The 144,179-nt window shown below is 41.4% G+C and overlaps 1 protein-coding gene across 2 annotated transcripts; it reads left to right on the forward strand.

Annotated features, from left to right (window-relative positions):
- Positions 1-8,145: 8,145 nt before the first annotated feature.
- Positions 8,146-80,688, forward strand: SKI (SKI proto-oncogene). 2 transcript variants are annotated; one of them, XM_075839651.1, is made up of 7 exons: positions 8,146-9,471; positions 70,301-70,420; positions 71,219-71,322; positions 71,439-71,710; positions 72,597-72,898; positions 74,167-74,397; positions 75,601-80,688. In XM_075839651.1, exons 1-7 carry the CDS (start codon positions 8,560-8,562, stop codon positions 75,787-75,789), a joined length of 2,130 nt encoding a protein of 709 aa, XP_075695766.1. In that variant the 5' UTR covers positions 8,146-8,559; the 3' UTR covers positions 75,790-80,688. The 2 variants fall into 2 exon arrangements, with proteins under 2 accessions (XP_075695766.1, XP_075695767.1); XM_075839652.1 differs by having other exon boundaries at positions 71,439-71,704.
- The last annotated feature ends 63,491 nt before the right edge of the window (positions 80,689-144,179 follow it).

Consider the following 144,179-nt stretch of genomic DNA (forward strand, 5'->3'; position numbering starts at 1 on the left):
GATGTATGCCCTACAGGGGCATACATCACCAATAGACTTCAGTGTTAATAAAACGTATACCGCGCAGTATACGCTTCTTTTGTGGGATCCTTCAGGATGAGAAAGTGTAGTCTACTACGCTATTCCATCTTCCCAAAAAAAAGTATACTGAAGGACAATCTTTTGGCCTCCGTCGGGCTAGTGGAGCCCTATGGATAAATTTAGAATGTACTTCGGGAGCTTTCCCAGTATACACACTAAATGTAGGGCCATAACGTAGTGTGCACACAGCCTTAGGGTCCATGGACCTCTTTCTTATCTCATTAAATAATATTCCTCCCCACCCCCACTGTTTCATGGTCCCAGCAGTAAGAGAATGTCTTGTGCTCCTTTTAAGGGCTATCTATATATTCCTGGAAAACCCATTTTAACCCTGACTGCTGCATGGACCTTGTGTTCATCACAGACATATCTAGTATTAGTCATCTGCTCTTGACTTGACCTTTTAAATATGCAATAAGGACATTTGGCATAGAGACATTGTTCATGAATAGCTTTAATTTAAAAGATGCGCACATTCTGCCCCATCAGAGCTTACAATCCAACTATTACAACACGGGCATAGGCACATACACACACCGGCTCCTTATCAGCCCACTTGTATGTTTTTGGGCTATGGGCGGGAAACCAGGAGTGCCTTACACGTGGGAGTCTCTGCTTAAGAATTCAGCATATTATATAAAAGCATGTGTTATCCAGTCTGCAAAAAAATTCTGTCTGAACAAGTCTTTAAGTGCTACTGGTACGATGCAGTCAGGAAGGCATGGGTCACAAAGCTTATCTACAAAACAGCTCATCGTGGTATCAGGTACTGGGCAATGCATATAGTCGTGCACCACATGAATATATTGTAAAGTGTTCAGATTTCCTGTTTTCGCATTATTATCTTGTCCTTGGTTAAGAATATTCTCTTATTTTTTTTTGATAAAGTATAATTGGCGATGGTCTGAGCACGGAGACCCCCACCGATTGCTAAAATGAAGCAGCAGTAGCGTTCAGGTGAGCGCTGAACCGCTTTGTACCTGATCGGCTTTACTCGGAAAGCCCAGCAATTGGTGTATGGGCTCAATAGAAAGTCTATGAGTCTTTGCACCAATTGCTCGGCATTTGAAAATCGAGAAAAGCCGATCAGAAAATAAGCAGCCCAGCGCTCACCAGAGCACTTCTGAAGCTTTGTCTTAGCGATCGGTGGGGGTCTCGGTGCTGGGGCCCCCACCGACCAAAACTTCTGACATGTCACTACGACATGTCAGAAGTTTTTAAAAAAAAGTTTAGTTACCCTTTAATACAAGAGGAGCCGTTGGGTAATTGGTCATTAGATTGTGGGGATACAGTGGCTATTTTAGGGTGCCTAGAGCAACTCTCATTATAGATACAGCCCTACTAGAGCAGAAGAGTCTTAGATTGTGCCATGTTTCTAGGCTACACGCACAAGTTGTGTAATTTGCCACAGGTAAACAGGTCATTCCGCAGCTAATATTTGCACTTCATACTGTGTTTTTTTATGGGTTTTAGGTGCATTTTTTACTTTTCATGCCTTTTAGTTGTGAATTTTATGCTGTGGATTTTGGTGCGGTTTTTATAAACTTGGCAGATACAATTCTGAGCCGGAAACGCAGGATAAATTGACATGATACAGATTTTAAAACACGCACCGCAGGTCAATTTACGTGCGGGAAAAATTCTGCAACGTGTAGATGAGATTACTTGTGATCTCATTTACTTTGCTGGTACTGTATTACTCTATGGATTTGCCGTAGGAAAATCCATGCGGCAAATCCACATGTAATACGCATCATGTGCACATGGCCTTAGTTATGGCCATCTGTGGTTTGGCTTTACCACCAATGTAACAATGGCTATGACAAAATCCCAGTCTTTGTTGTACCGATGTTGTACTTACGGTGCTTGTAGAGCGGGAACACTGCACGCCACACAGGCTCACTGACAAATTTTCTATCACATTATGATAATTTACTCATATGAGACAAGACTAAGATATGAACCCATAATAGGTGTAGACGTTGTGTCCATTTAAATAAATGGGACCATAATGCACGAAACATCTAGTAAGTGATGCCGGTCTCGGCTAAGAGATCTCCCCCAATGATACCTTTCGAAGTTTCTCAATGAATTACAAGACAGCTTATGGCAAACCGGTTGTAATGTCGGGGTAGGGAAACAGACAAGTGAGCCCTAATCTACCCGCCACTCAGTCCCTGCCTACTTGCAACGACCCGCCCTAGGCGACGGGGTACAACTGGGCGACGGCCCCTACACTCAATAGGTGCACGACAGACAAACAGACAAGGGTACAAAGAAGCCAGGGAAATGGGGAAGTTGCCCACGGGAACACCGTGAGCAACAAGCGAGGTGAACGAGCCGAGTCAAACCAGGAGATGAGCGAGGTACAAAAACGCAGAGCAGAAGAGTGGTCAGAAATGCCAAGGTCAATCACAAGCAGAGGATCAGTAGTTCAAGAAGCTGCAGCAGGGCCAGGAAACAAACAGAGAAGAATCACAAGCAAAGGAGGAACAGGAAGGCAGGTATAAATAGACAGAGAGCGGGAGCTAGCTCCGTCTGGCCAGGCTGTGATAGGCTCTCCCACTCCTAAGCCTGCCATCCTGGGTGGTGGAAGATGGACTCAGTCTCACAGACATAGAAGCAGGTGCAGACTGATTACCTATGGGCGTCGACACAGAAGTTGTGTCTGGCAGATCCTTCACACCGGTAGTCTAAGCTTCGTATTAGAGAGTCAATATCTTATTACTAAAGACGGTGCCCAAATCATGCGATCAATTATTTCTTGCAATTTTTTAAATTTACGTTCTAATGTCTTACTCAAAAACATTTTAAATTTGGATTCAGACATCAAAGTTTGACAAAAGTCTTTGCTGACCTCAAATTCTTGGGCAGGATCCCTGTATCGCTTCATTTGTTCTGTTTTTTGGGAATTTAGTGATTCCAATCAATGTGTTGAAACAGAAATGATGAGGCATTTTCACACAGTGAGAAGGATCTGATCGCAGGCTGAATACAAAACACATAAAAATATTCACGTCAATTGTTACCATTTAGTATTTTCCAGTGATTATCATTCCAATTGCTTCCCTTTTAGGTTAGATCGTTATTTTACTACTTGCTGCGAGATTACTAGAAGTAGAGACTAAAAGACATCTGCACTTTTCAGCAGCACCAGCAGGGGGCACTATGTGCTGTGATGCGCGCAGCCTTGGCACGCTTGGTCATTGATGTCCAGGCTAATCAATTGTGATGGATAAGAAAATGCTAATTAGTCTGGTAAAATAGGCCTATGCCAAGGTGCATGAGCTACTGAAAAGGAACTAACACAGTTGGGGCAAATAAAGTGTGCCAAAAAGAGGACAGATAGACTTATATAATGGGCAGGTTCTGCCCTATGGGATTTTGCAAGAGATGACCTGTTTTGTACATTTTAGACTCATAAATATACAAAAAAAAAATCATTGGATATGATATATGGACTGACTGCGGAAATATATTGGAGCAGACCCTACCCCAAAAAAAAAACCCTATGATTGCTGCCAATGTAACGGCTTTCACGTTGCATATTGATATTACATCTTGCTTAAATATGGAGGTAAGTTGTGACTAGCCATATGTGTCCAATGTAGTGTCTGACACACCAGGCATGTAGGAAAATAGGATGTCTATAAGCTGCATGTTAATGGGTTTTGGGAACTTTAAACACGACCCTCTGTTGTTTCAAGTCTCATTTGAATATTGTTGATCAGAAACCAGATGGCGAATCTCACCGCATTATGACCAAACAATATGTAGCATATGACAAGTGACTGTTCTTAAATAGATTATTCTCTCTGGGAGAATGACGGGAATCCATGTAGATTTGCAGACAGAATGAGAAAAGCACTTGACCGTGATTATAGAGCGCACAAACTGGATTTAATATAGGACTACTCATGTTCATATCCACATGGCGGAACATATGCGGACAGCTCCTTACAGAATCATGGGCATGAATAAGCTGCCCCTATCACCATTTGCTGCAAAAAAATTCACAGAAAATCCAATCAGTGGGCACAGCCCATGTTTAGGTTTGTCGTACCCCTATAGACAGTCAGCTCCTGTGGTCAGGCGTTATTTATGGTACAATTCATAGTGCACACAGCCGCGTAGTGGTTAATAATGGAAATACCTTATGTAGATCCAGGAGAAAAGAAAGCAGCTGAAGATGGTGAGACCCTGTAAGGAATAAAAAAGATAAATTGTTATCCCTGTTATATGACATTTCTGTATAGAGGCAATTAATACACGCGACACAGGTTCCGGCTAAATTCACACTAGCGTTCGTCCGCTAGTTCGTTGGGTTCGTGGACCCACTGCCTTGACGGTATGGCAGCTGGCCAACAGGGCGCAGGTCACAGTCTATAGTTCGTATAGGGTACTGGTGGCAGCTCGGACAGTAGCAAGACAGGCTCAGCTGGGACTAGGCAGCAGGTAAACGTCAGGCGTGGAGTAGCAGGACAGGCATAGAATACAGCACAGCACTTGACCAGCATAGCACGGGATACAGGATACAGGGAACACAGGGAACTGGAAAACACCAGGAGACCATTCGCATAAACAAACTTGTAATACGACAAACAACGCTCAGGCCTGAGAGGAAGGGGCTGGGTCCTTCTTATAGCCCAGGGTGCTCTGGGAGAAATCAGCTCAATCTCCCACATGCATGCGCTTTGGCTTCTTAAGTCTGGACTGATCTCGCGAGCGCACCCTGGTGGTCACTGTGTAACAGGATGGCCGTATGTGCAGACATCTCTGGAGAGAAGGGCGTCAACTGCATGGAAGGAGTTCGTGGTCAGAGACCACGGACGTTACACTAGGTTTCCATTTTTGGGATGGAAACAAGAGTTCTACAGACTGCACTTTTGTTTCCGTTTAAAAAACAAAACAAAAAAACAACGTAAACCTAGTGAACGGAGACAAACGACAAGCAACTGAAACCAAAGAATCACCATTGAAATCAATGCTCGATATGTGGAGAAAAAAAGAGACATGGCGCTCATCTAAGGTGATAACGTACTTTTTAGTGATGGATGTGTGCAAGTGAGTATTGATAGACTCACCTGATGTAGTTGTGCAGGATCATCAGCACAACTTGACTTTGATACTTGTCGGGTGAGTTCACCCTAGTTTCGAACCCACTGAGTAGGCTCCGGAGCAGACACACGGTTTAAAGCTCCAAGGGTGGAGTTTCTTTGCCGTGGTCACTTGGAATCAGGAATCTAGGAAAAAGATGCTCCTTGTATCGGGCGCTCTTGTGTGGCTGGTTCAGTAAGTCCACAGAACTATCGGATGAAATTAAAATACTTTATTGGACATACTAAAAAACAATAAAAGTCACTGCTGCAACGCGTTTCAACCTCGTACGGAGGTCTTCGTATTTTGAAAAACGGCCGCATAAAAAAACGTCGTGCAGGTCACTTCTTGGGACGTTTTTGGAGCCGTTTTTCAGACTCTATAGAAAAACAGCTCAAAAAACGACCCTAAAAAACGCATCTGTATTTTCAGACGTTTTTGAGTTTGCGTGTGAACATAGCCTAACAGAGATATTCTCCATTATTACAGGCATTACTTCTAGGGGAGAATACCTCCTTAATATGGCATCCGATGCAACATGGCACAAGTTATAGTTCTGTCAAATTGATACTGGTAGTAAAAAACCTCTGTATGAACTATAGTTATACGGAGATACGTAAGGCCACATAGGTGTCTATGGGCACCATATTATGGTAACTACAGTCATGTGCACGGGTCCTATTCTGATTAAGAGGACCCATGCACGAGACTCCCCAGGCGTTGTACAGTGGCCTTGGCGTCAAATTTGGCAGAGGACATGAATTGAAGGCCCTCATTAATGCCCCTTACCATGGTGCACCAAGCCTGTTAGTTTGTAGCATCACCACTGAATGTTGTGGCACGCTGCATCCAACACGATTACATTTTACCACATAATGGGTGTGACATATGACAAATTTACTGCATCAGAAAGCAAGTCAAACACTGCGCGACTTAGAACAAAATTTCCGCCACATTTCCCCACAGAATTGTGATAGTGAGCTGTGAACTGCAGTCCATGTTATAAAATAAAAAAATTATTACGCACCTTTTAATGTGCTCCAGTGCCCACGTTCAGGTGGTCCCCAGCGGACCTGTAGCAATGGCCAGTGATTGGCTGCAGCGGTCATGTGAATGATGTTAGTTACGACATTGCTGCAGGTCCGCTGGGGACCACCGACGCATTGGCACTGGTGCGGCAGGAAAATGTAAAAGGTGCATAATCTTTTTTTTTTAAATTATTATTTTAGAACATTTTCTTTTATTTTTTTATTCTGGTCTGAGCTCTGATCAGGGGTCTGGAGTCACTATCTACAGGTGGCCCTGCATGGGGGCATCATCTACAGGTGGCCCTGCGTGGGCGCACCAGCTACAGGTGCCCCTTTGTGGGGGGCACAAGCTACAGGTGGCCTTCTGTGGCCCTGCGTGGGGGGCATTATCTATAAGTGGCCCTGTGTGTGGGCATCATCTACAGGTGGCCCTGTGTGGGGGCATCATCTATAGGTGGCCCTGTGTGTGGGCATCATCCATAGGTGGACCTGTGTGGGGGCATCATCTATAGGTGGCCCTGCGTGGTGGGCATCATCTATAGGTGGTCCTGCATGGTGGGCATCATATATAGGTGGCCCTGCGTGGTGGACATCATCTATAGGTGGTCCTGTGTGTGGGCATCATCTATAGGTGGCCCTGTGTATGGGCATCATCTATAGGTGGTCCTGCGTGGGGCATCATCTATAGGCGGCCCTGTGTGTGTGGGCATAATCTATAGGTGGCACTGCGTGGGGCATCATCTATAGGTGACCCTGTGTGTGAGCATCATCTATAGGTGGCCCTGTGTGGGGCATCATCTATAGGTGGCCCTGCGTGGTGGGCATCATCTATAGGTGGCCCTGTGTGGTGGGCATCATCTATAGGTGGCCCTGCGTGGTTGGCATCATCTATAGGTGGCACTGTGTGGTGGGCATCATCTATGGGTGGTCCTGTGTGTGGGCATCATCTATAGGTGGCCCTGTGTATGGGCATCATCTATAGGTGGCACTGTGTGGGGCATCATCTATAGGTGGCCCTGTGTGTGTGGGCATCATCTATAGGTGGCCCTGTGTGGGGGTCTCCGTCTGCGAGGAACACTGTGTGGGGCAATTCTTAAACAAAAAGGCATTGAAGCACCAGCTTTAATATCTCACTTCGTGATAACCCACACCCAAAAAACATACCATGTCCGGTATTTCTGGGTGGGAAACATGGCTCCCCCATATGGGCTACAAGGACAGTTTTAATAAATGATGCAATGTGGTCACAATTCGTTACTTGTGATGATATCGCAATCTATAGAATATAAATATCTACAACCCGGTGTCTCCCGTGTTTTAGAAGTGGGGGGAAAAAATCTGGTCAACGTAAATTGTGTGAAATTCAAATCATGTAATACAAGTCGTCCAAAGCTTTAGCGTTACCTACAGAATATAACATATAAATGACAGAAGGCGAATTAAAATATATGGCCCTAAAACCCCAAAAAAAAAAAACAACCTGGAAATTCCATAAATGTCTTACAACAAAACAAACAAAATAAATGGAGAACTCTGAGAATTACCCACAAGAACTAAACCTTCCGAGGTCAAAAAGCCACAGATGAGAGCGATTACCTGACTGAACCCGTCCCAGCCCCCTCCCGCCGTCTAGTCTTCAACCTACCCTCCCGCGTCACTTTTTTTCCCTTTCCTACTCCCACAACCACAAGATTACCTTCCTTTCCACAGACATTTTTTTCCGTTTTGCAGCAAGAAAAAAAAAATCCGGCAGCAGCAGGGAGGGTGAGAGAGAGTGAGGGGGGGGAGGTTGTTCCTGGAAGAGCCAGCCTGGGGAGTTGGTCACATTCTTGGCTGGGATTCAATGACTGAGGCAGACACCAACAAACAGAGAGAAAGGGGGTGGAGAAGGGAGAGGAAAAGAGAGGCGGGAGGGGATAGACACACACACGGGGGAGGAGGTAGCGCAGCCACAGACAGACACAGGGCATTAGCTAAGCATTCAGGCTGAGTGCATGGACGGGAGCGCAGCGCTGCTGCCGCCGCTGCTGCAGGAACTTTACCCATGTAACAAAATGAAGACCAACTCCTGAGAACTAAACAACTGGAAACTATCTTTTTGGTTTGACGTCACCGTCTTGACTCTTTTTGGTTACATTGGATTTCCTCTCCCTCCCGCTTGTGTCGTCTTCTGGTTATGGACAGGGGGCACATGTAGACAGGACACTTGGAGAGAGTTTGGGGAGCAGACACTACTATCGCCTGGAGGACATGGAACTCTTGTGATCCCCCCCTCCCTTTTCTTGTCGTGGATCTGTCTTGTAAGTTGTTAAGAAGATTTCTGTGATTTGTTACTTTGTATCCGGCTTCTTCAATGATGGAGACTGTGAGCAGGAGCTTCCAGCCTCATCCAGGTCTACAGAAGACTCTGGAGCAGTTCCACCTGAGCTCCATGAGCTCCTTGGGCGGCCCGGCCGCCTTCTCAGCGCGCTGGGCGCAGGATATGTACCATAAGAAGGACAGTGGCAAGGAGCTGGATACCGTCCTGCAGCTGCCGGTGCAGCCCCCGCCCGTCATCCCCGGGGGACCCCTCTTTATCCCCTCTGATCGCTCTACGGAGAGGTGTGAGACCATCCTGGAAGGGGAGACCATCTCCTGCTTCGTGGTCGGCGGGGAGAAGAGGCTGTGTCTCCCCCAGATCCTCAACTCGGTGCTACGGGACTTCAGCCTCCAGCAGATCAACTCGGTGTGCGACGAGCTGCACGTCTACTGCTCCCGATGCACGGCCGATCAGCTGGAGATCCTCAAAGTCATGGGCATCCTGCCGTTCTCGGCGCCCTCCTGCGGCCTCATCACCAAGACCGACGCCGAGCGACTGTGTAACGCTCTGCTGTACGGAGGCAGCTACCCGCCGCGCTGCAACAAGAAGGACGGCGGGACGCTGGAGCTGGAAGTGACCGAGAAGAGCTTCAGGGTCTACCACGAATGCTTCGGCAAGTGCAAGGGGCTCTTCGTGCCGGAGCTGTACGGGAACCCCAGCGCCCCCTGCATCCAGTGCCTGGACTGCCGCCTGCTCTATGCGCCGCACAAGTTCGTGGTGCACTCGCACAAGGCGCTGGAGAACCGGACGTGCCACTGGGGCTTCGACTCGGCCAACTGGAGGGCATACATCCTCCTGGCCCAGGACTACGGCAGCGACGAGGAGCAGACCCGGCTTGGCCGGGTTCTGGACGACATGAAGGACAAGTTCGACTACAGCAACAAGTACAAGAGGAAAGCGGCGAGGGTGAGTGTCGGGCTGTAAAGTTTGCGTCGGACAGTGATAGGAGCGAGAGAATGAAGAGATAATTGTGTATCATGTTTATTGTATACAATGTTTCATTTATTACCCCTGACAACCAAATCGGATGGCTACGGATAATTGCAGGGGGTAGAAAGAGATGGTCGGTTTGACTGTGGCCGCTCAGGGGTTAATTATAGTCACATCTAGCTGTCAAAATATGACTACTGATCGCGTGTTCTTCTGTCATTTTATAGCAGTCCACTCACACTGTCCGACTCCATTCTTGTATTCTATGTGATCACATGTAATTGCTATCGATTCTGGCCCAAAAAAAAATCGGCCGACCAAATTTTTACTGTTGAATATGATGGAGAGAAAGCAAAAATACGGCTTAATCAGGGCAAACAAAAGGGGTTTTGACATGTAATAAATGTGTCAATACATCATCAACCCCCCCCCCCCGGCTGATTAGATCATGGTGACCAGATAGATCATGTCGAAAAAGTTGTTCGTGTGACCGTGGCAGTCGTTGACCCCTTAGCTGGAAAGTGTTGGTCAGCCTGGGCTTGGCAGCTAAGGGGTTAACAACCAATCCTATATATGTATAGTCAGACGCCATGTAACGTGTAGTCAGTATTGGTCAGCCTTGTTTTGGCATCGAGGGGTTAATGATTTAGCTATAGAGGAGGTGTATGTGGAGCTTCTTGTCCCTTTTTCCCCTATTTATGACGGATGGGTTAATTGCAGTTCAAGTTTGTTTGGGGGCAGTGAAGCAGAAGTTATTACTGGCCATAAAGGTGTAATTTGCACTTGTCCAGATTGTGGGTGATCAGGGCGACTTCCTCCTCTGTTCTGTCACTGTTGTCAGAAGAGATGACCTCCTGGTAACCTAATTCTACACTGTTTGTGTCTTACATCTTAAAGGGGGATGATCTGTCACCTATTGGTGCTCGGAAGGTGACCAGGTTGTCGCTGGGCTGCAGTCAACAGTCGCCCTTTGAGTGGTTTTTAGTGTGACCTGGTGGCAACCCTGCTTCATGATCTGTGTATTGATGTCATTTGATGATATAAATAATTGGGCAGGATTCTCTGCGGTTACAGCGATTTGATTACAGAGCAGTGGATGGAAAGTCTGCGGATGCAGATGTGGACATTTATATGGACAGGACAGGTGCAGACAGTCCACTCTTCCCATCCCCCAACCAAGTGACTGTAGGTGCTGACAGGCAGACCGCTCTATATAAGCATCCTTCCTCTGTCATCTACATGTCCGTTTCCTATTCCGGTAATGCATAGAATAAGCTGGTGACCCGTCACTTTATATACTTTTTTTTTTTATATCCTTTAATGGCTGTGATCCATTCTTTCTAGGAATGACGGCCTATTTATTTTATTGCCGTCTACTCCTGAAGGCACCTGGCACCAGACTTGTGCTGGTCTCCAGTGTGTGTAGGTGGTTGTATACATAACTAGGGCAGCTGAACGAGGAGGGCCTGCCACCCAGACTGACTGTCCAGACACTAGCGGTTTATTTTAGACGTCTGGGCTCAGCCATATGTGGATGCCAGTGTGCGTAAAGCAAGTTGGTAGCTGGCATGTGTCCGATGTAGTGGGCAGCACTCAAGGGCCTTGAAAGATGACAGACTGTAACTTCTAAAGTCCTTTAAGCTCCTCCCGTATTTTAATCCTTCCTGTGCTTTTTATATATAATTTATCCCTAGTTTACTGCGCTAATGGCGGTGAGATTTTATGTGAACGCACTTTATTAACCCTTCCAGTCTTTGAATTTGCATCGAAATAAAATTTAGTCTTCAGAATTTGACAATTTAAAAAAAAAAAGAAAATAAAGCGGGGGCTCTGCCTTTTGTAACTTTTTGAGAAACTGTACAGTTTCACATCCCAATCCGATATCTATTCATCGGAATAAAACGTGTGACATTCTCGATTTCCCCCGGCTGATTATTCCTAGCGAATAATAAAAGTTGCATTTACCAATCTCTACTTGGGAGGCCAATTAAATCACATTATTACTTAAACCCCTTTTTTTCCGTCCCCCTCACTTATTATCCGTGAATAGACTCCTTCCCAATTTCCCTAGGAGTTTCTTACAACTGTGTGTCACAGCCATTGTGGCGATGTTAACATTAATGAGGCACATTATCTGTGATAGTTGGAGGTGGATGCGTTTTTAATGGCTTGTCTATCCCTGGCTAATCATGGATTGAGGTTGGAAGCTTTGAATAGCCTTGTCTGAAAGGATGGGCCATTTTTTTTTTTATTTTTTTTTTTTTTTATTTTTTTTTTACTGCGACTGGCTTGGGGGAACGTTAACCCATTTGCAGCCAGACCAGTCTGCTCTATATATTTTCTGTGTCTATAATATATATATATATAAAATAAAATTATGTAGTGTGTGTGTTTTTTTTTTTTTATAGTAACAATATTTTGTATTTTTTTTTTTTTAAGGTTTGAGATTGCACATATACATATAAGTTTCTGTCCCAGTACAGACGATGTGATATTGCAAACCACAACTACATAACCCCCCCCCCCCTCCTGACAATATGAATGGGCCTCTTTACCACGCTTGTCAAACCTGCTTTGCCTGCACTTCTGCCTGCTGCTATCTTGTGAATGCAGCCTCTGCTCCACAATACACTGTCTTCTGTTTGATAGGTCCGGTAGACACGTGCGTTATCCCTGACTACTCTCACTCTTCATACACATAAGTGGAGCGCTCGAATCGTAGTCAGTGTTGCTAGGTTAAAGGTATGCGCCAGGAATCTGCAGGTGTGGGTGGTTTAATGGCCATGGCGAAAATTTTAAAATGGCGCACATGCATGCCATTTCCATGGGTATGTGTGTGTGTATATAATATAATTTTTTTTTTATAATACCAGTGGGCACCTTGTACAGCACCATTCTCTAGGGTGCTATATACGCATGCACATTCTATAGGCTAAACTAGTCCTGGTAATTGCCTCATTATAATATCTCTTTTATACAGCTCTCCAATAGGAGAAGAATATGTGTGGGGGGAAAGGGTGACAGATGCTAATTAACCCTTTGGGCTCATCGTTACCTGTCCAATATCTACTGCACAGGTGAGTGCATATACTGATGACCCGAGCGTCAATATCCAGTCTGGGCAATTCCTTGGAAAGGAAATTTCCTGCGGCCACCCGACTATATTTTAATTGATGTCATTTGTCTTATCGCTTGGCAACTAAGAAGCCGTCGTCTATACCAGGGTGTTATGAAACTATAACTCCTAGTATGCTCCGGCAGCCATGGAGTTGTAGTTTCATCCGCTACAGGGCCACATGTTGTAGCTGAAAAGTAGAATAAAGTCTTTCTTCCTTTTCCTGCCCTCGTGGCTACAGGGTGTCTTTTTAACTTAACACAATGGATCTAAATCTCATTTGGCTTTTCTCCCCCTGGGTATCCCCCTCCCCATTATCCAGCTCTTCCTCTCACTTCTCCCTGGGTGAGGGTCTCTCTGCTTGTAAATGGCACTAGTTGCTCCAAGTGAGACGCTCTTGAGATGATATAAGATGCACTTACCCAGCCCATGTCTTCTGTATTACTCACCCAACCTCAATAGCACTTCAGAACTAACATCAGAAACCAAAGCGATTGGCAGCAGCTGTTTCTACAGATAGCAATGCCACTGAGTAAATGGTAAGTGTTGCCCTCCCAAACCAGTGCATAGCAACAAAAATTCCCAATGTCTAAATCTGTTACATTGTATATCATTGTTTCCTGAATATTCACCTACATCTTGCATGGTAAGTGGAAGAAAGCCTCTACCAAAGCCATCAGTTGGCACATCGAACCAATGTACCAGCCATCTAATATCTATGGACCCCTGTAGAGTTTGCTGGCAGCTCCTACCAAATTTGATGGATCTGCTATCTAATGTTGTTGGTGGTTTGCAGATCTAGGATCCTCTTTATCAAACTTGTATGGTTGGATATAGTTGAACCTATTGTGGTTTGTGTATGTGTTGGGTGTAAGGTCACCTATTAATTGTGTAAGCGTTCCTTGAAGACCAAAAAAGAAACAAAGTCACATCCTTTTGTGTGGTGTCTGCTGGAGCGTTGAGAAAGGACCCTGATATGGCAGACAGGATATCAAGTGTTAGGAAGTCTAGGTTAAATAGGGCATAGACTAGAGAGCCGGGCAGACAAGCGGCCTCCTCGAATCATCTGCTTCACAGACTTAATGGATCTCTGGATTCTTTAGTCCTCATGGATACTGTATCTGGGTCAGCAGCCTGAAGATTTGTCAGATCACGTTTGTAGAGGACTAAAAAACAAAACAAAAAAACAATTTCCTCAAGTCATTAAAAAAAAATCTTATTTTGGGAAAGCTGAGTGACCATCAATAGGGCTCCTACTCCTGCCGTTGAGTTGATCACCCTGCTTTTCCAGACTTCTGATTGCCAATTCTTCCTAATTATGGTATGATCCGTACCTCCATCCCATATTGCTGTACATTTTTGTCAAGTTTTCGCGACTCCATAAACGTGACCGAAGATGACGTCCTTAGAGACCTTTGTTTTTTTTAAAAGGGGCAAATGCTCTTTTTGGGCGTTCACGAAAGTTAAAAGTTTAACTTCCTAAAAAATAATTTTAAAATAGTTACAGGGTATTAGTCAGCTACAGGAATTGCTGAATGCAGTGGTGTCTCGAAACTGTAGAAAGCCAGACATCCCATTCCTGGGCTGTGGTGATGGTTGGTGGGTGACTCGGGCGGGAGGGGGGAGTGTTGAGAGAGATTTCATCAGAAATGGGTTTTAGCAATATCCTAAGAAGGTCTTGTGCCGACTCTGCACATTCTGTCCCTTAACCATTTCAGGCTGGGATAAGGCCTGGAGCGCAGCATCACGCGTGCTTGGGATGTTAACAGGAAAGCTGTGCGTTGATTTTTTATTTTTTTTTTCCATTGATTCTCGCGGCGACGTAGCACCGTCCAAATATTGATTGGTGTCGAAAGGATATTATTGAATATGTAAGATTAGGGAGCCTGTCGGGTTTGATTATTATTTTTTTTTCCCCTGTCAGACAGAGTAAATCAGGTTTATCCTGTAACATAATATAAAATAGTGGCTTGAACACCATTTTCATTCTTTAATTATACAGACTTAAATATTAAATAAAATGCGTCCAATTGAAGTCATGCTGATTACGGCAGTTGGGATAATTTTTACAGGCTCCTGAAACCACCAATTATTCTTAATGTGACCGAGGGAACGCTCTCGCTCAAGAGTAGTGCGGGCTATTTCGTTACATAGGCACATATTGATGTGCCAATGTAGTGTCGAGTCCCTTACCAATAGAAATGGCTGGTCTTCATAGTCCATACGGATTGTCATCAGGTTTTGTCTGTGTCTACTGTCAGGATGTATCCTAAAAATTTCGAGATCTGTTACATCATTTGGAACATTTAGCGGACGCGCTTAAGTTTTATTCCGACGTCCGTGGAGAATTTGAGTGTGGGGCCTTGCAAGAAAACCATCTGCAATTCTAGTAGGAGTTCTGTGAGGGATGTTCTAACCCCCCCCCCCCCCCCCACCCCCGACAGGGTAGTTGTAAGGGCAGTCTCTCTTTCCTATACTGAAATCTACTATTCCTTGTAAAGAGGGAGAAGCTGATTAAGTTTGGGAGGAGGAATTGCTGCTTTATCTCATATCTCCAGTTCTGAGAACCGTCAGAAACATTTACATAATTATGTGACTTATTATCAGCTCTCATTTTAAGATTCAGATCTCGAAGCTTTGACTACTTTAAAGTCACCTCTGGACTATGCCATGTGGACTTCTCTTATGCTGGGGCAACCCTCAGGCCTATAAATGGTTAATGAGGTAAACACAATGGATTCCGTTTTTTTTTGGTTTAGCTTATGTCGCCTGCAAAGCATGCCAGCAAAAACAATGCCGCCAACCTATCCAGTTCCCCATTCACTTCATCACATGCGGACAAGGTGTATTATTTCTGCCTAATCTTGGGGTTTAACTAGCAGATCAATACAAGCATTAAAAAAAAAAAATCTAAATCCCTCCTGAAAACCTAACAAAGATTGGGTAAATATAACCGCCAAGCCTTCTGCCTCCTGCACCCATTTCCCCCCCCCCCTCACCCGCTCGAAGCCATTCATCCTTTCCATATCGCTGCTGTAGGGTGTTTACACCAAAAAAAGCACAAAAAGCCCCTCACTTTAAATTTTTTTTTTTTTACACAGCCAAACAAAAGACTTAGAGAGTGACTGTAGGAACTTGAATTTCAGGCTGCGGCCGCAGAGGATGATTGATTTAATATTAAACAGGTGTGTGGAATGTGCTTACTCGTGTCTGGTCATGACCAACTTGACAGACTAAACAGCGTTGTACCAAAGTAACCCAAACCCCCTTCTCTGCCAAGTGGGCTCCTGGTCCAGTCTCTGGAGCGAGGGGTAGGGGGCGAGGAGGGAGGAGGAGAATCTGGCAGTGACTGTAAACGAAAAAGTTTGGTCATGAGTGTTCTCGCATTCCTAGAAAAGGCCATTTGCTTTGCCAGGAGGGCAAAGTTGAATGCTAAGCAAAGCCTGTAGTGCTTTATCTCTGTCCCAGCCATTTGTGACGCCTCACGTGTCAATGGGACCTCATAGCCGTCATCAAAGACCCAGGTACAAGTCTCACCCTACAGTGACATATATTTAACAGTGGAAGTAAACTGCGACTGAGCGGAGGGGTCGAAAGGGACACCTCTGCGGTTTAATTGTAATTGAATAAGGTAACCTGCAGGGGAGCTACAGTAAATAGATTTTATTTGCTCACAGTACAAGGTGACTTCATTCTGTAAATGCACGAAATCTAGTCGCTTTGAGTAAAGGTGACCATTTATTGGGATCCGACAGATCATACGACCATAATGTGACTGTTCCCAACGTCGGGCAAATCACTATTCAATCGTGATCTGATCTGGAACAACGTTAGACAAGTTTTCCTATAATGAGTCATTATGGAAATGGTCGTCTGATCTAGTGGAAATCATTAGGTCTACGGCCAGCTTTACACCGTGCTGATCTATAGGAAGGTCTGGAAGGTTTATTCAGAGGGTATATCTGGCTCTCCTTATAGAAGGTTTTTGTTCTTCTTTTATTTTTTTACAACCTTTTTAAATACATATGTTAACATTTTCTTTAGGCTTTCAATATCCCATTTGATGAACAGTCAACATAGTCTACTAATCGGATGGATAATTGCGTTGCACCAGCCGTAGCGTGCTGTAGGTTGCCCTCTTGTAAACGTACCAGCCTCACTGCAGTATTGTAACTTTTTTTTTTTTTTTTATCTGTTCTTGCTGTAATGCTGCAGTGCATCGTGGGATTTCCATTTCTGCTGAATGGGCTGCTTGTCTAAGGGGGAGGAAGTAAGTTCCCAGTAGGATAGCGGCGGTGGGGGGGGGGGGGGAGGGGATGTCCTGTTTTATATGCAAAGCATTTAAAAAAAAAAAAAAATGGTGAGAGGATCTCCCTGCACAGATCTAACGCTATCTAACACCTAAAGAGCAGCTGTAAGATTTATTTAGTCTGGGGGTCCTGCTATAAGGATACTGCTGGTACTTTGCATCCTATAAGCTAATGATTCATTGTGTTATTCAGCAGAATTTAACAAGTAAAGGAGCATTTAACTTCGGTTTAATAGGATACACTCTTAGCTGGCTCGTATTAATGGTGGATCTACAGGGGTCCTCAAAGAAGCCAGGAGTTAAGAGGTCTTCAGGGCAGCCTGATGAAAGGAATTTGGTCAAAAACGGAGACTCCATTCAAAAGGGTCTCTGAAAACATTTGGAAATGTGCACCTTTTAAATTCCCTTCAGTCCCAAACAGTTCAGAGGACAGGCATTTAACGTGGGACTTTTGAAGTTTCTAAGACCCCGTTTTCGCATAATCAGTTTGAGTCTCTAAAGTCGGCGCTTTCTAGTAGTTCAATTGTAATTTTTAGAACTCCGTTATCCGCTATGCTGGACACTCTTTTGTGATGGTTGTAGAGATTCAACTGGGAGGGGTTCTGCTCCAGAGTATATATAAAATTTGGTGTCTAAAAATTTCCCGTTTAGCTTATGCTTTACTAAGATTCACGGTTGGTTTTTTTTGGGGAAAAAAAAAAAGTTATCCCACCTTTCGCTATGTCACCATCTCCCCCATTTTAATTATCCGTTTTAGGCTGAGTGATATGCAAATATAGTAAATTAAGTGGGAGGTTTTTAATTAGCAGTTGTAAGTTCATGTGCGAAACGCCTCGACTTAATCACTGTTCACAGTTTTTTCGTTAATTTGTGAAGTTTTTGGTGTTTATGAATGTCTAGGAAAGCTGTGAATTTCCTGTTTTGTGTGCGGGTTTTTTTTTTTTTCTCCTAACTTATTCAACCCGGTTGGAATGCGTAGCGAGTGAAAGTACAACCCAGATGACCGGTAATGGTTAATACAATCTGATGATGGATTGGTACAGATGCATAAATACCTCTCCTGTGAGGAGGGCGCCAGCAAACTTTGAGAATGAATCATTGTGCCGGGTTACAATGTCTCCATAGAATTCAAGGTGTTAGCAGATGCAATGAGTGGATATGTTGTCTGTCCATCCTTGGCGGGTAATGTTTTGCTATGTGCACTAGTGATGGATAAGTCTAGCGCAAAGCTCGAATCATCATAATTTTAATAGTTTTTTTTTTTAATTTTTATTTTGTTTTACATATATTAAACCTTCTGTCTTCAGACCTGGATGAAAGACTCTTACGTAATACACCGTAAAGCAGGTTCCTCTGTATGGATTAGCGCCATTCAAGTGAATGAGCCGGGTATCTCTAGACTAAACAGGCTGCTATTAAGAGCCGCAGCAACAGGCTGGTGTTTAGTACGTTTTGAAGTTCAAGTGTTCTTTGTTAGGCCATGGAGTGCAGAATCCGCGAGACAAAAGAGTCTTGGGCTTCGTTTCTGGAAAGCTTTTTTGTGCGCTCTAGAGTGTCCCTTGAAAGGCTTAGTGGAGTAGGGCCTTGCAGCTAGATCATGACCTGCCTGGCAGAGGACATCGTACCACTATGAAAATGCATCCTTTGTATAGTGCCAACATATTTTGCTGTATACACAAAAATGACAACCCTTCTGGAGCATTGACTAAAACCTCTACAAACCATAAAACCAATCAATTATAGAGAGGTCGTTGACAATAGAATCGTTGACGGTGAGTGGTTAATCTGCGTTTCCCAGTCATTAGGTCTATGGTACTACAACAATTCTTTACCACCAATAGAAATATGGTCCTTGGCTCTGAATAAGTACTCAAACAAGCCATGAGTAAGGACGCTGCAGTTGTCCGAAACGCGTAGGCACCGCCTATACCCATTAACCAGATCTTGTACCTGGAATACATCTTTTCGCTTTTAATACATTTATGGAATAAAATTTGGAACGGAGTTTCCTTTTTAACTACTATACCTGTCTTGGCGCTGGACCCACTCCTTGCATTCCTCTCTACTAAACTTCTTTCAAAGTTTTCTTGGAAAAGGGTGTTAAGTATCTAACCAGCGGCCGGAATTGATAAAATAGATGCACAGTAAAGCATATGAACACGTAGGAAATGAATCCGTATTGCCAGGGTCCTCGTACTGAAAAGTATAGAGGTGTTGGTCAGATGCGGGGGGGGGGGGGGGGGGGGGATACAGGGTTTTTTGTTTTTTTTTTATGGCCACCTGTTCTAAGGATAGTGCTACATGGTGACGTGTGGATATAGCGGGGAGTGGTTGTTCATAACTCCTCACTTGAATAATAAAAGAAGTGTTCGGAACCGTTGTTATGGGCAATGGCTGCACTTTGTGCATGCACTGGTCTGTGTATACATGAGGTTTGCTGTCAGCTGGCAATAGTGCCATGTGTATATAATGACCTACCAGTTAGCCAGTGGCATTGTCTCGCTGCAATGTTGCATGCTGACGTCCGAAAGCTGTCCCCATGTACTCGGCCTATAGGTTTTCCATTATCTATTGTAACCTTTTGGGTAAAATATGGGCCTGGTAGTAGAACTTGAAGATGTGAGTATGACCATACGCTCTTGTCAGCATTTGATGTACGATAACACATTATAATAATAGTATTTGACTCCTCGTCTCTTCCTCTTCCTGTTTACCAGCTCCCTGCTGCTCCTTCACATTATGACACTTACATACGTGTAACTATTCCAAATGTAAGCATAAAGTACAAGAGCCCAAGGGCTGAGCCATCCAAGCTAAATATATATTTAAGGACTCTTAGAGTGGCTGTGAATTACCTATTAGTGTCTACAGCCGAGGCATTCATAATAACCGTGCTGCACTAAATGTGCCTCTGGACTTTCACGTGCAGCGTTCAGCTGCGGTAGATGCTACTATGCAACAACGGGAAAGATTTCATGGCAAAGGATATTTTTAAGCTTGTGTGTACATTTTTTGTTTTTGTCGTTTTCAAATTTATAATTTTTTTTTTTTTTTTTTTTTTTAGGGGAGCATTCCCAGAACAACTGTTGTCTAGGCATATCTTATTTTATTAGCTTGTGATTTCCTCAGGCAAATATATATTTTTCTTTTTTTTGTGTCTGTGTTTAGAGGGGGCCCTCAACTAGTTCGGCTCACTTTGCAGACAAGGGCATTTACTTCAGAAACCGGATCTGTCGTCTTTGCTGCGTCTGGGGAACACTTCCTGGACAGACATCAAATTACACCGTGCAGGTTTTTAATCCGGGATCTGTGGCTTTTTTTTTCCTTTGATACAGACGTCATGTTTTTTTTCTAAGTTCCGCAAGTATTAAAGCGGCATTTATATAAGGATGAGAATAAGGTGGTGTTTGTAGACCTCTATGTTCTCTTTTATGTGTGTACGTATTCCGAGGTCTTATTCTCACGTCTGAGTATCTCTCATAGGACGGAGATGGTGAATAATTTAACAAGTGCAGGCAGGGTTGTCTAGCGTAGCCACACTGTTAGAAATTCTCTAGTCAGCAGACAGCTAGTCTGGGCAGGCATTGAGGACACTTAGTCAATATTCCATCATCATCTTGTTGTTAACCGTTGCAGTGCGAGACGGTGAGTAAACGCAGAGAGGCCTGCACGCAGCTGCGGATCCCTTCATCTCTGGCGTAATACTTAGTGTGTAATTGTAGAACTGAAAAGGGATAGTCTTTTCATGGATCAGCGAGCCGAGCTGTGGTGTCGTTCTGTAGACGAGAAATGCAACACGTTACTCTAACGCTTGTGGATCTAAGGGCCCAAGCACACATGGAAAGATGCAGGTTGTCCAAGCCTATCTAGTTGCCATGGTGGTATTTGTAGATCCACAACCATCCATTAAAATATGTGCCCGTTGAAGTTCACGGTGTCAATACTTGGGAATGAGTCCCATAGATTTTGCTAGGCATCAGTCTACATCAGGTACAATGGGGTCCACTATAATTGACCATTGCGTCGAAGTAGCAATTACAAAGGAGCCGTGCTGTAGCCGGTGCTGGCCTCCGGCTATTCACGGTTTTTGGTTTTCTTTTTTTAAATTAAAGTGCTAAAAGGCCACTGACACATGGCCCACTCACAGGCTTGAATAGATCCCGAACATACTCGCCCTGTTTCTAACTTGTCAGGCGCACACAACCATCACCCTCTCTTTAACATCCCAGATGGTAAATAACAGCAGGAGATAGAAGGGACATCATTGTCCCTTTTCTTATGCCTAATTTAAGTCCCTCACTTGTCTGTCCATCTCTCTTTTCCAGTTCCTTTTCTTCGCTCCTGACTCTTTCTCTAAATGATCAAATTAGGCTGTCTATTTGGACGTCTTAGGGGGGGTGGCGTGTGTTCAATGAATCCACCACACTCCAGAAAACCTGTATTAAACTTGCATGGTGCTTCCTTTTACCTTCTGTCTTTTGTACGCTGACCAGTAGGTTTGTGTATTTTTTTTTTTTGTTTCTCTTCCAAGACTAAACTTTTTGTATGTGAATATATGCAAGTTTTTTTATATATAATATAAAAAATATGTAGGTCTAGTATATAGTGAAGTCAAAGTTGCACCTGCAGCAGGCGGTTTAAAGGCTTATGGCCAGAACTTAATCTTCTTAAAGAGGCTCTGTCACCAGATTTTGCAACCCCTATCTGCTATTGCAGCAGATCGGCGCTGCAATGTAGATTACAGTAACGTTTTTATTTTTAAAAAACGAGCATTTTTGGCCAAGTTATGACCATTTTTGTATTTATGCAAATGAGGCTTGCAAAAGTCCAACTGGGCGTGTATTATGTGCGTACATCGGGGCGTTTTTACTACTTTTACTAGCTGGGCGTTCTGACGAGAAGTATCATCCACTTCTCTTCAGAACGCCCAGCTTCTGGCAGATCACGCTGTGATGTCACTTCCCCAGGTCCTGCATCGTGTCAGACGAGCGAGGACACATCGGCACCAGAGGCTACAGATGATTCTGCAGCAGCATCGGCGTTTGCAGGTAAGTCGATGTAGCTACTTACCTGCAAACGCTGATGCTGCTGCAGAATCATCTGTAGCCTCTGGTGCCGATGTGTCCTCGCTCGTCTGACACGATGCAGGACCTGGGGAAGTGACGTCACAGCGTGATCTGCCAGAAGCTGGGCGTTCTGAAGAGAAGTGGATGATACTTCTCGTCAGAACGCCCAGCTAGTAAAAGTAGTAAAAACGCCCCGATGTACGCACATAATACACGCCCAGTTGTACTTTTACTTTAAACACGCCCAGTTGTACTTTTGCAAGCCTCATTTGCATAAATACAAAAATGGTCATAACTTGGCCAAAAATGCTCGTTTTTTAAAAATAAAAATGTTACTGTAATCTACATTGCAGCGCCTATCTGCTGCAATAGCAGATAGGGGTTGCAAAATCTGGTGACAGAGCCTCTTTAAATAAAGCTTTTTTTTATATCTTTTGGAGACATTTTGAGACTCTTGTTTTGGCTTTTTGTCTTTTCAGAGTTGGGTCAGGGTTACATTCTGGTCAGTTTTGTTTTTTTTTTCTTGTCTGAGGCCCCTTATCCCGCTGCCCTCAGAATGTCCCCCAGGTATCAGGGGACCCTAGTTGTCACAGCATACTGGATTTATTGTGAGATTTTCGCTACCCTTCCATGACCCGGAGTGATGCCAAACGCTGGTCACTGCTTTTCTTTCCAGCTTCACGCGATTGAATCTGAGTGCTTGGTGAATTGAAAAATAGAATGGATTAATGAATTCCCTGGGTGCAAGGGTGACCATCCCTTTTGTCTGCTTTTGTTTTAGACTGTTGAATATTGATGAAAAGGGGGTGCAAGCCTGGTTACAAGTCGCTGGTGCTTCAAAAGGTGAAGGGGGAAGGGGCCACTTTTTTTTTTTTTTCTCCACCTTTTTTTTTTTTTTTGTTTTGCAAATATTGGCATTGATGAAAACCTATGTGGCTGTCAGATTTCATTCTTCTTTGTACAGGCGATGACCAGAGCAGCTGTGTTAGCTGTTTTTTCCTTTTTTTTTTCCAAATAACCAAGCGACAATTTTTTATTTTTTTTTCTTTTAAACCCACTGCAATGTGTTAGATGCCCCTAATGGCTGAACTTTGAGTCAGTCTGTATAATAGAAGTTCTATTGGATATTGGTATCTTGCGCTTCCGGTTTCATCTACATTTGTGAATTGTATTTAATTAAGCTAGAAGTGACTTATTGACATGGAAGGGGATTACAATTACCTGCAAGTGAACAGTTGTGTAATGTGGGGAGAATATTTATTTCTTATGTGTATTCCGTTCCTTTGTTTTTGTGAAACTTTTAAACTATGTTCACACCTTCAGGTTTTGATGAGGATTTAGGCGCGGATTCTGCCCCTAAATCCTCATCAAATCCGCTCACATTCCGCATCCATTGAAAGTTAATGTGATGTTTATATCCCATTCACATGAAGCGGGAAAAAATTGCATGTGTTATTTTTTTGTTTTTTTTTGGTTTTTTTTTGTCCACACAACAGTTTAAAAGCATTGGATTAGCCCCATTGAGTGACAATGGAGCTAATCCACGTGCTGATCCACTGCCACAGCCGTGGCAGAAATCAGAGACCGACACTGCCACGGATTCTTTGTAAAATACACGTTCCTGAGCATGTGAACATTAGCCGTATCTTACACAGCTATTTAATCTTTATTCGGAACTTGGATCTGCCTGGTATGTATGAATAGAAGCCACTGTTCTTTTGTTAAGGAAGTCCTCCCTTTCCTCCTACTCTCCACTTGTTCTCAACAAGCTCTTGGGGACTTTTTCTGCTTGCTAAGGAGGACTAGAGGAAAAAAGTCATATCCCCTTTAATGTGGAACCATCTGTATCTTTACAAAGACAATGCAACCTTCTCTCATCTTGTATCATGCTACATGGCTTACTTTTAAGGTGTCGTTACACGCTTTGATAATGCGTGAAATTCAACTAAATTAGATTTTTGGCTAATTTATCGTCTCCACGCTTACATACTCATAGGCCACCACTTTTGATAGTCCCAATATACTGAAAGTTTCGATTGTAGAACAGACAAATCGCTCAATGGTCTGGCAATTAAGCCACCCATCTAGACTTTGGTGATCTGCCTCTGTACCATGTGATGACAATCGAGATATCAAAGAATCACCACATGTTCATTCATTCAAGACCAGTAGCGAAATACCGCCAAATTGTACGCAATATTTTTAGATTAAGGCACCTTTAGCAGTTTAATCATGACCATATCTAGACTAATCGTATTGAGCTTCACGCTATATAAATGATAGTAGTTCAGGGTCTTCTTGGCTAGAGCGATACTAGTTAACTCTATATCTCTATGCCTTATGACCGCAAGCAATAGAGAAATATTTTGAACAGTGTGGATAACTTGACTACCTTCTGATTTCGTATACCAAAGATATTAAAATTATTTACCATTGTCAATCCGACTGTAACATTTGAAGAGAGATCCCAATAATGAAATAACTGAAAAATCACCAACGTACAATAAAATATACTTTTTTTTTTTTTAACATTAATAATGAGGTCACTTTATTTTTTACTCAAACAAAAAACCCTAATTTACTCCCTGGTATGTCTGATGTAATGTGGAGTAACTGCCCTGAAAAGGGTGCCCCACACTTGCCCATTTTGCCCGTCATCCCCAGTAGTCCCTTTTCAGTTTGAGACCGAGGTCACATAGGGTCCTAAGCGGTGACTACAGTCCACTTTCTATAGCCAACCAAGATAATCCAGTGAACACTCAATGCGGTGTACAATGCCCAATCAAAAAGTGCAGAGATCTCAATAACCTTGGAGCAGAGTGGACAAGACTGGGGGAAAAAAAATAAATTCTCTCCTTTTTAACGGCTGCATCCCTCAAACCTCCTACAGGATGTAACCCAAGTATCTGGAAATAACGTGAGAATGGTAAACAGAACTGAACTACTCCCTTGGTAATCCATCCCTCCTCCCATCAGATATACTGCGGAGATCTAACTGGGGCTTGTTTGTCAAAGCACTTGTTGCTGACTTCGAGAAAAAGTTCTTATCCTTCATTCACAGAGACACTTGGTACCTTCAGATCTTCCTTCACCCCTCTCCTACTATGCTGGGTGCTCCGGCCTTGTTTGTAGAACTTTTTTGTCTAGAGGTGTAGCAGCATACTGTTTGGAGTAGACCTACAAAATTCACGACTAAATCACACCATCTACATTGAAGTCAATGTATAGTCCTATCCGGTGTTTAGAATGTTCATGTATCTTAAGAACTCTTTGCTGCTGTCCTCTCCGGCTCTGACTACTGTCATAATTTGAGGGTTGAAATTTCCGCCTGGACCTTGTGTGAGACTCCAAATTACGATTTACACAACGTCGATGGAGACCATGCAATCTAATATTTTGCTTCTGTTGAAAACACTTAATAATCCATGGTCTCACAAAGTTGCTCTAGCTGAGCCTGGCCTACAAATCCGACATCTTGACGGATGTTCCTTGATAACAAGGCAGCTCGCTGTCTCCATGCCGTGTCTGCTTTAACTTCCTCTTATTAATATTGCTTGTATCAGCGGTGCCAGCGCAGTGCTCCGTTTTTGGTATGCTGGATTTCTTGTAAATCAAGAAGGAAAGAAAAGAACAAACCGTTTTATAAATAGAGCTTTTTTTATTCTTGGACCTCAGTCGTTTATTTATTTTTTTCAGTAAGGATTACTTGGCGAATGTAAAAATTTAGGTAGAGTTGTTTATTTGCTTATTCTAGACATGTAAAATCTTTACGCCATGCCAGGTTATGTAACATAATCTTGCCTAAATAAACGTAAACTGTACTAATTTAACCGTCACTTCTGCAGCCCATAGTGCATTGCAACCACCTTGATGACGCATCGTAGGTAGGGATGCCCCAGTGAACCGAAGGGCCGCGTTACTTGAGGGCCATTCGCTGTGGGTTTCTCTTTACACTGATAACCCAAGATTCTGAACCTGTACTAAAAACATATCGTTTTCTAAACCGCCAGTGATCATGGGATAGAACCATTTGTATTTTTATTTATTTTTTATTTATTTGTTGTTTTTGTTTTCTTGCTTTTTTTTTCTTTCTGAACCACTCATGTTTTTTTTCTTTAATCTCTAGCGTATCTGCCTTCCCTTCACTAGTAAAGCCAAATGCATCAAGTTACGTTGAGTTATTTTTAGATACATCTGTTGTGTTTGTCTTCACTTAACCTAGTCCTATCGAGCAAATACTGCTATGTTGTAAATGTAGATTGGACATTCTGTACGACTACGCTTCCTACGCTGTACGGGTGCTTGGTGTACAGATTAAACGTTAACTACTACCCACTCTTATCTGTGACCTCAATAGATGTTTGGTCCTAGCCGATGCATTTATGGAAGTTTTTTGTATTTGTTGTCCGTGCGGTTGTGTATCTTAAGCAGTCACAAGCATATAAAGCAGCATCGGCTGTCGTCTGAATATTAGGGCTTTGGCTACAATACCTTCTGTGTGGCATTTTGTATGGTTCCCCCCCCCCCCTTATTATTTTCACTCACCAACCAAAACAGTAGGATTAGGTTTCCAGGTAGTGTGTGCATGATTAATATTTTATTGGAGTCCTTGGCCCTATTCACACTGAGTTTTTTTGCGTGAAGAATTTTTAGGCAGATTTTGATCTGTCTGCATGCAGTTTGCCTCGTTTTTCGCTCGCGGTAAAAAAAAAACCTTCTCTGCCTCCCTTTGATGCCAATGGGAGGTCAGAGATGTAAACGCCCGAAGATAGGGCATGTCGCTGCATTTTTCCGCTAGCCGGTTTTTGGCGTTTTCTGACGCGGTTTCCGCGTGAAACTTGTCAAAAACTTACATGTTAACAGGGCCTTAGACTCTGTCATACATATATACATACATACATACATACATACATACATACATACATACATACATTGGACCTCTACCCATTTAATGGGGAACCCTATATTAAAATTGTTCGGCAAAGAGGGCATTTTGTGACCTGTGATCCAAAATGCCTAAGACGTAAAGAATTTTTAAATTTATTTGTTTTGTTGCAACTTTTTTTTTATTTTTTTGTGAAGTGCTTGTAAAATGTGGACACACCCAAACTTGTGTTAACTGTTGTGGTGACACAAGACTTTTTACATTGTGATCTAGATCCTTCCAAAGCAGTGACATGATTACTACTACTCTACTGGGGGTTGAGATGTAAAGGGCATTTATTTTTTCTTTTATTTTTTTTGTAGGGTAGGCAGGGCTGTTGACTGCAAAGTGGTCACTGTTTTGCACACAAAAGAAATAGCTGGGGCACGATCAGGCCAGGTTACAGCTGTTGACGGAGTTGGCTGTGGCCGGCCGAGTTCAGGGGAACTATTGTTTGTCTCTTGTGTTGAGTTGGAATTGTGACAGACTGTAGCTGTCTGCACATCACATGAGGCGTACGGCTTGACCTGCCAACTGTGGGCAGGTCAGAGTGACAGAGCCCACGTTACAATCACAAACTCCGACTTGTCCCCAAACGTACAATGGTTAAAATGAAATGTCTATTAGTTGCAGTAGGAAGCGGCTTTTTGTTCGTCATTGACTACCTTGAAGTTTTGTTTTCTTTTTTTTTTTCTTTTCCTTTTGACGTAACTTTTCATTGCCACACGCAGTCCTTCCTGAATGTCTCGCCGTCTCTGATCTAATCCTAGCGTGTTCTTTTGTGGTTTTTAAAGGTGTCATAAAACACATCCTTGTGTATGAAATAGCAAGCTTATGTTTCATAACACAATAATGTCTGCTCGCCATTTATGACACTCCTTACACATTATTTTTTTTATGTCCTCCCTGTCTTCCTTGTAAAATCGGAGACCCATCAAAGTGCCTTTTAACCAGTTTAGTAAATAAAGAAATTTTAATATATATATTGTTTTTTTTTTTGTTTTTTTTTTTTAGATCTATTTTTAAATCAAGGAATGAATGCTTGCGATAAGATCCTATAAGCTGAAACAGACCTAATTTTGTTCGTCGTCATCCTGTTATTACAAGGCTAATGGTGGATTCGGTTGTATGATTTGCATTTGATCACGCAATGAAAGAAACTGGTTTGCGGTTTGAAACGCCAGTTTGGCACCAGTCAGGAACCATATAAGTCTGTGGATTTTGCTGCCGACCTGTTTTTGATTGGCGACTCCAGGCAAAAGCCACCTTTAGTAATGCACATGGAGTTCCTGAAGATCCAGATGGTGCCTCTGTACGGTGCCATTTTACAGATATTCTCCCCTAGGGGTTATGCTTTAAGTCAGAGACACATGGAGTTGCAGTAGGGACTCATAAAGGTCTATAGGTGCCTTCTTACAAGTCCTGATCTGGTAGGTGATGCTGCAGGTACCTAAAGCCTTTATACAATTACAGCGAAGGCTTGTGATTGATGTGTAATAGTTTTTTGTTTTTTTTTTATATATTTTGCTGCGGTTGTGCGGCGTTCTCTACTTTTTAGCTATGACTTGGTCACATCCGCCCTTCTAGCACAATGGTTATACGGTTCTTTTGAACTAAAACCTACTGCGCAAATGTCATGTCTTCATCTCCCTGAAGCTCAGATGATGGTCACATAAAACAAGATCCTGCCAGTAGCTGCATCAAAATCGCTCGGTATGAAAAGCGAGCCCAGTGACTTGTGCTTATAGCCTGGCCCTTCCAAGAGTTCATGTATACTGGAAGAAATCGTACAAGACTATGCTTTAGGAGCCGGCTGGAGGAGGTTTTAAAAGTAATGCAGCATCTGTGAGATGGAATTAAGGGGGGGGGGGGGACTTAAAGCAAACCCAAGTGATATACGAGCGTTAAGTAATTGACCATTGAGTCTATACAATAATAGGCTATGGGAATGGTTGCGTGTGCGTATTCTGGATAAAGTTCCTTCACTTACTGGTCTCCACAAATGGAAAATTCCAGCTGAGAAAATATGTATTGAGACTAGAAGATCAGACAGAACATGTGTGCTTGTGGTAAGCCGGAGATGATTAATGGCCACTTCATCTTTTGGATTCTCCTTTAAAGTAGAAATTAAGTCAAATCTACAACCAAAAATATGTCCAGGCTTCCATTTTATATACTCTGTCGTACTGACTGACGGACACCACTGGTTGAGTAAACCTATCTGATCCTTGGCCTTTTCCTAGGGGATTCAGCTCCTCCAAAACATGAAGGTTCCCCCCCCCCTCCTAACATTCGAGTGTCAGATGGTGAACTGTTAATTAAATTACCACCAGCACATTGTTCAAGGTCCACAAAGTGAGCTCTTCTGTCAGCAGGCTAGCATCTGGAGGTGAAGTCTAGCATGATCTTATTCATCAAGTGTCTTTAATAACTTTACAAACTTCTCTGAAGATGTTTCTTTCAGTCTCGCTACGTGAAGTTCTGTTCTTCATCCTAGGATTGCATAGTGAATGTAAATATCCTTCGATGATCTTCTGAACTGAAGATATGAGGTAAAATGGTGGCAGGGGCTCCCTGTAAGTTAATTCTGGTAGGGAACACTACCAAGGCCTTTGCCCAGCACCCTGTATATCTAACTGGATTATGTGGGGGCGACTTTTTTGTAGGATGGTGCTCGTTCTGTGTGGCGTGACCTTTGGCACAATGAAGCGCCATGTCCGTGCTCTCGTATGCCTCTTACGCTCAGTCGTTTTAGAAGTCCTCTTCTGCATCGGCTTATGCAACTGTCTTCTGCGCAGGAAGGGGTCATTTGAGGCAGCTGTCTGAATCTGGCAGCTTTCTCATCTCCTCTTCGAGGCTGTCTGGGAGGATTTTGTTCTATTTCGTTTTCAAGGGGCACATTGAGGCAGTTATAAGGATTAGAGTTGAAACAAAAGTTTGTTTCATAGTTTCATTTTTATTTTTAATATATTTTTTTTTCTTCCTCTTGTCCTTTGCTTGCTGTGAGACCTTCCCATTTCATTAGCAAATTAACTCTTTGCATTTCATTTTTTTTTTCCTTCCTTTTCAGTCTTTCAAGTTCTGGGATATCTATACACATATGAAATTGTGTTATGCATAAAGGCCCTGTTCACACTTATTTGCCGCAAAAATTGCGGCAAAAAAAATGGCCGAAGTTGCCTCGTATTTCAATGGGAGGTGGAGGCATTTTCTCCCGCGAGCAAAAAAAAAAAAAACTGCCTGTGGGAAAGAAACAACATGCCCTATCTTGAGGCGCTCAAAAATATCATTTAAATCAATGGGAGACGGAAATAAACTTTTTTTTTTTTTTTAACGCGTTTTCGACAATTCTTGCGGTTTTTCCCTTTTGTCTGAAGAGATGGGCAAAAAATGCGTGTGCTGCAAAACCACTTCAAAAACACCGGAGTTGATTTTTTCCGGGCAGAATATTCTGCCTGCAAAAAACTGTGTGAACGTACCCTAAGGGTAAGATGGTTTTTCTTCCACACGCGTTTTGCTGGATGCAGCTTCAAACACTCCCTGTCATGGCTGCAACACCATGGATCCACAAAGCAATTTACGATGCCTCTCCCAGCATCGCCACCCACTTATACTATCGACTTCCTATCGACTTCTACTCTGGCTGCACCCCAACACAGTTGCTCCATCATTTAGCACTTTAATAAAACTCGCAGCAAAGCGGCCTCACACCGTAGACAGGAAGGTTTTGTGGAGTATAATTAAATCTAAAGCTGCTTTAGGGATTAACAGGTCCACCCAGGTAACCATCACTTCCTCCGCCACAGTGAAATTTGCTCGTATATTGGCAGGCAATGACAGCTGTAGTATAAACAGGAGGAAAGGCTGGAGAGCTCTACGTCTGTACTCTAAGAACCCAAAAAAGGGGGAAAAAGAAAAACCTGCTTGTACTGTCTTGAGTTTTGTCATCTGTAAATAGAGTAATAATAGACATTTAGCCCTACGGGACCTGCAGCGTTTGATCTAATTTCTTTGTTGCTGTGCTGAGTGCATTGTCGGCCCTTCAGGAATTGCAACCTATGATTATGGTGATTTGCGGAACAGGCTGTCACTTGACAGCCCAGTAGTGCGATTCACTTGTAGGTGGCGGAGAGAGGATGCATGTGTAAGGTTGTACATTAGCTTTTTAATTGGTCTAATACGCATCGTATGATCATAGGGCAGACTTCTCTGGATCTTTTTTGTAGACCATGATGTATTGGAGACCGCACAAGTAGATAAGACTTTGTGTCCCCTTTTTTATTTATTTTTTTAAAGGGGTTGTCCCCTATTTTAGATTCCTCTATGATTAGAAAGATTCCCAAAAAAGAGGTGATCATCGGTTGTCTTCCTGCTGGTACCCCCAGTTACTAGTTGTAATCTATGGGAGAACCTGGCAACAAGTGTTCAATTTCCATGCACCGCCACCAAAGCGGAAATTAAGCATTCAGTTGGCATAAGTTTCAGGAAGCTATTCCTCCCGACTCCCCCCATTACACGTGCATGCTCGGCTCGAAAAAGCGTCCATGCATTCTCAATAGGGAGAAGGAGTAAAGGCCCTTTTACACTGGCCAATTATCGGGCAAACTCGTTCCCTTTTAATTGCCCCGTGTAAACAATGCAACGATCAGTCGAACGAGCAAGCGCTTCTTCATCAGATGGTTGTTAAAAACGGAAAATATTATCGTTGTCCGCAGCACGTCTCCATGTTTACACAGGGATATGTCCTGCGGACATGATTTATGGGGACGAATGATCCTCGTAACGAGTGCTCGTCTCCATACTAGCTCCCCGTGAAAGGAGCAAACCAGCGCCGATCAACAAGCTGTCTCCATCTCGGCGCTCATTTACACGGCCTAGGTCGAGCCATGTAAAAGTACCTTAAAGCTGCTGATAGACTACTCTGGTAGTGGCTATCTCATTGCAAACAAAAGGATCGGGAATGTTGGAATCAAACGTGCCTTACTCTTCCCTTTCCTGTTCTGCTGTCAGGGGAAGAGTTGGGACACCACCATACACATTAGATGGTCGGCCGGTCCTGCCCGAATCGGTGGGTTTGGACGACCGACATCTGTGTTTGGCCACCTTTTACAGAGTTCACATTTTAAATCTAGGGGCTTTCCGTCCGTCAGTCCTTCAGTATACGACATTTTCGCGTAAATTGCTGTCCTGAATGGGGGACCTCAGTTTATAAAGTCAAATTTCCCTAATTATTAAAGGGTACTAGGGAAAAAAAAGGCGTTTTTTGAGTTCGAATTTTAAAACGACTATAAGGAACGCAAGCCATACAACATCTTCAGAAACAGCCATTAACCAATTTGGTTTAAACTAGAACCCAAAAACAAAGGCCATGTGGTTTAACTTACTAACAAACCTCGAGGAACCTTACAAGATTGCCTTTTTTACGATTTCAAACTTCTCAACGTCTGCCTGTAATTGTGAAATAAAAAAAAAAGGGCCTAGGGGTATTTCCATGTAAATATTTTTTATGGGTTTTCAGCTTTTTACATTTTCCCTTCACAGGTTGTAATATAAATGCTTGGAGGACTTGCCTTTCCTTGGATAATTATGAGGGTTTTTTTTCCTTTTACGGATGCAGAGTTATTTATAGGGGATGTATATGTTCAGTAAATAACCTCCCTGTTTTTTTGCAGTATAGAAGCCTTAACGCTTTCATACATTTTGTTCTTGATAGCGACTCAAATGTTTTTCCTCTATTTCCTGTGGCCTTATGAAGAAGGGGGAAGTCTCCAATCATCATAGACAAGAAGTCTTTTTTTCGTAACAATCTCCTTACAGAAGTGAAGATGTTAAACCTGAGGCCTCCTCCGCTCCAGTCAGTTAGTTCATATGGTTTTTGTTTAGTATTAGGATGTAAATTACATCAGCGTAATATATAAGCGGATACGTCGTCCCTTCTGCTGGCCAGATGTTGGAGGGATAGGATCAGACAAGAGGGGTAAAAAATGCAAGAGAAAAAGGGGCCATTTGTGCAGAGGATTTACAGCAGCGCCTGGAGCACATTTTGAGCAGGCCGGGGTAGAAGCGTTTATTATGGTGACCAGGCCCAGGACTGCTGAGGAGCAAAAAACATACCAGGAACGCGTTTTTTTTTTTATTTTTTCATTATTATTTTAGTCAGGAAATCCTAAAAACCTTATTTATTCAGTGGTAAAAAAACAAAGTGAAGCCAGAGGTTGGGAAAATTGGCAAATGATTTGCCGGATCTCATTTTGAGGCTGGGAAATGGGGCAGTTTCATAAAATAAAAAAAATTGAAAGCTTTTTAGTTGAGGTTTCTTCTTCCCCAGTCTTCCCACTGGTGAACTACTAAGGCCACCCCAAAGAAATGTAAAAGGGTTTTGTACTAGTCCATTATTTATTTTTTTAAAAGGGTTTTCTGGGATTACAAAGACGTTTGCTTTGTTCCAGAAACTTATTCGTGGGCTGTATCTGCTGTTGCTCTCCCCCATACGTTGTAATACCAGACTCGACCCATGCACAAAAGTGGCGCTGTTCCTAGATAACCCCCTTTAATCTGTATAGATTGAAGTTGCATAGTTTTTGAATTCAAAGTGGAGGTTCTAGAATGTGTTTTTGGGGACGCAAAAGAACTTAAGGTGTCTTACCATTTAAAAAGAAAATAAACATTTTCTATCCTAAAAATTTATATGGGAAAAATTGAGTTTACTGATGTCTTATAACAATAATGAAATGCCGATTTTATTTATTTATTTATTTATTTATTTTTTTTTGTTTTGCATGGCGTTTTTACTTGTTGACTATATAGCAATAGCTTTGTAGAGCTAGTATGAGACTTATGAAACAGGTGCAACCTCAGTTGGGCCTCTCTTCTCTAGGTGGGGCCGCACATAGGACTAGATAGGAGATAACCTAAGTGAGTATGATTAGAAAAGACATGTGGCTGCCCATGGGAGAGGAGGGTAAAGGGTGGAGAAAGCTGCATTATTGTTGCGTTCACGTTTAGGTCTGTAGCAATGCGCTTGAAGGTGAAACGCAAAAACAAGCCTTCATGTGGAAGCCTGAATTGTTGTAGAGGGCAGACTTACAAGTATGTTTACGCCGAAAAGTCAGATGAGAACAGCAGGCCCTGCCTGCCATTAATCATTCTCCACATCCCAGGGAAACCTCAGGTTAGATTAGATAGTCCAAAAATGATTTATAAAGCGAGTTCGTGAGCAGAGGTCTCTGAAGGAGTCATACGTTATCTCTGTTGTTCCTGTTTTATATTGCTCTTAATGTAAACCCTGCATATGAATCCGTAACGCAAGACTGTGATCAAAATGCAAATGTAATGGAGAGGGTTATAGACACCAGAATTATAGTGAGGGATGGTCTCCAGTCCCTTGTAGTTTTTAAAACAAATAATTGCTAACATTTATACGTTTATAAAAAAAATTTGTAATTTTTTATTTTTTTATTTTCTACATATGGCCAGAAAATGTGATTAGATGGCCTTTTTTGTTCTGTTAAGTTGGCCATGCAAAAAAATAAAAAAAATAAAATTGGTTGTAGCCTAGGTTTACTAACACCTTGGTGTCCAACATAATTTAGTCGCAAATTGAGGCCACTAGAATTCATGGTATATAGTATGGTATATATTCTCTTGGCCATTACTTCAGTTTAAAAAATGTCAGCCTCGGCTAATTCAACTTCTCCCTAGAGCCAGGTTTTTCTTCTGGATGAAATTTACATCCTCGGGCTTCGCCATACCACCACTACATATCTCTGCAGAGCTGTTCAATGTTATGTTGTGCAAACAAATCACCTCTGGAAGAGGACAGAAAATAACCAAGCCCTGAAGTTGCCGGGGTTATGATGGTCTGATTAACTCCAAACCCTTGTGTCCGAAATGGTTTTTCAAGGAGAATTCATTTTGTTTTTTATTAGGCAGAATTAGATGGTGTAATAAATTGTGAAGTGCACAGCAAATGCCTTGTGCTGACCTCAACTTGTCAACTACCAAAGAGGTGGAACGGTTATAGGGTGTTTTTATTAAGGGCCTAGCTCTCTGTTCATACAGTAAAAATGTTTTTCATGTTTGGCCCACTGTCTCATGACCACCTGCCTTAATCAGAAACGTTTTGACCATTTCCATCATAGAATGATCAAAACGAAATTGGCTATAGATTCAAAAACTTCCACCTTGGCAATTGAGCGTTACAGTATTGTATTTGTTTGGTCATAAATTGTAAGAACATTCAATAGGACTATTGACCCACATGGAGATCCTGACCATTCTGGTTATATGATGGTATCTAAAATGTGTAGTGACCGTGACAAACATTTAAAGCAAATTTGACAAACTTCTAGAACAATGAATCCTGTTTTCATTGGGCAAAAATAATTGTTTTGTCGTAATAGAAATATAGATTCTTGTATTGGCCTCCTTTTATTGATAAATATATTGATACATTTAGCTAGGATATTACTTTCCAGTTAATCAGAGCTACATTTTTTTGTTTTTTTCTCACGGTGGTTGTGTTATTTTTGTGGTACATTTAGGTCCTGCAAAACACTATTTCAATCCCTTGCACATGGTGGAAGTGCCTGTTATAGATCCGGACCACAGTTCTAGTTTTTCGTTTTATGTGAGGTCAGACAGTCACTAGGTGACAGGGGGCAGGCCCTGCCATCTGGCAATCGTAAAATAACAAGGCAATACACATTTTTTTTTTTTTCTGGCCGAGGCTGTGCATTGGAGAGGTGTTGGAACTGATGCATACAGCTGACCGTTGTCAATAGCAGACACCGTTTTATGCACTCTATTTAACTCTCGGTTGCTGAATAGGGTGGGTCAAAAGTTCAGACTGTCCATTCCCCTGCCCTCTTGAGATAGAAGGCCAAGTGGGGGGCTGGAATGCAAAGACTGCAAATGGCTAGATTCTGCTGCCCCCCCCCCTCCTCCTCCATCTTTGCTTCTTCCAGACTTGCTCTGACCGTCCAGAGTTCAGACCCGCAATGCTGTTTCGAATTGTTAAAGCCACTCAAAAAGACTAGTTTGCAGAGCTGGAGTCTCTAACAAAATGGCGGCCTCCATCTGAGAAGGCGTCATTCTGATGTGACTTGTCTAAAAGCTACTCCCATTTTCTCCCAAGATTTGTAGTTCTAATATCCGTGAGAGTATTGGAGAGATAATATTAATAAAATATATATATTATATTATTTGTTCTTACTACATACCTGTTAAATGACCAAAAATGTGAATGTTTTTGGTGCGCTGAATGTTTTTTGTGTGCTCGTTTTCTTCACCTTGTTTCGAGATGACCCATATTTTTATTAAAATGGCATGGGGGAAAAAAGTTTAGAACCTGTAATAACCAGTTTAAAACTGAGCTTTCCGAGTATCCGTGTAGTTGGACTAAGATAAGCAAATATTTCCATGATCACTATAGGACACAGCATGTCTTAAAGTGTACTGTGTTATGTGATGTGTCCTTACTTGTATGTTTGACACACTTTCATAAAGATGTGATCGGATACTTAAATCTTATTTTTTCCTCCAATTATGTGCTGTAGACAGTCCTGGAGGAAGCTACAGTTGTTTATATATTGGCCTAATCCCTTCTGTGGGGGCTCAATTTTTTATTTTTTCCCCAGAACCCACTCTTTGGTGGTGATAAATCCTCACTGCAAACAGTTATATTCAGGTTTAAAAATTTTCTCCCAGTCCATTTGCCAGGTCATATTTGGTCAATGAGGACTTATTTTTTTATTTTTTTGTTAAAATTATGTTTTCTGTGTTTTTAAGTTTTGGTGGTTTTTTTTTTTTTGTTTTTTTTTTAAATGGTATTTAAAATTGCATAACTTTGACATACGTTACGATCTACCACCACTTCTTTTATTTTAGTTCCTTCTTATGTTCATTTTTGTTTAAATTTGTCTTTATTAAAATTTCGATGTCGTATCATATACAAACATTTCAGATTCATCTTGTATAGTTACATCCGATTTTTTTGACATCTTACAAAGAAACATACACAACATTATATAACAAACGTACATACTTTCAACAATAATCTTATGTTCATTTTTAAGCTATCTCTGACAAGTATCTTTCGTGCTCGGGTCCTTCTCCGCTTCTTGCATGCATAATGGCATGATAGCGACCTGTGCGATCATTGAACCCATTGTAGATTGTCCTATAGAAACTACTACACTGACAGCTTGCAGTGCTTTTGGGCCCGTTGTTTTAGGACCTTCACCCTAGACTTATACTGGCAATTACTAGACAAGTACACTACTTTTATAAGCTAATGTCATTGTAATGACTGCAACCTATCATTATAGCAGGGTTGTCCCCAAGTCTGAGATCACTTATTTGGAGAATTTGCACAGCCTCTGTGCCAAGGGGCGTAGCTAATTGCGACAATTTGCAAGAATGCCTGCCTTCTGCTCGGCCTGGCTGTAACGTTTTTGACCTTTTTGAAGATCTATACAATTTTGTAGAATCTATTTGTGAAACCTTTTCATAGATACTGCTGTAATTTGGCTTGCTTTATATTCCGACTTTCCAGCGTAGAGCCAGTCCATGAATTTTTTTTTTTTTTTAATCAAATCGTTTTTATTAAACATTTTCTACAAGTACATTAACATACCTGAAAGGGATCACCCTCCCCAACCCAGAACCCCCACCCTTCCGCTCGCCGTCCATGCATTTTTGACGCTTTATCATTCCTGTAATGAAGTTCGGAGAGGTATTCCTGGATGGCATAAATACCCGGAAGCCAATGTACCTATAAATTCACTACGACTTTTTCTCCTTTTTTGTATTTTTTTTATTTATGAAGGTCCTTTTTTTTATTTTTTTTTTTTTTTTTTTTTTTTTTTTTGTGCCGCAATGTAGATTTCACTTGCTGCTCTGTTTCTGCATGAGGCTTTTTCTTAAGCCGCAAATTTTCTTGGAAGGTGCTAGTGGTTGTCAAAAGTCCCGACCAGCAAGTCCTGGAGAATTACCTCTTTTTTTGATGAGTAAATTAACACTTCATGACTAAACAGGCCATAAGCTTCTATTCCCGGTAAAGCGTGTTTAAATCCCTGCTGGGTGGTTGTAAGGGCTTTGATGTAATCAAGGGCTCATTCAGACCAGCGTAATACTCGTCCGCGTGCTGTGCGATGAAATTGCTCACCGCACACGGCCGCATGCAACTCAACGGGCTATTCACACACGCGTTGTTTTTCACGCCGCGTGTGTCCGTTGCGTGAAACTCGCTGCAAGTTCTATATTGGTGCGTTTTTCACCTAGTCGTCCATTGAAGTCTATGGCTGCATGAAAACCACGGATAGCACACGGGTGACAGTTTTTCTCGCATCAAATACCTTGAAAAGTTGAAAAATTCTAACAATAAAAATGAAATGCTTGTGCGACGTGAAAAACGCATGCCACACGCAAAGCACACTGATGCCAATACACCACGGACAAGAAATGTAGGAAAAACGCTACGTTTTTTTAAGCGCGCAAGTCTGACACGCTCGTCTGAATGTAGCCTAAGAGTTTTAAAATGCAAACTTTAAAAAGTGTCTGTTCCCCGTCCCCCACTGTTTATACTCTGCGTACATTGTTATATCTTATTGACTCCTCCTTAGAAAAATAAATGAAAATATTTTTCAAAAACTTCTATCTACTTCTTCTTTTTTTTTTTTTTTTTTAGGTGGAGATTTTTAGGGGTTTTGTTTGAAACATGACTTATTCAAAAATTTGGATTGAACTAACTAGACTCGGATGGTCATTGTGACGTTTGGAAATGGAGTGTCAGGAAACTGTACATGCCGGGGAAGTTCCGTGGTTTAGATGCTTGAAATATCTAGTCATTTCCTGGGTGTGTGTGCTCGATGAACCAAATTGCTGAGAAAGTGTATGACTTCAAGTTGTCCATTCTAGGTTTTGCAAGACGTGCCAAGTTGCTGATGGCAAAGCCGTAGGTTTATTCATAGTAGTTCTTCCTGAAAACATACATTTTCAACTATAGCTTGTAAAATTGGGTCCCTGACCTGATTGATTTCTAGGGGCAACAACTCCCAGCTTCCGTTTTACCCCAGTTCTAATAAGTAATCTCCATTGTTTTCTCTCCTCCCTCGTTTTACATAGTAATTTATAAAATTGATAAATTATTATTTGCATTTTTGATTAGACACTATATTGACTATTTGTTTTGCTAACCTGTCAGTTGGACTATTATGCTTCGTTCACATCTGCTTGAGGGCACCGTACCGTCGTAACGGAGCCCTAACTGATACAAACGGAAACCAGAGATTTCAATGGTGACTGATCCGGTGCCAATAGTTTCCATTTGTCTCAGTTGTGCAGGGGTTCTGTCATTTTGACAGAATCAATAGCGTAGTCGACTATTCAGGAATGTCGGAACGGAGCCTTAAACTTTTATCCGTGATTTTTTAATAGTGGTAAATTCCAGGCTGGAAACAAATGCAATAGTGCGTTTTATTCATATAACCAAATGATTTTTACAAGATCATCTGATAGATTGAACCACTGTCTGAAACCCAAATCAATGGTGATGTTAAAGCAGGTAATCTCCATTTGTGACCATAGCTGATGGCGAATCTTACATTTATCCAGTTCCCATTGCTTTTTCTTTTTGAATCCTCCGAAAGGATAAAGTTGAAAAGTTCACAGCCTCCTTCTCTTGTTTTGTTTTTATTATCTCCCATTTGTGTTCTTGAGGTGACCTGGCCTGGGGCATCAGACAGGTCAGCGGCGTTATCTGTTTTACAGCAGCGTCTGTCCAAAGAACAGCCATCTACTTATTTATATTTTACTACCGATCCTTTCATGAAGCCCATAAAATACTTTTCTCCAATCCACAAATAACCTAGACAGGACTACAAAGGGTAAATGGGGGGTGGGCTGTATAGAGCTGTCACATGTGTCTTGCACTAATGCATTGGGGCATATGTTTTTTTTCTGTATGTATACAATAGCTAACCCTATAAATATGGGCCAAGAACTGCCCATCGGGCCGTCAAAAATTGGATGACCCCCTTCTTAATTTCTGTGCCATACAGTAGAGATATCCAAAACTGATAGGGGCATATTTATTAAGACTGGTGTACCATCCGCCAGTCTTAATATAAAGAGCAGTAAAATGCACCTAATTTATTGGGGAGCACACCTCTTAATAAGTTAGGCGCTATAGTTTACACCATTTTCTGATAAATTTTATATTTTTCCCGGCCGGCAAGTGAACACGCCCCTTACATTATATTACATACAGCGGCAGAGGCGGCGTAAGACTGAAAAAGTTGCGTAATTTCAGCGCAAAATTCCAACAGTATTAAGCTAGCGTCGAGTACTTAATAAATTCTCCCATAGACTTTAGGAGTCGGACAGACCACACTAAGGGTTAATTTGATGTTTTAAAAAAAAAAAAAACAACAAAAAAATAACTTGGATTTGTCCAAACCTGCCATATAGTTTATATAGACCGGCTCCTATTGCTACTGTGTTTTTATGGCATTCCCTTGAAATAGTTTTCTGCAGAGACCATCATATTCTGGAGTTTTGTATGACATACATTGACTTGATTGTACATTTTGGTCTTGTTACAAGTTCTAACAAAGGTTCTTTCTCTTCTCTTTCATGTTCTTCTCTTCGTCTTGTGCTGGATGTGGGCAAACAGGTAAGACTGGATTTATGTTGTCTATCACTTGTACATACACTCACACCTGCACATGAACCCATGTAGAGAATTGTGCTTTTGGCTTCCCCCAGTACTTGTAGCTGATTTTTTATTTATTTTTTCTTAGAAAACATTACTATCAAGTTGTGTAGCATTTCACCCTGAGCCCAGTGCCTCCAGAAGTATTCAAGCATGTCCTCCTTGCCTAATCCAACCTTAAGCCCTGTTCACATGGAGTATTTTTCAGGCAGGAAAAAAAAATAAAAACATTTTGATCTGCCTGCAATTTCTTTCCGCGGTTCTCGTAGTGTTTTTTTTTTTTTTTTTTTTTTTTTTTTTTTTTTTACCACGACGCTTAATGGCCATGGGTGAAACGCTTTTTCTGTGTACCGCTGATTTCAATAGGTCAGAGGCGGAACTGTGACAAGAAAGGATATGCCGCTTTTTTTCACCGCAAGTGGCTAAAAGCTGCCCGGGGAAAAAAAACACCTCCGCCTCCCATTGAAGTCAATGGGAGGTAGTTTTGGAAGTTTTTTTGGTGTGGTTTCCATGTCCAAATCGGCGCCAAAAAGCTTTGTGTGAACTGGGCCTTAGGGGTTGACATTCGCTGCCAGTCTCTGCCATGCAACTGGAAAAAATGAGCATGTGATTATTTTCCTCACTTTCACCACAACACCACAACCTCAACAGCACAGCTCTTTGGGATTATGTAGAGGGGTTCTCCGTTCTATTTTCTAGCTGTTCCAAAAACCTTTAAATCTTTTGCGTGTTGGTTGCCTAGCGTGTTAGTTGCCTAGCTTTTTAGCATCTTCTATGTAGATCGTGCCTTTTGTGGACAGGATGATTGACTTTTAGAGACTATGCACCCTACAGGTGCTAAAAATAAAATCTGGGTCACAAACAACTGCCTTCAAGTTGAGATTCCTAGAATCCAATGGGCCGTGGCTCCCTGTGAACTTTGAAAATGCTAGAGTTGTAATTTTCTAGCTTGCATTGTAGTCAAGGCCTTGACATAACCTGACATTTGTTTGAAAGTATGCCTGAAGTGAGATGTTACTTTTACAATACCAAGTCCAACATAGAGATGTGTAACACATTCTGAATAATCGCAGGGTATGTCAACAATCTTGACGTGCCTTATTTCTGCGAAAGATGAGAGAAGTCTTAAGTTATTGGAATGTTGAATGTACAGAGTTGATCAAATATTGATCTAACCCTTTACATAACTTTTAGGCTTGGTGTGGAAAGGTGAAGCAAGGAGGTAATCGCTCTGCTAGCGAGCTGTAAGACGGCCTCTTAGGTCGCGACTCTGCAGAAACCATTCACAGTTCTGAACCATCTGGTTGTTTATCTTTTATAGAAGTTTTATTAGTGATAGTCTGTGACCATACTAAAAAAAATTTTGCACATTCGATTGAAGAAGGATTTTAACAATTTCGGTAGGAACCACCAACATTAAAAAGGGGATGTCCGGGACTTAAAATAAAATGCACAAAGAGCAGAAAAGTGGATACAATTAAAAAACAATACTCACCTGTTCAGTTCCCTGCCACTTCGGTGGTCCCCGTCTCTCTCTGTTGACTTGTCCTGCACTGATAATGAGCCGTTCTTGCTAGGACTGAGGCGGAGCGGCAGAGGATTTAACTGGTTTTTGTTTTTGTTTTTTTAATATTTTTTTATCCACTTTCCTGTTCTTAGTCCTGGGCAACCCCTTTTTATTCTAATTCAGAGATTCCCAACCTTATTATTATGGTGGGACCCCTGAAACTTTTTGCACTCCTGGGGAACCCTTTCATTTGTACCTCAAAAAAAGCTTGTTGTATCTTGAAAGAATCCTTACGTTTTACTAGTTTCTCGTCTAGATTTGTGGACTGCTTTGCCAAGCATCTTTAATCAGGCGGAAATTCGTCCTTAGGCTCCATTGCAAGCCTGGTTATCCTATATAACCTCTGGGTGATCCACCTAACCATTACAGTTTTTGTTTTTAAAAATACGGTCTGTGTTCCCTAATGAATAGGGACAGTTGGGACGGTAGAACAGGGTACTAGTAGGGTGCACTATGGGGAGGATCCTGACACGGTCGGCCCTTTTCTTGGTGGCTGCTTGGTGTAGATGGGTAGAGCATCTACGGATGAGTGAAGGGACAATCCTAGTGTCCCTCCTGATGCTTTGCGCAGTGGTGTTTCGGCCCCAAGGGTGTTTATTAGATCTAGTTTTGCTTTATTAACTGTATATGCACAGCCATATGTGATTAATGCTACGTGATCTAGTTGTCCATCTATATACAAATATTATTCAGTGATTAGTCTCTTGTATACCGTACTAGACCGCATAAGGTCTGGATGAAGTAGGGTGAACAGCATGTGTATTTTCCATTTGGGTCTAATGCACATTAAAGGTCTACAGTGTTCGGTCTCATTTGCTTACTTATCTTTCCACTAGCCGACTTTGTTCCCACAATAATTATGTTGCCATATTTTCTGTGGTTTCGAAGTCTCCATTAAAGCCACAGAGTCTGCGGCTCTTGCTGGAAGTATGACGTACTTCCTTTGTGTGGTGACCCATCGCTTTTTAAAGTAGTTTTTTGTTCACTAGAACTTTTCTAATAGTGAAGGTTTTCCCTTTTTTATTTCAGCGTTTTTCCGAAAAAAAGGCGACCTTTCCGATGCAGTATGTTTAATGACTTTGAAGGAATATAATTAAGACATGTTCTATGTGTTTTATATAAGCCATAGTACAGTTCACGAACGGTAACAATAGTTTATAGACTGAGGGACAATGCTTTGTATAGACCGCAAAATTCTTTGTATTGGAATGCGAAGTGGATTGTGAGAGAGGCGGATTGTCAGCTTGAAAACCAAGGTTGTCTTTTAAGCAAAAATTAATTATCTTGTTTGGGCAAATTATGGCAGAATTTTAATGGACGACATCGTTCTGTAAAAGGTCTAGAGTCCCAAAGTGTTTCGCTTTAACAAAGAGGTTTTGAAGGATGTTTTTAATGATTGATGTACTGAATATTATTCTAGCGTTAATTTTATTAGCTGTAAAATTTCATTATTTGATCCAAAAATGTTTTTGTTCAGTTCTAATCGCGCGTACCCTGAACCCATAAAATTATTTAAAAAAATTCAGTTACGTGTGTTGCATCGCTCTGCTGAAACGTCCTACTTTTATGCTACCCCCTCCCTCCTGTTCTCTCGAACATTCAATCATTGAGTCTCTCATATTTAAAAAAAATAAAATTATGAAAAATAAAAATTCCCTTTTTAGGTTGTGAATTGCAGGAGACACATTGAATAACCTCCGTGGGCTGCCATGACAACTAGAGAATTTTCAACCAGATGGCTCCAAAATGACACAATGGTAAAGGAACGCTGGAGACAGGCGCACATATGAAACCATTTTATTTCCTGCTGGAGGCAACGCTAGTCCCTTTGCTCCGGCCAATGATACGCAGACCTATTCTTGAGTGTGCTATGATTTTTCACGATAAGTCCTAGTGACGTAGCATTCGTTTCAAGTTAGGCGCATCACTAGAACTGCTCGCAGTTGACTACGTTCTGGTAGGAGCATTGTTCGATCAAGATAATTAATGTGCTGGGCCTGTGCTTGAAACGCGTAGTATATTTTAGAAAATGTTCCTTGGGGTTAGAGATCCAAGCGTTGAAGACCTTGTGGAAAGTATTTCGTTCTTGTTAAAACATGGCTTCCCAGTCTTGTTTTGTGTCTGGGGGTTGTGTATTACAGTGAAATCATCCTACCAGGTCTTGTACTTTTCAACTCTTTGATTTATCAGTAAAGCCGTAATTACAGCTATAAAACTAATGTCCCAGGGTGCCTGGAAAGTCAGGGAGCATGTAGAGGGCAAAGGCCAGAGGTCAACTCTGCTCTGATTGACCAGAAGCAAGTCAGACAAGCGAGCTAATGTCTGGGATAGACTAATATCCCACGCTCTGTTTTATAACAATAAGAGGCCGTAGTTCTGGTGCAGAAATCGCATAATATGGAGAATTGAAAATGTCGCTCTATAATCGGATGTCTCATTTTTATATTTAAAACATGCAAAAAGCCGCCATTTTTCGGTCTACTCTATCACGGGTAATATTTGAATTATGGCATGAGGGACATTTTATGGTATGTAACTCTCCAATAGAAGAAATGGGGCAGGGGGAGTTTTTCCCCCTTTTTTATTCAAGCTACTGATTTTAACCTTCGATATATAACCTTTACAATATTGTTCTTAAATTAGTTATACGGTCTTGTAATGAGTAAAAACAAATAAAAATTACACATTGGGTCGTTTTTAGTGTGATTGCCGTGAGAACTGTTTTACTATGCAAATCGTGTGATTCTACTTCAGTCCCGAGCATCTCGTACTTAAATGAAAAGCAGAAGTTGGCTACATCCAGAACTGCAGTGACGTCCACCCACACTTTCTGCTAGTTTTTTTGCCACCCATCAAGGGGGGGGGGGGGCTTCCTGTGATGCTTTGTGTTCGATCTCGGAGTTCATGCCCTAACCACGTCCCATGAAGTTGGTGTCCGTTAAGAAAAGGAAGAAAAAAAATGTTGCTTAGGCAACCTGAGCGTATATTTCCTGGGTCAAGTTCAAACTGAGAGCAAGCTCTTCACCCTTAAAGCTGCCTAATAATTCTGCAGATCTGATCATTACAAAAAATAAATGTAAAAAAAATAAAATATATATATATATATAATATTTTTAGTTGCATGCTATTTGCATGGCAGCTCACTGTAGCTGGTCTTCTAGCTGTGCTAGGGAGTGGATGAGTGCAAGTCAGGACCGACTGGAAATATTCCTTGTAATCCACAGCCATCTGGTCACCTGGCTGTGTCAATTATATAACATTTACCAGAACTGTTCTGCTTTTTTTGGGTTGGTAAATGCTTACGAAGAGCTTAGAAGTGGGAGCTTGCAGGGGCTATTAAATACAGCCTGTGTAGGTTTCAAAAGTTTGAGCCTGGTTTTATGAGCTTACGTTGGCAAGGCCAAGATAAAATTGCACATATGCATCACTGGGAAGTGGAATATTTATTACTAGTAGAATATAGTCCTTGGGTACTTGCATGTAAAAGAAAGTATTGCTATTCCTCCCAATCTAGTTGTTTAATCTCCTTTAAAGGAACACTAAACCTAGAAAATGCACAGAAAAAAAACATCTTCAAGCAATTCCTCCCTTTTAATTATCCTTCTTTCCTTTTGATCCTATTTTTTCCTCATATTGCAATTAATACGGAGAAATATTTAAAGAATTTGTGTCCCAGGAGTTGAACCATTTTTTCATTGTCTTGTTTCTGACTGTAAGACAACTGGCTGCAGCAGAAGTCCCTCCCTCTGCCCTGTCTGCAGTAGGATACAATTGATAGACAATGCTCCCTGGCTTAAGCCACTCCCATCATTCATTCTACAGCCAAAAATTAAACAAATCAGCAGGAAATGAACTCCTATTATCTCCTGTTAACGTTTATTGCTCGGTTTTGTTTTGCTCTAAAGGCATGTTATTGGTTGAGGTCCCTGAGCACTCCCATCGAACCCTATAGCAAGTTTGGAGATCTGTGACCTAGTGATCAATTCCTGTCCTAGCTCAGGGTCCCACCCAATCATGCAATCTTCTGACTTGTCCATATGATGTTCCAGAACACAGTTAAAGTGACTCTACTTTTACTAAACCGCTGTAGAGCGCTTGTGGTAACGGTACATTTAGAAAGATTGTGGCACTTGTTTTGCCCAAGTTGAATCTCAAAATGTTAACAAAGATCTAGTCTTTGCGGTTTGAGAATGGAGTTCCTCCCATTCCCTATCCCCCGTCCTCCATCACAAGGCTTGCGTGAGATCTGCCTTACCACAAAGGTATATTTTTCGCTGCCTCTTCTGCAGTTTCAGTGGACCCTTTGTTCCCAGAAGATCTGGCTGTCTTGGAAATGTTACTAAGGGAATTGTGTGTGTGATTCTAAGACACAGCTGCGGTAGTCTTGAGGTTTGTGTTCTAAAGCAGGGCAACACGCCTTACTTCTGAAGCCAGATTTCTCTGCAGTATATTTATGCTTCCTGCCGTATGTTGTTGGCCGGCCTCGAGTACTGATGTGCTTGCTTTGAATTCTAAAAGTAGCCCGCACCTTACGCAACTGGAGGATTTAAAAGGCTCAGTGAGAACAATTGCTGTCTGTTTTAAGAGTGGCGCCCCGGTTGTACGTTGTCAGTCTTTTTACCTAACCGAATACATTCTGTCCCTGACCTCATAACACCCTTGGGTGCTCACAGTGAACTGCAGTCTTTCACAATAGCAGCACATGGGACTGACCCAGAAAATTTCCTATGGCGTTCGGTCTACTTCAGTAAAATCTCCAAAGGCGTACTGAATTTTAATACATGAATTGTGACCTTGTAGCAGGTTACACTGCCGAGACAATGCGTATAAAAAGATGTATGAATCCGCTCTCTTAATGAAAGTCTTCCTTTCATAGTGCTGGCCGCTTACATTTGCTTTTCACGTCCAGGAAGCTGCTTTTTTGTGAATAAAATTGTGCATAAATGGCTCCTTCAGGGCATAGCCTGTACTGAAGACAGAGCTCTCGCTTTTAGAGCGAACTCTGGGAAGGAAAGCGTTAAAACAACGCTTTAAATCTTTGTGTAGGATTTAGAATTTTTAACGCTATAGCTTCCAGCCATTATAAAAGACACGGGGGGGGGGGGGCACTTTCGGTGTTTCGAAAGTCCACTGCACTCCACGCCTTTTCGTCAGCAGTGCTGTAGTACAGCTTTAAGTATTTGTGCAGCATGCGTCAGCTCGAGGCGGCAGACAACTCTGGCAGACTGTGGACAGAGGAGAGGGAGGAGGCGTATAGAGGTTGGTGGTGGTGGGGAGGAGGAGGAAGAGGAAGGAGGGGGCACGGAGGACAGAACAGCCACAGTCTGGGCTCCCAGCCTCCTGGCTAGACTGCAGAAACTTATAATTGAGTTCCTGAGCTGTTCCTCCCCTCCCTGCAGCTCAGCTGAAAAACACTCTGGCTCCCAGCCATGCCCTTTCACAGTGACCTTGCCTGCAAATACCAGGCAGGAATTTTTACAGTCACTGTGCACTTGGGTGAAAAGAAGTGTTTCAAGAGTTGGCAGGAGGATCTACCTGTCCCGCATTCCGTGCATGCGTATAATGTATATATTCTATGTTACTTTTGTTGTACTTTATTACTATATTTGATGCTACATGCCTAAATGTTCTCGGCCTTGCTGTAATTGGCACAGTAACTTTTTCGGTGACGGTCGGCCTGGCCTTGCCCTGAAGGTTTTTTTTGCTCAAATTAAAATTTTTGTAAATTGTGCATGCTCATTAAGAATTCTAGTGTGTATAGTAAAAGCAATAATAAAATATCTAGGATATGTATCGGCCACGTTCATTTTGTTTTCAAACACCGACCTACTGTACGCCAGGTAGACATGGGTGTCTCACTGGACTGATGGGTTTTTGTGGGGAACTAGAATTTCTGGTCGGCCCACATGTCCTGGAGGCTCTCTCATTTATTACTTTGGCCGGGTCTGTCACAAGGAAGGAAAAATAAGATTTTTGCGCAAGGCAAGCACGGCTGAATGGAAAGGTATGCAGTTGTTATGGAGAGAGTATTAACAAAAGAAGTAAATACAACATATCACTGAGAATAGGCGCATTGTTTCCAAACTGTTTGAAGCCCGGGTTCACTCTTGCTCTTGGGGGGTATTAATGCCGTGCGATCATCGTGCAAATGTATGTGTTAGTTTCTATCATTGCAACCAACCATGGATAAAATATCAATAAATGAATTATGTGACATCTGCGATGCACTGCAGGAGTGAAGTCAATATTTGAAAATGTGTTATTTTTTTATTTTTTTTGTTACCTTTTTGTGTTTTTCTACTCTATAGCGTAGTATTTTGCGGAGCCTGAGCAGCGCAGTGCTGCTTATCCTAGAACATATGGTAACCCAGCACCTGTTTTAAAAGCTCTATGCGGGAGCAGTGCATCAGGGAAAGGAGGAAGTCTCCGATCCATTCCCCCTCCGAATCCACCTGACTGCCACCTGCTCTGCCACTAAAATTGGCTTGTCTACTGAATTTCCTTGGCAAGTCGCACACAAGGGCAGAATTCCTTCACAAAAGTCAAATGAATAATGCATTTATACAGGCTGGAACTTTAGAAGAGGGAAAACGTGTCTCTACGCGTGAAGTTACACATCCATTTAGGATTACATTTTTAGACGACTCCTTTGCTTCTTAACCAGGATTTTGTGAATACCTTTTTTTTTTTTTTTTTTGTGTATGTATTGAACACATTACAGTTGACTAGCAAGGGCCCGTGTGTCATTTTTTTAAAATTTATTTTTAGGACCCACATTTTATTCTGATTCCATTATAGATGCGTAACCATCTTGATGCATTTTAGACCACCCCACCGCTTTCGTATTAGAAATGGTAGCCCTTTTTAATGTCCCTTTTTCGGCCCAGTTTATAGTGCAATTCAAATGATCCGGTGTATGTTTGGTATGGAATTGTGTGTCAGAGTATTTTCAGGAACAGTGTGCATCACACCCAGTTGTCAAATCACATAGCATTAGGCCAGCTTCTTCCTCCCGAATGCATGTTAATGTCGCCCCCTTCAAGAACAGAGGCCATTTAAAGATCAAGATAGATTAGTTTCCTCAAAGGAACAACCAGGTTTGATTGGAGGTGTCAATAGCAATTTAGCAAAGAAGAAAAATCAATATGAGATCTGGATATCCTGTCCTTCCCATTCGTATATGCAGAGTATAACCCGTTCTCTGCTGGGACACCATGTCCACATCCTGTGCTTAGACTCCCCGCAACATCTGGAGCCCTACAAAAAAATGTAATACTGATCGTGATACCCAATCGAAGACTTTCTGGCCTCACTTTAGTTTTCATATACTGGTTGTTTTATTATATAGATTTATGGTTCAAATAGAGAATAAAAAAACAGCACAAAGACTAAAGTGATAGAAGAAGTGGTCACTTATATGAACACAATTTGGCCAATCCCACATCGAATTAATTCTAAATTAGTCGAGAGATTTGAGTCGAGCACGAGTTCCCAAAATAGCAGATTTTGATAGAAGTAGCGTGTTACCATATTGATTTCACTCGATAAGTGTGTGCGCGCGCTACTTCAACCGTCTCTTATCCGATTGTATAGATTCTTATAGCTACAAGAACATTCACATCCAGTTCAAGCTTCTATTGTACTGACTGTTTACATGAGCAGTATTAAGACAAGATGTTCAGATCTGCCGTCATGTTTAACATGATTAAAGGTATTCTTCTTGAGAGCAGGGGGAAAAAAAAAGGGGGTAATATAAATATAGTCTAGAAGGGAAAGAGGAATGTTGTTGGTGAGAGAGAGAGCCTCTTTACCGCAGGAATTTGTTTAGTCTCCAGTGTCATTGAGAATGTTAGATTATATATCTTCCCAGAGTACGGCGGTCGTCTTCTGTGATCTCAATGTAGACCTTTTTTTTTTTTTTTTAATTTTATTTTAGTTTTTTACTGTACTTAAATCAAACTACCTAATATTTCTTTTTGCAGTTTGTTTAATTAGGTTTTTTTTTCCACTTTTTTTTTTTATACTTTTTTGTTTTTATATTTTTAGACTTGTATAGAGTGGCTTAAAGCAGGTATAATGTTTAAAATGGACAAGTCAAAACGACTTGCTGGGGTTCTACTGATGGTTAAATTGTGACTGAATGTTCAAAATCACAAATAACTACTCGTGATATGACAAGCTCCGCTAATATACATACACATTGTGTTCTAATTTGTCGCTCAACAGCAGTATCGGGGCCCCTTACAGTGTTGCTGGTGCACTGCCAAATTTCTTTCTCGATCTATCCTCTTGCTCTTTCCCCCTTGCTCACTGCCAAGAATGTGGGAAAATAAAATTAAAAAAAATAATGCAGGAAATGCCTCTTCTTTTTTTTTCTAATGACATCCCCAGCTGCTGGAGGATGGGAGAATATCTGTGTAGGAGGAGTAAGATTGGTAGAAATTTTCTGTTTGCCTATTCGTACTGGTCCATCCAAAGTTTCCAGACACAAATTTTTATTTTATCTGCATCTTTGTCCCTTTTAAAAATCTCCGACAATGGGGCATTACCAGTATTCTAGCTACGGTACTCTAGCCTGGTATTATATAGCGCTCTGGTCGTTTTGACATCCGTTTTAGTGCTTTGATACCACCTATCTTCTGTTATGTCGTCTTTGCCCTCTTTATAAATATATATATGTGAGTAAAAGGTTTCCTCTTTCTCATTGAGACCAACTAAATCTACATGAAGCAATAATATTTCAGTCTGGAGTTTTGTGTTCTAGACTAAGCAGACCGTACAAGCAAAAAACAGGCTTTTGTACTTTTTTTGTTTTTTCGTTTTTAGCAGTTTAATGGACTTAAGTCAAGAATGTCTGTCTGAAGCACAAGGGGGAAAATATAAGTAGCTGAAGAAAAAAAAATTAAGCCGCTTTCTAGCGCAGTAGGAGACTGGCTAATTGCAGGAAGAAGTTGTCCCTTAGGCTATGTTCACATCTGCGTCAGGGCTACGTTCCGTCGGAGCTTTCCGTCGGTACGGAGACCTGACCGACACAAACTGAAACCAAACGTTTCAGTTTCCATCACTATTGATTTCAATGGTGACAGATTCGGTGCCAATGGTTTGTTTGTCTCCGTTGTGCAAGGGTTCTGTCGTTTTGACGGAATGAATACCGTAGTCGACTACACTATTCATCGCATCAACACGACAAAACACTTGCACAACGGAGACAACTGAAAACATTGGCTACGGATCCATCACCATTGAAATCAATGGAACGTCGGAACAGAGCCCTGATGCAGATGTGAACATAGCCTTATTAGGATTGACTTCAGTGATCAACCTTCTTAGGCAAGTCTAATGTTCCTCTCCAATGAGAAGTTGCTGGTCCTAAAGGGCCTCCTTTCATTACATGACCCACCCATAGAAAATACGTTATTCATAAGAATTCTACATCAGTCCTAGTCACGCAAGAGATGGTTTACTTTTTGGGGTTTTCTTTGCATTGAGTTAGCTCACAATTGCTTGGATTCTGTCGAACCATTCAAACTCTGGTCTCGGACCATCAAAGCTTTTCAGAAAAGGAAATAACAAATTTTCTTTCCATGCTGCATTAACAACAAAGTCTAGAACCAGCCATGTAAAATCCTCCAAATCGTTGAATCGCACGCTTTCATGGAAGAGTCAAACCACAACTTCACACAACCAGGCGCCTTTCGTAATAAAACATCAAATGTCCAGGATCATTTTACTGGCAGCTCGGTCCATGGGTGCCTGCAGTTTTATGCTAGTCATTATCTTTGAGTCCAACAGTATGGCAAGGTAGAACATATACACGTGTACCTCGTAAAGTGGAGGCAGAAGAAACTCATGTGCTCTCGGAGCCTCCTGGCGGGATTGGTGGGGTTTCCAGTTTTTATATGATTAAAGTTAGTACTAGCATTTGGCTTCTATATTTTATTTTATTTTATTTTTTATTTTTTTAAGATCGCCAAAAACAAGACCGTTTTGGTCTTGGCTTTCTTTCTTTTTTTATTTCAATTAAACTTCAAGCACAAGTCATCCCTCCTTAGTGGATGTTCCATTAAACCCTTTCAGTGCTGGAGTGTGCAGTGAAGCATTTAATCTTCTCTTGGGTCAATTGGAATAAATTAACATCTGAGCCAGTTGACCCGGCGTGCTGCTATTCTAAGGTGTTCTTATATAACACTAACCTCTTTGTGGCATGATTGAAGGCCTTCTCTGGTGTCTTGGAGAGAATAATCAGTTAATGGGATTTGTACTTTTACCCCCGAGGCATAGGGACATTTTCCAAACATGAGGGGGTATGTTAATATAGACACCCCCCTCTCCTTTTGTGTTTTATTACGGTGTGTAATAGGTCTGCTGATCATTTATCTGTTCACTTACATAGTACGTGCAAGAATCTTGTAGCTGTATGTTAGTGGTAGAGCTAGAAGAGCAAGTGGTTTGGAGAACCATGCCGGAATATGTTGCAGTGCAGCTGAAGAGTCAATGGGATGTTAAATTTGTGACTGACTTATTTTTTATTTTTTTTTCCTTGCTATTTAGTGCATCTTGGGAAATTTAAGAGAAGATAAAATTCCAATATTTTTCAGCACACTAATACCTGCAATCCATAATTACCAACCGCTTTGTTTTAGATATCTGCAGAAAGTTGCTATAGTTATCCGTGCAAGTTTTAATTATTCTAGACTCACGTAAGTCATTCTATATTATTTTTCAGAATTCATTAGCGGAATGATACAATGGCCTCTTGTAAATATCCATTTTGTTTTTTTTTTGGTTTTTTGTTATTCAGTTGGTTGCCTTTCTTGAGTGGATGCCAAACGATTCTGAATGTAGGACTATATATTCGCCAAGATGGGTGGTAGTAGACGATCATTGGAAACTTGGGTCAAACAGTCCGAGTGGTTTTGGTGTACTTTTTTTCTTACATCCGTTGACTGTTCACTCCGGTTTTGTTTAAATATTGTTATACGTATAAGTTGTGATAACTTCCATTTCTTTCCCTTTTCTTTTTAATACAAAACACTATGGTTTCCAGCCGACTGACTGAAGTATAGTTAAAAAGTCAATGAGGGTGTAATGAAATGGGTTAAAGGCTAGGGTACAGAATGTTACTTTAATGGAAAATAGGAAACAATTGGAGAATACCTCTGCACGTCACGTGTGCTGGCACGCTGTCATGATCCTGGGCGGTTTTGCTGGACATGCTCGCAGTTTTTTTGTTTTTTTTTCTTGAGATGAAGTTGTCTCAAGCTCTCTGTGTTATGTCTGTTTCTATGGAGAGAAGTAAAACACTCTGACTGCCAGACTAGGGAGGGTTGGAAGGGGAAAGTGAAGGCTAAAAGGGAGTAATACGAATGGTTTAGTTAGGGCAAAAAGTTTATTTGTTCGAGACTTACTTTACTTGGTGGTAATATGTTCAAAGACTTTTTGAGTCTGATTTGTAGATTTCTCTGCAAAGCTTGCATCACGTTGCCGAAGCTGTCCGCACTCGGGAGGCATTGACGTCCCCGCGATAAGGCGCTCAGTGTCAAGCTAGTAAAACTGTATTACGTACTGAAATACATAATTTTGCCGTCCTTCTTCCCTCTTAATTAAAAGCCTTAGTCTTTATTTCTGTAATACATTTTGTTTTGGCTGCAGAGTCTTATGTCCTCAGGCCAGTGATGCATTAAGAGTGGCGTATAGTCATTAAATGAGTTGTCCAGGACCAGAGTAGAAGAGTCTGCCCCCCCCCCCCCGAAACCGTGCCACATTTCTTCATGGGCTGTGTTTGGTATTGCGGCTCGGCCCCACTTAGGTGAATGGGGCTGAAATGCAATACCAGATACAACCTACGTACAAGAGTGACGCTGTTTCTATAGAAACACATTGAACCGTTTTTTTCCTAATCTCGGACAACTGCAGGACACGTAGTGTCCAGTGTGAGATTCATTTGGTGCAAGTTTTAATGGGCTGCGGTCGAAGCAAACTCTACCACCATTCTGCTATACAATTCTTTTTTTTTTTTTTTTCTTTTTTATTTCAATGTCTGGATAGTCACAGCAGTATGTAGAAAATGCTTTGCCTAGTTCCATGTCCAAACATTCCCACCCCCCCCCCCCCCTCCTTCCTAGTTCTACAGAAAGGCTATGGCTTGGATTTGCTTTCTCTATAAAATGATCTTTCGTTCTCTTGAATGCTTTCTTGATGTGTGTTGCCGAGCATTTCAGGGAGATGAGAGGATTTATTTTGGCCATAAAAAGGTGATGGATTTGCAGCAAATGTAGGGCTCAATATTCTCTTCTGGTCCTGAAGCCAGATGCTCTTGCAGACCTCATATACATCATTGTTATTACCCAGTACACTTCCTGTGCCCCTCACACTCCTTATATCACAATCTTGCCGAACTGAGATTACGAAGATACGTACGTGTGAAGAATAATTCTCTTCAAAACGGTTGATTTCTAGTATAGAACAGTAAAATAAATCAAGGAGAAAAGAGCATGAAAAATCCTAATGGGGATGGTGGTTGTGTGTCTTTCTTGTGTTTTTTAGTTTTTTGTTGTTTTTTACATTTGCTTACTATTAAAAATAACACTTGAGCTTGGTCCTCAGTTGGTCCTACAATGATACTTGCAACACCGTTCCCACTTGTATTGTTTTGTAATTATTACTGTTAATAGTTAAATGAGAATATTTAAAAGATTTCCAAATTATCATGGGATTGAATTGAAGAACGGTGTGTAAAAACTAGGTAAATGGGGTTACCGCGGCCTTTTATCCAGCTGGGTTTTGGAGTCCATGTTACAGCCTCCACATCCAGACCCCTTGTTGCCATTTGACCTAACATCACCATAGAACCCGATGGTGATATAAGGTCAGTTCAGTAGGACCATGGTTGTAGCCGTAACACACGTGTGCAACCGGCCTATGGAAGAATATGAACTTGCGTTATATATGCAACCTGTGCCTATAGCTGTAGTATTTCATGTATCACCAAATAGTCCTATAATTTTTCTGCACTTTATTCATGGAGTCTAGAATGGTCCCAAAATTACATAAACCACTGACCGTGTGCACAAAAATAGTAGTATGTTTTTTAAAGGGTTTAAAATCGGTATCTCGACCCTGTGATCTAAGGCAGCTGCGTCATGTACCAAGGTGTACTGAGGATCCAGGAGTGGGCCGTCGCTGGAGAGCAAGAGCAAACATTCCCCTTGGTAAACAGAGGCCTCTGCCTGGCAGGCTTTGCGAGACTGCAGTTTATTTTGATTTCTTGGAATTCGGCAGACACAAAATCTCTGTTAAATGTTAATGTTTCAAAAGACGCACAGATCAGCATTCTGCTGTGGCGGAGGCAGAGACCGGGGCGAGGGGGGGGGGTGAGGGATTATGAAGAACTGAAAATTCTGATTGATTTATAGACTTTATATTCTATTCTTTCTATAAAAAAAAAAATGCACTTTTCACTTTCTAGCCCTTTTGGTCTGTTTTATCCCCCTGTTGTCCCTTTTACCTCTGCCTTTTTTCTTTTCTCTGCTTCTCCCTAGGCAAAGCTGAGTAGCGCCTCTTTTTAGCAAATCTGACACAGAGCGTAAAATCAGACAGACAGGTTGAACAACTATTCAATTGTTCCATTCATTTTAGCTTTATTCAGAAACTTCAGGCTGATGGAGGCCTCCACTTTGTACTTTGTGTGCTATTTGGAAAATCTTATAGGGAATCTGTATCAAGTAGGAACCATTGAGTCAAATACCCGCTTTTTATTGTCGCTCTTTATACATTTCAAAGTCAAGGGCAACCACAAGGTATCGCTAGACGGATAAACATTCTGCCAAGCAGCTTCCTCTAGTAGGTTTTCTTGGTATTTATAGCCGTTTTATTGTCTGTGCATGTATCATTTTCTTTTACCAATTTATTGGTATAAACCCTCATGCACATGGCAAAGCCATGTGCACGAAGTTTGTATGACGCCGTATTATATTACGAGGCCTCAAAGGGGAGAATATCTCTCATACAATGGAACATATCACTCTGTAAAAATCCATAAGAAAAAAACCTTGCTATGTCCCTGTATGAAATCGAAGGCATGTAAAGGTACTGTATGGGCCCATAGATGACGGATCTGTAATACAGCGGTGTACGTGAGCTTATGCATGTAGGGTACCCACCTAGAGTTTGTAAATGTAAAGGCCACTTACGTTAGATGATTTTAGTTTTTATGGTTGGTTAATGTTTTTGTTTTTTTTACGGTCCTATATATCTCCTTTTGAATAAAGTCCGATATCATTGTAGGTTTGTCTTTTGATAAATAATGGAGGAATCCTCCATCTCACCAGTTTTGTATGTCCAGGTTTAGGCTGCGCACGGATCCTCGTGGCGGCACACGGTATAATCAGAACAAGTGGAAAAGATGCAATCCAGCGCTGTTAAAAGGAAATGGTATTCCAACTTTATTTCAGATAAAAATAAAATCCAATCTGTATGGAGGTGGTTGCCTCAGCAATAAGCTTACGCGTTTCAGACAGATCTCCTGTCCTTAGTCGTGGCACATTTGTAATGGCTGTTTTGTACCTTGACTTATCCCCAAAATTACTTGTGCCAAAATTGGTACACTGTTCGATACAATGTCTTACTAGTGACTCCATATGTATTTCCTTCTCACTATGTTCTATTGTAGTTCTCAATCCACATGAGTTATAGGGGGTGAGAATGGAGTTGGGGGATGGTCTCATGTGCTTTATGGCAGATAGAAAGCCTTCTGAAGTGTAAAAGCTGCTCAAGGAAGCCTGATGAATGCTGCGGAGGTTTCCTTGAGTGCCCATTAGGGAAGTGTCACATGAAAGCATAGTCCATGCTAACCACCTCCTGACAAACCCATTGGTGAACATTACATTTCCTGGCAGGTCCTACATTAGGCAAGGTAATGAAGTGAAAATATTCTTCCTTTTTTTTGTTAGTCGGCTAGAAAGCTTTTATTTTCTTCATTTTGGAAAACCGCATCTGCAGGTATTTTGAAGTATTGAGTGGAAACTTGGTCTTCGCAACAGAAGATTAATCTTGTTGGTTGTTGCTTGTGGTAGGAAGGAGTCTTCATCAAAGTTCCTCCTTTTTGAAGGTCTCATTTTTGTTCTAGTTCTGTTGACGCAGTGCCAACAATCGCCTTGATTTCTTCCCCCGTTTTAACGCAAATTGACCAAGAAAATTAACTGGAAGACCAGTGCCGTGAACAACTTTTTTTGGGAACCCATTTGATGTGTAGTCCAGCGTTGGTCACGATCTACTCGTGTTTTGTCAAGCACCTTTTTTTTTTCAGCCGCTTCCGTAGACAGTAGTTTTCTAGTTATGCAAATGTGTGTTTATACAGTATGGCTAATGTGCGAATTACTTTTGTGTGCATTGTAAAACATGATCGTTTGCATAGATTATTGACCAAACGCCCTCTTAATTTAGGTGTTTTTAAAATTGTAATCTAATCTACTCTCATAAATGGAAATCCGTTCTAATCACTGCTGCACAAATGTGTTTCCTGCACTACTTGCATTCCATTCTAAAATCATTACAAACCAAAAATGCTAGAATTGAGCGGAGATCCATAGTTTGCATCGCTTTTATAGATCTCTTTGATAAATATTTGTGGCCCCTTCCACTAACCAATGTAGTGACCTTGGTGCTTTTTGTTTTCAACTGCTTTAATTTCTTATTCTCCCTCAGAATATTCCGGTATAATTGACTCAAAATGTATAATTCATCATCCCTCGCTGAAGCATGAAGACTTTTTTTTTTTCTCCAAGCAAAAATGTTGAGCTATTAAAGATTCTTATTTTTTGTGTGTGGAAAACTTGACAGGTTTGCAGAAAAAAAAGACAAACTCTGAAATGCCTTTTATATACTAAAGGTCCGTCTTTTAGCTTTGAATTTTGTATATGTTGCATTTTGTTGAGCTGATTTTATACGCATTCAAATATTTCACCCGCTAAAACATTTTTTCTGTTTTTGAAATTCGCTGTGTGCATGAGGCCTTAGTTGTTGGTATTTTCTGCTGTTTTTTTTTATTTTTGGATAGTTTCCTTTATTGTATACTGATCTTGTGGAACACCATGGACTTTCTTCACCTAACCACATCGTCTTATCTGTTACCTGGATGTTTTGGTTGAATGACCATTTGTCAATTTAGGAGAGTTTCCCTTTGTATCTATAGCAAAGTGGTAGCCTGGAGATATCATGTTTATCTAAGAAACCAGGGGATATTTGTTGTGCTGCCGTATCTTTTATATTGCTGTGGATGATCTCCATTAAAAATTTTTTTACAAGATTCTAAAAACGTGGCCGAGTTTTTGGAGAAACTACGCCACTTCTGTCCATGGGTTGTCTGCTGTTGCAGTTCAGCGTCATTGAAGTGAATAAGATTTAGCTGCAATACCACACATAACCAGTGTACAGGTGTGGCGCTGTTTTTGGGGGAAAGCCGTTTTTCTCATCCTGTACAACCTCTTTAAGGTGTCACATAAACTACAAAACATGCCCTGAAACCTAATGGTGCAACCAACCAGTAGTTCTCTTTTGCCATTACCTGGACATTAAAGAATATGCACACTTCTCGAGTTCCTTTGCAATTTAAAAAAAAAAAAAAGTACAGATTTTTTTTTCCACAGAAATCGGAAAAAACATCTGTTTTAAAGGAATTTTTCATGAAAAAAAAAAAAAAGAAACGGTATCAGATTAGGAAATAGAAAAACGCTCACAAAAAATTGGGGTTAGGATGCCAAGTGATAAATCTGTGTGGAATGTAAATTCGGAGATGACAAGTATAGTGAACATGTCTGGTTTATTATTTTTTTTTTTGTCTGCAACATTTTTGAAGTCTGAGTGTGTAGCTGCTCGGCTTTTAGTAAGAATTTACTGTTTTTTTGCTCCCACATGAAGTATGTGGTAATATTTTTACCTCGACATGTCCTACAACCGGTGTCTAGCGCACAGCTGCGTGTTTTGTCTAGAATTCATAGTCTCTGAAACACCTGGCGTTTTTAGTATGTGTATGTACATTGGGTTATATGTGCGGGTATGTATACACCCTGGAGTCTGAAGTCACACAAAGTATTCTTTTCTTCTGAATGAGTTGTGACAGGAAAATGTTGTTAGAATATTTTTAAAGAAATAAATCTTTGTAGACTTTTTCAAACCGGGTAAGGAATTTTAATGATGTCAGGTCTGTCCACATGATGAGAAGACGTACAGCAACCGAGGGCAGAATGCAAGATTTATTTATTAAGTGACCATTACTTGGGTTTTCATAATTCTCCTTTTGTCCCGTCTCTTCTGGTGTTTAATAAGTAGGCCGACATTCGGTGGGATAAGGTAAAAATCTGACCGCACTGGTTTTTCATAGCATGGTGGCCATTTTGTGAGTTGTACCGGTCATCCAGTCTTGAATGCCTTGTGGTGGGCTTTCTTTTTCTTGTCTAAGAAAATATATTTTAAGCGACACCGCCATAAACAAAAAGTCTTGCGTCCTTGATGTTCATATTAAAACATTCTCTTTTAATTAACTTGGATTCCTAGTATATAAACCTTCCAAGTGCTGTGACCACAACATCCTGTATTTCATTCTGCCTTTCTCATCTTGGGCAACATTTCCTTTAATCCTGAATGGAAAATTTTGCTTGTTGCATATTGATCCTTTGTGAGGAAGGGCGCAGTGCCAGAACTCCATTAACTTGTACACCCCACAACTTTGGCAAGTAATGTCGCTGGAATGTCTGATGTGAAACAGCCTAAGAAGCTTGAAAGAACAGCCATCCGCTCCACTGGGAGTGCTGAGAATAAAGGATTGCATTTTGTTGTGGCCTTTGAATTTTAATTTATTTTTTTATCACAACTATGTGGTGTAACCCTTAGCAACCAGATGTTTTTGTTCTTCGCTATGCTAGGAAATAATTATGTCGTTTTGAACGATTTATCCCATCTGTATCCATATTCAGAGAAACCCCCTGGAGTAAAGAATTTTTGGAGCTAGTCACGGAATCTAAGAGATCTAGGGAACCCGCTTGATATACATGCCCGGTAAATGAGCTATCGCCACTAATCCTGCATTGTGCCTTTTTTGTGAGGTTTGCTTTAGCCACCGAACTTTTATTGTGTCTGGTCATCAACTTGAAGAAAGAGTTAGGAATCCGTGTCCTCCTTTAGTGAGAGAGTCGCTGTTTTTATTGGCCCTTGTCTAGCCATTTACCTTAGTTTGAACTCCCAGCCCAGAAAACAAGGCTGTGGGTGACCCTTATGGGTTTGCATGTTCTCTGTAGGCCCTTGCACACCCGCTGGAATTCTCCTGAAAGGCAGTGACCTCTTCTCACCCCTCTTGGTCTCCATGGAGCTTATGTTTCTCTCTGTCAGAATTTTACTTTATAGTTGCTGTCTCCCTAGGGATATGCTCATGTATTTTTTTTATTTTTTTTTTCTCCATCCATGTCTGATGTATAACCATTTGCTTTTGCACATATTAACCCCCTTTATTTGATTCTCCACAAACCAAAGTTGTTGTTGTTTTTGAGGTTTTTTTTTTTTTTTGTTTTTTTGCATCAACATTTTTGGTCTGTTAAATAGACTATATTGAAATGTATTTTTCCTTCTCCCACAGCAGCGCGCTCTCCCATTTTTCCTTTCAAAAAGTATTTCAACATTGTTTTGTTTTTCTGATCTACCGTAGTTGTTTGACTGCCTGGAACACACCCACATAATTATAGATTTTCCAGATTGTACTTTCCCTGTGGCTTAATTGAAGCACAAGGAGCTTGATGTTTGCAAAGGACACAGTGCCTGCGACTTCTCTGCATAACGTGCCTCTTGACCGCTGGAGTCCTTTGCTCATTCTGTGCACCTCTGCCTAATTTTATTTCACACCCCTTGCGAAAATTTTGAGTGGGCTCCACTGTTACCGAGCAGGTGTGAGGCTTGGATGGCAGCCAGAGCGTAAGTAGAGAGAGAGGACAGATTGTCGCCATGCAGTTCCACCACACGTGGAGACTGCCTATTGATGAATCTCTGGCAAGAGGCCAGGCACCCAGCTCCCTCCTCCTCCACCCCCTGCAAGGCGCGAGTGTACGGAAAAAATGGCTAGACAGAAAAATTGATTGTTCATGTAATTTGATTTGACATAAGGCAAAGTGGAAAGAGAGGACAGGGAAAAGCTACAACCTCAGCACTGCATTAGCAGAGCGGCATTGATGTGAAAGAATTTATGGTTGCCCCGTTTCTCCTCAGGAAGTTCATTTACACAGTCCTTACCAAAAAGGGGGTCCGAGGAACCTCCAGTAATATTCAGATGAATGGTGCTTCTGTAGTCTAGGAGACACTGTAGGTTTATTGAGCCGTCCCCCCATTACTGACTAGAACAGATTTTGTTGAGATCACACATTGGGCAACATGTTTTAATGCTGGTCGATTACAATTGTCCCTTCTTAACAGGGCTGTACAAATAAGCCACCAGGCTTGCTGACATTGAGTAGGATAGTAGTACTACAGACCCGCCGCCGTCTGGTACATGCGAAACCGGTCTCCGCTTTTTGTTCTATTTTATTTCTTTTCACTCTGTACTTCTATCTGCATTTTAAGGCTTTATTTGCCTGCATTAAAAAAAAAAAAAAATAGCCTGGTCCATCTTAGGGCAAATGCACACGATGCATATTACGTGTGGTTTTGGCGCACGTATATTCGCGCGGCAAATCCACAGCATACAAGCAAAGTCAACGAGATTTCCAAAAAATCTCATGTACACGTTGCAGGTTTTTTCTGTACGTAAATTGACCTACGGTGCGTATTTTTAAATCTGCAGCATGTCAATTTACCTTTTGCGTTTCCGCTTGCGAATTGTATCTGACTAGCTTAAAAGAAAAAAAACACACCAAAATCCGCAGCATAAAAACGCACCCATTTCCGCATCAAGATGTAAAAACCGCACCTAAAAATGCACTACCTGCGCTTAGGGTGCAGATTTTATGTACCAAATTTCGCAACGTGTGCATGTAGCCTTATATAAACCTTTCCATACGCTAATAAATTTAGGAGGTATATAGGTATGTATACGTTCTATATTGGCCATTAAGGAAATACTCATACCCACAGAAGGGAAATGCGCCATATCTTTTACAATAAAGGCCCTTTTACACAGGCCAATGTTCGGGAAAACCAGTAATCATAGGATTGTCTGATCTACTCGTTTATGCAGCTAATAAGTTGGTCGCTAGTCTGCATCACATCTCCGTGTGTAAACAGGGAGAGGTGTTACTAATGCGATGTAAACGTATGGGGATAAACATCGTAGTAATGATAGTTCGTTCCCATATGTTGCCGATCATTGCTGCTTGTGAGGCGCAAACGAGCGCCGATCGATGACCTATCTCATTGATCGGCGCTTGTTTTCACAGCCCATGTTTAGAGGCAAAACCAGAAGGGATTCCGGTTACATCTACAGTTTCCCCTTTTTGGGGCCTCTTAAATACACTGTTGTGTTGCAATTGAGTAGAATATGATCCAAGTTCAAGGTGCTGTAAACACACGCTACATAGTTCCCCTGGAGTTTGCACTTACTATCAGTTCTACTACAAACTACGCTGTGAACACATTCCACGTTAAACACCCACAACAGAGCGTAGATAACCTGTAGTAATATTTGTACACGTATTCCGACTTGACCAAGTGCAGAATTGCATACCTGCCATACATGATATTTGCTGATTGCGGATAATGGTGGTTGTGTTCCTCTGACTTTTTGGTACTTGTAGCCTTTATTGTCTTCTCTACGGTTAGGACAAATGTTTACCAACCATTGCTGCCGATTTTTGAAAAGTGGCATTTTATTCGACTGAAATGGCAATTGGAAATCTGTTATTTTGGGTTTCTTGCTTTTTTTTTTTTATGGTCGTGATGGTATTTTAAAGCATGAACATAAAAACACACTTATCAAGACATTACTGTTTATAATTATAGTAGACAACGGGAATCTTCACAGAGCTCAAGTCTTTGCACCAGAGGGAATATTAGCTGCAGTTCCTATGACCGCACACGAGCACAGTTTGTACCTCCAAGAATAGAGTGCAGATCCTACCGCTGCAGGTTTGGGAACAGTTGGGATATCGTGAACGGCCTCCAGTTGTTACCATATTTTACGTTTCTTCTGCAAGCCTTTGTAGAAGGACTTTGAATACTCCTCGGTATTATCCATCCCCCTTCCGCTGGCCCTGGAAGCAGACATTAAATATAATTGGTCTTGAAAAGAGGCTTAATACGGCAGTCTGACCTGTGAGGACTGAACGATCTGTCTGGGATTTGATCACTATGTTGACCTGGGCAAATCCTTTCAACGTTGAGAAATCTGCTTAACTATCGTGTCTCCCCTTGAACCTGGGAATGACATTCGTGCACATTAATTGCTACCATAAGAGTGTATTTACACGTGCACGTTTTGATCAGTTTGTTTCAATGCAGTTTTCGAAGCCAAAACGAGAGGCGGATCGCACAGTGAGAGAAAATATAAAGGACCGCTACTACTTCTGTTCCACAGTGTTTTCGCAAGGAAGTTGACATGCTGCAGATTGAGAATCGGCACCGCAGGTCAATTTCCGCATGTGTTTTTTCTGCAGCTTTTTTTTGCACAGCAGACAATGTGCCGCGGAATCTCCGCAAAAAAAAATCTGAATAGAAATTCTGCAGGGTCTTACGATTTGTGTGGATGTACCCTTGAATAAACTTTGATCCTACAAACTATCAAGTAAAAAGGGTGCGTGTGATAATCTATGGGGCTTGGCCTTTTGTAGTCTGGGCCATGCTGACGCAGTTGTGTAACAATAAATGAGGTTTCGTCGTTGTCAGCTACGCGTTTTGTATACTTTCTACTTGAAAAATTCTTACTGGCAGGTATTTAGTTAAATAGCCCCATCTGAAATAGACTAGTTAAGTCCTTAGTCTATCTAGGCGCCTTTAAGGCTGCCATTTAAATCTTCCACGAGTCTTGACATGCTGTATATTTTTAAGAAGCTGTTCTCGGTGTGTCTGAGCACATGCACTGAGCATCTAAATGCTTTTCCTCTGCTCTGTTAAAACAAGTTCCATCCCTTTAAGCACAGGAGCAAAATCAGATTCTTCCATGCTGCACAGGATAATTGCATAGAGACTAGCAGGTAGGCTTTTTCGGTCTCCCCCCTGGGTGCAGCATCTTGTACAGTGAACACGTGATGTACCTAAAGGCAGCCAAAGGAGCTTTCAAAGTCTAAGACCGTAATTGGTTGATTAGCTTTGTGGAGGTTTCCAAAGTCATGACAATTATTTGAAGTAATTAAGCTAGCTGAGATTTTCATCTGCTAAGTCGTCTGGATGCATCTGCTGTGTTTTTTTTTTTTTTGTTTTTTTTTTCCCCCCCCTAAACTCAAACTACTTGAGTATCAAAAAAAATGTTTTTTTCGCTTCAACTTCTGTATCCATTATTTTGAAGGACTTCATTAACCAGTCAATTATTGAACTAGTCTGTGGGCTAGAAGTCTATATTTCTTTAAGACCTCTTATGGCGCCGACAATCCCAAAATATACCATATGGAATATTTCATACAAATACTCGAGCCTGCTGACTTGCTTTGCACTGTGGAAATATATCGATTGGCCTAGAAGAGGAAGAGTTAATATATAAAGCGTGTCGTTTAGTGTGTAATTTGTTAATGCTTTCGGGAAAGCACAGGATTGTAATGCAGGTTGAACGGCTTCTGCTGATCCCAAATCAATACATTTTAATGTCCATTAGCTGTGCATCCAGGTAAAAGCAGAAAATATCCCGAGCTTCTCAGCAGTGCATGTTTGGAGATATTTTTTTTTCTTCCCTGACTGCAGGACAGAATGATTTCTATCGAGTTAAAACTCCAACTCCCCAATGATGATGGTGCCAGGTCTCCTGGTAAGACATTGACGGCAGTCTTGCAGAGTTTTATAAAGGTCCGTGGTTTCATTGAAGCAACGCGTTTCACAGGATGCCTAAAATATAATCCTTTTCAATGCAACAACCTTGTGAATCTGGTTTACCTCCTTGGAAAATACCAACATTCCTGACCACTGGATAACATGCTGGTGGTTGTAGTTCCAGAACTGCGATATGGACGTTGTTGGTGTTAGTAGTATTCTATCGCATCCATTTCTAGACCCTGCTCTAATTTTAAGCTGGTTTTAAACCATCGTTTAAGAAGTAAAATATCTTAACCGCTGGCTTCGGCTGTCCTAAAAATTCACACGTAGAAATGTGCAAACACCTTCGCGATCGTCAACACAGAATACAAAGTTCCCACACAATCCTTGCCAAACAAAGCACCAAAGGAAAGTGCACTTCCCTTACACTATACCCTTTACTGCCGTCTCTTGACTTGCTTTATACTTTGGCAGAATGCCACCGGTTTTGGTCCACCCTGCTCACAATTGGCGTTCCTTAAATAAATAAAACAGAAAAATTCCTACTTGGAGAACCAATCGGTTATTGGCTGGAGGGTGTATGTTTTACAAATCACTGCTAGACGCAAAGGGAAAGTATGCACGGGATGGTGTGACATTACTTATCTTAAATTCCAGCCTCATTACGTGGGCTGATACAACTGCAGATGCCAACATATCCTACCAACTAACGTCTCGGTGGTGGTCGCTTTGACAGTCTGAGCTATGATTTAGTAATGGTGACTCAACTTGAACAACAGAGTGCACATTTTCCCGCAGCTTATTCAGAGACAGTTATTTCCTCTTCTTTATAAAAGAAGAAACTATTGTAGAGAGATTCACGGGATGGTGAGCCAAAGGGCAGGCATGATACAGAGTGGAGCGCACATTCATGTTGAGTCCATTTTTGCTCCCAAGTTAGGGGGGGTTAATTGTTACCATATTTCAACCGTCCTGCACACATGTAAACAGCATTTTTGCACGAATTCATAAGTTTTTGTTTACGCTGTTTAAAAAGTTGATTATAGCTATGCAGTATGGACCCAAAAACATAATATATAGATGGCCGATTACAGAAGACACGACGGCGCAATACTGAGTCTGGGTATGTGCTGAGAGCGTTTCCCTGTCGATTCTCACTTCTTCATTTGCTAGTCTCCAGATAATGTTCCTTATGATGGGAATGGATGTCTTGATAATATAACAAAAACCTCTATTAAACCTGGAAGGCGAGGGGTCTGTTAGTTGAACTCATTAGTGGCAAGCCATAAATTTCACCGTAATCGCTTCAAGTGCCATTCTAAAGGGGTTCCCTTGTGAGAATTATACCCGCTATTTATTATATAGGATCAATCATAGACTTGGAACTGGTTGACGTCATTATGGCGACTTTTAAATATGATATCTCAGGTTCCATAAACTGTGATGTTGGTGTACTAGCTGAATTCAGCTGATGTGGGTAAAAACGTTGTTAGTATGCCATTTTTGTTTTCTTTATAACCTCGAACATGTCTCGAATCACAATGCACATCTTGTAGCTTCCTACTCTAGTAAACCCTATACAAATGAGCAAATATTGCATTCTACAAGCTTTTATCGCCTGACGTTTTCTTAGAAGACATAAACTATTTCAGTCATTTCATTTGCTACGGAAGATTTAGAGCCTTGCAGAGAACAGTGTGCAATCATTTTGGTTATTTGTCACTATACAGTATATATTTATCACTTTGATTTTGGCATTTAATGAAGTACGTTGCATCCTTCAGTAATGCAAATGGCCCGTGAAGTTTTTGATCAGTCTGCTGGTCTTCATATTTGGTTCATTCGAAGAGTATCCCGTTTTTATTTATACTCTACTTTAGGTAGATACTTTGTCAGGCAAGGCGGCCATATTATATGGATGGATTAATAGTTTCAATTTTTTTATAGACCGTGCAGTTATAAAATCGTATTGTAGTTTAGTATGGTTGGGCATAATACTTCAACCGGTCGGATAATAATTGAAAAAAAATTCCGGAAGATTTTATTACAATTGATTTTAACATTTGCATAGCCCTTTTGGAAATTTCACACGTATACTGTAAGGTGCAATATATAGTAATGAGACACGTAGCTTATATATCTACAGAAGAGCTAATATTGAAACACAAAGGGAGGGAAGATCTCCAGGCCAGGGAAGCGTAATAAATAGGACAATTGTTCTTCACTGTCTCATCCATACTTCAGACACCGGGTGTCTCTGATTACACATACTGCCTCTTCAACTTTAGTGGCAAAGTCTGTTTTGTCTAGTACAATGGTATCCAGACACTGCTTGCCTGGAAGCAGCTGCATAGTATGTTCTGTCTTATCCAGAAAACCGCCTTTCAGAAGATCATTTATTTTTTTGAATGTAGCATTTGATTATTTGTCCTTACTCCCTATGGGGCTCCCCATTCAATGCCCCGAGAGCATATAAGTACATTCTAAATATTAACATGTTTTATATTTCATTACATTGGGAAGGGCCTGACTATCTAATTTCAGGTTTCTTTGAAATTTCACCTACATTTTGGTCACCGCAGCCATTAATGCAATTTAAAGCACGGAGTTGTGAGTGCCAACGGCCAATACGTTCTACTTTACTGGGGTTCTTCTTACTGAGAAGCTCACATCACAAACTGTGATATTCTGTCTAGCACTTTGACACTTAGAAGGGGAGAAAAAGAGACCTACAACTTTTGAGGTTTGCTTTAAACAAATAAATAAGAACTATCAGACCGGCGCCTGGTGTTGTGGTTTTGCTGTTGGTGAGAACCTCTTCGTTCTTTGCTGCTCACAAGAGATTTGTAGCGAAACAGGAAGACCTCGCCCTAAGTCTGCTCAGAAAAACTACCTCTACTGCATTTAGCAAGTGCAGTAATGGGGTGACTTGCAATAAATAATACAGATTATCCGATGAGAATTGAACAGCATTTGGTACTGTATTTTGTACAATTTTCCTCAAACCATAAAATTGCGCAAATCATGATTCCATGGAAGTAATTTTATCAACCTTTCTACGTCAATTTTCTGGTGTAAAGTCGCAAAAGGGCCCAATGTTGAGCCTTTTTACGCTGCCCTATTTGGTGGGGCAATGTACCTTGCACTCCCGGAGTTCTGTGTCGCATATAAGGTCCTGATGTTGCTCGGTATCAGGACCTTGTATGAACCACAATTTGTTGAGGGAGAGGAATATACCTCCCTTTTTTTTTCCCTTCAATAATTTTATGTCCGTTGGGAAGGGGGGGGGGGGGAGTGTAAGGCATATGGCCACAATTGTGTATGAAATGCCAGTCTCAATAAATCTCTCCCCCCCCCCCCCCCCATATCTACCAATGTAGGGGTTTCCACCTCTATTGTTTTTAGATCTATGCTTGTGCTATTGTTTCGCATGTCTTTTTGGTGTAAAAACTTTGCTTGCGGCTTGTTTAGGCTTAAGACTACGACAAACACTTTATTGGTATTTCCATTAGGCTGCCTCATGGTGTTCATTATGCTTGACTTGTGTGCTCCTAATAAAGACTCACTCTTTTACATTCTTGCCTATCATTTATAACCGTTTTTCTTCAGTTTCAACAAATATTGCTTTCACTTTGTAAAATGTAGGTTCTTAAATAGTACCAGAGTATATATCCATAAATTACTTGGCTTTGGGAAGGTACTGGTTCCATAAATTACTTGGCTTTGGGAAAGGACTGGTTCTCCTTTTGGAGATCCAGCTAGTGTAGGGAGTCTTACAGGCAATGCTCCCTGGGAAAAGAATGCAAATTAGCGCACCTCCAGAAAGAAAACTGAGTATCACCTATAGGTAAGTCAATGATCTGATTAGACATTGACTTACAGGGTAGCTACCCATATAAGTACCACTAGATGGAAAGTATTTTATTAAAAAAAATTCTCTTTATATGAGAGCTAATTTTGAATAAATGAAATAGCAATTCCCAACATGGTGTTGAAGCGTTAAATTAACTTCCATACAGAAGACTATCTGTCACTTATATAGAACTAATATTCCACAGCGAGTGCCCGGAGGAAACCCACGCAAACACTACATACAAAACACCATGAATACTTGGTTGGATTTGAACCCAGAACCCCAGCACTGCAAGGCAATAGTGCGAACCACTGAGCCACCGTGCTGCCCAAAAAATTGTGAAAAATACTTCACCTTTTTAGAGTTCCAACATTGCACATATTTTTAAAAAATTTTACCGCACCTGCTCATAAGTCTTCTTGTCCCTTTTACCTCTATGCATGTGCATTAAAGGGAACATATCTCTTGCCAATAGGTCTCTGCTTTGCTTTAGGGTGATTTACAATCCAAGCATCAAACCACTTGTGGAAAACTCAAAGCAGGATTTGGCAACTTACCCAGAATCCAGTGCAGCTGTGGCAGAGTGAAGTCATCTTCATAACAACCGTGACAAATAAACAGTCTTCACGCTGTTCCTGATTCACACCACATAAAATATTCCTATGTGCAGACATTTGTCATTTTCAGAGAGGGTTTGGAGGGGACACTCATTCTGACCAATTTCATTTTTGTCATTGCTAAAATCCGTAGCACAGTGAAGTCATTTTTTGGTCACTCGTAACGTTATTGGTCCTTTGAAAAAGAGTTCTTTGAGGTGAGGAGCAGTTTAGGGCCAGGAATTGGTTTTGCCCTTTTTAGTCACAAATACCACTCCACATGACTCAGTTCTCAGGAGACATGGCAAAAGTGATTTTCGGTTGTGCAATGAGAATACGTCTTGAGGAACTTCAGACTAGCAGCAAGACTTCCCTAAATTTGTAGTTTCTTGCCTATCCTATTGTAGTTAATGCCTTTTACTTGTGTTTACAGCTCAGTAGAGAAGTTATAAATTATCTAAAATTGGGATGTAAGGTCCTCTCGTTTTATTTACAGAACTAGGTAAATACACACACATAAAGACGTAGCAGTGATGTCACTATGTGTGATCTGCTGTTTTACAAAGTACTAGAAGTTAAGTCTGTTATTGAGATTCACGAATGATCCTGTCCCAAGGTGTTGGATAACAAATTCAGTTCTACTACATCTTTACATATTTAACACACCTATAATATATGTAACCAAGTTTCTTATCAAAACTAAAATGTCATTTTTTTTCTTTTTAGATTTCTTCCGAACCTGCACCTAAAAAGTCAAAAATTGATGAATCCATCATCCACTCCCCAAGTTCAGCAGAAAAAGACAAGTCCTCAAGTTGGTTACGGAATTTGTCAAACTCCAGCAAGGTAAACCTCGTTTATATTTTATGTTAGCGAAGTTTAGAGTGTTTTAGCAGACTGCAAAATAAAAATAAAATGGTAGTGCAACTTTTTCACATGTGTACCTAACTCTGGAAAGTGTCTTTTCATTTTCTCAAAGTGTTTTGGCACATGTAGAGGATGACATAAGTGGCTTTTCAGTGCTTCAGGGACTCTACAAGCCTCAAGGTCCCGTCCCCCCCCAATTCTATATAACCAGCAGGATCTTCATATTATTTATTGGCAGGCAAAATAATCCGGTTTATCCTCTCCGGTAAAAGTTGCTAAGCAATTAGGGCCGAACTAAGGAAAGGAACGAGGGACATTGAGCAGGGAACACCCTTGACAGCCAAAAACTTCAGACTGTAATTTGTCAGGTGTGCAGCATAGGTGGTGATATCTGGCCAGGTTACAAAAATCCAGTATTCTATTTATTTATTTATTTTAAATTTGAGCTCAGATTTTTGATAAGGGTATGTTTTGGTTTAATTGCCCTACAAAATATATATATTTTTTTTTTAGAAAGTGTGTGTTTGCAAGTATTAAGGTTGAAATAACTGTCCAGTCTAGCCAACCATGTAGTAAGCAAAATAGAATCAAAAAGGATGCCAGTTCAATTGCCATTGCAAATGATGACCAGTAGGGGGCAGCTACTTTATTCTAATATATAATATATATATGCTCCTTGGGTGTTGCGTAAGGCGCTCTATATACACATTACTGTATGGAAGACCCATGGATTATATAATAATTTATTCCTTTTTTTTTTTTTTTTTCTTGAAACAGAATTCAGCATATAGTCATCCTCGCCAGCGCCTGTCGGCTTTCCGGCCCTGGTCCCCTGCCATTTCAGCAAATGAGAAGGAGTTGCCTGCCCTGATCAGAGATGGGTAAGACTAATATTCTAGTGGAACAGTCAGGTCCTTGTTATTTAATGCTAGCACAAATATTATATAAAAGCACGTTTCCCTAATTTATTATTTTTTTATTTTTTTTTCTGGTACAGTTTTTATAGTTACAAAAGCTTTGAGCACCTGGTTGCCCCCAATGTTGCTCTGGCACCCCCTGCCCCACAGAAAGTCCTCACAAGCCCATTGTGTGCCCCGACCGTGCCAAGAAGCATTCAGGCAGCTAGTAGCCCTGCACAGTCCCGGAAGCGAAGGCCAACCTCTGAAATGCCTCTAGTACATGAGGCACCAGTCCCACCTGCCCCAGCCCGAGAAGAAGAAAAGGAATCCGAAACGGAAATCGAAGTAGAAAGTCGAGAAGAATGTAAGTGTGAGTTGAATTTTTAATATATTCGTTTTCAAAGTTTGAAATGACTACTACTATATAAAGTAGCAAAGTTCTCGGTGAGTGGCCACTGGCTAAGGTAGCCCTTTTGCCTAGTGTAGCATATTAGAAAGATATGCTGTGCAAGCATTTTCTCTGGGACCTTTTATAATAATAATGTTGCTTGTAAATGATGTTTACTCTATGCTGCTCGGAGGGTGGGTGATGAAATTGAAATTACAGATCAAAGATTAAATGGATTATGTTTACGAGTCAAGTTCCAGTAGCTAATCTGTGCTATTTTTTTAAGCTGGGTATCGCCTTGCTTGGTGGATGAATCACTTGGGTCACACTCAGGTCATCACACTCTGTGTTGTACTTCTCTTGTGATACTTTGGTGTGCCATACACAGGAACTCGGGGCAGGAATTTTTATTGCTGACATTTTAGGAGCTAGTTTGTACATGATAGAAGATTACAAATTGTCACACTTCTAATTGAATTCAGATGTTCATTAATCTTCAGGTATCGTGTGAAAGGTTTAAATATGGCCTTCAACTTACCTCGCAGCTCGCGGTTCTTGCCGAAGTCCCCGGAACTTTTTTTTTTTTTCTTCTAGGAAATCCTGTTCTTAGAAATCCATCTAGTTCTAATAACAATGGCTACCTACTCATTCAGTAGTGTTCTTTCCAATATAACACACCTCTAGGATGCAGGATGGAGTATCCAATTTTGTTTGAGTAGCTTTTGTAATTTCCTTCCACTGTTTATGTATTGCAACCGTCTTGGTATATAAGATGTACTTGACCTATTCGCTCGTGTAGATGTTGAATAAGCAAGAATCAATTGGCTATATCCGTTCTTATTATCTTGTTTTTCCTGTCTTTTTTTAGTTACCTCTTCGCTTTCTTCGCTCTCCTCTCCTTCCTTTACATCCTCAAGCTCAGCCAAGGAGTTAAGTTCTCCGGGTATGTTGGCCCCAACAATAATCAACCCTTCCTTTGAAGGGGCACATCATGGTGACTCTCACAACAGCGGACTTGAGGCAGAATTAGAGCACCTAAGGCAAGCCCTGGACAGTGGTCTAGATTCCAAGGAAGCCAAAGAAAAGTTCCTCCATGAAGTAGTTAAAATGAGAGTGAAACAAGAAGAGAAACTGAATGCTGCATTGCAGGCCAAACGGAGTCTTCAGCAGGTAATATTAGTTTTTTCTTGTCAAATCTGGTATCTAGTTAAAGGTCAAATCTATTGTGCATCAGTTATGGTAATTTATTTCAGTTACTTATATAGCGCCAACATGTTACGCAGCGCTGTACAGAGGTCCTCTTTTTTACTGTCCCCATTGGGGCTCACAATCTAAATTCCCTATTGGTATGTTTTTGGGGTGTGGGAGGAAGCCGGAGTACCCAGAGGAAACCCAAGCAAACACAGGGAGAACATACAAACTCCATGTTCTTGGTTGGATTTGAACCCAGGACCCCAGCGCAGCAAGTCAATAGTGCTAACCACTGAGCCACCGTGGTAATAGAGGAACTAGGAAAGGTGGGCATGATCTGACTAGTGAGTGTAACTACCAATATTCCCCTTTAAGAGGTAAACCTGTTGTGGAAGATCCAATTCTACTATGTTACAACTTTTTCATCCCTGCCAAACATCTCCATGGGTGCAGTCTGCTCTCTATTATATTAACCAGTTACAATATAAAAAGGAAGGAAAGCACCTTTGAGACTGAGACTGTTTCCAAGGAAGGATGAGTTGGAGACTGTGGCACCTTTTGCAGAAACAATTACGTCAAAGGTGAATCAACTACTCCATATTCCGAATGGAATTTTTATTAAGAATAACCTACATTCTCCACCTGTGGGATGATGGCGCCCCAGACAGGAGACGGTGGTGCTCCTTACAGTCTGCAAGATGAATCGTGGCAGCTTCCTTCCCCCACGCTATGGAGTTCCTAATTTTGGTGGAGAGAAAGTCAGGAGTGCAGTGAAGTTAACAATGGCTTGGCTGGGATGTCATATTATTGTAAAGGGAAAAGGATTTCCCATGACCTAGCTGCAGGGTGTTACTTAACAGAAATATGTTGTTGTGCATGTCCGTATCAGCAAGTAAGAGGAAGTCTCATTTCTGGTCCCGTTTTTGCATCCCGTCCCTCCCTCCCTCGAGTTTATCCTGTGAATCCTTTCACAAGTGTAATAATTGTGAATTGAGTGATTTGCACTGTTTTGATTGGTTACTCTGATCTACACCCATAGTTCTTTCAACCTTGGCTACATTTAGAATATCCACACCCTACCCTACATCGATTTGAAGACTTTTTGTTGGTCATTGAGTAGGTAAAAAAAATAAATGGCTCACAGAAGTTAGATTGCTTGCCATTTTTATATTTGTCTTGATGGTATATTAACTTTTTGCTTCTTTCCTGGAGTTTTTAAGAAATATCTCTATTGTGGTTCTCATTAGGAGCTGGAATTTCTCCGTGTTGCCAAGAAAGAGAAGTTGAGAGAAGCAACAGAGGCAAAGCGCAACTTAAGGAAAGAAATTGAACGTCTCCGAGCTGAAAATGAGAAGAAAATGAAGGAGGCAAACGAATCACGGTTACGTCTGAAGCGAGAGTTGGAACAAGCCAGGCAAGTCAGAGTGTGCGACAAGGGCTGTGAGGCCGGTCGGATACGGGCGAAATACTCTGCTCAGGTAACTTTTTGATACTTTTTTTTTTTAATTTGAATTACGTTTTGCAGAGCAAAATAAGGAGGGATGTTCTTAATGGCGACTTCACTGTCACATTCCAGTAGTGAATATTTGCTTTGTATGTACGCACGCTGACAAAATGAGAAAAAAAATTTGTGCTTCTTTGAAAATACTCAGTCAATAACGGGAAGGGGAGTAGACTGATTCTACTGATGTGAGACATGCCAAACCAGGAAATGATGTGAACTTCCTCCCCAGCTTTGAGCTGATAAGAGGCCTCCAGACTAAACATTACCAGAGCGAGAACTCTGCAAAGGGTGTTACCTGCAACTTCCATCGTACATAAAGTGCCTATAGGAAAGTCTTCAGTGGAGTTCTGGGGAACGCACATTTATCAACCTAAAAAAAAAAAAATTGTTCGGTTTAGTGCATTACCCCATCAAAAATATTTTTCCGGTTTGGATTAAGTTGGCATAGTTCCATTGCTAGTACATTCCAGTTTGTCAGTAGCTCCGATCAACTGCAAAACCTAAAATGCTAAATGCACCCCAATGCTTTTTAGGTTCTCAAGATTAAGAGGCAATGACTGCAGCCCACAATTTTGGAAGTGGTAAAAAACAAATAAGAGAGGAGTGGAAAAAAAAAATAAAAAATCTCTTCTCATCCCGTCTTGCTTTGTGAAATAATAAGCAGCATGTTTCTTCACAGCCAGCAGTCAGGGGCACGCAGTTTCCTCTGTCAAGGTCAGAATAGGGTCACTTAACCAACATCCTTCTATAGCAGATACAGAAAGAGGTCAAAAGATAAACCGGCTGTATCTGTTACAGCATCACATCCTTGAGTTTACTTCCTCTGAAATAAAGGTCATCTTAGTTGCCATTAAGCTTAGAGCAGTTTTATTGAAAATTATAAATTTTTATGAAATAGCAGTATAAATATATTTGGTATCCCTTCCAATGGAATTTATTTTAAAAAAAACTTTATTTTAATTCGAATTGACCGTTTTCATTGTAATATCTTTTCTAAAACCATTTATAATCTTCATTTTTAAACGTTATTTGAAGTCCGTGCTGAATCATTGCTCTGTAAATTGAGTATATAGTTCTATATGAAATTGTGAAGGTTGAAAAAAGAATCCTTGTAACCTCCGGATTTTTTTTTTAAAAAAATGTTTAATTTTTTTTTTTTTTTTTTGCACTATTTTAGATAGAAGAACTGCAAGCAAAACTCCAGCATGCAGACAGTGACAGAGAGACACTTCGGACAGATCTTGTACAGGAGCGGGAAGCCAGAGAACACTTGGAAAATGTTGTTAAAGATCTACAGGAACAACTTTGGGCCAAGCCCAGCAACCTTTCCAGCAGTGAACACACACGAAAAGACATTGAGAACTAATGCAAAAAAATACAAACAAAAACAAATTCCTTTTTGAAGCAAAAAAGTATCTATTCATAAAACAAAATTCTACGTATATGCACAGGAAGAGGAGGAGGAGGAGGAGGTTGTCCGATGTATGCATGAATAGGTGCACGTGTGAGTGTATGGAGTGCGTGCATTGAGCATGCACTAATAAATATGAACATTTACAAGAGTGGAAAATGAGAGATCCTATACAACAGAAGCACTGAACTATGCCTCGTTTGAACCCACACAGCACAACATCTTACTGTGCCTCAGACAGAGTGTTTATAAATGGAGCCGTTTAGGCTCAAAAGTTTTAAATTTTCTTTTTTCTACGTGTTAACTACAAGATAACGCAGCATTCAAGTCAAAGATTTAAACAAAGCAAGCATGATCAGTCCTTTAAAAAAAAAAGGAAAGAAAAAAAAATCATTCTTACGCTTGCCTGGATCACTTTGAGATTTACATTTTCTTATAAGCTATTTAATATAAAAAAAATATATTAAAATGATGAGGACATTGTAAAGACTCCATATTAAAACGGGGGACATTTTTTTGTATAACAGAACTGAAACTTTGATGCACAATTTTAACTGACTTGTTACAGGCTTTTTTTGGGGTTTATTATAAAAACATCAACCCTTCCTTGCTACTCCAGATCCTACCTTCCTCTCAATGCCATATTCATGTCGACTGCGCAATGTATTGGTAGCAAGCCATCAATTTTTGAACCCTGTAAATTAGAGACTCTACTACATTAGTGGCTTCTCCATCAGATTTTGTTGCCTGGGAATTATTAATATGCTCCAACTTTTTTTTTTTTTTTTTTTTATATGTTATTTTTTTAATATGATATATTTTTTATTTTGTTTCGCCGGGACAGATTTATCTCTGCACATAAAGGAGTGGGTGAAAGACAGAAAATTAAATCAAAAAAGGAAATGGAAGTGTTTAGCAATATTGACCAGTGTTTTTTTTAAATCCCACCATATTGGAAAGAGATCTCTGGGTGTATAATGAACCTAAGGCCTCGTTACAAATTGTTTATAAATGGAGTGATCAGATTGGAACAAAGAATATTATCAGACTGTTAAGTTTGTGAAAGGCCAGCAAGTATTTGGAAGTCTATGATCTAATCTGTTAAATTCTCCAAAAAGTTTGCTTTTGTTAAATTTTTCTTTTCATTCATTCAGTACGTAAACCTTGGCGACTGTGTTAGTGCGCTTCCAGTACATGTTACCACAGCGCAATGCTGAATGCTAAATAGAGAGATGCAAACACGATTTTGCTGCTTAAAATACAAAATATCCTTACAGAACGGCTGAAATTTGGGGATGGTTTTCTGCATAGAAGTAGTAATCTCATCATTATAAGAAATTATACAGCAAAGCACAATAAGTTGAATGCAGCGGGCCTTGTCCTGCACACCTTAAAGGAGTTGTCTGAGATTGAAAAAAATTCGGATTTTTTATTTTTCTAGGCGCTTTTTTGATTAGGTTTTTCAATTTACATCCAAAAAGTTAGCCTTTTTTCTTTTACCAGAAATTGCATTACCCCAGTCCATGGACTGTCTGATATTGCAGCTCACCCCTTCCAAGTGATATGGGAAGTGTATGAACTTCTTTTGTAGCCTGCATTCATATAGGTTTTTTGAGGCTGCATTGTTGTATTCTGTAGCCTCAGAATATGGCTTCCCATGCTTCGTGACAAGTGGAAAGTACCAGTCCTATAGTAATAGTTTTAACTATGGCGCTGACTGTTGACTATCCCATAATAAGACTAAAGACTATCCAATCTTGTAGGGACAAGCAATTGGGAACTTGCTTTGTGTCCTACCACACCTAAGATCTGATGTCGGGGTTCTCACGCCAACAAATTTCAACAAAACTATCCTCAAATTACAGCGATCGGTCTGGGAAGTATTGAATTATCTTAATACTAAAGTCCGTTGAACAGTTTAGGTACTGACTTGACCAACTATTTTCTGCTGGTTGCTTGATTTTAATTGTAGGCTGTTTAAGTTGCGTTGTGAAACGGAAAACATCCTTGTATTTAATTTGGTGGTGACTGGCAAGTGAATGTATTAGGAGTGCATCGGTCTTGCTCATGAGTGTATTGGAAAGAAACCCAGTCCGATGAACACAATATTACGCCTTTGTTAGAAAATGATAACCTGGAGAAGGTGCCCTGGTTGGGTCATACTAGACTCTGGACTACAGCTTCATTCGTTCATGGATGGGATGATAATTGGCATGCTTGGTCATCTTAACTCTAAATTAGTGGTGGCAACTCGTGACGACTCTGCTGCTGTGGATGTGCAAAGTCCTGTATACCAGCAGGAACGTAGGGGAGATCTAACCTTTTTACGCTCCATGGTGGCAGATACGTCATCCGTTGCTCTAAACGACCCATCCCTTGTGTTAAGGAGAGGAGTTCTATGTCCTGATGCAGAAACATTTCTTTTCTTTGTGTTACTTCAGGGTTCTGTTTCATTTTTATTTCTATTTTATGTATTCATGAACCCGTCTGTCTTCATTTTATCAGTTATGTCTAAATACCGTAATGGGCTTTCATGCTACGTATGTACAGGAAATATTTATACTCTATTGTATAGTTTACTAACTGCTCTTTTAAAAAAAAAAGTGTAAAAATATTCTATAATGAAAAAGATGTCAGAATGAAAAAAAAAAAAATACATAGAATTAATAATAAAAATAACTTTGGTAACTGATGCATTGCTTATGGGACTGCAACGGTCTGGTCTTAATCCACCAAAATCATCTTCTTTTTTTATTTATTTTTCTCGATGGTTCATACATTTTGGAGGGTATTTCTGCACCTTATAGGTAGACCAGTGACCCACCTCAAGGGTGCAGATGCCACTCTGAAGTTCTAATATCTCCTGACCTGATCCATCTTTTAATGTTGCATGGATTACCCTTTAGAATATGAAGTCTTGTTGGAATGGTTCTTGAGAAACGACTTCAGAAACGAAAAGGGGGTAACCGACACTTAAAATGGGATATATTTTAGGAGAAAAGACCACCATAGCCATTTTAATACAAGTATTTTCGAAGGGGCACCAAAAATGGCTGCTCTACTTGCCTTGGTGAAAGCAGCACAATGTCTCCTGATACTCAGTGTTCTCAAACTCTGAGGCGTACATATTCAAGGCTATTTAGCCCGTCTTAAACTAATCGAGTACACTAACATGGCTATGTACTGTGTACGCCTCTGATGTCATTGCACCTTTGATAATATCTGCTGATATTCTTGGGTTAGTGACATTTTTCTTCTGCACATTCAATGCAATGAAGCAATGTCTCACAAGTGTGTCATTTTGCATTTTTTAAAGTTTTAAACTTTATTTTTATTTTACCTATCTGTTTTCAATATGTCTTTTTGGGAGCTACCCTTTCGCTGCTCAACTCCATATAGAATGTATTTACACACAGGCTGCGCTACAGGTCATGTTTCCCCAATGAGTAACCTCTTTACAATAAGGTTCATTGTACAGTCCTCTGAGCAGCTTTCCTAATGCTGCTGGTACTGGAGGGTCCTGCATCACAATTGCATGTATTAAGTTCTGCAGCTGTTTTTAAAGTTTTTTTTTTATTTATTTATTTTTTGTTACATAGTGCAGTGCAAAAAATTTCAATGATGGTGTCTACATTTTTATTTTTTTATTTTTCTGTTCCAATTTTTTATTTCTAAACCAAAACACATGAAATTAAAACATCTGCCACTTAGGATAACACAAAATGGGCATTAATAATGTTTTTGTTTTCAAGGTTTCTTTTTGTCTCCACCCAAAAATGAATCTCTTTCTGTTTGGGTTTTTCAACTATACTAGTCCCTAGCACTGATTTTGTAGTTTTGTAGACCGGGCCAGTTGTTTAATCTGTCTCACTTCTGTGCACAAACCGAAATTACACAGAGAGCAGTTGGTTTGGATAAACATTGTTGGTTGAGCGTTTTCAGCCACGGAAAATCTAGAATTCGGTCAAAATACACACCCACTTTTTTTTTTTTTATACAATTATTATTTTTTTATTAATTTACATCTATTCTGGATGGAACCCACTTTCCAAGTTGTACATATGGTGCTAGCTTAGTAGTCATGAAAGTTTTGAAAGTTAAAAATATTAAATTTAGGCCTAATGCTACATTTAAGGATAAAAATTTGGGTTACTTTTTTTGTCTCCAGTTACTTGCATATCTTTTATAAAAGCCACTATATTTCTGAGTTTTAGACACCAGTTGTCCATGTAAACAGGTCACTCTTTACCGTGCCTTCCTTCCTTGTGGATGTGTGTGCCTTTAAAATCAGTCTATTACTTCAATTTTCAGAAGATATCCCGTGAATATCAGGGATCCTGACCCCAATAAAAGATGTGAAGAACATGCCTTTTCTATTGGTTGGGTTTTAAAAAAAAAAACCTCGCCCCAGGACAGGAGTATTCTTGAATATTTCAGACTAATCCTTTTTTTCTTTTTTCTATGGGTGCAAAACTCATTGGAGGAAAAAATAAATAAAAGCCATAATATTGCTGCATCATATGCAGCATACAAAATGCTTGAATTACTTAAGTATATACATTTGGAATTAAACTGGTTCTTAGAAATGTATCACCGTACTGCAGGGCATCATCGTTGTCTGACACAATTTTATCTGCGTATACCAATGTTGCAAATTGTAATTCTGTTTATTCCCCCCCACACACAGTATAGCCCTTAGAAATATCCTCTGAAATCAGTGCTTGAATGCTCCCCCCCCCCCCTCCCCTATTTCCCGAATCCACTTAACATTGAAGCAAGGCCATGGTTTAACCCAGTGTAGTACAGTCTAATATATATATATATATATATATATATATATATACATTTTTACATCTTCAATTCATAGGCAATGCCTATATTCGTAAGGGACTTTGCAGATTACTCTTACACTATCTGATCTACATAAAATATGTAAAGCCATTTTTAAAGAGTAACATTTGAATAAAAATGCCATACACTCTTTTTTTTTTTGCCTTACTAACGTTTGCTGCTACAAACATTGTAAGTTATTGGGTCCTCGGAGCATATGTTTATGATGTTACACTTGCTTATAGCTTTTAAACTCTATTCTAGAACTATTTGGGGAGTTTCCATTTCAGATCAAAGTGAACGCACCTGAATGCTTGGATCTGATCAACCCAGCTAGTATATACTGTAAAAAAACAGAGGCTGTATCTTCCTTTTTTTTTTTTTTTTTTAAACAAAAAACTCTTTGCTCTCGAGCGTGCTACCATTTTGGTTTGGCGATGAATCCCAGACTCAAGGGATGATGTTTTATCAGCACAGGGGTTGGATGTGTAAATCTTATGTACAGTTTGCTGCATTACAGTATTTTTATTTTTTTTATGTTCCTCGATGTGACTGCTTTGCCTGTTCATGCAAAAGCTGTGACTCCCTCTGCTTGAAAAGCATTACTTTGATAAATGTGCGTTCAATTTAATAACTATGTTTCTGTACTGAAAAAACATATATAAAGGGAAACATAAACCAACAGCAATAACATTAATATCTATTCAGCAGTTTACTCTTAATCATAATATTCTACTTTTAAGTCAAACTAGCCAATTGTACAAAAACTCAATATGTAAATATTTTTGTTTTATAATTTTCTTTTTACACGGTTGTATTATACATGTATATGGTGTTTTTTTTGTTTTTTTAATTTTTATTCTGTTTGTTTTTTTTCAAATGCTCTTTATTACCTGCTAATTGTCTGGTTTAATTAGTTGTGTTTTTAACTATGAAGAATCTGTTTTGTTTTTTTTGCAATTACATAGTAAGTTTGCAATTACGTAGTTTAACTTTTTTTTTTTTTTTCCCCCATCACACTTTGTCCATATTTTCATTGTAAAGTATTTTTATTACAAAACAGGTTTTTTTTCCCATTAACTCTCACATTTTAGAGGTAGTTTTTTAGTATCGGGAAAAAATATTCAGAATCACATTTTTCATTTGATGATAAAATTCATCTGCATTTTTTTATAGCCAATATCATTTCAACATATTTTATCTTGTTTTTTTTTTTTTTTATCCTATGCTGCTGCTAATGACAATATTAAATACTTACTATTCTAGAACTATTTTTATGTAATTAATGTATGCTTTCTTGTTTATAAATGCCTGATTAAAAAAAGTATGAAAAAAAGCTTAGCATATTTATCTATTTCGCTGTGTACCGTCGTTCCTTCTTTTTTTTTTTTCAGATTCTTTGCCCTCACACAGTTAATATTGTAAAATAAAGGACTTTATGAGATTATGTATGAAAATAGCTATGCTTATATACCACAGTGACTGAATGTACAGTGTATAGACGCATTACTTAAAATAAAATGTTTGTCCAGAAAAAAAAAAGTTGCCCGTGTATTGTATTAATTTAAAGGGAAGGGCAGTTGAAAAGGCAAGGTCATTCTTTGTTAAGCTTTTCTTGTTAGCCTTTTGTTTTCTAAATCTTGTCGGACTACAGCTTGCTGAAAACCATACTCTTTAGTCACCCAGTCAGTTGTCCTTGATCAGTTGCGGTTATACAACAGCTGAAGAACGGGTAACGAAGACCAGGCGTTTATGGAAATAAAGAAGTGTGGCAAAAAAATCACTCACTCTGTTACACAGCTGGGAAACGTGAATTCCTTCTTGACCTATTAAATGATAGAGGTTAATCTCCATGGATCTTACCTCATCATTCAGTGTGCCCCCCGCATTCGTCCTCTTTATCGATGCATAGAACACAAAGCGGGATAAGCTTGGTGTGTACACATAAGATCCTCGGAGGCCTCCTAACTTCTTTGGGCTCATAGACACTGGCAGTTGAACAACTCCACATGGCACATTGCCTTATGTTCAACATCTCATGATGAATGCAAGTTGAAAAAAAAATACAAGAATAAAGAATTCCTTTAAGAAGTAGATTTTCTTTTCAAACCGACGTGACATGTCTCAAACATTACTTGAGTTATTATAAGCGGTTATATATTACTGTAATTTTAAGTAGACTTTAAGCAGTGTCTACAATGCAATGAATGCAAAGTATCTCCAATCAGATTGATATATGGTAACGCCAATGTGTGAGGCCCCGTCTTTACAATGTTCATTCAAACGTTTAACGGCTTTCTGTGAAGTTCGTACAACACATCTGTATTTTACCCTATTGTCCTGCAAGGACAATGCACACCTAGTGTTTGAGAGGATTTATTCATGGTACAGCATTCACTTATATTATTTTTGAATAGTTTAATTTAATAATTGAAGCAATTAAAACTTGCACGTTGCAATAGGAAGAGGGCTTACTGTTATGAGGGTAAAGTATACCACTAAAGTTGCATCTGCATCCACTATGTGAATTTATTGAAGATCATTAAACTTTGAATAATGCATTACTTGTTAGTAGGATACAATTTTCATGACCTATTTATGCATATATCCATACTTTAAGCCTATCAAGTATTGAATAGATCATGTTTGTGTACTCAAGAATGTAGTGGTGTTGAAAAAAAGGAGAAAAGAAAAACTGACACGCAGACGAGTACAGCATTCGACTATATCCTTCAGTCCCATAGACTTTAAATGGAACTGCACCGCGTATGCTCAACCACTGCTTAATTTAAACCGCTCCTTACTATGGTCGTGCAGTTGAGTAAGAAGGGGGGCTCAGGACCCCTGTTTCAGTGATCAGTGGGGGTCCCAGAGGTGGATCCCCCAGCGATCAGACATCACCTACCCCGTGGGTATGTAATAAATGGTGATCTTGGTATAACCCCTTGAAGTAATTCCAAAGGTGAAAATTTTTTCTACTCACCGTAAAATCTTTTTCTCATTATATTCATCAGGAGACACAGCATCATGGGTATAGGTCCTTGCCACTAGGAGGCTGACACTAGGTAGGAAGAAGTCTTGGCTCTGCCCAGGTAGGCCCTACCCTTAACACAGACACTGGCTAAATCAGTTTGTACAGAATGCAGAATAAGATGACAAAACAAACAACATGTCCTGGGGGAAAAACCCAACCAAATAGCCATAACAACAAGTGCCGGACCTGGAACAAACCAAAAAAAAGGGCGGGATCTGTGGCCCACAAAAATCCAATTTTCTGGTTTATATTATTAGGACACATCATCATGGGACATCCTAAAGCAGTCGCAGAGGGTGAGAACGAATTAAAGCAAAAGGTACAGCCATGGGATTTGCCTAAGGCACAGCTGTCTGCAGCACCTTGTGACTAAGACTGGCATTAGGGGAAGTCAAAGAATTAATCTGGTAAAATTTGAAAAACGTGTGCATTGAATCCCAGATAGCACCTTTGCAGACCTGAGCAGCTGAAGCTTGATGGCTGTAGAATGAGCAGTGACCTGAAGGAGAGGAACTTTACCCTTGGATCAAACGCGCAATGGTGGCCTTTGCCACCAATCTCTCGTGTGGCTCTAGACGGAACAACTAAAAGAATCGGATTTTCGAAACGACTCCGTCAATGTCAGATAGACACAGACTGCTCACATCATGTCAATTCATAAGGAAAGGAGGAAAATCTCTTTGTTGATATGGAAGGCCAAGACGACCTACGGGAGGAAAAATGGGACAGCCCGGAAATCCACTGTAATATTATGGATAATCAAAAATGGGGACCTGCAGGACAAGGCAGCCAACTCTGAAACTCGACTGATAAAGTGACGGCCACCATGAAGGCAGCCTACCAGGAAAGTAAGCGTAATGAAACGTCCATCAAGAGTTCAAAAGGGAAGACAAGCCAAGCCCCTGGCTGCAGGAAAGACAGGATTCTAGGTGTAGAACATAACATAGGGGGGAAACTACTCTGTTCACACCAAGAAAAATAAGTTTTCCAGGTACACCCTGGCTGATTGAGAGTTACTAGGCTTTGGCATTGTCTAGATGACTTGTCTGTTTCAGAGAAACCTTGGGCCCTCAGAACTTTGGCTTCAGCCTCCATACCGTTAGGGTGGAATCGTGGACCTTTTAAAAAGAGGTCGGGTCATGTTGGAAAGCACGAAGGTGCGTCCGCGGGAAGGTAGACTAGGTTGGTATATTCGGTGCCACCAGGATTATGGGTAAACTTTCCCTCTCTTGAGCAATCTGGAAAAGAGCAGAAGGGAGGGAACAGATACAGAAAGGAGAATTTGTTCCTTGGAGCAACAGAGGGCGTCAACCGCAATGGCCCTGGGTTCCCTCGCCCTGGCCACATAGGTTTGAACCGTATGGTTGAGACGGGACGCAAAGAGATTCAGGTCCAGTGTTCCCCACTTCTCGCAAAGGTGATGGAATACGTATGGGTGAAGCGACCCCTCTCCTGTGTCCAGTCTCCCGACTTAAGAATGCCCAGTTTTCCACTCCTGTTATGTCGACAGCTGACAATGCTGAAACATGACTCTCTGCCCATAGAAGAATCCGAGAATACTCCTACAGAACCGATCGGCTCTTGGTACCACCCTGTTGGTTCAAATAGGCAAGTGCCAGGCAGTTGTCGGTCTGCATCCTACCTGGGTGAGCTTGGAGAAGGAGCCTACAATCGGAGAAGGCCATGAAGATTGCCCTCAGTTCCAGAAGACTCCTCCATTGACCAGGTGCCCAGGGCCATGTGTAAGCCAAGAACAGCATCCCACCCATAAAGACTGGCATCCGTTGAGATGATAAGCCACTGGAGAGGAAGGAAGGACCATCCTTGTGTGATGGCTGGTGAGGTCTCCCACCGGAATAACTCCTAACCAATCCGAGAGGGCAGTAGAATTAACTTGAGAATTGTCCCATTGTGAAAGGATCACTCCCTGGAGGGGCCTGGAATGTAATTGGGCATATGGAACTGCCTCTAAGGTCCGACCATCCTGCCCAGTACCCGTATGCAGAAGCGGATAGGTGAGGGGGTGTTTTCCTGCAAAGGAGGGCCACTTCTGCCGAAAGGTTCTTTGCCTTTTATTTCGGGAGATGACTCTTGCATATCAGGTGTTGAAGTTCATTCCCAGAGATTTCATGTTCTCAGACGGGATCAGTGAGGATTTCTCCTTGCTGGTGGGACCTTGCGATACGAATGTAGAGGTCAGCATCGCAAATGTCAATGGATGTGAGAAACTCTACTTCTTACAGCAATGCTACCAGCAACCGCAGAAATTCGATGTAAAACTTTTAGAATGCGAACAAAGGGGTTCCATTTTTTAGATTTAGAATTGGACAGTGACTAGGGCTGGGCAATTAATCGAAATTCAGCGCAAATTATCACCGTAATCTTGCGAATTTAAGTTTTATCAATTATTTTTTCCCGGTTTAAACTGTATCTGCATCTTCAGGACAGAGATACAGTTGAATCCAATGGTAGAGCAGGGTACCTGCTCTACCACGCTAGGCAGTGACGTAATCGCACCTGTATGCGCTGTGCCGTACAGACCAGAGGAGCAGAGGGATCTCTTCCACTCGTCATTAGAATGGGGTTAGGGGAGTATGTATATTATTATTTTCATCAGGCACTATTGGGAGCAGCTGTGGGGGCATTATACAGCATGGGGGCAGCTATGGGGGGCATTATACGGTGTGGGGGTGCAGCTATGGCCCCCATAGCTGCACCTCACTGTTTGAGGGCAGCTATAGGGGCATTATACTGCGTGGAAGTCAGTTATGGGAGTATTATATGGTGAGGGCAGTTATGGGGGGCATTATACAGTGTGGAGAGCAGTTATGGGGGGCATTATACGTTGTGGTGGCAACCAGCTATGGGAGGCATTATACTCTGTGGGGGCACCTATATGGGCATTATACTGTGTGGGGGCAGCTATGGGGGTATTATACTGTGTGGAGGGCAACTTTAAGGTCTTTATACTGCATAGAGGAAGTTATAGGGGCATTATACTGTGTGTGTGTGTGTGTGTGTGTGTGTGTAGCACTATGGGAGCAATATACTGTGGGGGCAGTATCAGGGGGTATATTATATACAGTAGTATACAGCAGGCTCAGGGGATAAATATTAATTCAATGGCGTAGCATGCAAATAGGGGGCACGGCATTCAATATAGGGTGTGGCCTAAGTAATTGTTCAGTAATCGTAATCGAGGTTACATGTTCAATTAATCGCGATTTTGGTTTGGGAAAAAATTGCCCAGCCCTAAGGGTAAGGCCACATGGACGGCGCGGCTTTCAAATACCCTGTTAATGGCCGTGCGTTATTGAGGGTAAAACGTCCCTTTTTCTTGCTAAATCGTGCGGCCATTAATTAATACACCCTTTATGGCCACACGATTTTGCAGGTAAAGGGACGTTTTACCCGCAGCAATAATGCAAGGCCATTAACAGGGTATTTGATAGCCGCGCCGAATATGGTACAGGCGCGGTTATTGTCCGCCTTGCAACTGTGTCAGGGCCACTCCGTGTGACCTTACCCTTAGGGCTGATTCAGACGAACGTTGCGTTTTTGCGCGCGCAAAAAACGTGGCGTTTTGGGCGCGCAAAAAACACTTGACAGCTCCGTGTGTCATCGGTGTATGATGCGCGGCTGCGTGATTTTCGCGCAGCCGCCATCATAGAGATGAGTGTAGTCGACGTCAGTCACTGTCCAGGGTGCTGAAAGAGTTAACTGATCGGCAGTTAACTCTTTCAGCACCCTTGACAGTGAATGCCGATCACAATATCGAGAAACCTGTTAAAAAAAAAGAAAACATTCGTACTTACCGAGAACTTCCCTCCCGGCCGTTGCCTTGGTGACGCGTCCTTGGTGACGCGCCTCTCTTGACATCGGGCCCCACCTCCCTGGATGACGCCGCAGTCCATGTGACCGCTGCAGCCTGTGCTTGGCCTGTGATTGGCTGGAGCTGTCACTTGGACTGAATTGTCATCTCGGGAGGTCAGACTGGAGGAAGAAGCCGGGAGTTATCGGTAAGTCAGAAATTCTTTTTTTTTTTACACGTTCATGTATATTGGGATCGGAAGTCACTGTCCAGGGTGCTGAACCAGTTTAACTCTTTCAGCACCCTGGACAGTGACTATCTCCTGACGTCGCGTACCAGAATTTTTTTTGCCGGGTTCGGCCAAAGCTAGTTCGGCCGAACCCTGTGAAGTTCGGTTCGGTTGTCCGGGTTCGCTCATCTCAAAGACACTCCATTTGGATGTTTGTGAACAGAAAAGCATGTGGTGCTTTTCTGTTTACATTTATCCTTTTGACAGCTGGTGCGCGAAACAGGCAGTTCGCAAGGAAGTGCTTCCGTGCGACCTGCGTGGTTTATACGCACCCATTGACTTCAATGGGTGCGTGATGCGCGAAATACGCGGAGATATTGAACATGTCTCGCTTTTTGCGCAGCGGACAAACGCTGCGCAAAAAGCACGGACTGTCTGTACTGCCCCATAGACTTGTATTGGTCTGTGCATGGCGCGTGAAAACCACGTGGCCCGCACGGACCCAATACACGTTCGTGTGAATCCCCCCTTACAGTGACCCATCATTTTTGTTGAACAGTGAAGAGGTTTGAGTAGAACCCGTGAATAAGTTCCGCCTGAGGACCCTGGTAATAGTCTGGGGAAAAAGCAAAAGCGTGATTCGTTGCGTGAGATGGAGTTGACAGAAAGAACTTTCCTGAGGGAAGGACGGAGTACTTTATCTTGTAACCTGTGTACACCACCTCTTGAACCCAGGTGTTATGCACATGAGTGAGCCATGTCTCCTGAAAGTGAAGCAGTCATCCCCCCACCCAGATAGTCGACACGAGTGGGGAAATATCTTCATGCTGTAGTTGTCTTGGCAGAGGAGGACTTCTGAGAGAGGTTGCCTGGTGGGTCTGGGCTTTAAGTAAGAGCATCTGGGCTCGGTTGTACGAGCAGTCCTCTTATCTGGTCTCTGAAAAAAGAACAACCTTTGGATGGAGGAGTTAGGAAAGGACCGAAACTTCTGAGAACGGAGGAAAGGCTGCGGACAGTGGGGGCTAGGTACCTTAAGAAATAATTTTGATGCTTGCCAAACAGTCTGCAACCAACAAAGGGAAGGCCAACTAGGGCCTTCTTGGAAGCCTGATCAGCCGTCCAAAATTTTAGTCAAATGGAATGCCGGATAGCAATCAGATTAGATGAAGCTCATGCATTGAAGCAGGCAGACACAATGGAAGCTTCAGAGAGGAACTTAGCAGCTTGGATTACCTGAGAAGTGAGACCAGTCAGATTCTTCTGTGGTGCTCCTTCAAAGATACCGCAGTGCAGCTGTTTACTCCACACCGAGCAGGCCTTATTCACCCAGGCAGATGCAATGGCTGGGCGCAAAAGCAGGACTGGCGGCCAATACGGCAGACTAGGTCTGGAAATCCAGCTTCTTATCAAGAGGGTTACTGAGTGATGCCGCATCTGACAGTGGGATGGTGGTGCTCTTAGACTGCCGAGTAATAGGCAGATGAACAGAGGGAGTAATAGGCATCTGGGGTTTCAAAACACATACTCTGTTTCCCTTTCATAAAGAATTGATCTCTAATTGGTATGTCAGGATGCTTATATTCCTTGCAGAAATTCTCCTCAAACTCACTATAGTTTAAAAATAAAGCCAATGGCGCCATGGACACCGCAAGGGTGCCACTTCTTGAGAACGCGTAAAGGCTCATCCTAAACATGAAAGGTGTCGCTGACAGCACTTATCAAGCCTGGATAGCGGCATCCATTTACATTGCAAAGTTGGTCACTACATGTACAAGTTCCACTCTGTTCTATATGAGAGCAGAATACTGAAACAGTTAATTTTACCAAGTTAAAACACAATGGGGCAGATTTATTGATAATGGCTTACAAATAGATAGCCTAAAGCTAAATGTGTCAGGCTGATAAATCGACAAATTTTTAAATGACTCTCACACTGTTTGATAGATTTGGATCTCTTGATGCATGTTAGACTCCTTTCCCTTATTTACACCAATTATTATGTGTTATACTTTAAACTAGTACCTGCACCACAGAACTGTTGCATGAAAGTGATAAATCTGGCGCATTTCAAGACTCGACAAATCCACTGCCATATTCTAAGTATACGACCCAACGTGCCAAACATATTGCAAATAAAAGTTATTTCTGGCACACGCATTAATAAACTTGGCAAAACAAAATAGGGGCTTGAAGTGTCAGAACACAAGGTGGAAAGACAATAAGAAATCTGCCCCGGTGCTCTAAACACAATAATGTGAAATCTGTCTGCAAATAGAAATGCAGCATCAAACACACTTGACTTTTAGTGAATACGTACACTCCTCAACATTGAAATTTCAACACCAAGAAGGGCAAGCTGTAGGTTATGTAAATTCAGGAAGTAGCAGGTGTCGCTAAGATTTGCAAATGATCAAATTTTCAAGCACCTAGCTCCAATCTGTGGCGTGTGTGTGTGTGTGTGTGTGTGTGTGTGGGGGGGGGGGGGGGGGGCATAAAAGCCAGATTGAAAGCAAAGTTTTTTTTACCCAAATGAAACCTCAAAAATCGGGTCAAGTGATGTGGGATGATTGTGCAATGCCTCGTGTTTTTTTGACATGCCAGTTATCTCCAGTTGTCGCAAACTGAGAGGGACAGAATCCTTGAACTGGTAGATCTTGGTTTCGGAGAACAACGAACAGGAATGACAGCAAGAGTTGTGCAGAAGTGAACCTCTGCACGGATGGATCGTCTGATTGGAAGAATGGTGTGTAGTGAAAGTACTGCAAGTGAAATTGGGTGTCAAATCCCAAGCCCAGGGCGGCAACCAGTGTCGATGCAAACCATCAGATGGCATTTGCACGACATTGGGCTACGAGCAGCTATCCAGCTAAAGGTGTTCCATTGAACACACACCACCGCTCTCAAAGGCTATCATGGTGCACTGAAGACAGCAATGGAGGCTGAAAAGGAGGTCTATTTCCTCCACAATCAGTCCCACTTTTGTCTCGGACGCGATGATAGCCAGAGATTGGTCTGGAGACCATGTGGGCAACACCAAGAAGGGGCCTTCACCATTTCTCCAAAGTGTCCCAGAAGCCATTTTTCAACAGGACAATGCCAAACCGCATATTGCTCGTGCTACTGTGAGCAGCATGCTTGGCCTAAACGTGCTACCATGGCCTGCAGTGTCTCCGGACTTGTCTCCCATCGAGCACATATGGGACGTCATTGGTTGGCAATTGTCTAGGGAGCTGACAGCAGCCAATCTTGATGATTTGCGTGCCCAAGTGCATTCAGCGTGGCAACCATTATTAACCTCATTGATAGCATGCCAAGGCGTGTAAGTGCGTGTATTTCTGTGTGTGGTTCTCATACTTGATACTGAATAAATCACAATGTTTGGAATATTTTTTTCAATTTTTGTATCATTTTAATATCATTAACATGTCTATCGATCCTGTGATTTCCACAATTCCAAAAATTTTTCCTTCTTGGTGTTGCATTTTCAATGTTGAGGAGTGTATATACACCGTGTTCCAAATTATTATGCACATTGGATTTAAGTGTCATAAACATTTAATTATTAGTTTTTCAATTAAACTCATGGATGGTATTGCGTCTTAGGGCTCTTTGGATCATTGTAATAAATCTTAGACACCTGTGATAATTAGTTTGCCAGGTATGCCTAATCAAAGGAAAACTACTTAAGAAGGACGTTCCACATTATTAAGCAGGCCACAGGATTCAAGCAATATGGGAAAGAAAAAGGATCTCTTTGCTGCCGAAAGCGTGAAATAGTGCAATACCTTGGACAATGTATGAAAACATTGTATATTTCAAGAAAACTTAGGCGTGATCATCGCACTGTGAAAATATTTGTGGCTGATTCAGAGCACAGACGGGTTCGTTCAGATAAAGGCATAATGAGGAAGGTTTCTGCCAGGCAAATTAATAGGATTAGGAGAGCAGCTGCTAAAATGCCATTGCAAAGCAGCAAACAGGTATTTGAAGCCGCTGGTGCCTCTGGAGTCCCGCGAACCTCAAGGTGTAGGATCCTCCAGAGGTTTGCAAGTGTGCATAAAGCTATTAATCGGCCACCCCTAAACAATGCTCACAAGCAGAAACGGTTGCAGTGGGCTCAGAAATACATGAAGACTAATTTTAAAACCGTGTTGTTTACTGATGAGTGCCGTGCAACCCTGGATGGTCCAGATGGATGGAGTAGTGGATGGTTGGTGAATGGCCACCATGTCCCAACAAGGCTGCGACGTCAGCAAGGAGGTGGCGGAGTCATGTTTTGGCCTGGAATCATGGGGGAGAGAGCTGGTAGGCCCCTTTAGGGTCTCTGACGGTGTGAAAATGACCTCTGCAAAGTACGTAGAGTTTATGTACTGTGTGCACATTTATGATAAGATGTTATTACACAGTTGCCTATAATATATGTATGAATTTTGACTGAATTGTTAATATTTTATAACAGAACAAGGGACGCGTGTTCTTGTATGGATAGGAGTAATTCAGTGTAGCAAACCTTGTGCATACATTATTATACTCAGAGGAATGCGGCCTTGAAGACATATTGTAAATGGTCAGACTTATTTTCTTCTTTCACGGTTCTTAACAGAAAGCTATTTTACATCAATTATGACTTGATTTAGCACTGTCTGGATTGTCTCATAATAACATGACTCTGACTATCTATCTATCTATCTATCTATCTATCTATCTATCTATCTATCTATCTATCTATCTATCTATCTATCTATCTATCTATCTATCTCTATTATCTATTTATCTATATAGCTATTCTGTTTTCATTTAAAGGGTAACTAAAAACTTTAAAAAAAAATTCTGACGTCACAGTGACATGTCATAAATTTTGATCAATGGGGGTTTGAGCACTGAGACTTCCATCGATCGCTAAAACGAAGAGGCAGAAGCACTCGGGTGAGCGATGTGATGCTTAGTTTCTGATCAGCTTTTCTCAGAAAGCCGAGCAGTTGGTGTATGGGCTCATAGACTTTCTATTGAGCCCGTACACCAATTGCTGGGCTTTCCGAGAAAAGCCGATCAGAAACTAAGCGGCTCAGTGCTCACCGAGCGCTTCTGCCGCTTGATTTTAGAAATCGGTGGGGGTCTCAGTGCTCGGACTCCCACCGATCAAGTTTTTTGAAAGTTTAGTTACCCTTTAATTTTTACTGCAATGTTTTTTCCTGATACCAACTTTTAATTCCATGTGCCCATTATGCCTTATCACCCCAGCACCACTTTATTAATACAATCCCAATTTATTGGCATCTTTTCCCTATCACTATGTATTTCAGGTGGAGCAGCAGAGACCTCCTGAAATCACATGTTATTAAGACGAACAAATGAAGGAAAGCACATTATCAAGGAACGCACACCCAGGATGAGAAGAATGCAAATTTAAAACAAAAAGTTTAAAAGCATCTAAAACACACAAAAACCTATCCATGTAATATAATACAGGATACGATACAGCACAAACCATCCCTAATAAGAAGTCATAAAATACCTGGATCAAAGGTAGACAATATATGAGTTGAAATATTATAACCTAGACTGTAGGTCTAGTCAACAAATGCAATGATATACCACATGAATCACACAATTCCAAATGGTACATATAGTAATATATATCACACCTGTAGAATACAAAAGGAATTCGGCAGGCAATATCAATTACGCTTATGAATTCTACATCCAATGTAAAAGGGACAAATTTGGTATCAACAATGTAACATCATGAGTAACTAGGTAAAAAACAAAATAATATTTTTAGCTTTCTGTATAGAGAAAAATCAATATGAAGTATACTGTAGATTAAAGTATACATGACCCGAGATTGCTGCAGCAAGGTGTCTGCCCCCCCTCCCGCGTATCGCTGCCTCCTGGTGTAGCTTTGTCAGGGGTGAAGAGGTTATTAAGGCCATCTACCCAATATATCATACCGTCTGGATGAGTCCAATGTTCAAGTAAAAAAAATGCAAAAAAAATTACTATTTTTCTGAAAATTTCCATAGCAACACATCCTTAAAGTCACCCAGGGGTCAGTTCTGAATACCTGAGATGTTACACTGCTTGTTACCAGATAACATTTTTGTTAAATCCTCACCTGCCAGTGGGATCTGTAATATATTACATGTATGTCACGCCTCTCATGTAGAATGAACAGGTTAAAGAGAGAAATCTGATTTATAGTGGTTGTATTCTAAGGGAAAAATAATCACTTATCATACCTTATTAGTTCAACCCAAGGTAATCTAAATCTTTGTAAAGTGTTATGTTACCATCTGGCAAATAATTCATCATCGTAGCTCATATCAAATTAATAAAAAATAATTTATTTTTCTATTTTTTATATTATTATTGTTATTAATTGATTTATTTTAAAGCACAATTAGGTTCCGTGCGTATGAGAAAAGGGTTTAAGTATATAACATAGAACAATAAAAACAAGTACAATAAACATGAGCTTAATGAAGGACAGACTGGTACAGAAGAAGAGAGTAGAAGCTGCTCATTTGGTGGGGTAGTAGCAGCAGGGTTATTGTCGGTTGAAAGCTTTTCTTTAGAGGTGCGTTTTCAGGTTGCTTTTGAAGGTTTCGATGGTGGGAGTAAGTCAGATGTGTTTGGGTAACGAGTTCCAGAGTATGGGGGATGCAGGAGAAATCTTGAAGACGATGATGTTAGGAGCAGACAAAGATAGAGAAGAATAAGGTCTTCTGAGTACTGGAGAATACGTGGGAGGAGGTATCAGAAGATCAGGGCAGAGATGTATGGAGGAGACAGGTTGTGGACAGACTTTTTAATATTTTGAACTTAATTTGCTGGGCAATGTGATGCCAGTGAAGGGATTGGTAGAGAGGAGAGGCAAAGGTGGACTAAGGGAGAGGTAGATTAACAGAGTTAAGAGTGGATTGGAGGGAAGCAAGAGTGTTAGATGGAAGCCCACAGTGAAGTCGTTTAGGTGGGAGATGATGAGGACATCAAGAAATACTGAATCAATAAATGTTTTTGAGGTGGAAGCGGCAGGAGGTGCTAAGAGCTTGGATGAGCAATATGAAAGACAGAACAGTTTCAAAGGTTATTCCAAGGCAGGGGACTTGTAAGACTGGAAAGTGTGGAGCCATTAACGGTGATTGATAGTTCTGGCAAGGGGGTTGAGTAAGGTGGGGGAAAGATGATGAATTCAGTTTTATCCATGTTTAATTTTATATAGCGGAAGGAGAACAAGGAGTAGATAGCTGATAAACACTCCGGAGGTAACATCTGAGCTAGAGAGGTAAATTTGAGTGCCATCAGCATAAAAGTGGTATTGAAAGCCATGGGATTCTATGAGCTGTCCCAGGCTAAAGGTATAGAGGGAGAAGAGGAGGTGTCCTAGGACATAGCATGAAGGGACACCAACAGAAAGAAGGTAAGACGAGGATGTGTTGGGTGAGTGAAAGACACTAAATGTTTGGTTGGTGAGTTATTAGGAGATCCAGGAGAGGGCCAAGTTTGTGATATCAATGTATAAAGAGAATTTGTAACAAACGGAAGCGGTCGACTGTGTCGAAGGCAGAGGACAGGTCTGGAAGGAGGAGCACAGAGTAATGTGAGGCTTTGGCAATTAACAGATCATTAGTGACTTTGGTTAAGGCCGTTTTAGTGGAGTGGTATGGTTGGATACCAGATTGTAGATGGTTGAAAATAGAGTTGGATGAGAGGTGAGAGGACAGTTCAAGGTGGACATGTTGTTCAAGGAGTTTTGAGGCAAATGGGAGCAGTGAGATGGGTTAGGGCCCATCACAGTAGGAAGGTCGGGGATATGGTGGGATGGAATTGGGTCAAGTGCACATGTGGTGTGGTGTAATTTTGAGAGTAGGGTGGAAAGCTTTTCAGCAGTAATGGTGAAAAAGCAGGTTATGGGGGAAAATAACTGAGCAGTTGTGTAGAGGTTGTGTGTTCTGTGTAAAGGCAGCCAAACATGAGATAGCTGTCTGCAGACGCCTTTTCGGCCATAACTATCTCTCCTGTCTCCACCATAAATATGCATGCCATGGCAATGGTTTATATCCTGCGGGAACAAGATGTCAGGCATGTTGAAATCTAACATACCCAATCCTTCTTTCCTACAGCACCTGCCATCACTAGGCCCTTATAAAAATTAGGTCACCTGCCGATCCACCGTAAATCAGGTTTGGTAAACTTTTATCTAATGTGTATGGCCAACTTAAGGGCAATGTGTCACCCAGAGGGGGCTTGTGTAACAATTGAGATTATATCTCCCTTATTAAAATCACACAACCGGATGTGGCTTATTTTAGGCTAATAAGTGTGAATTCAGGTGCTTACAGTCATTTTGTACACACAGAAATAAAATGTTTTATCACACAAAATGCTTGCCAGTATAACATCGATATTCAGGGATCATAGAAACAAAAAACACAAGCTCCAAAAAATATGTTCAAACAAACAGTCCATACTTTAAGCACTTATTATGTTCCATATTTAGACCCTATTCTCTGCACAGGCTAACAATGTGTGCAGCCTCTTATTTGATAAAAATCCTGCTGTGTCTGAATGCAGCCCAACAGGCACTATGGGACGATACCTGGTAGAATTTTCTAAATATGCAATATGGAGCTGCCCACCAAGCAATGCACCTATAGATATACTGTGAAATACTTGCACAATCTTATACCACCATCTGCACAGGAATCTGCTGCTTGCACTTGTAATGTCAAAATTACTATGGCCTCAAAATTGTATGCTAATGTTAAATGCATAATGCTATAAAATCGTGACCTGTTTTATTTGACAGCCATATGGTAAATCTGAATCTTTACTCAAAATGTATAGTATATTTTTCACATATCAGAGTTGACATTTTTTAAATTATGTGGCATATGGTCGTATATCACAGAAAAAAAGCTAAAAAAATAATACATTTAACTTTAGTGTCTTAGAGTTGTTAGATATAGTGGGAATTGCGGACAACCTGAAAATTATATTGTATTAGTTGTATTTTTAAATGGCACCATTTTGGGGTACATATTACTTATTGATTAACTTTTATAAAAAACAATTCAAGGGGGAATGAAAACAAAAAACAAAAACAGCAATTCCACCATATTTTTATGTTTTACTACTTTTGCACAATAATAGTAACTTTCATAGAAAAAAATAAAAGCATTTTTAGGTCGTCACATTCCAAGAAACATAACTATTTTATTTGCAGGTCATATTTTTTAATAGAACCATTTTGGGGTACATATAATTTAATGATTAACTTTTATTAAAAAAATTATGCCATTTATCATTAGTCCCGTGAGTGCCATTGCCACTTATCGGCGCCCCACAATATTGTCACGGGTCACCGATGAGGTGACAGAGGGATCTCTCTCCCACTGTACCTACCTAGATGCCACGGTTGCCAATGACTGCGGCATCTCAGGGGTTAAACGGCTGGGATCAGGGTTAACTCCAATCCCAGCCATTGCAGCAGGATGTCGGCTGTATATTACAGCCAGCATCTGCTGCGGATGACTTGGCACAGCTCCTGTGTCCATGCCATCCATTGGGTGTACCAGTATGCCCTATAGTGGTCAATAGACCGAGGTTAGAACATGATGGTACGCCCATTTGGGTGAAAGAAACAGTGATGTAAACTTTGTCATGCCTAGTGCCGACCATGAAAGGCAGTGCATGACACAGATTCAAAGAACACTAAGGAGAGATTACCTGTGTCATGCGCCGCCACCCTAAGGCTCTGTACTCTGCACAACACAATGCCAGTTTTTTAGCGTACGTCATTGAAAAGTGTGGCGTTCAGGCTCCCAGCTCTTTAAAAAGGGGAGTGGTTAAGTAAAAGGGCGGAGTTACCGCAGCCCAACATATTTGCTATAATTTTAGTGGATATCTACAGGAGCTCGGAGTAGTTGTAAATTTCACTTTCAGGCGCACAGACAGCACAAGATGCGACTAATTTTCTTAAGAGGCGTGCGCCTCTAAATAAATTACTCACATCTTACTCCTACGGGCTTATGACAAAGAGTGGTGTATCTAGGTCTATATTTATGAAGTCCCTGCATCTTTGGGTGGGCTTTTAGTATTTTTTTTAACCAGATACATAAAATCTTCTCTTTTTCAGGATAAATTAGTATTTCTTCTGTGGCTTCAAAATGATAAAAATCGTTTGATACTTTTTTTTGCATGCTTTATGGCCACAGGTTAAAAATAAGCAAAAATAAAAGCAACTGATTACTTAGGCATTTAAAAAAATTTATGATACTAATATTTATGGACACTGGAAGACCACAAAGAGCATTCATTCTTTGGGGAAAAAAGACCGGCCACGTTGGGTGATATTTGCCCGTCCTATGTTTCCTCCAAGATGAGTAGTGCCAGGCCCTGATCCTTTCTTACTATGGAGTATCGGGGAAGATAACTGCCCACTAAAGAACTTACCCATCAAATCTTATGTGTACTGTATATGTTGACTTTATGATGTCAATGCCATTTTTAATGTCACTAAGGTTACCTCAGATTTGTCGAAATCACTTTTCCCTTGTGTCTAAGAAGCCTACAGAAATAAGGAATATAATATACCACCACAAATAAGAAAATAAAATCTGTTATTACTAACCAATGCATAAAAGTCAATATTAAATACATAGAGCAGTCATAACAGGCAAAAGATGTTGTGAGCTCATACTCCCCCCCCCCCTCATTAGGACAAATAATATTCCCACAAAAAAATAATTTTTGACAATAGACAAATAATTTCTTCTATTGTGTTCTATGGCTTGGCAATTTGGCAAATCAGGGAAAATCAATTCGCTCATCTAGACCCTTGGACCCTTTTAGACGGGCTATGAATGCTCGTTCCTGATAATTGCCCTGTGTAAACACGGAGATGTGCTACCGACATGATAGAAATGTATAGGGACGAGCGTTCATAGCAATGATCGCTCGTCCCCATACATAACTGATCATTGCTCCTTTTGAAAGGACCAAACGAGCAATGATTAACATGCTGCCTCTTTGATCGGCCCTCGTTTTCACAGCCCATATCTAACCATGGTCCTCCAACGTAAAGACATTTGTGCAATGTTGCTCTTGAGGTTTGTTCTGTATCACATGCTGAAAGTTAGTACAATGAAGATCATTAGAAGTAGACTTAACTTTTTGGAGAAGAATCATTGGAGGTTCAGAATGATGAAAAGATGTGGAAAGTGCAAAATAGTAGTAAAAAAAAGTAGTAAAAATAGTAGTCAGTGAATCCTTGCATAGAACAATGAAGAGATAATCTGATGACATTCTGGTGCAAAATGCATTAAAACTTTCAAAATCTTTTGGAAAATATTCTTTTGTCAGGTGGGGAAAGAATTTTATTAGGCATAATCACAAATGCATATTTATGGGGGAGTTGAGGAGTGCATAGCTTTCGGTTCAACACACAGCTATCTTATGTATATGGTTGTAAGGTGGGCTTAGGTGGTGTTGAGCCCCCTGTGCTGGTGTACCGCGGCAATGCAGGGCCGTTTGTCCCTGCGCCAACAATTTAAACATCTAGCAAGCTAACCATCATCATACCTGTACAAAAGAAACGTTACAGTGCAACAATAATAAACAGCAGCACAACATAATATACACAGGCCACAAAAGTGAAATAGGCTGGACTGGCCTCTCCTTCTTCAGGACACCACCTAGAGGGATAAAACAACATAACAAGCAGCAACACAGCACATATTAAGGGAATAGTTCACATAAATAAGTGTATTCCTTAGCATAGGTACATACAATGACATTACAGGCCAAAAATACAATAAAAACCCTTTAGGGGGGGAATTCTCCCCCACACCTTTATATCGCCTCCTTTAGGCTTGAATAATGAGGAAAGATCCTTATATGAAGTGACCCTTATATCCACATGTTAAGAAACCTCACTTACATTTATCCCGTTTTCCATGATAAATCATGAGATGTCATAACATGTTATAAGGGCTATGCCTAGATTATGACATCCCAAAAAAATACAATGTAATCGGAAAGTCTTCAGACCCTTCCAATTAATTCACATTTTGTTGAGGCTAGTTTTTCCCAATCATTCTGCACTCAATATTGCATTGACATAAGTATTCAGTCCCTTTACTCAGTACTTAGGTGAAGCACCTTTGGCAATAACAGCCTCCAGTCTTCTTGGATATGATGCCACAAGGATTGCACACCTGTATTTGGGGCTTTCTTCCATTCTTCTCTGCAGATCCTCTCAAGCCCTGTCAGGTTGGATGGTAACCGCCGGTGGACAGCCATTTTCAGTTCTCTCCAGAGATGTTCGATTGGGTTCATGTCAGGACTTTGGCTGGGCCACTCAAGGACATTCACAAAGTTGTCACTAAGCCACTCCTGTGCTGTCTTGGCTGTGTGCTTAGGGTCATTGACTTGTTGGAAGGTGAACCTTCAGCCCAATCTGAGGTCCAGAGCACTCCGGATCAGTTTTCCATTAATCTCTTTGTACTTTACTCCATTCATCTTTCCCTCAACCCTGACCAGTCTCCCTGTCCCAGCCACTGACAAACACCCCCACAGCATGATGCTGCCACCACCATGCTTCACTGTAGGCAGGGCCGGCTTTAGGTTGGATGGCGCCCTGTGCGGGACTCCCTATTGCTGCCCTCCACAAATACAGGCAAATATACACACATGTACATAATGTAGATGTTAGATGTAGATGTTACCTGCAGTCCTATGTAACACCACAAATAACACACAGTGATAAACACACACACACATAGAAAAATATACACATACACAGCAGAGACATATATACATATTGTGAGGGTTTAGCATCAGGAGAGGTTGATACAGCGGTTTCTTTGTAGCCAGAGACAGGGACACCGTGCATTAAAAGTCATAACAGGGCTTTGCCTGTGTTTTTATTCTTGTCAAAGAAACAGCCTCTTGTACAACAAGGCAAAATACAAAATAAATCCGGTTCGTCTGAGAACTAACTAAACAAGATATTATCTAACTATACCGAGTGCCTTCCTACCAGGCACTGGACACAAAGTAACACAGGTCTTTACTCACATAGAATACAGGCTACTCCAGCCTTAGTAGTCTACAGTCTGAGTCAGGGGTGAGACTCACACACACTGTGTCTGCACCTTTTTATACACAGGCTACAGGTGCAGCTAATTGAGCAGCAGCCTTGTCCTACAAACAGAGATGGACTAGGGATTGGGGAACCCGTCCTGCTCTTCTCCAATCCAACTCCAGGCCCTTTTTCCGACTTTTCCTTAAGCCGAGATTGGAAAGCTAGAGCTTTCTATTGCAAGAACTACTCATTCCCTGGAGCCTAGGATACATATGACAGGATTCTAGGGGAAATGTACCTTCCCTCAATGACTTTACCTGTCACTGTCTCACATACCCTCTTCCTCTATTCGAGCCCGTGGGATCGGACACATTTAGCTACAAGGCAGTGTGTCCTAGACAAAGCGTCAGCATTGCCCTGCAGTTTTCCTGCTCTGTGTTCCACAGTATATTTGAAGTTCTGCAAAGTAAGAAACCACAGTGTAACTCTTGCATTTCTCTCTTTAGCTTGACACATCCACGTAAGAGGAGAGTGGTCTGTAACCAACCTAAACCGATGACCCAATAAATAATATCTCAGGGACTCAAGTGCCCACTTAATTGCCAAGCACTCCCGTTCAACTATGCTATAGTTTTTCTCAGCCGGGGTAAGTTTTCTGCTCAAATAGGTCACAGGATGTTCCTCACCACCCGCCTCTTGTGACAGAACTGCTCCGAGCCCCACATTAGAAGCATCAGTTTTGACAACAAACTCCTTTTTGAAGTCAGGAGTGACTAAAACTGGTTGGTTACACAGGGCCAGTTTCAACTCTTGAAAGGCGCTTTCAGCCTTCGTGTCCCACTTGACCATGACAGACTTACTTCACTTGGTAAGATCTGTCAGGGGCGCTGCTGTGCTGGCAAAGTTTGGAATGAACCTGCGGTAATAACCTACAATGCCTAGAAAAGCTCTGACCTGCTTTTTGGTTGAGGGCTGGGGCCAGTTTTGGATAGCCTCAACTTTGTTGACCTGTGGCTTTATCACCCCTCTCCCAATTATGTACCCCAGATACCGTGCTTCCTCCAAGCCTAAGGAACATTTCTTTGGGTTTGCTGTTAACCCCGCGGCTCTGAGGGAGTTTAGTACTGCTTGTACATTTGGTAAGTGGCTTTCCCAGTCATCACGAGAGATTATAATGTCGCCCCATGTAGACCAAATGGTAAACAAATATATTGAAACAGACCATCCGGGGTGATGAACGCAGTTTTCTCTTTGGCGCCCTCCGTGAGGGGTACTTGCCAATAGCCTTTGGTTAAATCAAGTGTTGAAAAATACCTTCAATGGCCCAGTCTCTCTATTAACTCGTCAACTCTTGGCATTGGGTATGCGTCAAACTGTGACATCTCATTTAACTTGCGGAAGTCGTTACAGAAACGCAATGACCCATCTGGTTTCGGAATCAATACAATGGGACTTGACCATTCACTTTTTGACTCTTCAATAATCCCAAGGTCTAGCATTTTCTTGACCTCCTCAGATATGGCTTGTCTTATTGAATCTTTCGGCAAGACCATCAGTTTGAGGGTGATATATAGAGGTACTCAGGTGTTTAATTTTCAGCAGTTTACATAATTCCTTGGTGATTTTTTACATAAAGGGAGTTCCCTGATCGGTAAGGATTTCCTTAGGTAAACCAGTACGGGAAAACATGTAAAACAACTCTCTTGCAATGGCTTTTGAAGAGGAATTTCGCAAAGGGACTGCCTCAGGGTAGCGTGTGGCATAGTCCAACACCACTAGGATATATTGATGTCCTCTAGAGGATTTGACTAAAGGGCCGACCAGATCCATGGCAATTCTTTCAAAAGGGATCCCAATGATAGGCAAAGGCACCAGCGGACTCCTAAAATGTGGCATAGGAGCCGTTATCTGACACTCCGGGCAGGACTCGCAATACCTCTGAACTTCCGTATATACCCCGGCCAGAAGAATCGTTGTAAGATTCGCTCTCTGGTCTTTTCGCAACCTAGATGTCCACCCAGCACGTGTTTATGAGCCAGGTCCAACACCGTTCTACGATACGGTTGGGGTATCACCAGCTGTTCAACAACCTCCCCACATACGTTATCTATCCGATACAGCAAATCCTGGTTAACCGCCATGTGTGGAAACACCTTATCAGCCCCTGGATGTTGAGGCACTCCATTTAATACCTTAGTATTTTCCCTGGTTTTTACCAATGTGGGATTGCTAAGTTGAGCGGTCCCAAAATTGTTACGTGATACATTTAACTCTGGTATCTCAGAAATTTCCTCCTGCTCATCTGTTTCACCAGCAAAAACAGCCAGAGGAAATCTATCAGGCTCAGTGGTCACCCCTACTGCTGGCACCTCAGCATCTTCGTTAAAGGGTTCTGGGCTAATCACAGCGCACACATTAATACCATCATTAACATTTACAGTGGGGGTTACATCTTTCTTCCTCCACAAGTCCCAGAACACTGGGAAGTCTCTCCCCAGGATCACACTGTGCATCAGGGACTTGACCACACCCACTTCATGGCAAGCGGTTCCACAGGAAGTCTCTAGAGTGACCAAAGCGGTGGGGTATTCTTTAGTGTCCCCATGTATGCACAGGACCCCTATACTATGTCCGCTGAATGTTCCAGGGTCTATCAGGCTGGCATGCACCAGGGTAACCAGACTCCCAGAATCCAGCAAGGCACTCACACTACACCCTTCCACTTTTACGACACACATTTGTTGCTCAGTCTCGTAAACAGTCTCAGCAGAACAAACAGGACGTGCAAACAAGGATATTCGCCTTGCTTCATCACACTCCATTGGCTCAGTAGTCAGGGGACAATTGGCAGCAATATGCCCAGGTCCATAACACCGCCAGCACTGTATGCGGCCACGGTCCCCAACTTGAGACCCTGGTCTGGCCTTCAGTGTCTCTCTGGGATTTCTTCCCTCCGTCTTCTCCCATTCTGAGCCACCTCCCTTAAAGACATTTCTCACCCCTCTAGTAAATGGAACAGTCTTACCGGGTGCTCCGCACGATTTGCTGTTCCTGGGGTTAGAACATCCAGGCGGTACTTCTGGGAGTAGATCCTGAGTAGCTCTGTACCTTTCAATCAGGTTCACCAGCTGTTCCGCATCTGTAGGATCTCCTTGACCGACCCAACGCTGAACCTTCGGTGGTAAGGAGCGGATGTATTTGTCAAGCACCACTCTCTCCACGATCTGCGCAGGGGTTGATTCCTCTGGCTGTAGCCATTTCCTTGCAAGATGGACAAGATCATACATTTGTGATCGCGCAGGTAGGTGTTCCACGAAAGTCCAGTTGTGCACCCGTCGAGCACGCACATTCATATTAACACCCAGACGGGCAAGGATCTCACCCTTCAGCTTGGAGTAATCCTTGGCATCCTGCTCATTGAGATCAAAGTACGCCTTTTGCGGCTCTCCGGTTAGGAAAGGTGCCACCACTGCTGCCCACTGATCTGAAGGTAACTTCTCTCGTTCTGCCGTTCGCTCAAACACTATGAGATAGGCCTCAACGTTGTCGGTGGATGTCATCTTCTGCAGAGATGTCTGTACCGCTGTACGAGTGGTTTGGCGCAAACCATGAGGCCCCGCTGACCTCTCCACTGAGGCCTGAATTTGGTCTTGCAAATAGCGATTAATTTGCTGCTGTTCTTTTAAGGCCAGTCTGTGGGCTTCACCCAGCAGAATATTAGTTTCAGCCTGTGCACGCATGGCTTCCTCATGCACCATTCGCTGAGTCGCGCTGGCTTCTTGCAGAGCTGTGCTTATCTTCCCCTGGTTGATATTAGCCTGAATCAGCTGTTTAAGTATTTCATCCATTTTAATAGTCTCTTTTAGCCCTGTTGCCGCCTTCACCCAAGACATACACTTCCAAGCAATCTCGGGGAGAAAAAAATGTGTTGTTGCCCCTAGCAACGATTTTCCACTTGGAGCAGCAAAAGTCCTTTTAAATAGGTGTATGTCTCGTTAAGACCGCGCCCGCATCGGCCACCATATGTGAGGGTTTAGCATCAGGAGAGGTTGATACAGCGGTTTCTTTGTAGCCAGAGACAGGGACACCGTGCATTAAAAGTCATAACAGGGCTTTGCCTGTGTTTTTATTCTTGTCAAAGAAACAGCCTCTTGTACAACAAATCAAAATACAAAATAAATCCTGCTCGTCTGAGCACTAACTAAACAAGATATTATCTAACTATACCGAGTGCCTTCCTATCAGGCACTGGACACAAAGTAACACAGGTCTTTACTCACATAGAATACAGGCTACTCCAGCTTTAGTAGTCTCCAGTCTGAGTCAGGGGTGAGACTCACACACACTGTGTCTGCACCTTTTTATACACAGGCTACAGGTGCAGCTAATTGAGCAGCAGCCTTGTCCTACAAAAAGAGATGGACTAGGGATTGGGGAACCCGCCCGGATTGGGGAACCCGCCCTGCTCTTCTCCAATCCAACTCCAGGCGCTTTTTCCGGCTTTTCCTTAAGCCGAGATTGGAAAGCTAGAGCTTTCTATTGCAAGAACTACTCATTCCCTGGAGCCTAGGATACATATGACAGGATTCTAGGGGAAATGTACCTTCCCTCAATGACTTTACCTGTCACTTTCTCACAATATACAGACAAATATATAGACACACACTCATACTGGAACATATACACACACAGACATATGTACACAGAAAGGAACTTACCATCTCTCCTTGCTGCATAGGTTTCTTGCAGGACGGGCTGCGGGCAGAGCTTCCTCCTCTGCTCTGCCTCCGCCTCCTCAGTGTGTGTAACGAGGAGCAGAGAATATAGAGTTCAAACAGCCTGCACAGTGGCACCCCCTACATGCTGGGAGGCTGCAGCGCCCTGTGCACTCCCACATGTCGCACACCCCTAAGGCCAGCCCTTACTGTAGGGATGGTATTGGGCAGATGATGAGCAGTGTCTGGTTTCCTCCAGACATGTTGCTTAGAATTGAGGCCAAAAAGTTCAATCTTGGTTTCATCAGACCACAGAATCTTGTTTCTCACAGTCTGAGAGTCCTATAGGTGCTTTTTTGCAAACTCCAAGTGGACATTCATGTGTCTTTTACTAAGAAGATGCTTCTTTCTGGCCACTGTGCCATAAAGCCCAGATTGGTGGAGTGCTGCAGTGATGGTTAACCTTCTAGAAGTTTCTCCCATCTGCACACAGGATCTTTGGACCTCAGCAGGAGTGACCATTGGGTACTTGGTCACCTCTCTTACCAAGGCACACCTTCCCTGATTACTTAGTATGGTGAGGCGGCCAGCTGTAGAGAGAGTCCTGGTTGTACCAAATTTCTTCCATTTAAGAATTATGGAGGTCACTATGCTCCTGGGAACTTTCAATGCAGCAGAATTTTTTTTGTACCCTTCTCCAGATCTTTACCTCCACACAATCCTGTCTCTGAGCTCTACAGGCAGCTTTCCTCCTCATGGCTTGGTTTTTGCTCTGATATCCATTGTCAGCTGTGAGACCTTATATAGACTTTCCAAATCATGTCCAATCAAATAAATGTACCACAAATCATCACATCGAAGGAAATATGTACAAGTAGTCTGGGGCTAATTGTTTTATTTACATCGCTAGAATAATGTGTTGCTTGCAGTCCTTATAATGATGGTAAGGTGGGCAGTCCACATTCACCATACATGATGATGCTTTAAATACATAAAATCTTCTTCTATGATCTCTATCCATGTTTGGGATTTGGACAACCCCATCGGGACAATATAGTTGATACAACCCTAAAGGACTTTAGCAAATGTGCTTCAGTAAGAAGTGCCCAGCCATCACTATATGTTAATAATCTAGTAATTCTCATAAAAGAAATAAAGAAAATGTAGCAAAATAAAAACAGCATATATATATAAAAAAGCAAAAAAGTGTAAAACTATATAGCACTAGGGATAAGCAGTAAAAATAATAATTCTACATTTAATTTCTTAAAATGGATTTAGAAAGAATCAACATTCAAATATATTTTAAAGCAATACATCTAAACCTATCTCCCCTGCCAAATGGAGGGCCCCTCGACACATAAGTCACACATTTTATAAAGGCAGAGAAGTGGTTAATAATCTAGTACAATAGTGTGGGCCTCCTGGTTACATTGCTAACCATCCATTCAATGTGCTTGATTGATAGATCCTCCCTTCTCCTTTATTTAGCGTCTTTGGTATTATTCCTCTGCATCCAGCTCTCGTCAGGGAGCCATCACGCATGGTTTACAAGGTCTCATTCTAGCTTTCCTCCACATGACCTCCCACATTCAGGTTCAGCGCAGCAGCACCTGAACTGCTGAGAGGACAGAACAATGTCAGTGCTGGGCAGATTAACCCTGGTGCTTGCCAAATGTTACAAGCCTACCTGCTCTGAATGTTTGAGAGTTTTGGGGAAACTGAGTCATTGGCTGCAGGCCTCGCACATGGTAGGGCAACTCTCCAAAGATCGCTCTACGTTAGACCGGTTCACTCCTGTTCTTCCAAACATAAACTCAGTTAATCCCCTCTGACTGCTGTAACAATAGCAAGCAGGGCCCCGGCTCATTAGCTGCCAAGTCTCCTGTACTTTGGCTGAGTGAGCAATGGGCTCTGTCTCCTGAACACTCATCTAGGTGGTACACTGCCTGTAAAGAATGTTCTTTTTACATCCAAAAAGACATTTACTAAAAACAAGAGCAGGAATATGAGGCCATCACATCTGTTACATCTCTCATGCTTCCCACATGAATCACCTGCCCCTAAATCCTGGTAACAGAATCTGGATTACTAGAGCATATGCATACAACATTAGTAATATGTCCTTTTCGACTTTATTCCATGGGTACGGTCCGTATTGTCTTCTATATCGTGACATATCGTGTCAAAAATGCTGCTAAAGAAGGAAAGACTGTGGCGCTAATTATGACACACTTGTTTTATATTTGTAAAGGTAAGCTGTTAGTCCCCGTATTCACGGCGCGTGATTGCAGGCACAGCCGGCCACCGACGGCCACCCACATTTTCCCACTTAGTATGGGAGCACAGCCCATAAAACAAGAAAAAACGGACATGCTCCATAATTCCCGACACAGTTCTACGGCATGGACACCAATCCGATGCGATATGGAAAGGTGTCCGCGGTCAATGTGTGCATGGGGCCTTAGGTTTGTCTAGTTTAGGGAAAAAAATTGTGTTCTACATTGATACATCTAGGGCCCCATTTGTAGGTTTTAGCCTATAGATATGTGCGCTGTTTGCAGCTGTATACTTAGCTTTGTATGTTACCACCTGATCATATATTCTTTATATTCTGCCATTCCACTAGTAAAAACTTTGGCATCTCATATTTCTCTAACTGTTGTGGACCTGTATGTCTGCATAGCAATAGATATTAAAGAGGCTCTGTCACCAGATTATAAGTGCCCTATCTCATACATAATCTGATCGGCGCTGGAATGTGAATAACATCAGTGTTTTTTATTTTTAAAAACGATCATTTTTGAGCAAGTTATGAGCAATTTTAGTAATAAAAATTGTAAAAAACGGGATAAAAAGGCCCTGCTTGGTAAATGAAATAATAATAATTTAATTAATGAGCAATAATACAAAGGATGCTACGCGTTTCAACGCCGGACCGGCGTCTTCATGAGGCCATTGCCTACACCCCATTTCTTTCGGGCCAGTATCTATTTTTGCTTTGTTTCAGTATGAGCAATTTTAGATTTAGTTTCTCAATAGACAACTGGGCGTGTTTTTACTTTTGACCAAGTGGGTGTTGTAAAGAAGTGTATGACGCTGACCAATCAGTGACCAATCAGTGTCCTACACTTCTCATTGTTCCAGCCTAGCATGATTCACAGCACAGTGTGATTGTGCAGTGAAAGAAGCTGGGCTGGAACAATGAGAAGTGTATGACGCTGATTGGTCACTGATTGGTCAGCGTCATACACTTCTCTTTACAACACCCACTTGGTCATAAGTAAAAACACGCCCAGTTGTCTATTGAGAAACTAAATCTAAAATTGCTCATAACTTGCTAAAAAAATGATCGTTTTTCAAAATAAAAACCACTGCTGTTATCTACATTACAGCGCCGATCAGATTATAGGAGATAGGGCATTTATAATCTGGTGACAAAGCCTCTTTAATGCATGATAGAGCTTGCAGATCCAACACAGCTAGTGAGGTCTAAATCCGCCCATACACATTAGGCTATGTTCACACGCTAGACTAAAAACGGCTGTAAAATACGGAGCTGCTTTCTAGGGAAAACAGCCCCTGATTTTCAACCGTTTTATATGCATCAAGCGTTTTTTGATGCGTTTCTTATGGCCGTTTTTGGAGCTGTTTCTCTGTTGAGACAATGAAAAACGGTTCCAAAAACGGCTCAAGAAGTGACATGCACCTCTTTTTTATGGGCGTTTTTTTTTACTACACACCGTTTTTACAAACGGCGCGTAAACCCCCCCCCCCCGTGGTAATGGAGCGCTATTTTTCCCATTGAAATCAATGGCCAGATGTTTGGAGGCGTTCAGCCCCCGTATTTTCAGCCACTTTTCGGGGTGTTTTCGGCTGAAAATAGGCCATGTGAACATACCCTTAGAGTTATGTAGGTGGATCACACCAAAGTCAGTGGGACTCGACCAAAAATCGAATATATATAGGGGCCTGACCTCCTATGGCTAGATGTCGGGGAAAATGAGAATCAGCATGTTGCTCCTGGAAGATAAGCTGGTCCTTTCTCCTATTGAAATAGACATGAACGCTTTGCTTATGAGCATGCATGTTTATATGGAGGACGGAAGAGATAGCCGTCAGCCAAATGAGCATTCACTGATAGCATCTTATATGTATGACTAGTTTTAGGCCTCAATAAACAAGCACAAAAGATGCAGCAGTATTGAAATAAAAATAAAATATGTGGAAAAAATTTATTTATGAATTATTTAAAAGTGCATTACTGATATATTTACTATACTTATAAAAGTGAGGCTCCTGGTGCACAATTTGATTAAATCGTGGGAGCCCACCTGAGAGGACAGATTGGACCCCACACTAAATTGAGACACTTCTTTCTTGGACCTAGGCCTAAAAAATGAACTCAGGGTTGGTAGGAACCAGCTTTATTCTGCTCTAATTAAAAACAGCCTTGGACAGGAGGGGAGGAGTGCACGACCAAGATGGAGGCAAATAACAAAGTTAGTTAGCTAGCTTTAGGCATCATGTACACATATGCAGGAGGGTAGCGGCACACAGAATACCACAGGGACTTCATGTCCTGCTGTATGATGATGCCGGATGCTGTGTTTCAGTGATATAGCATTATAGTTTCTAGAGGAGAATAGCTCCTTACATACAGCATGTGATGGAACATGCCATGATTTTTTACGGATTTGTATGGCCTCATCATGCACCTTGATGGGTTCACTAATTACAGTGCTGTACAATTCAGAATTTGTGCGGATCTGTATTATGGCCACTCAATGAGGCCTTAGGCATATACATATCCACCCTATGCATTAAAGCGTACCTAACTTTTCAAGTGACTTTTCAGAAGAAGCTGTTATATGTGTATACAGTGGCGTAACTACCGCGGTAGCGGCTGCTACAGGGCCCGCGGCTTGAGGGGGCCTGTGCCGCCAGCCGACACGCCCCCCCAATATACCCAGTGGCGCCATAGCAGCCGTTATGGCTGCTACAGCAGTAGCGCCGCTGCTATGGGGCCCGCGCCGCCGAGCCTCCAACAAGTATGGGCCGGGTGACACAAGCCCTCTCATGCCTGTAGGCGTCGCTAGCACCGGAGGGGACCCCGGTGCTAGCGACAGCCAAATACATGCACTAGCGCTGAATGACCAGGCATGTTCTGTGCCCGACCATTCTGCCCTGCCAATCAGCGTCATTGGACGACGCTCGTTCAGCTCCTGCAGACCTGCTCAGAAGAGAAAAGATTTGCTTCGCCAGCGAACAGGAACGGGATCATGTGAGTATGTAAAGTTTTTTGTTTTTTTTCTTATAAAACTGTTAATGGCATTATCTATAGTGGGGGCTCTATCTACAGGGGGGGTCCTCTATATGTGGGTCACTATATACAGGAGGGGTCTATATGTGGGGATGTGGGGCACTAGCTACAGGGGTGGTCTGTATGTGGGGATGTGGGGCACAATCTACAGGGGGGTCTATATGTGGTGATGTGGGCCACTATATACACGGGGGGTCTATATGTGGGGAACTATCTACAGGGTGGTCTATATGTGGGGCACTATATACAGGGGGAGCTATATGTGAGACACTATACAGGGGTGGGGTATATGTAGAGCACTATTTATAGGGGAGCTATTTTTTAGGGCACTTTCTATAGGTGTGGGCTATATGTGGGACACTATATACAGGGGTGGGTTACCTGTGGGGTACTAGCAACAGGGTGGCTATATGTAGGGCGCTGTCTACAGAGGTGGGCTATACATGGAGCACTACCTATAGGGGAAGCTATATGTAGGGCAGCACGGTGGCTATGGGGGCACTATCTACAGGGGGCACGGTGTGTGTGTGTGACATTGTATGGTACTATTATAATCAGGGCCACAGTGTATGGCGCTATTATAGTTAGAGGTTCAAGAGGTGTTGAGAATTTTTTACTTTGTTTATAGGTGCAGAAATGTTTTAAAAGTGAACTGTATTGTAATTTTTGTACTTTAATACTAATAAAAACAGATTTGATAAAAAAAAAAAAGTGAGAAGCTGAAGATATCTGAGCGGAAAACTGCAGAAATGGGTCATGGCCGGTAGAAATCCAACATAGATGTCTGGACCGGAGGGAGAAGAAAAGAACTAGAATCTGAGATGTCACCGGTGAGTCACTTAATGTAAATGTTTATTCTGCCTCTAATCAGTAATGTAGCCACTGTATGATCTGCAGCGAGATGATGGGTGGTATGATTATGATATGATTTATTTTTGTGAAACAGCATCTCCCAGCATATCCTCACCATTGTTCGGGCAATGCTGGGAGCTGTAGTTTTAAGCCGTACAAACCTATACGGCAGGGGTTGCACTAAATTGAGCTGTATTTGTCCTGGCTGTTGTATATATGTACTCATCTTGGTTCTGATGCTGTATGTAAGTAATGAGCTTGGTTCTGGTGCTGTATATATGTATGAGATTGGTTTTGGTTCTGTGTATATATGTACTGAGCTTGGTTCTGGGGATGTATTTATGTACTGAGGTTGGTTCTGGTGCTGTATTTATGTACTGAGGTTGTTCTGGTGCTGTATATATGTACTGAGCTTTGTTCTAGTGCTGTATTTATGTACTGAGGTTGGTTTTGGTGCTGTATTTATGCACTGAGGTTGGTTCTGGTGCTGTATATATATATGGGCTTTGTTCTAGTGCTGTATTTATGTACTGAGCTTGGTTCTAGTGCTATATATATGTACTGAGCTTTGTTCTGGTGCTGTATATATGTCAGAGCTTGGTTCTAGTGTTGTATTTATGTACTGAGGTTGGTTTTGGTGCTGTATTTATGTGCTGAGGTTGGTTCTGGTGCTGTATATATATATGGGCTTTGTTCTACTGCTGTATTTATGTACTGATCTTGGTTGTGGTACTGTATTTATGTACTGAGCTTGGTTGTGGTACTGTATATATGTTAGAGCTTGGTTCTGGATCTGTAGTTTATATAGGATATATTTCTAATAACAAAATTGCAGGGCAGATGGAATTGTTCTCAATTCATTGTATATTTAATGGGAACCTGTCTGGTAGTTTTAACCCCTTGAACCACCACCATAGGGTAATACATGACCTGACAATATTTCCAAACATTCCCTTGTATGTTTTTTTCAGATGCTGCAAAATTCTTAAAATCCACTTTTAAAACGACGCACACTATATGCTAATTACTCATTAGAGGGTCATGGGGCAGTGCCGCTATCCTGAAGAGTCACATAGTCCTGCCTCCAAACCCACCTTTCCATGTTTGAGTGTCATCTCCCTGGCTGATACAACTTTCTCGGATGCGCCATTGCCTTGTGGCACTATACACAAGGGGTGGGGGCTGTGTGGCACTATACACAAAGGCGAGCTGTGTGGCACTATACACAAGGGGGAGCTGTGTGACACTATACACAAGGGGGAGCTGTGTGGCACTATACACATGGGAGAACTGTATGGCACTATTTACAAGGGGGAGGGCTGTGGCTCTATCTACAGGGGTCTGTGTGTGGCACTTTCTACTAAGGGGGGGGGGCTGTGCTGCACTTTCTACTAAGGGTGGGGGCTGTGTGTCACTATATACAGTGGGAGCTGTATAGCGCTATATACAGTGGGGGCTTTATGGCAATATCTACAGGGGGCTGTATGGCACTTTCTATAAGGGGGAGGTGGGGGCGCTATCAACAAATGGGGTGTGACACTGTTTATAGGTGGGGCTATATAGCACTGTCTACAGAGGGGCTGTATGGCACATTCTACAGGGGGCACCCGGGAGGGGGGCACTGGTCAAGAGTTTGCTATGGGGCCCAGTCTTTCCTGGTTACGCCCATGTGTGTATACATGAGTAATTACACTATTTCTGGCCATTATATAACTACATTGTGTAGCAGTTCTCCCCTCTGCCGGCTCTGTCTCTATTTCCCATTTTTCTCTGAGATAGTGGGCAGAGCTTAATTGTTATCATGTATTCTATGCACAGCAGGCATAGAAGAGGAGAATCCTGCCCTACTATCTCTATCTATCACATAGATAGAAGCTGCAGCAGCATGGAGGAATTTATACAGCAGTAATGAGCAGTATAGCTGAGAAGCCAGCACTGGAGTGACATATAAATCTTATCAGCATGTCTGTGTCTTTCTCACTCTGCTCTTGCCTTTTCCCCTGCTCACCCCTCCCCTCTCCATAGACTCGGATGCAGCATATCTGTTGCTCAGTCACACTCTCTCTCTCTCTCTCTCTCTGATTCCTCCTCCTGCTCCCCCCCTTTACTCTCCATAGACTTATATAGCCAGGCAGTGAAGACACCTCCCACCTTCTGCAGCTTGTCTATAACCAGGGATGGACTTTGCAGGACAACAGGGGGTGGACAGCAGATTACAGGAAGGGAGACACCTAACTTCACACAGAGTTTACGTGGATAAAACAATAAAATTTTAACAGTAAGTAGACTTCAAAGTTGATCTATATCAGGTATACTGTTAGTTTAGCATAAGATGTTTGAAATGTTAAAGAGGCTCTGTCACCACATTATAAGTGCCCTATCTTCTACATAATGTGATCGGCGATGTAATGTCGAATACAGCAGTGTTTTTTTTTAGAAAAACGATCAATTTTGATGGAGTTATGACCTATTTTAGATTTATGCTAATGACTTTCTTAATAGACAACTGGGCGTGTTTTTACTTTTTGACCAAGTGGCCGTTGTGGAGAGAAGTGTATGATGCTGACCAATCAGCGTCATACTCTTCTCTCCATTCATGTAATCAGCACATAGTGATCCTGCGTTGTTCACTATGTGCTGTCACATACTCACACATTAACGTTACTGAAGTGTCTTGACAGTGAATAGACAACACCTCCAGCCAGGATGCGATGTCTATTCACAATCCCGACACTTGGGTAATGTTTGTGTGGGACATACAGCACAGCAAGCGTGATCTCGCCGTAAGCTGTCATTTACAGCGTGATCTCACGAGATCACGCTTGTTGTCATTAAGTCCCACCCAAACCTTACCGAAGTGTCGGGATTGTGAATAGACTGGTCTGGGTGTCAGGCCCCACATGTGGATAGGTCATCCGTATGAAAAACCGTCACGTACCCGGACAACCCGTTTAACAACCAGGAAATAGACAACCATCCTGCTTCATTAGTGACATGAATTTCTGGGAGATGATTATACCTGAAAATGACATTTACTGGCCAACCACTTATACAGTGCCTATAGAAAGTACAGTATTTACCCTTGAATCCACCCAGGTGGTCACAATTTCACTACTTGGCCCTTACAGTGATGACATACAGTAGATGTGGCACAAGGATTATTATGCATTCAATTATTTTATGTTTAATGATTATAATAAATCTAGATCTTTTTTGTAGAGATTTGATTTAACAATACTTTTATAGATGATAGATAGATAGATAGATAGATAGATAGATAAATAGATAGATAGATGATAGATAAATAGTTTCTATGGGCTTGATGCGATTGATCACCGGTTTTCTTTCTGGAAACGAGCTTTGTTCTCAACGTGAGTCTTTCTAGAAGTGAAAACTGCCTGAGCTCCTCAGGAGCATAAGGTCCAACTGAGTGGGGCATTTTTCCTTTTGTTAACGGCCCTTACAGCAAGAAATAATTTTTCTTTCTTTTAAAATTGAGGGATAACAAGCCTTCGGGGCTCCATTCATTTCATGTTATCAGGCCTTTATACGTCCCGCATGCTTTGCAAACACTGGCAGGTAAACCGTAGATTGAAAAGCAGAGCTTTGTGCATGAATTCCCAGTTGTGCATTTAGTTCACAAAACTCAACTAAATCCACCTCCTATAACTTGTCAGTTCCGCACACATAGCAGCTACAAAGTGTGGAAAATTCCCTGAAAGTCTCTGTCTGAATGTGCCCAGGCTACAACCTACATCAATGGATTGAACGAGAGAAAAGGGATTGAAGATTGTGCTACAAGCATCAAAGATTCACTCCAATGAGAGCTTAGTATTGATAAACCAAGGGAAAACATGATGCTGATCTACAACTTGTACCGTACAAAGGTCAGTCAGCCAGCAACTTACTGGCTAATCTATGGGGAGTTGTAATTCAATAACAAGGAGAAAAAAAAAGTCAAGTCGGAGTTATGCTTTACTGATCTGCATAAACAAATCATTTTGTATCCTTATTGTGTCATTTTCGATGAATGGAGTTAACAAAGTGTAGGAAACTTTAACGCGGTCTACAAACCAAGATTTCCAGCACTACACTATATGTATCTTCATGTATTTGTCCAGACATTCATGTCCATAAAGTAGAGCCTATGGATGTGTTACATACACTTAATGGGGGTTTTCTCACCACAGACATCGATGACATATGCATAGGATATCCTCACAATGTCTGATTAGTGGGGGTTTAACCACTGGGACCCCGACCAATGACTAGAACAAAGAGGCCTCAGCCCTTTGGCTTTTCTCTGACATAATACCATGAGGCGATTTGCAGAGAATTCCAACACAGCCCCAGGATGGTAGTGACCCCTTGTTAGGAAAAATACTTAAAGGGGCTGGTTTTTACCTAGTGATGTGATCTCTTTGTTTTAGCCATTATTGGGGAGTTGCAAAAATATTGATGTCATATCCAATCTGTGTGCCAAACCCCTTTAATAAGGAACAGTCACCTCTCCTGATATGTCTGTCTCAGTAAATAATTGTATTTCCCATGATACAACAATTCTAGAGCATCTTTTCTTAAGACTCTACGTTGCGCTATTCCTCTGTTATAACTCCTAGAAATTGATGAATAAATTGATAACTGGATGTTACCAATTGGGGGTGTGTCCCTACAGAGTCTGACACTGTCAAATCAGTGCTGACAGAGTAGAGACACACCCCTTTGACAGGGTGCATACAAAGTCAATTGGCAGATTTACTAAGCTGTCTAAGATATAGACACCATAAACTTAGACCAGGCAGTCTGAAGATGCCCCAGATTTATCACAGTGACGCATGCTAAAAAAATCGCAGAAGAAAAGCCATACTTACTGATACAAGGACAGGCTCAATCGCCAGCTCCCAGCAGGATGCAGACAAGCACAATGCTACATGTAGGAAGGTTACACTGGTGCAAAATACTGATAAGCAACCACTCACAACTACTATTCATGGGGGGTGCTTAGTATTATCATTGCACATAGATAAAGCTTATAGAAGGGTGCCAGTCACACGGTTACGTGTAGTGCACCATGCCAGCTTGCAGCCTATTAATCACGACCATACTTTTATATTAGGTGGGCTGCCCAGCATTGTTTAGGTGCACCCCAACAAGTACTGACACTACACTATCCCCCAGCATTATAAAAGCCTGGCGGCCTCCTGAAAAGAATATCCATGATAAACATGTGGTATTAGTTGATATTTTGGCCAAAATATGCAAACTCGCAACCCACGTCAAGGGTCCTCGTCGTCTTGCAAGTCCCTACACTCAAACAAATAACAAACCACTGAAAAGGGACTTAGTGGGGTGCACCTAGACAATGCTGGGCAGCCCTCCTTATCTAATAGTATTGGAGTGATTAATAGGCTGCAAGCCGGCATGGTGCACTACACTTAACCATGTGACTGGCACCCTTGTATAAGCTTTATCTATGTGTAATGATAATACTAAGCAGCCACCACCCTCATGAATAATAGGTGTGAGAGTGGATGTTCATTAGTACTTTGCACCTGTGTAACCTTCCTCCATGTAGCATTGTGGCTTGTCTGCATCCTGCTGGAGCTGGCGATTGAGCTGGCGATTGAGCCTGCCCTTGTACCGGTAAGTAAATATATGTCCCTTTTTTGTGGTTTGTATAGTGTTGCATGCTATATAATAAATTTGGCGCATCTTGCTAGACATGCTAGACAATTTTCCTTTCCTTATACCAACTCTTGGTTGACTTGGTTTTCATTTGGCACACACTTTGGCACATTTTAAGCCCCTCCCCTGCTAAGCCACACCCTCTTTTTTGAACACTTTTTGAAATTGTCTGGTGAGGTGCATCTGTTCTTAAATTAGTCTAAAATTAAATGCGCCAAAATATGCAAAAATGTTAATTATTTTTTTTACACATTCTAGAAAGCAGTAAATTTGCCTCAATGTATTTTCCCCACCCTGCCTATTGCCAATTGTACTTACTTTTACCTTAACTTAGAATATATGGTATTTTAACCAGAATCCACAGACATCCCTTAAATTGTACAAGTAATCAGGTGCACTTTAAGCAGGAACATCTAAAAGATAGAGGGATTATATACTATATACTGAATTTTAACATTTTTGTGTGCATCATCCATGTGACTTACCTTGTTATTATACTATTAATTCCGTTAGATACTCTCATGTTTTATTTTTCAGACTGTTTCCATAGCTACCAGGTTTGATATGTGTCCTCTGGAAAGGTGCTATTGGCGGGTCTCCCATAATAATCTACCACTTGAGTTCTATAGTGTTTTTATGCATTTCTTTATTGTTTTCTCTCAGAACATCAAGATTTTCCCTTTACAGATTTCTCATTTTAATTATTTATTTTATTGTATAGAATGATGGCCATGTCTTAAAGGATCCAAAATGTTGCAATTGAGCACTATAAATATGATATGTTTGTGTTGTTTTGAATATTTTTATGGAAATTTGATGAAATTAAGCATTTGGAAATGCCAGACAGTAGCACAAGTGGCACAGTTAGAGTGCCTGTCCCCAAATTTGGACTGGAGATAAAAATTTTAATTAAAATCTAAAATATATTTATTTTTTTATCTCTGCGAAATACATTAAAATTTAGTGACCATTTCATAAATGAAACAGGTAGAAGAATTCATACATGTGTCACTTTCTACTGTGACCAAACCATTATGGTCAACGTACAAGCACAATTATTTATTCTAATCAATAAAAAAAATAATCTATCACTTTTTTAACATAGACAGTGATTATTTTTAGGAGTAATAATAAAATCAGTGGCGTAACTACCGCTGTAGCAGCCTTAGGACGCAGATACTATTGAACACTGTGGCAGAGCAGGGAGGTATCTCCCTACTCTGCCATTTACTAGGCTACAGGCCACGTTCGGATGTCAGTGGATCACGCCGTCCTACGCAAGGATCCCTTCGGTGTTGATTCGCTCCGTTCGTCCTGGTAACAGGGCCTAGGGGAGTATGACTTTTTTTGTTTTATTTGGTTGGAGGTCGCTATATGGCGCTATCTACAGGAGGGGGGGTCGCTATATGGTGCTATCTACAGGAGGAGGGTCGCTACATGGAGGTATCTACAGGAGGGGGACTGTATGGCGCTATCTAGAGGGGGCCTGTATGGTGCTATCTACAGGGGGGGTCTATGGCGCTATCTACAGGGGGGCCGTATGGCGCTATCTACAGGGGGGATGTAAGGCACAATCTACAGGGGGCTGTATGGCACAATCTACAGGGAGCACTATCTACAAGGGTGGCTGTGTGTGGCACCTAGGGGAGGGGGGCCCAGTCAAAAGTTTGCAATGGGGCCCAGTCTTTCTTAGTTACACCCCTGAATAAAATAAATGTTTGTTTAGAGAAAATCCTGTCTAGCCTGTGTTTAAACCTTTCATGGCCAAGGACGTTTGTAATACGTCATGACTTTAAGAGATTCCCTTGACTATAAAATAAGGGCTAGAGCTTGGTTTTAGAATCGATTCGGGGCGCATCAATCATTGAAGTTGAGGCTAAGGAGGAAAAGTTTTATATCCTGGTTCTGTGTCTGTGTAGGGGAGAGGGGAAGCTGCACTTTAGAGCAAGAAGAAGGATCATAGCTAGTTACGGTCGTCTCTCCCCCTGTATAGCCTCCAGTGACCTCAGTGGGTTGATACAGGAATATTTCTTCATGTTATCACACCCCTTACCAATAAGAGAGAATATGATTTCTCTAATTATAAAGTTTAGGGGGATTTTTTCCCTACTACAGGGGTGACAATATAAGCAGGTACGCATCTAATTACCTCTTGCGCCTAATCGGACCATTTTTCGTATGTTTACCGGCATTTGGATCGCAGATATATTTGATATATTCAATTCTGGCGATTTTGTGAAGATAATTTCATGTAGACATAGACATCTTGAATTTAAAATTTTAGGAGGTATGATGTTTCTCCGACTTCTTCTCCTGACGAAGGGTGTGAAACGCGCGTCGAGGTGTCTCTCCTATGAGTTTTCCATCTTCCATCATGCCAGCGACAGGTATATAATTTTGTTGTGCAACTAGTCATTGCACAACTTTGGCTATGCATTTAGTTACATATCAATAATATTGATGTTTATGTGGTTTCCGCATTTGGATTAATACTGTGTTCCAGGCACGTTTCCCCTGATATGTGAGAAACCACAGTACATATAATTGTGATATAATTGTGATAGAGTATACATTGACGTGGCTAGTATTTTTGATGGCCTCATTGTAGTTTATGGTTTAATTATGTTTTAAATATTTTTGTATGTAATTGTGGGAGGGGGTGTACATGTCTATGGACGAATAAAATATATTTTTTTGGACTATACATATCTAAATGAAGATTATTCAAATTGAGACATACATTGGTTTGGTGATGTGTCTCAGACTGTTTGAGTCAGACTTTTGGGAATGAGGGAGGAGGAGAGGATCAGGAGCTGAGTATGTGCTCATTTTTTCACATGTCACATACTATTCTGGGGGAGGTATATTGATGATATACTGATCTTCTGGGATGGTGACACTACACTTTTTCTTGATTTTATGGATATACTTAATCACAATGACATTGGCATGAAATTCACTCACCACATAAATAAAAACACTATTGATTTCCTTGATCTTCAGATCTCTCTGGATTCTGGTGGCGGTGTCCACACTAATGTCTTTAGAAAAAAGACCGCTACCAATAGCTTTTTACAATATGGCAGCTTTCATCCACCAGCACTTAAGAGGGGAATACCCATTGGTCAGTACCTCAGGGCCAGAAGGAACTGTTCCGAGGAACACACTTTTAAATTAGAATGTGACACCCTCTTCCATAAGTTTTTGGCAAGAGGCTACCCCAAAAAAATTCTACATCGAGCTTATGCGAGAGCTAAGGCCACCCCTAGAGAGGAACTGCTCTATGGCAGAACTAAAATAGAGGAAAGATCTGAAACTTCCAATATCAGGTGTATTGGTAATTTTGACACCTGTTCCACTCAGGTCTCTGAGATTCTAAAGAAGCATTGGGCTATTTTACGGTCTGATCCGGATTTAGCGGACGCTATTTCCGACATTCCGAATTTGACCTTCAGACGTGGAAGAAATCTTCGAGAATTCCTAACGCGGAGTCATTACTCCAGACCACTCATCCCTCGTGATACATGGCTTTCATCTCCCACAGTGGGATCCTTCCCCTGTGGCAGATGTTCCTTTTGTATATACATGCCCAAGACCAAGTGTTTTACCAACCATCTAAACGGTTGTCAATTTACCATCAGACACTTTATCAATTGCCAAACCACTGACGTTGTATATGTTGCCAGATGCCCGTGCCCCAAATTGTATGTTGGCAAGACCACTCAGCAACTCAGGAGAAGGATCTCCAGACATGTCAGCAGTGTTAATATGAAAGAGGATACCTCCATTTCGAGACATGTGAGATCTGTTCATGGGGGCGACTCTAAGGTCCTTCAATTCTGGGGCATTACGCAATTAAAACTTGGCCCTAGGGCTGGCAATCTAGATAAGAGACTACTGCAGGAGGAGGCTCGATGGATACATAGGCTCGGCTCTTTGAGCCCCAATGGCCTTAATGAGGGTTTTACCTTTATGGCCTTCCTGTAAAAAATAAAAAATACTAAACTATCTACTTCCCTTGCAGTAAACCTTTCTTGCTGTATATACCATTCTTGCTGAATATCCCTCTTTCTTTCGTGTGATACCTCTGTCGGTCTGACAGTTCATGAGACACACTGATTACTACTCATATAGTCTTGATGCATATCTAGCTTCACTACATTAATGTTCGGTAGATATTACTATTGATTGTTGTCTTTGATATAACAGACAACTTCATCTGCTCCCTGCTCTTCCCTACTATCTGGTTATGCTTATTAGACTCTTTTGGGAATATTTCTTATTATGCACTTGTGTACATTTATCTTATGTGTGACACTCGTGATTGTATTTGTGCTCTCTCTGCGGATATTGTGACGTTCGTATTGTAATTAATACGTAATTTATACGCTATTCTTGTGTGGCATCTATTGCCACCACTTGTTGAGGATCCCGGCGTCATCTTCTAGTTTGATTAGTGCACCTTATTTGAGCGCCGTTCTGAACTCTCTATTGGTTGCCCGTTCTGTCACTCTTTCTGCATATAGAGCTCTCCGGGTAACAATTACCCGTTTCGGCTGCTGTGCACATGCGCGCAACTCCCGTTATGATTTGACACATTGTCACGGTGTTCTATTGGCTCCCTGCCTTGCCACTCTCCTCGGCATGGGGGCTCGTCATTTATGACTGCCTGATTGGCAGATAGTAGAGCCGTTGTCACACACGTCACACATACGTCAGGCATACGAGTTTATATAAGGAGCAGGATTTCACACGCGCGCTCATTAGCCCCGTGTTATCCCCTGAGGACGTTACTTCTGTAACGAAACATGTCGGGGGGGCTATCGCCATCTTAATAATCACTGACGGCTTAGTCACTTTCTCTCATTGTGTGGGACTGATTCTACGAACGGCAGTCTGCAGCTGCCGAATCAGTCTCTCTCATTGCGTCCAGCGATGTGCTGGGAGCGTGCACTTTGATCCTTACGATACACACGAGCCGTCTTTTGATACAATTTTAACCTTTTGTTGTTGTCTGTCTGTTTGATTCATTAATAAAAGTTATATTTTAACTGCTACTACTGACACCAATTCTATAGTGGCTGGGAAATTGGGACCTCTGTGCCTCGGCACATTTTTTTCTCATTGTTCATTTATCCCTGCCAGCCACTAGGGGTCTTCCTTTTTTGCTTTTCAGAGTGAGAGAGGCACACACAGACTCTGCTGCAACTTTTAGTAAGTGTTCTCTCTCACCGCAGTGAAGGGTTCACAGCTACACTGTTCATAACTGCTGTATGATACCCTCAATGCTGCTGCTGCCGCTTATATAATAATAATAATCTTTATTTATATAGCGCCAACATATTACGCAGCACTTTACAATTTAGAGGGAACATGAAACAAACAATATCAGACATTACATAGTGACAAAGTTCATTTACAATTCAAACCTGGGGAGTGAGGACCCTGCTCGCAAGAGCTTACAATCTATGAGGACATAAGGGAGACACAAAGTGTAACAGTGTTTGTTCTGTACAATAGTCCGGCCATTTTTATACACATGCGGTGGTAACATAAAGCTGCATGAGCCGGTCACCAGCCAGTATCCGTGTATGACGGACATGAAGAGAAGGAGTGTGAGGGAATCTTATTCTGATGACTAATCTAAATGGAGGGCCATGGAAAGGAGTCAGATTAGGGAATGTTATAGGCCTGTCTAAATAGATGTGTTTTCAGGGCACGTTTAAAACTGTGGATATTGGGAATTAATCTGATTGTCTGGGGTAGCACATTCCAGAGGACGGGTGCAGCACGAGAGAAATCCTGGAGACGGTAGTGGGAGGTTCGGATTATGGAGGATTTTAATCTAAGGTTGTTGGCAGAACGTAGAGTCCGAGTAGGGTGGTAGACAGAGATGAGGGAGGAGATGTAAGGAGGTGCAGCACTGTGGAGAGCTTTGTGGGTGAGAGTAATAAGTTTGAATTTTATTCGGAAGGGGATGGGCAACCAGTGCAGTGACTGGCACAGATTAGAGGCGTTGGTGTAGCGGTTGGTCATAAAGATGAGCCTGGCTGCTGCATTGAGGATAGATTGGAGAGGGGAGAGTTTAGTGAGGGGAAGACCGACTAGTAATGAGTTACAGTAGTCAAGACGAGAGTGAATCAGAGCAACAATGAGAGTTTTGGCAGTTTCCTCCGTAAGAAAAGAGCGGATTCTGGAGATGTTTTTGAGGTGAAAATGACAGGAGCGTGAAAGTGATTGTATGTGAGGAGTAAAGGAAAGATCTGAGTCAAAAATAACCCAGAGACAGCGGGCGTGCTGCTTAGGAGTTATGATAGTGCCACACACAGAGATGGAGACATCAGGTTTAGGGAGGTTAGTAGATGGTGGGAACACAAGGAGCTCAGTTTTAGAAAGATTCAGTTTCAGATAGAGAGAGGACATGATGTTAGAGACAGCGGACAGACAATCACTGGTGTTCTGTATTAGAGCAGGGGTGATGTCATGGGAAGAGGTATATAATTGGGTGTCATCAGCGTAGAGATGGTACTGGAAGCCAAATCTGCTGATGGTTTGTCCAATAGGAGCTGTGTAGAGAGAAAAGAGGAGCGGACCTAGGACTGATCCCTGAGGAACCCCGATATCAAGGGGAAGAGGAGAAGAAGTGGAACCAGCAAATGACACACTGAATGAGCGGTCAGAGAGATAGGAGGAAAACCAAGAGAGAGCCGCGTCCTTGAGGCCAATAGAGTGGAGCATGTTAAGTAGGAGTTTGTGGTCTACAGTGTCAAAGGCTGCAGAGAGATCCAAAAGAATCAGGAGAGAGGATTTACCGTCCGATTTAGCCGCCAAGAGATCATTTGAGACTTTAGTAAGGGCAGTTTCTGTGGAGTGTAGAGTGCGGAAACCAGATTGTAAGGGGTCAAGAATGGAGTTAGCAGAGAGATAGCGGATAAGGCGAGAGTAGACCAAGCGTTCCAGGAGTTTGGAGATGAAGGGCAGATTAGAGACTGGTTGGTAGTTGGCAGCGCTGGATGGGTCAAGAGTTGGTTTTTTCAATAATGGGTTTATAATGGCATGTTTAAAAGCGGAGGGAAAGATACCAGAGGAAAGAGAGAGGTTAAATATTTTAGTGAGGTGACTAGTGACAGCTGGGGAGAGGGACTGGAGGAGGTGTGAGGGGACAGGATCACTAGGGCAGGTAGTAGGACGAGAAGAAGAGAGGAGCCTTGAGACTTCTTCTTCAGTTATTGGGTCAAATGCTGAGAGTGAAGAAGAGGGAGTGCGGGGGGGAAGGGGATCGATGTTACTAGGGGACTGGGAGATAATATCATGTCGGATGTTGTCAATTTTAACTTTAAAATAATTGGCCAGGTCTTCAGCACTGAGATCTGTGATTGGCGTCTGCACTTTAGGACTAAGGAGGGAGTGAAAAGTATCAAAGAGGCGTTTTGGATTATTAGATAGTGTGGAGATGAGAGAAGTGAAGTAGACTTGTTTGGCGCGGTGAAGGGCAGAGTTGTAAGTTTTGAGCATAAATTTGTAATGGAGGAAATCTGCATCCAAATGCGATTTTCTCCACAGTCGTTCGGCACATCTCAAGCACCGCTGAAGAAAGCGGGATTGAGGCGTGTGCCAGGGTTGTCGTCGTCTTTGTCGGGTGGTTCGGAGTGTAGTGGGGGCTGCTTCATCCAATGCATTTTTGAGAGTGTTATTATAAAGTTTGGCAGCCAGATTGGGACAGGAGAGGGAAGAGATAGGGGACAATGAGGACTGTAGACTGTCTATGAGTTTCACAGTGTTAATGGCATGTAGATTTCTGTATGTCTGATATGTAGGGATGACCTGAGGAGGCAGAGAATATTTGATAGTAAAGCAGAGAAGATTGTGGTCAGAAAGCGGGAGAGGAGAGTTAATAAAGTCAGAAACTGAGCAGAGCCGGAAGAAGACCAGGTCAAGTGAATGCCCGTCTTCATGTGTAGGAGAGTTAGTAAGTTGTGACAGACCGAGGGACGAGGTTAAAGATAGAAACTGGGAGGCAGATGAGGAGATTGGGTTATCAATGGGGATGTTGAAGTCACCCATGATGAGAGTGGGTGTTTCAGAGGATAGAAATTGTGGAAGCCAGGCAGCAAAATGTTCCAGGAATTGGCGGGGTGAGCCCGGTGGGCGGTAGACAACTGCCACTCGGAGGGGAAAAGGGTGAAAGAGTCTGAGGGTGTGGACTTCAAAAGAGGGAAATGTGAGTGAGGCAACCGGGGGAATGACCTGAAAAGTGCAGTGTGGGGAAAGAAGTATACCTACTCCTCCACCCTGCCTGTTCTCAGGTCTGGGGGCATGAGAGAACTGGAGACCACCATAAGATAGAGCAGCAGGGGAAGCAGTGTCAGCCAGGTGTAGCCATGTTTCTGTAAGAGCCAGAAGGTTGAGAGAGTTAGAAAGGAATAAGTCATGAATAAAGGTGAGTTTGTTGCACACGGACCGAGAGTTCCAGAGAGCACAGTTAAAAGAGACAGGAGAAGACACACAAGGAATGGCAAGAAGATTTGCAGGGTTTCTATGTGTGGCAGGTAAGTGGTTGAGCTTGGCAGAAGAAAAGGGAGGCCCAGGGTTGGGAGAGATGTCCCCTGCAGCTAGTAGCAGGAGAATGGAGAGAGACAGCAAATGGTTCTGTGATTTATGTGAGTGTTTTTTATGTTGGGCAGTGGGATGAGATGGGTTAAGTTGACTGAGGAAAGTGAATAGTGAATGGGAGCTGTACATGGGTGAGGCCAGGAGAGAAGGACTGATGCGGACTGTTTTTGGGCAATTCTTAAATGGGCGATAGGATTGCAAACCAAGAGCAGCTATAATGATGAGAGCGGTGGCAAACATGTTTGTTTACAGAAAGTTAGAAATCTAATATTGAGAGCGTGGGCTAGTTTGTCCTCGTTTGGTAATGCAGCTTACCTGTCACTGACCCTGTCCAACTGCCATGTATAACTGCCAGGACACTTTGACAGTATGACACTTAACTGCCATGTATAACTGCCAGGACACTTTGACAGTATGACACTTAACTGCCATGTATAACTGCCAGGCCACTTTGACAGTATGACACTTAACTGCCATGTATAACTGCCAGGACACTTTGACAGTATGACACTTAACTGCCATGTATAACTGCCAGGACACTTTGACAGTATGACACTTAGACAGAGATGACTTCTGCCGTCGTGCCCCCCTGCACGAGTGCCTTCCCCATATGCTACATCTAAATTTATAGGGGAGTAGATGCTCAGATCTAGGCCTAATTAAGCTCGTTCAGCTATTAATCAAATCAACTAGACACATGAGGTGAAAAGCTATGCAGAGATAAACAAACAAACTAGCAGGTCTGGATGATCATAAAACTTAACGACGATCAAACACTTTGACAAAACTTTGAGATAACATTAGACTATATAGCAAGACAGGAAAGCAGAGTACCATCAAATAAAAGTTTCAGCTTTTTGAAATGCAGCTACAGCAGGGATGAGGGTGTGCTACAAAGAGATTGGGGCAAGATGTTCTTTTCTCTGTGTGTACTTTGTATGGCAGACATGATAGCAGTTAAGCTTCACCCACTAGCTCTGCAGATGGGAAAACTGCTAAAAAATATCCAGAATACAAGTCATATAATGGCTAGAAATAGAGTTATTCCTCATGTACACACATATGACAGCTCATTCCGAAAAGTCACCTGAAAGGTTTTATATTTATACTCAAAAATATTGTATTTGAGTGGTTAGCATATAAACTAAACATACAAAGAGGAGAGTGATCTAGTTTCCTAAGTACAAAGCTGAATCCAGTCTAGAATTGCATAACCAATTACCATACACAGAGGCATAACTTGAATGTCCTGGGCCTCAATGCAAAATTTTTACCAGGGCCCCACCCAATTTATAATACTGGTGTCTTCTTATATGGCAGAAGGGTTTTTAACCCTCCTCAGGCACCAAGGCCTGGGTGTGATTGCTACCTCTGCACCCTCTATAGCCACGCCACTGAGTATACTATAAAAAATGTAATAGAATGTATCCCGTTCACCAAAACTAAATATGACAAACTCAAATATTTACAGTTCAGTTTTATGCACAAGTCTTCTTAATGTATAATCTGAATAAATAGCAAATGTGCAGAAAAGACTGACACATATAAGTGACCATGAAGTATTGCGGCATCTGTAGGTTCAAGAGTGTTCTTTGGCTTTTAGCTTTCTAACAACAGAAATACTATGCTTATCAGTACTTTGAAGGTGGATTTACGTATTCATGTTGCTCGCGTATACAGTCAATAGATGCAATGAACCAAAGTCCAACATAACATGGAAGGGTAAGCTGAGGTCAGAGTTTATTCCTAGACTGCAAATGTCTATCCTCAAACACTGAACTGTAAAACATACTAGATTATCTGGAATTAAAGGTAAAGTAATTTTTTAAGTGCAAAGATATGAACATTTAAAATGTACATATTTAATATCTGGACTTTGGCGGGCAACCACGGTGGTCAAGTTCCAAAAGGGTCATTACAGATGCCTTTGAAATAGAGAAGCTATTGGACTAATAGGGTACTCTCTCTCGAGCTCTATGTTCACGGCACTTTTTCTTTTGTGCTGATAGGTCCCATCATGAGAAATTGATACATTTTCTGTGAGTAAACCCACCCAAAATCTCTTCTAATATATTTACAGTGCAACCTCTCCTCAACACCACCTCTTTGAGAAGACCACCCCTTGTCTAGACCAGATTTTCTGTGACGGATTTTCGGTTCCCTGTATACTGATCCTCTCCTTTGAGAAGACCATCCCTCTAGAAGACCATTTTCTGATAAAATTGTGGGTGGCCTTCTCAAAGAGGCTTCACTGTATACTGGCCTTTGCAAGAACGAGAAGATCCAGTGTAGTCACAAGCTTACTTTGGCACCTGTTACTAGGCAATGGCCAAAAATATTCCACTGCTGCTTAGCAACATAGCACAAAATTATTCATTAGGAAGCCTGAATGACTCCTTAATTAATGAGTCTAACTTTAAAAAGTCTTGAGTGGAATTGCTCTTTAAATCAGAAAGACCGAGAAGAGCTTGAAAGAGAGTAAGTTGTGTTACAGAAGACAAAAAGGTAATTTCATATTTGGGTTGAAAAAACACAGAGATGGTAAGTTAAACAAGTATTTTGGAAGAAAATAGTGATCCACCCCTTCTCAAACCCAAAACTTGATACTGGCTCCTGGTAGTTATTATTCAGTGTAAGTTTGCCATTGCTAAGCTTGCTGCCTGCTCGCTTGAACTTGAATTTGCATCTTAAAGAAGGACAGCACTCTCTTTAAAACAAAGGTTCTTTTGTCTTCATATGACATGGGGCCTCATCTATCCAAGTTCCATTATTTGTAGGCATACTGGTGGGCCCCCTCTCCTGGTGGGCCGCCCTTGACCAGTACCACTTTTGCTCATTTATTAAAATGGCCCTGGGCTGAATTAATTAATTGATAAGAGGGTGTTGTTAAACATCAATCATGTCATTTAGCACAGGGCACTACAATAGTATATTAACCCCTTAATGAGCAGGATGGCTTATAGCTTGATGAACAGAAACATTTTCACAACTCTACTGTGTCCTCCACTAAATATAACATCAAGAATTTTGCATAGTCACATGAATTTAAATTTTTTTTCCTTCAGGACAGATATATATTTTTTCTATTATTTGATTAACAGGTTTTCTATTCAGTTTTTCAAAGCAGGAAAGGCAATAAGAAATTGAGAAGAAAAAAAATAATTCTCCATAATATGTAAAAGAGTAAATAGAGTACTTGATTTTTTCCAAGAATTCTATAATCTCATATGCATTTTCACAATTTATTTTCCTATAGTATTTTCCTCATCACAGGGACACCAAATGTGTAGCATTAATTCAAGACTTAATACCAGCATAAAATAGAGCTGTCATCATACCCTAAAATATGGAAGCTAAATATATAATATTTAACGGTTTGTGCAGTATATATACATAGTGTCTATCTACCATTTTTAAAAAGAACACCTATTATCAATGACACGTATGTATGTAAATGTTCCTGGAGGGTCTCAGAACTAGAGATATGTTGGCTAAAGTAGTGATCATGGGGGCAAAATTTTTATTGTCGCCTTCTTGCCATTAATCCTATTAAAGAACATTACAGTCAGCCACTACCCATCCTAGAATGGCTGATCAAAGAAAACTATAGCTTGTCCATATACACAGCAAGGTAGACAATTCAGACTATATATCAAGAGCAAACTGAGAATGATCTGGGTCATCGTTAATGACCAACATGGGCCCCTCACTAGCCCTATAGCCATGATACACCTAATTTGGGTTAGGCATTTTAGTAGCACATCCCTTGCATTTATTTTTGCAGACCCTGCACATAAAATTGAACGGGTCCTCCAATTAAGCAAGGGGCTGTGGTGGCCCTTGAGCTATGGCCCCTCGAGCACTGCCTTTATGGTTAGGCCAATCTTGCTTTATATTTATGATTCCTTCAAGAAAGAGCTTAGGGAGGTGAACATAATATGCAGAATAGAAAGTATCATGTTGGAGGGGACAAAAAGCAACACTAATTAGGGTTCTTCATTTACAGTATATATATATGTAACTCATTTCATGTGGAATTCATTAGTTTGGTTCAAAATTTCCCATTAATGCCTTCAGTGAATTAACCTGGACTCAGTTCATTAGTTGATTTACAAAAACACATGATTAATAACGACTAATTATACCTGGTTAATTCAGCATAAAAGTAAATCAGAAATACTTAACTATATTAATATTTATGAACGATTATGAAATGGCCATATGTTTTAAAGCAGTTGTATATTTCATAATAAAGAAAAATTTTATGATCCATTTTGGTTGGCTGAGAGGACATATTCTACCTATACAAAATAGAACTCTGTAGAATTGTTCTTCTTGCCACATGAAGACGCTTGGACATTGATGAGTACAACAGGAGTCAGGAGAGATAGCTTTTTCCGGTGACAGTTATCAGATAGCCAGGTTTAGAGATCCCAGAGGACTGTGCTGTACTTAGTCCTGTCTGCTGCTGTAAGAAAATCGGAAGGCCTTGTAGTGTTTGAGTGTGCGCCATTTATCCAAGGTCTTTTTATTCGTGGATGTCTGTCCCTGTGCCCATTGATGTGCATCAGCCGCCAGATCCAAAATCTGCACCAACTGTTGCCGCTAGGAGAAGTAAACAAAAGTAGGACTACAACTAGACTAGGATCTGAAAAAATCTGGACTCTAGAATTGGAGTGTGTCTGGTGCAAACTAAGAATATCTGGCACCCGCCGAACTTTACATTGCGTTTTATTACTACCGATGCTCTTGCCTGGGACTTCGTAGTTAAAAAGCCCTTCACATCACTGTCCATATATGGCCAGTGACATCAGCGACATTTCCAGTCCCGGAGTCCCCGGCCAGAGCGCTACTCCATAGTTGAAAGCCCCTGACATTACTATGTATATATGAACAGTGACGTCAGTGGCTTCCCCAGGATCGGAATCCCCGGACCGATCCTACCTCATGCTCTGGCCGCGGACTCCGACCCTGGGGAAGCCCCCTGAGGTATACGGTTAACGTATACCTCTGATGGATGCCATACAGTGGCATCCATTACATATAGGCTTTTGTGTTAAAAAAATCCTGTATACTGCATGGTATACGTTTTTTAGCAGGATCCCTCAGGATGGAATAGCGTAGTCTACTATGTTATCCATCTTCCAAAAAAAAGAATACTGACGTATACCTGCGTGACAGAGGCCAAAAGGACACTTTTTTGGCCTCCGTCATGCTACTAGAGACCCATTGACATGATGAGCGTGTGCACCGGGAGTTTTCCCGATGTACACGCTAAACGAAGGGTAAAAACATCATGTGAATCAGGCCTAATAATTACTTTTGATGTTTGTCCAGTTATTGTGGCCACAAGTCTGCTATGTCAAATGCATTTTGAATCTAAGATGAGTCACCCATAGAGAAGTCCATATTGTTCAGGTAAATTCTTCCACCTACAGACACCATAGTGTTCTCTCTATCCAGGTGCTTGCCAAATGTCAGTAGAATGCATCTGACTCATAATGCCCATGGACCGCAATCAAAGCTTTTCCTCTGCCCATGTATGAATAAACACCACATGCCGAGACTGCAACACGTGATAGCCAACATTAGCTGATAAATACCATCCTGGAGGAGTTGAAATATGAAATCATTGCAAATTGAACAGAACCATGGCACATTCTCTGTTATGGATTTATATTGCAGGGCTTTATTAACTCTTGTATGGCCTCATTTATGACAATCCCGCACTACGCTGGTATACTTTATGTTCTGCCCCTCTTACATGACATGAGTTAATGCTCTGCAGGTGAGGCTTATTCTATGACAGGTTGACGATAACAGGAAGTAGCAAACTGTAATAATCCAGAAGTGTCAGGAGTAATGATGATTTGTGAGCTCTAAAACCACTGACTGTGGAAGTAGAGGTTGAAATCTAATTATCTCTGCACGTATTGGAATCTTTATGAAAAACTTCCCGGGCATGCTATGGCTATTGGTCTCATTTCTTGTACAGATTCCTACCTTTTCCGATAGATTTAAGATAATAAGCTTGAGAACTACGTCTGGACAATTTCTGTCCAAGTGTCTTCTTCTCCTAAAAGCCATCAATCATTCTTCTATCTACAAGATAAACATGGATTTTTAGCAGATTAGAACATTAGTAAAATATATAAAGCACAATATAATTTCCATGTTAAATCCCTCGCGAAAGGATAATATATGAATGGAATCATGCATGAACCGTAAATCCTGTAGTTAGCTTTTGCTTTTCAATGTGGTTTACAATTGCAACACACGGTCTTTACCAAAATAAATATATCATCTCCTGATAGGATAGTTGACTGAGACAGGAAGGGCAACATCCATGCTGCCACATAGGCAACCGTCAACAGCATGTCAATATGCAACATGAGTTTTGAATGACTCCTTGTCAAATGGCCTTTTTGGGCATGTTTACCTTTTTGTGGTGGCTTCATTTTAGACAGTGCCACATTCGCTATAAACTATAAGTGAAGTCCAGTCGCAGTCTAGGGATGGTGGACTAAAACAAAATAGATATTTGTCTAAGTCAAAACATTTTACTTTTTGAAGCCCTGTAGACATCAGGCTAGTACAGGTTGTACTGCAGTCAGGAGCCCAATATAGAGAATCTAAGAAAGGGCCAACACTTGGCTGTCAGATGCCACCTCTCGCATAGGACCAACATAGTTACACATTAATGGGTTGCATTTAATAGACAATAATGGCCAACATGGGGCCCATCGATTTCACAGGCCCCAGCTAGTCTTTTGCCCCCCTCCGTCCACCAAATATATTATACAATCCTAAAACTTTCAGGGTAGATAAAGATCATATTAATTCCGCTTGCATTTCCCCCTAGGGAGCCTACAGATTTCACAATCTGTGAGTCACTGTGTGTGGGAGGATAAATAAAATCTTCATGCTGCTTAAGGATCACATTATCCTATCAAAACACCCTCCCTCAAAAGTCAATTTGCGTTCTCCTTGTAAGGTAGGTGCAGATTTCTGACTTTGTTTTTGTTAATGTTTTTATTGCATGTTCCCATCATATTTAGAAAAAAAAAAGGTTTAAAAAAATAATATAGGATAAATAAGATAAAAATGATTCTTTTATTCACTAACGCGCCCTATGCTAGTGAATCATTAAGTGTCCGCTGGGCGTTCTGCCGCTGGGAGTTCTGTCATGTCCTGAGTTATCGGTGGCAACCCCTACCAAACCCCTCTCCTCCGCTCTTGATTGCCTCATCTGATGTCCTTTCCATGCCTGTCCGCCTGTGTCTGATATGGTAATTAACATAGCCATGGTACTGGAAGAAAACGAAGAATTGGGTAAGTGCCTGGGACATATGGTGTAGGAATACCTAACAAAAACATTATAGCTTGCAATAAATAATCTTGTCCTAGTGAATTCTGTAACAGACGTCAACTTATATTTATAGTCATCAAATCATGAGGAAAGGAAAAACATCTATAAAAAGGTGTGAAAATACACTGATCTGAGCATATTATCAGAAGACAGCCAAACATAAGAGGTGCGGGGAACCGGTTGTTCTTGTGCTAAGACTTTTGCACCATAAACCATATTGGCTTGTGTTTAAATAGAACTAGTGTGTTACTTTGCTGTATCCAGATGCACAACCTTACAAAGTTCACGCCAGTACAATATTGTTCAAAGAAAACCACAGCAAAAAATAAATAAATGGATGATTAAGAGCACGCTCACATGGCTCCATTATGGTTCCATGTTGTATGGATCTATAATATGGCACCCATTGGCTGCTATTGGCCCATACTATACCTCTGTGTGTCTCTGATTTCATATGGGATTTTTAAAAAAGTGGCATGCTCTATCGCATGCTTTATTAAGGAGGAATTCTCCCAACAAGCATTACTTCTAGGGGAGAATACGATAAGTTCATAAATACATGATGCCTGTGATTGTAAAATCATATTTTCTAATTCCAGCCAAGTTTTTACTGTTGGTTTTTCCATTAACAAATATAAATAAATTCTATGAAAATGCTGACAAAACCCTCAAATTGGCTTTACAGAGTTCCAGTCCTTGCGTCCTCTCCCCCATCATGTGCTGTATATTCCTAAAATGACGTGCAAAACAGCATTTCTGAAGAACCACCATAGGTCTTAGCATATACTGCACTACCCGGCTTACATTGATTGATCGTTTCCCTTCCCTGGTTGTGGAGCAACTGAGTCCCGGTTTATAGGATTAGTTTGGATGGCAGAGGTTTTTGTCATATTTGCCAATTAGGGCCGAAAGGTGCTGATATTAGGAAAATTAACACATATGTGGAAGATATGTGATAAATGTATGGGAGAATACCTCTGTAATATGGCATCTGATGGAACATGGGATCAATTTGTTTTCTCAAGGATTCCCTATGAATTAGACAGAAAAACCCTCCATATGCCTCTTTATGAAATCTGGGGCATAATTAGGTACTGTATAGGCCCATTGATTACATATGTTAAAGATATGATATTGATAGATATGAGATAGATAGATAGATAGATAGATAGATAGATAGATAGATAGATAGATAGATAGATAGATAGATAGATAGATAGATAGATAGATAGATAGATAGATAGATAGATATGAGATATATAAGTAGATATATACAGTGGGTGATAATAGCTAAATAGATCGACAGACAGACAGATAGATAGATAGATAGATAGATAGATAGATAGATAGATAGATAGATGATAGATAGATAGATAGATAGATAGATAGATAGAGAGAGAGAGAGAGAGAGAGAGAGAGAGAGAGAGAGAGAGATAGATAGATAGATAGATAGATAGATAGATAGATAGATAGATAGATAGATAGATAGTGATAGGTAGGGTAAATAGATAGATATGAGATAGATTAATAGATGGATAAATATGAGATATATAACTAAATATATACAGTAGGTGATAGTAGATAGATAGATAGATAGATAGATAGATAGATAGATAGATAGATAGATAGATAGATAGATAGATAGATAGATAGATAGATAGATAGATAGATAGATAGAAATGAGAGTTAAATAGAAATTAGATAGATAGATTAATAGATGAATAGATATGAGAGATAAATAGATAAATAAATATGAGATATATAACGAAATATATACAGTAGGTGATAATAGGTAGATAAATAGATAGATAGATAGATAGATGATAGATAATAGATAGATGATAGATAGATAGATAGATAGATAGATAGATAGATAGATAGATAGATAGATAGATAGATAGATAGATAGATAGATAGATAGATAGATAGATAGATAATAGATAATAGATAGATGATAGTAGATAGATAGATAGATAGATAGATAGATAGATAGATAGATAGATAGATAGATAGATAGATAGAGAGAGAGAGAGAGATAGATAGATAGATAGATAGATAGAGAGAGAGAGATAGATAGATAGATAGATAGATAGATAGATAGATAGATGATAGATAGATAGATAGATAGATAGATAGATAGATAGATAGATAGATAGATAGTATATGATGATAGATAGATAGATAGATAGATAGATAGATAGATAGATAGATAGATAGATAGATAGATAGAAATGAGAGATAAATAGAAATGAGATATATAGATAGATTAATAGATGAATAGATATGAGAGATAAATAGATAACTAAATATATACAGTAGGTGATAATAGGTAGATAGATAAATAAATAGATAGATAGATAGATAGATAGATAGATAGATAGATAGATAGATAGATTCATTGAAGCAGACACACAGACTGCCACTAAAAACCTGCATGAAAGAGGACACCTTGGAATCGGATTGGCTTTGGCTCATTAATTTCTGTAAATTGTAAAGGCAGAAATGTAAGAGCCAGAGTGAAACATACAGACATTTGCCAAGTACTGAACTCCCTCCCATGTTTTTGGTGAGGATCCGGCTCCCAGATCCATAATAATGTATTTGTGTGACATCTCTGAATGACATGCAGTATCTAAATATATTAAAACTGGTGAAGCCCTCCAGCCCTTAAGAACCCCCAACGGGTCATGTTTTCCGGATTTCCCTGTTGGGGATACTTGGGGACTGGAATTAAGTAACACTGGTTTACAGCAAACCTGTTCTCTAGGAACCCCAACAGGTCATGTTTTAAGGATTTCCTTAATATTGCAGATGTGATTGAATTAGTTTTAGTAAATCAATACGTAGTACGTGATTTTTTTAATGATAATTTCTCAAAAAATGGGCTGTTGGGGTTCTTTGAGGACAGGTTTGGAAATCTCTTGTTTAGGGTATGCAGAGGAGTCAAAGAGCAGCCATGTGTGTATTAGGGAATGACCTACTTATTTATGGGAGAATTCTGCTAGAATGCAGAACTTTGTCCAGATCGAGCAGGATTTGGTAGAATCAGGTCCAGCAGAATTTGTATATCTGTTTGAAATTAGTGTTTGAGGAATGTTTTCATCTAGTAAGTACAAAGGGTCAATTATACGGCAAGGTTCATCTACAATAAATGCTGTTATCTCATCACATTTGGTAAACATTGCATTTTCTGAGAAATAGTGGAAACATATACCTAGTTGATAACTAGGGACTATCTTTTGTACAATAAAGTATACGAGCATAGACGGTCTACTAGTTGTAAAATTGCCTTTAATTCTAGATCTATATGTGGAGGCTGATTAGGTGGAACTGCTCTTTAACATCCAAAGCGGTAGAAATAAAAAACATATTTAATCGTAAAACATTCTGAAGGAAGGCCGTCAACCATTAGACTAAAGTGTAAATCTAAGAAATCATAGACTTTTTAGGATCCAAAAGTTCTAATCTGGCCGTACTCTAGAGATTTTGGACAGCCGATTAAGCGCCAATTTCTGCCGATTGTCGAAGCCTTTTCGTGACACGAGTGAGCTTGACAGTTGCTGACTAAAGACAGATATCAATGTAAAAGATGGTGTGCCGTGTTAGATTTTTACCATTGTTGTCTGGTGCAGTTGTTGGCAATACTTGGAAAGTCGTTCACGCCAAATGACAGATGTGGACCCCATCAATAAATTACCAGACAAGTCTAAAAATGAAAGCAAATATCGATCAATGATTTGTCATTTTAACTTATGAATTTGTCGTCCAGAGCAACATCCGTAATGGGAATCTGTAAGCTCATTTTTGTCAATCAAACGAGTACCAGCGTTTGACAGGCTTTTTAAAACCATGTGCCCACATTGCTTTGTATGGCTTCTTATAATGTTTCCACTTTATTTCAATATGTAAATGAGGTTGGAGGTGCCACTTGGACTGTCCGAATCTCAACAAGTGCTCCTGATTTCGGCATGTAATACTGCCCAACTCCTCCCCCTTCGCCATGATTGACAGCGCTACGCTATGGCAATGTCACTTTTCACTTCACTGATCTTTTGCAGCGTATACACTCAAGGCCTGGAAAGATGTTGTACCACAGCAGGTAACCTACTGCGCATGCGCCAGACATAATACACGTGGCACATGTGCGACAATCTAGTGAAGGTAACAGTGACGTCACCATAACATGGCGCAGTCAATCATGAGCATGGGGTTAGGCAGGGTTAGATGCTGAGACCAGGAGCTCTTGCCGGGAATTCAGACCACCCGAGTAGCATTTTCAATCTCATTTACATTTCAAAATAAAGTGGATTATCTCTGCAAACAAGATGATAGGAAGCCATGCAATGATATGTGGGCACCAGGTTTTAAAAAGCCTAGCAAATGCTGGTACTTGTTTGGTAGGCAAAAATAAGCTGAAAGATTATTTTTAACAGAACGACCATGACCGATAAGCCGTTTAGAAAATGGCTGTTTGAAATTTCCGCCGTATAATCTACTTTAGGCTCTGTTCACATCATAACAGTAGCAATGCCGCTGTGCAGGATCCATGGTACGATGTATCCAAATATCACCCAGCAGACCTGATTAGCTTTCAGTGGGGTCTGTGGGGGTTCCTTTAAGGTTTCCGCCATTTTGAAAGCAAGACAAGAATTGCATGACTTCAAAAGGGTTGGAACTGCTGACTGAGGTTCCTAAGATGAACAACAAACTTTCTTGATCATGATGGAGTCTTTTTGATAAATGTCATACTAACACTGAAGTAGTGGGTGTTTGCAATCACTAAACACCCCTAAAATGCCAAATAATGGAATAGAGTGGTAAGTGGTAAGGATCACCAAGAGATTTCAATGGATAGGAAATCACACTTGTGTGGCCACCTCTTCTCTTTACTTCAGTGAGGGGGTTACAGCTGCCGGATGTGACTTTTACAAAAAATGTCTAATTCCTATGTCATAAAAGTAAATTATTGGAAAATCTTCTCTCATGGTGTCAAATGTTCTTTCTTTTGCACAGACACAATTGTTCATTTTATCAGTTCCTTTATATTTTTTTTATTTTTAGCATATAAATATACACTGCTTATAAATAGAATATTTTTCTCTTAATTATATTGGCATTTTTAGCCAGCCTGCAAAAGCATCTATTGTGATCTTTTCAATGGAAGCCTGCCATGATGGGGAACAGCCAAGTCATTGCTATAGAAGACCAATCAACATCAGAACAAACTTCCGTGCTGTGCAGTAAAACTTCCATTTTTTTGTTGTTTGGAAAAGCAAAACAGCATCTGTTGTTTGCCATGTTTCATGAAAACCAGTTTATGCATCTAATATTGAAGTTTATTCCAGGATTTGCTTTTCTACTCACAAAAACTTTTCTGAGATGTTGAAATGCACCTACTGCTTGGAGGAGCCATCTCACCATTAGGGCATGTTCTGTTAACTGGACTCTCCTCTACGAGCTGAAATCAAGACCTCATCTCTGAGGGAGATCTATGGAACAAAACAATGGACAAATGTGGGCTGCATTGGAAGTCCATTGCTTGTAGCGAATGTTCTCTGGTTGCAGTGGATGTCTATTGCTTGTAGCGGAGGTTCTCTGGTGGCAGTGGATGTCCATTGCTTGTAGCGGATGTTCTCTGGTTGCAGTGGATGTCCATTGATTGTAGCGGATGTTCCCTGATAGCAGTGGATGTCTTTTGCTTGTAGCGGATGTTCCCTGATTGCAGTGGATGTCCATTACTAGTAGCGAATGTTCCCTGACTGCAGTGGATGTCCATTGCTTGTAGCGGATGTTCTCTGGTTGTAGTGGATGTCCACTGCTTGTAGCGGATGTTCTCTGGTTGCAGTGGATGTCCATTGCTTGTAGCAGATGTTCCCTGGTTGCAGTGGATGTCTATTGCTTGTAGCGGATGTTCTCTGGTTGCAGTGGATGTCCATTGCTTGTAGCGGATGTTCCCTGATTGCAGTGGATGTCTATTACTTGTAGGAGATGTTCCCTGGTTGCAGTGGATGTCCATTACTTGAAGCGGATTTTCCCTGGTTGCAGTGGATGTCCATTGCTTGTAGCAGATGTTCCCTGATTGCAGTGGATGTCTTTTGCTTGTAGCGGATGTTCCCTGATTGCAGTGGATGTCCATTACTTGTAGCGGATGTTCCCTGACTGCAGTGGATGTCTATTACTTGTAGCAGATGTTCCCTGGTTGCAGTGGATGTCTATTGCTTGTAGCGGATGTTCTCTGGTTGCAGTGGATGTCCATTGCTTGTAGCAGATGTTCTCTGGTTGCAGTGGATGTCCATTGCTTGTAGCGGATGTTCCCTGGTTGCAGTGGATGTCCATTGCTTGTAGCGGATGTTCCCTGATTGCAGTGGATGTCTATTACTTGTAGCAGATGTTCTCTGGTTGCAGTGGATGTCCATTGCTTGTAGCGGATGTTCCCTGGTTGCAGTGGATGTCCATTGCTTGTAGCGGATATTCTCTGGTTGCAGTGGATGTCTATTACTTGTAGCGGAAATTCCCTGGTTGCAGTGGATGTCCATTGCTTGTAGTGGATGTTCCCTGATTGCAGTGGATGTCTATTACTTGTAGCAGATGTTCCCTGGTTGCAGTGGATGTCCATTGCTTGTAGCAGATGTTCCCTGGTTGCAGTGGATGTCTATTACTTGTAGCAGATGTTCCCTCGTTGCAGTGGATGTCCATTGCTTGTAGCAGATGTTCCCTGGTTGCAGTGGATGTCTATTACTTGTAGCAGATGTTCCCTGGTTGCATTGGATGTTCATTGCTTGTAGCGGATATTCTCTGGTTGCAGTGGATGTCCATTGCTTGTAGCAGATGTTTGCTGGTTGCAGTGGATGTCCATTGCTTGTAGCGGATATTCTCTGGATGCAGTGGATGTCCATTGCTTGTAGCGGATGTTCTCTGGTTGCAGTAGATGTCCATTGCTTGTAGCGAATGTTCTCTGGTTGCAGTGGATGTCCATTGCTTGTAGCGGATGTTCTCTGGTTGCAGTGGATGTCCATTGCTTGTAGCGGATGTTCTCTGGTTGCAGTGGATGTCCATTGCTTGTAGCGGATGTTCTATGGTTGCATTGGATGTCCATTGCTTGTAGCGGATGTTCTCTGGTTGCAGTGGATGTCCATTGCTTGTAGCGGATGTTCCCTGGTTGCAGTGGATGTCTATTGCTTGTAGCGGATGTTCTCTGGTTGCAGTGGATGTCCATTGCTTGTAGCAGATGTTCTCTGGTTGCAGTGGATGTCCATTGCTTGTAGCGGATGTTCCCTGGTTGCAGTGGATGTCCATTGCTTGTAGCGGATGTTCTCTGATTGCAGTGGATGTCCATTGTTTGTAGCAGATGTTCCCTGTTTGTAGTGGATGTGCATTGCTTGTAGCGGATGTTCCCTGATTGCAGTGGATGTCTATTACTTGTAGCAGATGTTCCCTGGTTGCAGTGGATGTCCATTGCTTGTAGCGGATGTTCCCTGGTTGCAGTGGATGTCTATTACTTGTAGCGGATATTCCCTGGTTGCAGTGGATGTCCATTGCTTGTAGCGGATATTCTCTGGTTGCAGTGGATGTCTATTACTTGTAGCGGATGTTCCCTGGTTGCAGTGGATGTCCATTGCTTGTAGCGGAAATTCCCTGGTTGCAGTGGATGTCCATTGCTTGTAGCGGATGTTCCCTGATTGCAGTGGATGTCTATTACTTGTAGCAGATGTTCCCTGGTTGCAGTGGATGTCCATTGCTTGTAGCAGATGTTCCCTGGTTGCAGTGGATGTCTATTACTTGTAGCAGATGTTCCCTCGTTGCAGTGGATGTCCATTGCTTGTAGCAGATGTTCCCTGGTTGCAGTGGATGTCTATTACTTGTAGCAGATGTTCCCTGGTTGCATTGGATGTTCATTGCTTGTAGCGGATATTCTCTGGTTGCAGTGGATGTCCATTGCTTGTAGCAGATGTTCCCTGGTTGTCGTGGATGTCCATTGCTTGTAGCGGATATTCTCTGGATGCAGTGGATGTCCATTGCTTGTAGCGGATGTTCTCTGGTTGCAGTAGATGTCCATTGCTTGTAGCGAATGTTCTCTGGTTGCAGTGGATGTCCATTGCTTGTAGCGGATGTTCTCTGGTTGCAGTGGATGTCCATTGCTTGTAGCGGATGTTCTCTGGTTGCAGTGGATGTCCATTGCTTGTAGCGGATGTTCTCTGGTTGCAGTGGATGTCCATTGCTTGTAGCGGATGTTCTCTGGTTGCAGTGGATGTCCATTGCTTGTAGCGGATGTTCCCTGGTTGCAGTGGATGTCCATTGCTTGTAGCAGATGTTCCCTGTTTGCAGTGGATATCCATTAACTCCAGTTTGCTACATAGATCTTTAGCCACTTTCTGTTGAACCAGTTTAGTCAATGGGTACTACACAATGCATTTACTTCTTTAACCCCTTAACGCTCCATGACCTACTATTAGGTCATGCTAACTGTAGCGTTCGCGCTCAGTGACCTAATAGTAGGTCATGGAGTAAACACGGCGCCGTTCGCGCGGGGCGCGTTCATGAGCTGTGATAGCTGCTGTTTCCGACAGCAGACTATCACTGCTCAATGTGCCGGGACCGATCGCGGAGCTCCCCCGCCGATTAACCCCTCAGAAGCCGCGTTCAATAGCGATCGCGGCTTCTTAGGGGTTAATCCGCCATCGCCGGCCTGCTACACGATAGCGGCCGGCGATGGTGACTATGGCAACCGGACACCAAACAATGGCATCCGGCTATGCCATAGACGGAAGCCTAGTGGGTCCTGACAACGTCAGGACCCACTATGCTTGCTGTCAGTGAGTAGCTGACAGTTCTAATACACTGCACTACGCATGTAGTGCAGTGTATTAGAATTGCGATCAGGGCCTCCTGCCCTCATGTCCCCTAGTGGGACAAAGTAAAAAAGTTAAAAAAAAGTTAAAAAAAGATGTGTAAAAATAAGAAAATAAACGTTTTAAAAGTAATAAAAGTAAAAGTACCACTTTTTACCTTATCAGTCATTTATTATTAATAAAAATATATAAACAAACAAATAAACTATACATAATTGGTATCGCCACGTCCGTAACGGCCTGAACTACAAAATTATTTTATTATTTATCCCACACGGTGAACGCCGTAAAAAAAAATATTAATAAACCATACAACAATCACAATTGTTTGGTCACTTCACCTCCCAAAAAATGGAATAAAAAGAGATCAAAAAGTCGCATGTACCTAAAAATTGTACTGATCGAAACTACAGTTCGTTACGCAAAAAATAAGTCCTCGCACGGCTTTATTGATTGAAAAATAAAAACGTTCTGGCTCTTAGAATAAGGTAACACAAAAAGTGAATGATTGTTTTCAAAACTTATTTTATTGTGCAAACGCCATAAGACATAAAAAAAAACTATAAACATCTGGTATCACCGTAATCGTATCGCCCCGCAGAATAAATGAATATGTAATTTATAGCGCACGGTGAACGCTGTAAAAAAAATAGAATAAAAAACAATAGTAGAATTGCTGTTTTTTAATCACCACGCCACCTAAAAATAGAATAAAAACTGATCAAAAACAATGGATTCCTCAAGGGGTCTAGTTTCCAAATTGGGGTCACTTTTGGGGGGTTTCCAATGTTTTGGCACCACAAGACCTCTTCAAACCGGACATGGTGCCTAATAAAAAAAAGGGCTCAAAATCCACTAGGTGCTCCTTTGCTTCGGAGGCCGGTGCTTCAGTCCATTACCGCCCGAGGGCCACATGTGGGATATTTCTCAAAACTGCAGAATCTGGGCAATACGTATTAAGTTGCGTTTCTCTGGTAAATCCTTTTGTGTTATAAAAAAAATGGTATAAAGAGGATTTTCTGACAAAAAAAAAAAGTAAATTTCACCTCTAATTTGCTCTAAATTTCTGTGAAACACCTAAAGGGTTCATAAACTTTCTAAATGCTGTTGTGAATACTTTGAGGGGTCTAGTTTCTAAAATGGGGTATTTGATAGGGGTTTCTAATATATGGGCCCCTCAAAGCAACTTCAGAACTGAACTGTAACCTAAAAAATAAATAAATGAGGCAATACTTCGCTTCTTACATTATACTGATAATGAGCCGTGCCCACCCCGAGATGACCCCAGTTTTGACCGTTTGTATAAACGGAGACCCCTATTAGACCGTTTCAGTGCCCGGTTTTCCCAAGCATACACCCCCGAGAAGTATATTTCTATTGATGAGTCCCTGGTACATTTTAAAGGGAGGGTTCAATTCCGCCTGTACCTGTCGGGTAAGAGGGCAAGGTATGGCGTGAAGATGTATAAGCTGCGAGAGTGCATCAGGGTATACCTACAGATTTAGGATATATGAAGGAAAGGCCACCCCCAAACCAAACTGCATCCTGGACTACAATAGGTACATGGGAGGGATGGACTTGTAAGATCAAGCCCTGAAGCCCTACAGCGCAATGCGGTGTGGTATAAGAAGCTGGCCGGGCACATAATACAGATGGCTTTGTACAATGCGTACGTGCTACGTCGATGTGCAGGCCAGAGGGGAACTTTCCTGGAATTTCAAGATCTAATCTTTAGGGACCAGGAAGGGGGGGCACCCAATACTTCTGGAGGCGAGGCCACACGCATCGTACCAGGGCAACACTTTCCAGGAGAAGTTCCCCAAACCGGTGGAAAGGGAAAGAGTCAAAAGAGGTGCAGAGTCTGCTATAAGAGGGGGATAAGGAAAAACACAATATACCAATGTGACACGTGTCCCGAAAAAACGGGGCTCTGTATAAAAGATTGTTT

Source organism: Rhinoderma darwinii, chromosome 10 (assembly GCF_050947455.1).
Source record: "Rhinoderma darwinii isolate aRhiDar2 chromosome 10, aRhiDar2.hap1, whole genome shotgun sequence".
Classification (NCBI taxonomy): Eukaryota; Metazoa; Chordata; class Amphibia; order Anura; family Rhinodermatidae; genus Rhinoderma; species Rhinoderma darwinii.

What these genes read in the sequence shown, in the direction of transcription:
- SKI (XM_075839651.1), top strand. Translation starts at nt 8,560, where the DNA reads ATGATGGAGACTGTGAGCAGGAGCTTCCAGCCTCATCCAGGTCTACAG. An exon ending in ATTTGTCAAACTCCAGCAAG is followed by an intron (nt 70,421 to 71,218) that starts GTAAACCTCGTT and finishes TTCTTGAAACAG; the next exon opens with AATTCAGCATATAGTCATCC. An exon ending in CCTGCCCTGATCAGAGATGG is followed by an intron (nt 71,323 to 71,438) that starts GTAAGACTAATA and finishes TTTCTGGTACAG; the next exon opens with TTTTTATAGTTACAAAAGCT.